We start from the raw sequence: 114,879 nt of genomic DNA on the forward strand, positions 1-114,879 counted from the left end.
CCCAATTCACCTTTGGGGACATGAAAGGTGGAAACAAAACAAGAGCAGCTCTGAGGGCACACCTTCAGAGCTTCACACCTTCATCTCCCCCTTTTCTCAGTCTTTTATTTTTTTTCTCCATTCATCTGCCTTTCCTTGTTCCTTGCTCCGCCGTGATCCAGCAGCCAGTGCGGAGAACTGAGGCTGCTGACACAGATGCCCTTATCTCCGAGGGCATGGCTGGTTTTTGGGATTCAGAGGCAGCTTTAGGACAGAGTTCTGACTGATCTCCTCAGATAAGGTGTGTCACAGCAGGAGTTGCAGGGCAGAAGGTCCGACACCACAGCTCCAATGGCTGCTGCCTGGTTTATATTTAACTCCCTCCCAGGAGCGGTTGAGGGGATGTTCCAGCCCTGCCAAAGGGGGTTTCTTCTGGACAAAAAGCAGCTCTGTCTGCCAGGCTGCTCCTCTCTCAGCTGCGTGGGCACTGCAGCCTGCCCAGCAGTTCCCTGCCTCATGTCCCTCCCCACTGGGGAAGGGGAAATGTGGAAAAAAGGGGGCTGACATGAGCTGCACATTGTAAACCAGGGCAGGTGTCCTGCAGTAAATCGAGTGCCAGACAGGGATAAGCACAAAAGAGTGAGATGGATAGATAGGAATGAGGGATCAATAAACCCAGCCTAAAGATAGCAAGAGAGATGCACTGAGGGCTGTTGACAGAGAAATTGATGTTGCAGCCAGAAAGATCCTCAAATAAGAGAAACGTCAAATGGGAGACATGAAGCTTAGAGAAGGGTCATTTTAAGTGCACTTCACTGCCGGGCCAGGATTAGCCCACACAATAAGTTTTAATGCTTCTTTTTTCCTCTCCTTGTTTTAAACCCCCTGAGTAGTGGGATGGGAGCAGCTCCACTCCTGCCATGGTGGAGTCAGCTCATGGCATGTTTTGGAATAATCCTTTCTCAGGCACCAGTGTGGCCAGGGAAAGGCTGCTTGGAGCACTCTCATGGAGCCAGGCTGCAAAACTGCTGCTCTTACAGTCCCTTGATCAAATCTATGTGCTCTGTATCCATATCGTGGATTTAAATCACCTTAGCTGTAATTGAGACCAGCTTTTCTATGGATCCTGCCACTGTAATCTATAAGGAGTGGCAGTTTTGGAAAAGGAAAAAGGTGTAGAACAAGCAGCATTGGGGTGCTGAGGTACAGGGTGTCCTGGAGGACCCAGCCTGACAGAGGGAAGTTAATGGGAGGGGATTTTGGTGGGATAAGGAGTAACAGCATCCAGGTGTTGATCCCTGGCAGCTTGACTTGTTGCACTAAGCCTGGATTTGGTTTGTTTTTCACCAATCTAATGACCAGGCAGCTTGTTACAGAGTCCCTGTGGTGTCCTGTAATCCCTGTCCTTATGGGATCCTGCTCCCCAGGTTCCCAGCACAGCTCTCTGCCCCAAAGCCTGCTGAGTTGGAGAAAGCCTCATACCCTGGAATTGCTTTACTTCTTAAGGGCTGGTCTGAGCAATGAGCAAAAGAGTTCAGCAGCTTCATAGCAGCTGTTGATTTCCTCTTGTTTTATTAATTAGGCAAGCTACTCCCCATCTCCCTCCTTCTTTGCAGGCATTTGATTAAAACCTGTGAAGCCACTGGAGGCAGAGAAGTCCACCCCTTCTCTTCATGGTCCCGGGAGGCCCAGGCAGAGTGGACATCCCCCTCTGGGGTCACTGTCCCTGGAGCCCTGCAGCCCAGCAGCCCAGCTGGCATCTCTGAAAAGCAAGGAAGACTTGGAGGGGTCCATCCTCCCCAAACCTGACCTGAAATCAGAGCGAGCCAGACATGAATGCAGAGCCTGAGGGGAGTGATTTACCCGAGGATGGCTCAGATACCACCTCCAGGAAGGTGTCTCTGCTCAGTGCTAAGAGCTGGGGATGGGAAGAGCTGCAAGGGGGGAATGAGCCTGTGCTCCCTGGGAGCTGCCTCCATCCCCAGCCACCCCCAGTTTATCACAGCACAGCCCTTCCCGAGGGAAGTGTCCATGCCCAGGGCACTTTGTTCAACAGCCTCGCAGTGATCAGCGTGCTGGAGCCATTTATCAGCCCCAATGCATATTTAATGCCCGAGTGGTGAGCAGGGCTGGAGTGGTGTTTGCTGACAGGCGAGCTGGGGAGCTCTGCCACAGCCCTTTACAGTCCTGCATTAATTATGACAGGATAAATAATTCACAGGGCTAATAACAAAGGCTTGTTTTTAATGGTTATGGAAATCCCAGCTTGCTCCTGGAAGCGGGGGTGAGAAAGCAATGTCTGGCTCTGCTGCTGAGCCAAGAGGACAGCAGAGCACAGGGCTGTGCTGAGGCTGCTGTGCTGGTGACACTTTGGGGGGATCTGTACCCCTTGCTGGTCCGTGCACAACCCAGGGATGTAAGGACTCTTCCCAGCACATGCCAGGGTGTGTGGAAAGCCTGGGGGGATGAGAGGATGAAGCATCAGCTTCTCCTGTGGGGCCAGGCACCTGTTTTCCTGCTGCTCACGCTGAGGAGCAGTTTGGCAGTCAGCTTCATCCCCGGTGCTCCCCGCACACCCTGCTCAGGCCCGGCACCGAACATCTCTTTGTCTCCTCCATAACCCTGCTCCTGCTTCTGATGCCATGATGACTTTTTGCCTTTTCTTTTACACCCCTTTTAAATACCTTTTTTATATTTTTTTGTATTCTTAGTGGTTTTTAGCCTATATTCTTAGACTTATTTTGTCAAGCTAGGAGACTAAACATCTCAGAAGCCCCAGACCCCAAGGTCCTCTCCAGAACCCATTCTGTAAACTGAGATAGAACCATCCAGGGGAAGGTCCCTCGGGGAGGGGAGCTCACTCGAGCCTCTCATTGGGGAATCTTTGATAGATCTGCTAATTAGTGAGACCTATAACATTAAACTCGATCTGTTGTGTGTGTGCATTGCAGGGTGCATTCCAGTGCATTCCACCTGGGCGTAGTGCACCTAAGGATCCTTAAAATAAATACCGAGGTAAAATCCCTTTTTCTCTTCTAACCGTGTTTGACTCTTGATTTTAAGACCAGGAAGAGGTATCACTTCCCCTCCCTTCTCCTGCTTGGTGCCAAAGCTTGTCTAATCCCACCTCTCCATTTCACCTTGCCAGGCAGGAAGGGTGAGGACCCTGAGCTCTGCAAGGCCATCGATCCTACAGGAATCCTCCTCTGGGGGAGGCAGCCCCCACTTGGCCCCTGCCTGGATCTCCTCTGCCTCCCCTTCAGGCCGTTCATTTCTGCCTTCCTTCTCCCCATAACTTGTTCTTTTACTTCCTCAGACATAAATAGGGATGTTTTCATGTGCCACTATTGTCCTTCAGCTTAAATAGCTTTTCTCCCGCCCTCCTCCCTGGTCTTTGGCCTCCAGGTGTATTTATAGAGAAAAAAAAATCACATCACTGCCAGTTTGCTTTATCAAGGCTGAGCAAGCTCTGTTCTTCTACAGCACTTTTAGACCATGTGTCCTCCATTCGCCAGCTCACTCAGGTGCCCTTCTCTGCTCCTTTTGGACCTTCTTGAATGTGCAGAGCCTTCTGATGAGTGACCCTGGGCAAGTAATTTCACTTTTCTTGCCTTGGCTTCTGTACCTATAGAGGGAAGACCGTGCCCCACCCTGTGGCATGGGGTGAGTTAGGTGCTAGAGGAGGTACAGGAGCTTTCTCCTTCCCAGCCCAGTTCCTTGATGTGGGCTCATTTCAGGACTCTGTGCATTTACATCTCAACAGAAACATGAACAGCAGAGGTATGGCACCATCAGTCCTGTCCCAGACCACTGCAGGCAGCTCAGAATAGCTGAGCAATCCAAGTGAGGCCATCCAGAGTAGGCTGGATGGTGATAACTCACCTACACATCCCCAAACAAATCCTGACTATCCTTTCAGGAGCCTAAAATCAGGGGAAAAAGTCATGACAAAAATGTTTCCCAGTGAAAACAACAGCAGCTGGGGACTTGTGTGATGCCACCATCTGTTGAGGCTGAAGGGGTTTCTTGAATGTCTAAGAAGACATTTAGACCCCACAGACATTTCTCTTTTCAGGTGTCCCGTCCCACTCAGAGTTTATCAAAGCTTTCCTGGACTCATTGACTTGGATAATTTTCTTCCTTGGCCCTTCCCCATGGATGAGCCCTTGCTGGGCAGTGGAAACAGCTGTTCCTGAGCCCAAGCTCCTGAGCCTGAGCCCTGCACGTTGTGCTCCTCATTCCCCTCCCAGTGGGCTCCAAGCTGTCCCGGGCTGGCTGTTGGGCTGTGCAGCTCCATCTGCTCCTGCTGCCTCCTGGCCCAGCTCCAAAGCCACCAACATGAGGTCACAAATGAGACACTGGGATGGGTCACAAACCTGCCCTGCAGGGAGCTCTGCTGGCACCTTCCCTCCAGCCTCATTCTTCCCATTCCAGGACTCACTTTTGGCTGCTTTTGGGTCCTCCCACTCCCCACATGTTCCTGCTTTGGTTGCCATCTCCCAGAGAGGGGAAACTACTGTAATCCCTTTGCCTTTCTCTTTCAAGAGAGGTACCACATTAGCCTGGGAGGACAAACACAGTGTGTTTTAGCCCTTTTTCTCCTGTGCTTATGCAGTTGATCATCCTTTCTTCCTGCTCCTGCCTTGCAGACCCATCGGCTGAGATGGCACGAGGAACAGAGTGCATCTAAAAATGGATAAATAAACACCCTCGGACTGTTCCCATCCAAGACAAGAGGCATTTCAGAGGAGTCCAGGACAGCCTCGAGCACTGACTCTGTTGACACAGGAGAATGCAGCCGATTTCACCGTAGAAAGAGGCTGTTTCGAGAGAGGAGTGCAGCACAGCTCAGAAGTGCTTATGTCTGAGGAGTTGATGTTTACACAGGGGAATAGCACGCTCACCTTGCTGTTAGAGCACAAAACAAATGTTTGCCCAGGTAAGTGCAGATCCCAAGCTCAGGTTTTGCACTGGGTGCGCAGCTGTGGAGCACACACACAGGGAGGCACTGTCTGAGCGTTGCAGGTTAATTGTCCTGCTCTGGATGTCTGAGAGCGAGCCAGCAGCTTGAGAGCTGCTCCCAGTCTCTCCCTGGGCACCTGCTGTGCCAACAGAGCAGGGTGAGGGACGGGGTCTGGGGGAGGCTGGACTTCAACTCATGTCTCAAGAATTAAAAGCCATAGAGTGTACATTGGTGAAAAACTGCTTTTAATTCTCTTCTTAGACAAATTCTCTTTCCCTCTCTTATTCTTGTTCCAAGAGGACTCAGTGAAGAAAAGGCCTGAAGGATTTCCTCTCCATTCCTGTTTAATCAAATGAACACATTTTCACACCACCAAATTCCCATCATATTTACCCAAGCCTTTGGAGAAAGTTTTGGGGCCATCACCTGGGCTTAATCACCGTGGTTCTGTGGGAACGTGGCAGCTCAGTCCTCTTTGTTTTCAGCACTGGTGAGACATGGCCACAGGTGCTCTGATGGTTAAAAAAGATACATCCCTGTCTTCCCTACCTGCTCACGCACCGTGGGAGGGAGGGAGGCAGGAAGGGAGGCAGGAAGGGAGGCAGGAAGGGAGGGAGGGAGGGAGGAAGGAAGGAAGGAAGGAATTCGGAAGGAAGGAATTCGGAAGGAATTCGGAAGGAAGGAAGGAATTCGGAAGGAAGGAAGGAAGGAAGGAAGGAAGGAAGGAAGGAAGGAAGGAAGGAAGGAAGGAAGGAAGGAGAAAAAAGAAAAAAAGAAAGAGAGGGAAGGGAAGGGAAGGGAAGGGCTCCACATAAAACCAGAGAGCAGCTCTGGTGCGTGGGAGCTTCTCCTGTGGTACTGGGGGGGAAAAAAGAGGAAGAGACTGGAATGGGGGGTGGCTCCTGGTGGGCTGGTGGATGTGTGGGGCAAGGACAGGACCCACAGCAGTGGGGATCTGTCCTGGGGAGATGCTCCACTACTGATGAAAGGGGTCGTGTTGGGAGTGCTGTGTACAGATTCCCAATTACAGCCACTGTTTGAATTTCAGAGCAAGCATCTCTAGAGATTAGGTATTAGCAACAGTTGTTTCCTGTGAGGGTGGGGAGGTCCTGGCACAGGGTGCCCAGAGAAGCTGTGGCTGCCCCTGGATCCCTGGAAGTGTCCAAGGCCAGGCTGGACATTGGGGCTTGGAGCACCCTGGGATAGTGGAAGGTGTCCCTGCCCATGGCAGGGGGTTGAAACTGGATGAGCCTTAGGTTATCCTCCAACCTGAACCATTCTATGACTCTGTGATTTTAGGCTGCTAACAGGACAGGAATCAGCTCTTTTCTGTCATGGGAGATAACAGGAACAAAAGGTACCAAGCAGCTCCATGAGAACTGGATTGTGTCACAGGGCAGCCTAGCATCTCCTTGGACCTAAATGTGGCAATCTCTGAGGTCTTTTGGGAAGCAGCACCTTCCAGGGACTGAAAGCCTGGCTCCACTCAGCCAGAAGCCTCTCTCCTTCGTGGCGATGCCTGGGAGGCATGTGGGCCCCCGGGTCAGTGTGTGGGCTTTTGTTGCAGCACACATTGGTAACTGTGGGGATCAGCCTCTTGCCAGACGGCTCTGAGGAGGGCTGCTGTTGTGGTTCCTGTGCTGGAGCCCGTGGGCTGGCGAGGAGGAGGCAAACCAAAATATTTATACCACAAAATGTGCACTTTTTTTTGAGCTGAAGCTTGGGCAGCATCCCAGCCCCTCCATATGGGCTTGTAGACGTTGCTTACCTGATTTCTTTCTCTCTTGGGGACAGATGATGAGGCTGCTTGGTTGCAGAGGGGGAGGCAGGCAGCTCCCGTGGCCTCCATCTGTGGGTACGGGGGCTGCAGTGGCTGTGACTGCTCTTCCCATGTCCCCTCGTGCCCCTGTGTCCCTGGCTGGAGCCTTCCTTGCCCGTGGAAGGTGCAGTGACCCATCTCCCCAGGCTTGTGGGGAGGCCCCTGGCTTCGCTCTGTTGCTGGCTGAGTTCATATTCCAAGTCCTTGCAGTGAAAGCTCAACCCACGGGGCACTTCTGCTGGTCTGTGAGCTGTGCAAGGACCTGAGGGCTGGTGTGGAGACCAGGGCACATGTGGAGAGCAGGCAGAGCAGTGTGTGTGTGCCCCCAGCCTGCGCTCTGAGCAGCGGGACCTGTGTGATGCAGACGCAGAGGAGCGGCTCTGAGCGTGGGTGGTGGCAGAGGTTTTGTCACCTGGTGCTGAGGAGGAAAGCACCTTCTCAGCACCTTCTCTCCAGCCCTGGGATGCTGCTGTGGGGCTGGGTCCTCTTCTCCGTGGCTGGGACAAGGGCACTGCAGCAGCTGGGCTGGAAACGCGGTGTCGTTAATCAAAGCTGCGGGACAATGGGTGTGTGGCTCTGCTGGCGTGGGCCACTGGGACCTGAGCCTTTCAGTGCACCCTGCACCTGGGCTGCAGCAGGCTGTCAGCATCCTGACCCTCCTTGGGCTTTGGGAGAGATGCTGGGCCTCTTTGCAGCGCCTCTGGTGTTATTTAACCTCCCTCCCTCCTCTCGGAGCCCTAGCCAGCCCTGGAAGCACAGGCAGTCCCCTTCCCACGGAGCAGCCGCCAGCGTGGGGGGCTCATGTTGTGATTATGCTGTGGAATGGTGGCATTAAATCTTCCATCCTGTCCACTGGACATGTCCCTCTCATCCTCTCTCTGACAAGATTTAGGATGGTCACGGATAACTGGCTCTCATTATGGCTGTGCTCATAAATCCTTCTGTTATCCCCTTCCGGGCGGGCTCCTGCCGTGCCCCACACAGTGGCCACTCTCCGGCTCCAGCACTGGGTGGTCTCGCCCTGCTCCCCTTGTCCCGTGGTCCCTGCACATCCCTGCTGCCCCCCACTTCCATGTGCCATCGATTCTTGTGCCCTCGGTATCTCGTCCCTCCTGGTTCTCCTGCAACAGGGTCAAACTCCCCGTGCTGGCTGGGCCATTCTCCCTCTTGCTGCTCATGCGGTTTTCCATTGCTCCCCCACCCTTCCCCCTGATGTCCAAAGCTGAGGAATTCCCTGGTCTCACAGCTCCCATCCTGCCAGGGCTGTTCAGCCAGGCAGGGCATGATTCAGCCCTTTGTCTCGCCTTGGGGTTTTAAATGACATCTGTTACTTACTTTTAATTCCCAGCTCACTTTTGACATGTTTTTGGCTCTGGCTGCCCAGCAGTATTGATGGGACTTTTTATGGAGTGAGTGTTCTTTCTGTCTTTAGTTCTCATGCAAGACACATTTCTGGGGTACAAGAAGTATGCAATTAAAGCAAACTGAGAAAGAGAGAGAAAGAGAGAAAGAGAAAGAGAGAAAGAGAAAGAAAGAGAGAAAGAGAAAGAGAAAGAGAGGAAAGAAAGAAGGAAGAAAGGAGGGAGGGATGAAAGGAAGGAAGGAAGGAAGGAAGGACGGACTCCACATAAAACCAGACCTCATGTCCTGCTCCTCTAATTTCCTGTGAGCAGAGATAGCAAATAGAAGTTCTTCAAGGCTTCTTATTTCATTTTTAAGGGCACTGCATTTTTCAGACCTCTGGCCCCAAATACAGGCTGATAAAGGTTTCTTTTGGGTATATAGAGAAGACCACAATGGTTTCATCATCCCTCGACAGCACGGTAACCCCACTCCTTTCTTTTCTCTAGGAAGGGGAGTAGTATGGATTAGTGATGGGAGTTTTACTGCCACAGGCAGTGTGCAAAGAATATTACAGATTTGTGTAGGGGAAGGCTGGTTTTGGTTTCTAGGCCTTGGGAACTGAAGGTAGCAGTAAAATCCCTGCAGCCCTTCCAAGAGCCTCCATGTGTTTCTCCATCCATGGACCTGCCAGATTTAAAAGAGGATGTGAAGGAGCCACTGAGGGGGTCGAATTGAAAGACATCACTGCAGAAAACACCAAAAATTACCCACAGCTTTATGAAAGCAGCCAGGGGTTGATTGGCACTGGCTGCTCCCTACAGACCACAGCGGGGCCCTGGAGCTGAGGTGAAACAGCCACAAATCAAAGAGAATGGTTTCAAAGGGAGACCAGTAGGGGAAATGCAGATTTCTGCAGCCAATACTTTGGGATACTGCCCTGGAAGCCAGACCAGCCCTGGCAGAAAGTGTGGATGCCCAAAATGCAACTTTTGGAGGAGCTCCTGAAGGCTCCCAAGCATCAGATTTGGTGTCTCCAGGTGAGGAAATCCCAGGAGCTGTTGTGGGACATCCCCCTTCCCTGGCCTCCATGGGAAGCACAGAGTCTCACCCACTGGGCTCACAGCCACTCCTGCCCAAATATTTGCATTAGGGGTATGGACACCAGCCAGCCAAATTCGGGTTGGCCTGAGCAGCTCTCTGTAGTGGCCAAACAGCCCCAGGAGATGGAGCTGGGCTCGCTCACCATCTGTTTGAGTTGGTGGCAGGGCTGTGACGCCAGTGCCAAAGGGAGCTGAGCGTTGTGCCTGCACTGGGGCACCAGGGCTGTGCCCCCCGGGCACTGGCAGCTGTGCCAGGCCAGCTGGGCAGCAGGGACACCCTGTGCCACCACCTGCAGCACAGGTAGAGAGGCAACAGCCCCCAGCAGTGCTGCTGTCCTGGCCATGGCCAGCTGGGCAGGGGGCTGGTGGGGATGCCAGGCTGAAACGGAGAGGAGTCCTGCGTTCCGTGGGTGCCAGTTTGGAAGGGAAGCACTGATCCCGGGCCAGTTTTCCAGTCCATTTGGTTTCTCTGTGGCTTGATGGGGACATTAAATGGCAGGTGTCATGTGCCAAGCTTGGGCATCTCATGCCTGTGTGGAGAGGCCAGTGATGAGCCGTGCTCAGGCTGGACACAGGGATAAAACCATTAGCAGACCTGGCCGTGGTTGTAGAGAAGAGTCTGCCTGCAGTGGCAAACAGGGCCAGTGTTCCCTGCAGGAGCTCGTGGTCCAGTCCTTCCCCAGCCCTGGGCTTGAGACAGAGGGTTTGATTTGTGCGCTGCAGCAGTCAGGGAATAAAATGCTGCTGCAGCCAGACCGTGCCTTGCTGAGATCCAGGTGGGCTGCACATCCCCAGGGTGATGGGGAGCACTCCAGGGACAGCAGAGCAAGGACTGCACGTCTCTGCTCTGCCCCAATCCAGCCCCAGGATCTCTCTGCTCCCAGCAATTGAACTTTAAACAAGGTATGTTTTTCCCCTACACTCGCCTGTTCATTGACTAGATTTCAAATAAGATCACCACAGGTCTTAAGCAGAGTTTCCTAAATTAATCTCCTGAACATAATCATTAGAGAAAGTCTTGTTTCTGCAAGGCTGTACCTTACACTCATTAGGAGGTGAGTGGCAGCAGCTGTCACTGAATAATCGTTCTCATTAACTCATCCTTGTACCTTTCCTTTGCCTGATGAAACCCTCTCTCCAAAACACAGCCTTGAGGGCTGCTCAAAAACAAAGCAGACAAACAGGGAGAGACAGAGCCAGGGAGGCTTGAAACTCATGCACCTCCTCCTCCCACAGAGACAATTCGGAGGGAGAACATGCCCCAGCTCCTGTTCCCTGCTGGGCCTGGGAGGAAGGACTGTGCCAGTTGCACAAGCTCCTGGGGCATGGCCAAAGTCACCGTATTTCCCATCCCTTCATCCTTCCCCCTGCTGCCAGTGACTCCAGCAGGGACCTCATTACCACTGCCCCTGCACTGGCCTCGCTTCCAGCCCCTGGTGAAAAACTGCCTGCATCACCTGGGGTTGCTTTGTTAAGAAAACTCTTGTAAATCTAATGTGAGCTTCATTTGCAGGATATGCTGGTTTGTAATAATTTTCTCAATCCCAGAACCCAAAGCCACTGGAAGGGCACTCTCAGACTCTGGTCCCTGCTGTGGGTCAGTAGGTCAGGGTTGTAGCCTTGTCTCTGATACTGGTTTCAGTGGCATGAATGATGTGGGATCCCAAGGCCCCTCCTGCAGACTGCAGAGACCATGCTTAGAGATGCCATCAAGTGAGCAACCATGAGAAAATACCTTTAAGTCAAGGGTTTCAGGCTCAGATCTCAAAGTTATTTCCTGAATCCAGGTTTTAGCATACTCAGTGTGGCACTGGGGTCTGTCAGGCATCTGGGACCTCTCCCTGCCACTGTGCCTTCACTCCAGAACAGCCCTTCTTTGCCTCCTGCCATCCCCAAACCCTGAGGTCCTCCAACTCCAGCATGCAAAGGAGGGAATTGCATGTGGTCTACTTCTATCTCTGCCTGCAAACAGAGAAATACTCAAAAAAGCAGATGCAGAGGGAGAGCAGGGCAGGAAGGAGGAGTCCTTCCCCCGAGGAAGGCACCAGGGCTCCAGGCAGGGCAGGGAAGGTGAGCCAGTGATGCAACGCTCAAGGATGAAGGAGATGTGGTCATAAGAGAGCGATGGAGAGAGCAAAGGGCCGTGGGTGCTGGAGGGAGCCCCGTGAGCTCTGCGGGGACAGCGCTGGGACAGAAATTGAGAGGTGACGGTGACCGTCCCCCTCTGCCAGTCCTCAGCTTTTTCAGAGAAGCAAGATCCCTGGGAGCCCATCATGAGATGAAGAGCTCTCTGCCTCCCCCTGCTCTTCCCACAGCATTTCTCCAGGACGCTGACCAGTTGTGACTTTTATGTGACCAATGGTGTGGTGCTGACAAGGAGCATACGGGCAGGGCCGGTGCGGTGGCAGGGGCTGTAGATTATCCCTAATTGCCTGCAGCAGACGAAGCTGACCTTCAGAGAACACAGCCATGAATCTTCACACAACGGAGGGAGTGCCATGTGGATTTACTGTCCGCTGGCTTTAAAGCTCCACCAGCCCCTCTGCTGCTCTTGCAAGAGAAGAAGAAGGGCCAGAAGGATCTGCTGTGCCAAGCCCTGATTTACAGGTGTCTCCCAGCCACAAGTCAGGAGCACACCTGAGCTCTCAGGCATGTTTTCTCTTGCAAGCTGTTCACATCTAGTGGACAAGAGGGAGAGCAGACAGGTGAACATGGGACAGCAGTGCTTTCTACAGCCTTCTCTGGAGAAGGTAAATCTCTGTTAGACCAGGAACGTCGTTAAAGAGCTCTAGAGGAACTTGGTTTTGGTTTTGGTTTTTTTTGTGGTGTTGGTGCCTTTCTAACTGAGCATGGGTGAAGGCAGAACAGCTTCCAAAAAGGCATGAGAAGCTGAACAAGGTCTGGGTTGTTAAGGGGAAAGTGCCCTACAAAGCTTGCAGTGCTCCATCACTGAGGCAGCAGGGACCAGCTGAGCTGGAAGCAAGTGCCACTTCTAGAGTGACCTGAAGGGTCCCAGATCTCTCACTGTCTTTGAAACAGGGTACTGTGCTCCTGCCAGGACAGAGGCACATAGCACAGTATTCATTTTCCCATTTGTTGTTTTTCTCTTTTTGCTGTTCTGTGAGTTCTTTTACTCAGAGTTGGAATTAAAATGCTGGAGACTGAGATTTCTTGTTCGGACTTGGTTGTTTACTATATCTTATCTATAGGGCAACTGCACGGGATGTGCCTCCAAAGTACAGGGTGGAAAAAATGGCTGTGAGTTCTAACTTTCAAGGCTTTTTAAAGCCTAAATTAACCAATTATGAAATACCAAGTAATATGTTTTTACTTACAATCCAATAACTATCTATTCACGACCTGCAGTGCGGGTTTTTTGACCCAATACCAGAACAGCCAGATTTGAGAAGAAGAAGGAGAAAAGATGAAGAACAAATCCACACCCCAAATCCCCATATTGTAACCTATTATTACCTATATCCCCTAAACCTAATTTTCTACATCTCTACATATTCCACCCTGTGATATAAGTTTTAATTGCACAGCAACAATCCTAGTGTTATCACACAATTTAGGAAGCTTTTCCCAGGGTTTTGGATCGAATACAGTGTACTCCTGAGGATCACTGCCTCTCAGCACTGACAGGTTCTCAGAACCCAGGGTTCCAACAGCACAGCATCCGCCTTTCCCTGACCTCACCCTTGATGTGGTGGCCAGAGCTGCCTGTCTCTGTGGCTCCAGGGCTCAAGCTGTGTGGAGAGGGATGAGAAATCCAATCTGTGTGGTTTCCACTTCTGCAGTGCCAGGAGTCACCAAGCACATGTTGCTGTTTGGGAGGATTCCTGTCAGATGCTTGGTCACTCTGAATCAGCAAGGCTGTGCTGATATGTACCCACTGCAGCCTGGCCCCTCCTGCAGGCTCTTGGTTGTGCTCAGAACCAGCTAAGAGCCAAGACACAAACAAAATAGAGAAGGAGGAACCAACCAAATGAAAAAGCTTTGCTGCCTGAGAGCAGCTCTGTGAAGATCAGCCAGTTTCTTTGTGGGCAAAGCCAGAAGCCCACAGGGTTTGTTTGACTGGCTCAGCATTTCCAGGGAACAGCCAAGGTGTTTGTGTCCCTTAGAACCTGGGAGAGCCATCTCACAGGGCTGCCAGGGCCAGGACAGCAGGTGACAAGAGGGGACAGTGTGTCGACAACGGACAAGCCAGTATCTTAGCTGCAGTTTGAGCATGACAGTCTCTCTAGGAGCCCTGTGTTCATGTGGCTTCCTCACTCCTGCGCTGCTGTGTCTCGATGTTCATCTCTCCCCTCTGCTCTTTGTTGGGGCAGGAACAGATCCCATGGAATAACAGAGAAGCTCTGGCCCCGCTGTGTTGGTGCACTGACAAAACACATCTCCTGAGGAGGGGAGGCAAAGTTTCCAGAGCACTGCTGGCTTTGCTCGTGGGCAGAGCAAGCTTCTGCCTGGCAGCTCCATTGTTTGCCAGCTGCAGAGGGTTGGGGAGGAAGAGGAGATGGAGAGTGACAGGTCGACCCTCTGGGTGGTATCTGCAGAAAGAAGCCAACTGCAGACAGGTGAGGAAACCGTGGGATGATCTGCAGTGCTGGAGGGTCTTCTTATGGCAGGAGGTCGCCTCCCCAGTCTCTCTCACTTTGGGCTGCCCCACAAGTTGCCTCAAGACACATGTGGGAATGTCAGGGGGTGATTTTAATGGCCACTGAAGCAGTGTTGCAGCTGATGTGCCCAGATGTGCCCTGTGGACTTGCCTGCTCACTCCCGCATTCCCAGGGCGCCCATTCCCACTGCAGCTCAGCGGGGCCCAAAGCCACCCCATTTTCCATGATCTTTGCTGCCACAGGCTCGCTGCTGGGCTGCCTTCCTGCCCTTCCTGAGCTGATCCTGCTCCCTGGCTCAGCATCATGGCCCTTCCCATCCTGAGCCAGGCTGGTGTAACTCAGCACAGGCAGGTCTGCAGGATCTGCAGGATCCAAGGGCTAAATCTTCCTTGGCTTTTGAAATCCTGCTCCGTGTCACCAGCCCCCTTTCCCACCCTCCCCGCTGTGTTGCGCAGTGAATTGTGCACAGAGGATGATCACAATCCCCTTTGTGAGGAGAGGGACTGTCACCTTCAAAGGCCTGTCCAAATCTTGGGTTCTTCTGTAAATTACTCCCCTTCCAGAAGTTTCAGCAGTGGCTGCTGCTTCTGTGGTTTTTTCCCAGGCTTTCAATGCATTTAGACAAAGTTTCTCTTATAAATAGGAGTTCAATTGGAGACTTCTGGGTTAAATCCTTCAAGTGGTTGTTACTTTACTTCTTCCACTTGGGATTTCTGGAAGAATGCAGTACGTAGCACACACTTAAATTACAAGGAAGTGCAAGAAACACTGCAATCTTTTCCACCTCTATTTCATTAACCTCTTTGCTCTCTGAAGGACTGGAAGCCCCATAGGAGAGCAGATTTTTCCAATACATGGTCCTGTTGTCATGCCTGTCAGGAAGTCCCACCAAAATTCAGAGGCTGACTGCTTTTACTTTTAATGGCCTAAATATTTATATATTTTTCAATTAATTAATATTGGCCTGGCTCCCTTTTCATTCATTTCTTCCACTTTCAATTGACCCTTGTTTCGTTTCCTCCTTGATCTTGCTAAGGAGCTCCCCAGTTGAAGACAGACAAGAAACTGCTGGAGAGGGTCGAAACTTGTACTTCAGGCTTTCCTGAGGAGTCTCCCTCCTGAGCAAGCACAGCAGAGGAAGGTTGGGAAGGAGGGTGCAGCACATCTAAGTGAGAGGTTTCTATTTTGGTGGGGATGGAAGTCCACTGAGGGTGATGGCTGATCGGGAGTTACTCTGCCTCTTCAATTATTTGTCATCCTTTCCAAAACACACATATAAAACACCAAACTCAGCAGCCTTGGCTGAAACAATTGGTCCTGGAAGCAGTTATTAATTCTGAGTCACCTGCAGCATGCCATGAGCCTCACGACTGCTTCCTTTATTGGAGGGGGATGAGACAGCCCCAGCCACAGCTGCTGTGCCCGGATGGATTTGGGAAGATCGGGCTTCACTGCAGAGTTAAAAGGGAAATATTGATAACCCAAACGACTCTGGGAGCAGCAAAATGGGTGCAGCAAAATGGGTGCAGCCACTCCCTCCTCATGCCATGGGGCTTCTCCAGGTTTGGCAAGGGATGCCCAGGCTTTGAGATCACTCTGGGCTGGGAAAGTGCAAAGTTTGGCTTCTCCTACCTCTGCCCGCCGCTCTGTTCCTCACGCATGTGGGATGCCTCTGCCGCTGCCTCTCCCAGGGGTTCACCCACGCACAGCTTGGCACGTACTCTCCGAGACAGAGGAAAGGATGGAGGAGCGGGGGGAGGTGAGAGGAGGGGAGGTTGAGAAGTTTTCCAGTTTGGAAGATTATGCTAAAGCTAAAAAATGGAAAGCTAAAATCCCCCACTGGGAAACCCCTTGGAGGATATCAGAAAACGAGGCTGAGTAGTTTCTTTGGATCCTGTGGAATTTAACACAGATTTGTCATCTAGCTGTCAAACCCACTAGAAATGTCTCATTCTCTATTAATAGTTTCATAGATTTTAGAGATTTTTCCAGCTCAAAAGACCATTCTGTTCATCTCTTCTTGCATAAAATTGGCTATTCCTGTATTAAGCCCGTCCGCCCTGGTCAAACATAAGCTTATCTTTCCAAAACATCTCCACTGAGGTTTAAACACTTCCAGGCACAGAGAATCCATCGTGTACCTGATGAATTCTTGCAGAGGCTAATTGCTCCCACAATTAACCATATCTTCCTGAACATATCCAGCCTCCCAGCCGCTGCCTTTGATCCTGCAGGGGTTCAGTTGGGTTAAAGAGCTCTTAATCATGAGGTTCTCCCTCTAGGGACTTGTTCACCTCAGCAGCTCTTAGTCTGTGGCCTGCTGGCCTGTGGGACTTTCCTCAGGGCTGCAGCAAGGAACCTGGGAGCAGCTGGCGTGTCAGGAGGCTTCAGTCGATTGTACACGGGTCACCACGAGAAAAATAGCAGGGGAAAGAGCCAGAACTGGGTCTTTGGAGGATTAGAAGTGGGCTGCAGTTGTTGCAGTGTCTGCACTCATGTGTGGCAAGGTGTGGGAGCACTGGGGAGCTGCTGGGAGAGGTGACGCAGAGCTGGAGTGCTCCTCCTTGCTGTTTTCCAGAGAGCAAGATGCAGGGAGTTGTGCCAGAGCTCATAATTAAGGGCCAATAAAGCCTTCCCTTCGCTGCCACAGCTTCTCCAGGGGGCTTGTTACAGCTGCATCCCAGGAAGCTGATTTAGAAGTGTTATTGAGACTGGGGCATTTTTATGAGGTGCTGCTTTCACACCCCACTGCTTGGGAAGCCCAAGCTGCCTTAATTAAAGACCTGGAGGGACACAGCTACAGCCACTGGGCTAACCAGCATCCATGACCCAGCTCCCACAGTGGGATGGATGCTGGGCTGGGAGCCCCTGTGAGCCCAGCTTTGCCCTGAGAGGCCCAAGGGCAGAGCTGGTGCCTGCAGAGGGGAAGAAGAACACATTTTTAGTGCAGAATTACTTTTCAGGCCTCATCTTCTCCAAGGCCCTGGAGCGTTGCGCTGCTTCTCCCTGGGGATAATCTGTCAGGAGACAAATCTCTCTCCTGCACTGGCCTGCGTTGCACAGCAATTGTCCTTGGAGAATAAGGTGTGGGTGGATGGCTCCAGTAAAAGTGAGACCCAACAGTAAATGAATTCAGCTATGGGCTGGAGTGGAGCTGCTCAGCCTTTTGGTTTGATGTACCAGCTGTATTGCCTCCTAATTAAAATATATTCCACTCTCGGCCATACCTCTATCTGTTCTGCCAGTGGAATGCTGAACTCACAGAAATCTGGGCATGGCCTGTAATTAATACATGATAACTAAACCTGTTAATTTAGTTAAATTTCTTGAGACAAGCAGCCCAGACAGACATGTCCAATGAACAGTTGATGACAGAAATATTTATTTTTTAAAAGGAGAAGCAAACCTAATTGGTCCTTTCTGATAGAGGACTTCACAAATTGCACAATTTCCAAATGCTCTTTAGCCATTAACCCTAATTAGCGGAGCTAGTTACACACAAATTTACATTTACAACTGGGAGAGTGGGAAATCTCGATATTTAAATAAATATATAGCCATGCCAATTTTACCAGCTCTTCTTGTCCCCACTGAAAGCTGTGTGATCTGAAAGGCAGAAAGTTCATGGGGCCTGGTGTATGGGACACGATGGTTTCTGACAGCGTCTTGGGGTGACTTCATGATGTGTATCCCATATCGCTGCCCTATGCCCAGAAATTGATTCTTGTGCCTTTCTATGCCTTTAAACTGAGCCTGAGAGGAGGAAGGAAAAACTGAGCAAAACTTTTTCAAAACAGTTTGCAGCTTGTTCAAGGTCACACAGAGATAGCGACTCTTTTTTCCAGCCAGCTTTCAGCCAGTTTTTCAGTTTCTTTTTCTCCGGAGAGAGACTGAGAGTTGAACTTTGCTTTTCCTTCCCTGGAATTTCAGATTTTTTCCCTTTTTCTGTGGATTGCTTCAATATCAGAGCACGTTGGGAGGACTTTCCACCAAGCACAGAGGGCCTGGCCCTGGGCCAAGCCCCAGCTCCAAGGAGACCAAAGGGAGAACTCGAACACTTTCCCAGGTTTTTTTCTTCGCAGCAAAAGATTTTATTATTTAGCATTATTTTCCTTTTCCCGTGTGTTTGTTAAATAAATAGTTCTTATCTCTTTCACTTTCCTTCGAGGAAAATTTATTTTTTCCTGAACCTAGTGGGGGAGGGGTGGTTGTGCCTTCTCTCAGAGGATATATCTCTAAATTTGACCAAACCGGAACAGACAGCCAAGCAGGTATGAACTGCAGAGCTTGGCTTCAGTAATGAAGCATCTTCTTTTAGTTTATTAAGAGTAGGTTCGAGGTGATGTGATTATGGTCTGGAAGTGCCTGCATCCAGGGGCAGCTTCGGAGAGGCTCTTTACTCTCTCAGACAAGAGCATCGTGAGGCTGAAGAGTTAGTCAGGAAAAAAGGTTAATGGTACAGCCTGCAGAGCGAGCTTAATTACCCAGAGGATCAGTTCCCCAAGGGTGCCGTGTGCTGCTTTCAGCCAGATTATTTTGGAGGAGTGACGCAGAACCAGGGTTGGGATCCTGCAGGGAGCCCCAGGAAGCAGCTCCCGGTGCTCGCCCCCAGTGAGCCATCGGGGCAGAGCAGTGTTTATCTGGGAGCTCATCTCCATTCCCAGGCTTCCAGGTGGCACTGGCACGCTGTATGTTTGCCCCAGGGTTCTGGACAAGGTCTTTATTTCCAGCTTACCGGGTGATGTGTGGTTCACAACTGTTCCCGGGAATTTATGATAGCCTGGGAAGAGCTGGTGAGTCAGGAGGCAGGCAGTCATTAATTCCCAGTAATGCCACAGACTGAGTTCATTACTGTTATCAGGAGATGAAATGATGTGAAAAGTAGATGTATTTATTTTTCTGAGGCTGATGCAGTTTGCTTTTGGAAGACACTGCGCTCTGGGGAAAAGCAGCGCCAGTGCATTGGCAAGAGAGGAGCCTGAATCCTCTTGCAGCAGTTTGTTCAACGCAGAAATGTTTGCTGTGTGTTTGAAACAAGAGGTTGTATCAAGGTCACTCCGCTGAGACTCAGCTTTGCAATCCCTGTGAAAGGAGAGCTCTTGCTCTCGCTGTCCTCTGAGATCTTTTTTTACTCCCCTGCTCATGGAAAGGGCAGGGCTCGCAAGCTCTGGCAGGAGGAATAAAAGGTTTTCAGAATGTGCACTCTTACAAAAGTGTCCTGCTATAAAGAACTGCTATAAAGAAGCTGAATCTGTTCCAGAAGGTATCTCTGTGTTTCTCATACGCTCCCTCCAGGTCCAGCCCTTGCCTCTGCTTTGTTGCCAGGAGGGGACTTTGTGGTTGCAGAGGTGATTCAGGTCTGCTCTTCCGGCACCAGACCCTCAGGGTGCCAAGAAGGAAATGGACAACTAATCCATTTGAAAATCTTTTAGCAGTTTACATTAACATTAATCTGGCAGTTGCCATGAAACCTTCAGGAGCTGTCCTCACTGAGAGCTTCCCTTCTCTTTTTTACCTCACCTGGAGGGTGCATGGACAGTGAGACCAGCGCTGTGTCCCACTGCCCCCAACCCAAGCAGGACTGGCAGCATTGTTTAAGTCCTCTGCTCCTTGTGCTGTCACACTGGGCTCAAGAAGTCAATCTTGGGTTGAATTTCATTCCATTCCAGCAACCTAATACAGGCAGAGTACGTCATGGTCACCCTACAGTTCCCAGTTAGTGCTCTGTTGATGCCACAAGCAGGGAAGCAGCCTGGGATGGACTGAGCCCGGGATAGCAGTGGTGTTGCTCTTATGGTGACAGGGGCCCTGGATTAATTCAAACACTGGCAGCACTGAAGGAGACACAAAAGCACCCATCCGTGCTGCAGGCTGAGCAAATAAAGAAACTGATTGCTGGAAAGTTTTATGAGGATAATAAACACATCATAATAAATGGCCATGAATATTTCATGGCGGGTATAGTGCTGATATGATGTGCCATAGAGGAGTGATGGGGTTTTTCAACATTTGGATGCAAATGGGAAACGTGTTCTATATTTTGCAGGTTTCTCCCCAGACACGCTGTGTTTTCTAAAAATCAGATTGACTGGGAGCGTTTGATATGAGAAACAACTTCAGGGCTCTGGTTAGAGTCAAAGAAAAGCACAGGCAGTATCAGAGGATTGTCGGTGCTAGAGATGAAAAAATCCCACGCAGATCCCCTAAACATCAGGGGGAGGTAGGTAGGAGTTACCAAAGGCAAATCACACTCTGTGCTATCCTTGGAGCTGGGAGCTGAGCTCCCCACCCAGGAAGAGCAGCCCCTCTGCTCTGGGGACAGTGCAGCCCCTGGGAGGGGAGATCAAAGTGAGGGCCAAGTCCTCCTTCCTCACTCGCTGCTTAGGGGCAAAGGTTTGAGCTTGCCTGGGGCAGAGAGAAAAAGGATCCCCTTTCGGGGGGGGGACCAGGGATTTTTGAGTTCCACCCAAACTTGCATATGAGGTTTTCTTTGATAGAAAAGGCATGGGAAGGCACCTGGACTGAGGCCTCCACCTGAACAGGTTTCTCTGAGGGACGCTCTGCCCAAGGGCACTGGGCAGGGCGCTCTGTGTCAGCCCCACGCTTTGTCCCACACAGAAGAAACTGGGTTCCTTGGGGTTTGTTTGCTGCTCTCTGCTGGCATATGCTCCTGCCTGAGCACGAGCACGGTCCAGGGCACAGCGCTGACACACAGCCCCTCGTTAGCCGAACATCTGTGTGCCATCACACACAGGAACACGCAGAGATGAGCGCAAGCAAGTGCTGGCAGCTGCCAAGGCCAGGTGCCAGTCTGTGCCCGGATAAGACAGCAGTGGGAGCACTGATAGCCCCCTGCTTTCTTCCTGCAGCTCCCTCAACCTTTCCTGGCCTGCTGCTCTTCACAAGCACCTTTCATACTTGTCCTGCCTCCTTCTCTTTTCATTAATTCTGTCAGGTCCCCAGACATCTATCAAAATGCAGCGTGCCTTGCATATTCACAAGTTGGGATGGTGCAGGGACGGTTTCTAACAAGCCACCTGCCTCCTGTCCTGTTTGGCACAGGTGGCAAAGGCAGGGTGTGAAAGGAGAAGTGGGACTAGAGGAAAGCAGCCTTTGCAGGTGCCTGGCTGGGCAGAGGAACAGGTATGGAGCTGGAGGAGACAGCCTGCAGGCTCGGGCTCTGATCCATCAGCCATGGGATAAACTTGGCTGTTTTCACCCATTGCTGCAGCTCTCTGCTTCTGTTTTCCCATTTCCAAGGCAGAGTGAGGAGCACACCCATCCTTCTGCGTGAAACATTGCTGAGGAGGACCGGCACCTCAAAACAGTAAGATCCAACAAATCACCAGCTACTGCCACTTCCAAAGCTGCTTTGTCAGCCAGCATGGGCTGGGAACCATCCCTCCTGCCTCCTGTGTCATCCTTCTGGGCACATCAGTACAGATATCCCACCAGGGACTATTTCTCCTGTCTGCTTCACAAGCTGCCAGTGAACCTGTAAGTGTTTCCTTTGGATTTCTCACTTAGTTCCTCCTCGTGGTGCCGCTGAGCTGGTGACACCAGTGACACTTACCCTGGTTCCTTGTTCACAGAATGGTTGCTCTATGTTTTTACCCTCTGTGCAGCATTGCTGGGCCCGGATGACCCAGGGCCTGGTTCCTTCCAGGATTTTCAAGGGCTTGTTCCGATTTCCTGACCCCTGAAAACAAGATCGCTCCCAACCACCCTGGTTAGGACCCAGCACCCACACATAGATGTGGAAGCTGCTCTGCAGAGCCCTGTTTTCACCCACACATCGATGAATAAACAGGCCACAGCCCCTCGATGTGTTTGGCCAGCTGGCATCGCAGTGGAGGTGGGCCCGTCAAATGGAAAGTGCCTTTTTGGAAAAGAAAAAAAAACAGGAAAAAAGGTGAAAAAAAATAGAAAAGAATACCCTTGTTTTAAAGTCTGCACCTGAGTGATGCTGTGAACTAATTTTTCCCCAAATGGGTGTTGTCAGTTGATGAAAACTCTTCCATAAAGATGTTAAGCTCACTTTCTGGATCAGAAGTGTTTCTTCTCGGAGAGTGCTGATGAGATTGTGCCTTGATCAGCCAAAGTGGGGCTGATTTGAATGTGCTTTACTACAAAGCAATCATTACATTTCTCCTTAGGATTCAAATGAACATTTCCTCCATATTTCAGCTGTGCTGAGCTGGCTTTGCAAGGACCCCTCCAGGCATTTGCTCAGGAACTGGTGAAATTACCCTGCCTAATGGCCTCCAGAAGTTGAGTTACCCAAGCGTAAATGGTGCCACGGAGATCCCAGGAGCTGTGGGAAGCAAGCGGCACATTGCCTTCTGTGCCAGTCTCAAGGTAGCAGCTGAAGCATAAACTGGGGATGGAAAAGGACTTAATATGCTCACACACTTCGTTGTTTTGTTTTGGGCTCTTTTTGCCCATTAATTTGGCGCTGCTTCTCCTGGGAAGTGCATGGATGGGAGAGGCAGCGTTCGCCCATTTGTTCCATCTGCTCTGCTGACACCTTGGGGCAGGAAGGCTGGGGCTGCCTTCAGCAAGTGCCATCCTGAGTGACCAGTGGCAGTGACCAGCAGTGTGTACAAGCAAGAGACCCTCCTGCCACCTCTTTGACTGCAGCACCCTGCAGCAGAAGAGCCTCAGGCTCCTTGCTTGCTGCAGACAGGAGCAGGAATCAGCACTGCAGTCAGGAAGGATGAATCCCACTGAACTGCTCTGTGAGGTGTTTCCTTCTTGGGAAAACTGGTGGGATTAAACCCACAGATATTGCCCATACAAATGCCTGTCAGCTGGACTGGCAGTGTCTGGCTGTGACTCTCCTCCAAGCAGGGGGAAGAGCTGCCTTTGGGTTGGGTGCGTGCTCAGCTTTCCTCTGTCAAGGTTGGGTTTAACTGCCATGAAGTGTAGTGATGATGTCAGTGGGCAACGTCAGTGCTCTTGTGGAGGAGGTGTGTATCAGTCTCACTGCTGAGAGCTTTTCTATTTGTCAGACTGTCAGTTACCTGAGTGGATCTGGCACGTGCTGTCGCACACGTGAAAGGGGAAGCGTGATGAAGAGTCATGAGAACAAGGTCTGGCTGATTGGGAGCTCCAGCACCAAACATCTGCATCTTGCTGCTGCATTGGTTTGCTCTGATCACCCTGAGTTATTGCAGACCTCTGAGATTCACCCTCTGTATGTTCACTGTGACCAGCTGTAAAAGCACACATTTTTGATGTGTTCTGTGTTAAGCACTAATGAATTCCCTCTCTTCTAAAAGCGTTTTAAGATAAAATAATTAACAGGCAGGGAAACCACCACCAGTGTGGAACCTTGTGGAGCTATTTCCACTTCTCCTGGACCCTTCCTCTCTCTCACCCCATTTCTCCCGCTTTCCTTGCAGTTTATGAGCTGGTAAATTACATTCAAGTCCATGATTTTCTCTGCACCTAAGAAGTGGTGTGATCCCGTGGAATAAATGTGTGTGATGAGAATGCCTTTAGCAAAGCACACCCTGTGTCCCCCCAGCCTTGGGATCACTCAGCTCATGGATTTATTATTTGTCCTGGTGAGCTGTCCTCAAAGCTGGGAACCTGGCTTCATGCATGTCCCTGAATTACTGCACCAAAGCTGTGGAAGGGCCTGAGTTTCAGCACTGACTGATATGAATAGGTCTGCCTGCAGCTAAAAATAGAAAGCACAGGGCAGCTTCCAGGCAGAGCTGTAGTAAATTCTAATAAGAGGTGGCTCGGCAGCAGTTCCTGTGGCAAAGCTTCCTCCTGGACACTGGGGAAGGCTGTGGCATGTGCTCTAGCCAGTATTAGCCAACAGAGTTTCCTTATGGGAACGAACTTGTGAGGTGCAAAGACCAATACTGAGTTTTAAAGTTTTCTTTTCCCTAGTGTGGGGGTGCCCAGCTCTGCAGGAATGACTCCTTGGCTCCGTGCCTCAGTTTCCCCTCTGCAGGGGGTTCTGGGTGCTGCAGGAGATGCATTTTAGCTGCACGGTTTTCTGGCGGCTGCGGCACCACGGCAGATGTGCAGCCCCCAGCCCTGTGAACCTGTTCTGCTCCACTGCCACCCCTTGTGCTCTTATTCCTCCTCCTCCACTGAAGTGTTGGCTCATTCCCCACTCCCAAGGCCGGCAGGGAGATACATTTTCTCAGCTCTGCTGCCCGGGTAGCAGAGCTCCCTGGGCTTGCTGGCAATCAAGTGTTTCCTTCCAAGCAGGACCGTGGCTTTCGGAACCGTGTACGTCTCCATCATCACAGGAAGTTATTTCTCTGTTCATTAGGGCTTATGTGCTGTGAAAATCTGCTCTCCCAGAGTCCTCGTGCCATCAGTCACGACAATGGCTCATCACAGCCGCGCCGTCTCAGTGAGTGGCTCATTGTCCCCCGTGCTGGAGCATATGGTCTCCTGCCTTGCTGCTGCCCCACACACGGGCTCCTGCATGAGGAGCAGCTGTGGAAAGGCTTTCGTGGAGCTCCCGAGGGGCAGCCAAGTGTAATATCCATACAGAAGAGCACGAGGCTCTGCGTGGCAGGAGGAGGCAGCAGGAGCGCAGGGCCGGCTCTCCGAAGCATCGCCCAGGAGCAGTGGTGCAGAAATGCCCCTAGGGTGGAGGGCAGCAGCAGGACAGCAGGACAGGGCTCGGGGAGGGCTCAGCTGTGTGTTTGTGCGAAATGGAAGTGCTGTGATCTTTTCATCCTGGGCAGAACTCTGCTCCTGTATCCACCTGAGTGACCCCGTGGTGCAGGACTTGGCTGCTCGGGAGCTGGAGGCACCTCTCAGGGTGGAAGATCTCTTAGGGCTGTTGCACTGACCATGGAGTGACCCACAGGGCTGGGACCTTCACCTGCAAAGGTGCTGAGCTGCTCCAGGGGGTGAGAAATCCACTCTGGAGAGGGAAAGCTTGGGATGGGTCTGTGCGGGGCTCTTTGGGATCCTGGATCATTCCCTCTGGAATAGCAGGAATGGAGCTTTGGGAGCAGGCACCCATCCCTGGAGAGCTGGGTCCCACAGAGGCTGGGCAGATCAAATTCTGGATTCCCAGAGCCATTCCTGATGCTGGGATGGAGAATGGGGCTGTGAGAAGCAGAAACATCCCCTCCCATCCCCACAGATCCCTCTGGATACAGGAACATCCCCTCCCATCCCTCTGGATCCCTCTGAAGCCCCCTGAGCAGCCCCATCCCCCTGGATAAAGCATTCCAGGGCAGCCTGGGGATGAGCCAGGCCGGGAGTTGCCCCATTCCTGCAGAATTCATGGAGAGGCCTGGAGCGGTTTTCCGTGTCCCATCATTCATTCATCATCCCTAAAAACACCCGGGGCAATGCCAGGACACCGGGATGGTGCAAGAGGGGGATGTGGGAGTGACATTATGGATGCTGCAGGGGACAGCAGGACCTGAGTCCAGAATTCCCACCAGGAATTCCCTGGTGTTCTACCCCTCTGCTCTCTACGCAAGTGAGCTCCTTATGGTGCCCTCATTAGCCAGGCGCAATTCCCCGGAGCGCATTCCCGGGAAATCGGGCACGTGCGGATCCCAAAGCTCCCGGGTGGGGTTGGCACATCCCCAGCTCTGAATGCACCAGCTGGATTTTGGGGAACTCCCGGGAAGATCAGGGGGGAAATGTCCGGGAGAGCCTCGCTGGCCAAAATCGGCTCCGGCTCAAGGAGTGGGACACGGGTGGCACTGATGCCACCGCAGCCGGGCAGGACATGGGACAAACGGGACAATTCCCGGCTGCAAGGGGAGGGAATCACCCCTTGGTGGGCCCAGCTAGATCCCGTTATCCCGAAGGGGATCCCCAGCTGGATCCCGTTATCCCGGCGGCGATCCCACAGCTGGATCCCGTTATCCCAGCTGAGATTCCCCGGGAACTCTCCCATAAAAGGCTCCCAAGCACCCCCCTTTTCCATGCGCTGCTTTTCCTGGGGCCAAGATGGGGTCAGGGAGCTGCTTTGGGGTCGCTCTGCTCTGCTGGATGCTGGCTGCAGCCGCATCCTCCGATCCCTGGGGTTTTCCCCCGAGGAATTCCGGGACGTGGCGGCTGCGGGGTGACTCCTCCCGGGGCCGTGTCCCCGCCGTGTCGCAGCCCTGGGCTCGGGTGGATCTGTCGCAGCTGCGGGCGCTGGCCCCGCGCCCCGCGGTGGCCGTGCGGTGCCAGGAGGGGCAGCTGGCGGTCACCGTGCGCAGGGACCTCTTCGGCACCGGGCGCCCGGTGCGGGCAGCGGAGCTGAGCCTGGGCACGGCCTCCTGCCCGCCTCTGTCCCCAAACTCCGCCCAGGCTTTTGTCACCTTCGTGGCCGCGCTGCACGAGTGTGGCAGCACCCTGCAGGTGAGGGGCGTCGGGGCCAGGGTTGGGTGGTGAAGGTGTCACCCCTAGAGGTGCCCTGGTGCTGGTGGGGTTGGGGTGAGGAGTGCCCGGAGCAGGGGTGGGTTTTGGGGTGTGGATACCGTGGATGAGGTGCGCACTCAGCAGTGGGATTTGGATGCAGGAATTTATGGGATAACGGGTCCTGGAGGCTCTGTGACCTCCTTCAAGCTGGTGCCTTGTTGTGGTGCCACCACAGGGCTCTGCGGTGTTCTATAGGATTGGGAGCATGGCCTCTGTGTCCCGGCACAGTCCCTGCTGGTGCCGAGTTCATTTTCCTGATTTTTTCCCCTCTCCCAAATCCTCCTTCCAGGTGACCCCAGACTCTCTGATCTACAGAACGACCCTTTTCTACAAACCCACCCCTTCCGGCAACCCCCTCATCGTGAGGGCCACCCCGGCTGAGGTCCTCATTGAGTGTCACTACCCCAGGTGAGCGGCAGGGGCTGTCCCCACTCTGCCACTGCCCTGAGGTGGCAGTGCCATCCCTGGCAATTCCCATTGCTTCCCTTTAGGAAGAGCAACGTGAGCAGCGGTGCCGTGCACCCCACGTGGGCCCCGTTCCGCTCCACGGTGGCAGCCCAGGAGCGACTCCGCTTCTCCCTGCGCCTCATGGACGGTGGGTGCAGCCCTAGTGGCCTTGTGCCCCCAGCTCCCGGCTCCTGGGGACATCCTGGGAGCTCCAACAGAGCCAAAATGCCCCCCCAAATCCACCCCATGGGTGTTGCCGCGCGTTTAAGAGGTCCCCAAAGTGACGCCATCCCCTGGGATCTGCATTCCAGATGACTGGAGTCGGGAGAGACTCTCCAACAGCTTCCAGCTTGGGGACAGCCTCCGCTTCCAGGCCGATGTCACCTCAGAGGGCCATGTGCCCCTGCGGCTCTTCGTGGATCAGTGCGTGGCCACCGTGAGCCCCGACAGGAGCTCGTCCCCCCGCTACGCCTTCATCGACCTGGGCGGGTAAGGCCGGGCTCTGGGGCTGTCTGGAGGATCCTGGATTCCTGGGAGAATCCTGAATGATTCCTGGTCTTTCTCCAGGTGCCTGGTGGACGGCAGGGCAGATGACACTGGCTCAGCCTTCGTGTCCCCTCGGCCCCGGCCAGAGTCGCTGCGGTTCTTAGTGGATGCCTTCAAATTTGCGGGAGACGCCGGGAATTTGGTGAGGTGTTGTTCCCACCCCTTGTCCTCCTCCTTTCCTTATTTCTCCATGGAAAAAAGCCTTAAAAATCTCCAAGATTAATGGATTTTCCTTGCCTTCCCCTGCCAGCTCTACATCAGCTGCCACCTGCGGGTGACCCCGGTGGCCCAGGCCCCAAATCCCTGGAACAAAGCCTGTTCCTTCAGCAAAGCCAGCGGCCTGTGAGTGTCCCTGGTGTGGGGAGGGGGTACCTGCCCGTGGCAGGGGGGGTCACAGGTGATTCTGTTCCAGGTGGGCACCTCTGGAGGGCACCGCGGCCATCTGCAGCTGCTGTGACACCGGCAGCTGTCCCTCTCCTGGAGGAGATTCCCGGGAATTCCGTGCTCCGGCTGCACGGATTGGCAGGCGTGTGAGGAGGGCTGATCCCAGCCAGCGAGGTGTGTCCCAAAGGTGTCCCCAGGGCCCCTCAGGCCACAGTTAAAGGACAATCCCGGCTCTTCTCCGGTGTCGTTAGGGATGGGACTTGAAAAGGAAAGAAGGGAATTTTGGAGGGATATTGGAAAAAAATTCCATGTGGGTGGGGAGGTCCTGGCACTGTTCTCCATCCCTGGAAGTGTCCCAGGCCAGGCTGGAGCCACCTGGGGTAGTGGGAGGTGTCCCTGCCCTGGTACTGGATGGCCTTTGTGGTCCCTTCCATCCCAAACCATTCCCCGATTCTATCCTGACTGTGTCTTTGCATTTAAAACCCTTGGACTCTTTCAGTGTCCATCTTCCTCTGATTCCCAAATTCCAGCCTGAGCAGGAATTCCCTCTCCTGGGAACTCATTCCCATCTTTTTTCAGGTGGGCCCTCAGGGCCGACTGAGGCTGATGTCTTCGTGGGACCCTTGCTCATCCTGGAGCCAGCTCAGGGATTAATGAGCCCCTCCGGAAGTCCGGGATCAGCTGGGAACACCCCCCAGGGTAGGAGTTGTTGTGGGGTCTTTGTGGGGTTGCATCTCCAGGCCTCACCCGGGGGCAGATCCCGCTGTGAATTCCCAGTGATTTCACAAAGGGACTTCCTGGAACCACCCCCCCGAGCTGCTCTGGGAGCTCCTTCCCAACGATTTCCAAGGGATTGGATGGAGGCTGGGAAGCCAAGTGCTGAGTGGGTTTTATCCCTTCCAGGTGCCTCTGGTGGAATTCCTGTGGTGATCCAGGGGCTCCTGCTGGCAGCGGCTGCTCTGCTGAGCCTGACTGCCCTGGGAATGCTCCTGGGAATGTGCTGGAAAAGGCTCTGCCCTCTGGGAATGTCCTCGTGATCCCAATCCCAATAAAGAGAAGCATTTGTCACTTCCTGGTGTCCTCTGTGGGGTGGAAGGGGACCCAGGTGGCTTGGGATGGGAATCCATCCTCCAGGAATGGATGGGATTGGGGATGTGGAGCTGCTGCCACATAGAAGAGATTCCCAAATCCCCTGGATTTGGGAGGTACAGGTGCATTTTTTCCAGAGGTTGTATCCATGGGAATGAATCCTAAACAAACAAGGTATGGCTCACATTTTAGGGAATTATTGGTGTTCTGAGTTCTAAATGATTTTCCTGATCTTGGAATTCCTGTTTTCCCATCCTTATTGGGTGGGATGCAGGAATTAGCCTCCACAATCCCTTGGAGGATGCAAGGACAACTGGGATTCTGGGATTTTGGTTGGTTTTAGGGCTGAGTTTGGCTCCTCTGCAGGGGAAACCCTGATGTTGGGGATGGGAAAGGGCCAGAGGTGCTTCTGCTTTGCAGGGGCTGGATGGGAATGAATTCCATTTTTTTTAATGGAGTGTGGGAGCTCTGAGATGAGCACAGCAGTTGGGAGGCTGTCTCTGCTGTATGCAGGTGGAAGGCAGGACTGGGATTTGCACACCTAAATCTGCTGATTAGAACTCCATAAACCAACTCTCAGCTCAGATCTACCTGAGTGATCTCTGGCTCTTCTCCCGTGACAAAACTGGCACAGTCAGTAGGGTGGCAGATTCAATTACTGGCTGTTTAGGGAGGCATGGAATTCGACCCTCTCCAAGACTTTTTGAGGCTTGAGTGTTGAAAAATTGGAGTAATTGGGGCAAAGATAGAGGAACAGTTAAACTGCATGAGAGGGAAACTGAAAAATGGTGAAGGGAATAATATGCAAGATGTTGTAAATGTGGTTGGAAGCAGCGTGCCATTGTAAGGAATACAAAGAAAAGGAAATGGGACTGTTACAAGATGAGTTTTAACAAAGAAAGCAGCAAGAAATGCTGTTACCTCTGTGAATAGAACAATTGCAGAAACAACTGGGCTGGGCAGAAGGAAAAAGAGTAGAGGACAAGCTAGAATTTATGATAAATTGGGTCCCCAATCCCACAGGCCCCATAAAGATCTATTAGTTAATTGCATCCCCAGAAGATTGGAATGGAGATATATAGAGGGACCCTGACTGGGAATTCAGGGATGAGAGTAATGAAGAGAGTGAATTAGGTGAATTGCAGTTTGAGGTGGCTCCTCTCATTAAAACTGAAGTGTCCCTTGGGCCCCAAGGGGATAACTAAAGAAATACCACCAGAGCCATTCTGTGGGACTCTCTTCAGCTGGATAATTTGCAAGAAAAATATGGCCAGAAGCCTGGCAAGAGTGGAACTGGGTATTTGTGGTGTCTCTTTAACTGGGGGAGATTGTATTAAACCCAAGGTGAAGCAGAGGGCTTTTGGGGGCCAGGGGTGTTTTCAACAGGACAGCCAGATTCTAACAATGAATCCCATTCTGTCCCACACTGAGCAGCTTACTGTGCAAGGGAATAGACCCTGGCAGATGAGGTAAACCCCTGCTATCCCTATATATTCATTAAACAACATTTTACTCTCTCTCTGCTCCTGTAGACCCCCAGGCCTTGAAGCTACTAATAGGGCAAACCCCTGGTCTTTTAAAAATCTATTCCCTTATGAAAAGAGATCAACCAAAGGGAACAGTGGAGGTAAACATCACATAGAAGGGGTAACCAGTTTGGAGTATCCCCACTGAGACTTGTCTTATTTCCCTTTCCAGGAACCACACTGGGTTATACCAAAGTACCAAAGCCCAGCAATGTGACCCAGATCTAGTTTATCCATCAACAAGCCTGAGGGATGGGGTGAAAACCCCCAGGCCTTTCATTTGTACAAATCAGGGTGGTAATGGTTGTAATCGTGTTTAAGCCTGAGTGCATTGCCATGACAATCACTAAAAAGCAAGCTGTAATTGTACAAATTTAGGAGTCCCGCCCATTAACGTGGATTTGGCAGAGGGAGCTGTAAGCAGAATATCTGAAAGACAAAACCCAAAAACTGAAGTGGAAATGTACTTGCTTAGTTTTCAGTGTGGTTCCTTTGAAAAGGGGTATAGATCTAAGCAGGCTGGTGGCTGTTCAAGGAGTGCTACATCAGAGGAATACATGAAAAGAGAAATATTATCAGACATTACGTATCTATTTATGTTGGAGATAAAATTGAATTGAAACTGGGATTGTTTATATCAGCACAGCAAAAATTACCTTACCCCCCACACTGTATCCTACTACCCCTTGGACCCTGTTGGAACCTTGATTGGAACACAGATTTCTGAAATTGAGCCTAATGGTATTAAAATGACAGGCCAGCAACAAGTGATACTTAATCCATTATGGAGCCTCAGGCAAGTGGAACTGTCACTGCAGGTTAATATCTCTGCACTTAAACCTTCCTGCTTATCGTTCCTAAATACATCTGTACAGGCTGCTCACAGAGCTGGGCAGGTGAGCCCTCACCTCTCCAAAATGAGCCAGGAGAGGTGTGACTGGCATCCCAGGGACAGGATTAGGAGCATTCAATAAACAGCACGGATGCTGATGTTTTGGAAAACGAATTAAGCTTGGCAACAAGTGATTTGTATGAGCAAGAACACCCTTTAAAATCTTTTGTTGACATTAGGGGCTAGTCAATGGCTCTTGGCTGGTATATTGTCTAAATGGCAAAGAATTAAGGAAAAAGGACACCCACCTAATTGTAGATGCACTTGGCATCACCCAGAATAATGTTTCCACAGCTCTCAGCCGTATCCAAGCTCAGTTGCAGGTGAAATCCACTACAGCAATAGCTATAAGGGAGGATGATGAGGGCACCTTACCCACGGAGATTCAAAAGGTAATTTGGGAAAAAAAATTCAATTAAAAAGTTTTCAAAAAACATTTATTTTAATTCAAAAAGTATTTCCAGTCTTGGTGGTATCTAGTAAACGTCACTTATGACCCCACCAGCAGTAGGGCCCCAGCTTTTGTCTTAACCATATGCAATGTTTAATGGTTGGACTCAATGATTTTAGAGGTGATTTCCAACGTAAATGATTCTATAAACCAAATCGTTGTGCTGGGATTGAATCAGCATGGAATTGTACTCTGTTAGAAGCTGGAGAATGGGCCTAGCAAAATGGGAACAAATGGCAAACTGCCACTGCTGCCACGTGGGTAGTGCAGAAATAACAAGGATTTATTTGTGAATGTAATACTGTTAAGACCCAAGACATTTGTCCTGACACTGAACAAAATGTTTGTAATTTTGAAATACATCCCAGGGAGACCTCTGACACTGTACTTGGATGTGTTGGAAATGGATGTGTTTGCAAGAGAGCCTTTTGTTATTCTTTATTTATAGAGGATACACACAATCCCTCAAATATCTGTATCTGTAATTTCATTAAAATCATGGGGTGCAACTTTAACTATGCAGTCACAACCCACCATGTCCCAGCCGGAGTGAAGAAAGCTGGAAAACATCACTGGTGAGAAAATCTGCTCAGGTGGTCACCAACAGTCACGGGAGCTATGAATTAGATGTTCCACCTAACTGTAGTCTTGTTAATCATTGTTTTGTGTTCATGGTTATACCTTTGTTTATATGTCAAGTTACATCTTATATCAAAGCTATGAGTGAATGTGTGGGTATTAAGGAATCAGCAAATCTGATATATTATCTTATTTACCAGCCTATTACCCACTCACTAAATTAACTTCCAGCTCAGATCTGCCTGAGTAATCCCTGACTCTTCTCCTGTGACATGGTGGGGGACATTCATTGAGTTGAAGGTACACTGTGGGATTTTAAGTCATCTTTTCTCCTGTTGTGCTCCAATTTTCCCCCCCTTGTTGAGAATCTCCGTCCTCTGTTGGTTCATCTCACTTTCCAGCTTGCCATGAGTGGGGTGGGGTGGATTTGTGCTCAGTGGCTTTTTCCCCAGCTGAGAGGGGACACTGAGGGGTTTCCAAAGCTAAACCAGTGTGGGAACTGGTATTACACTTGTTCTGCCTCGTGCCATCTAGGTCTGGAATGGGTGGAATAGGAGGAATGGGCTGTGGAATGGAGAGCCACTTGCAGATGTGCTGGAGGTAGAGATGCTGTGGTTGTTGTGGTTTGCAGCTGGGTTAGGACACGAGCTGACAGTGCAGAGCACAAAAAGGAGCCAAAACCCACCTGAGTGACCCAGACTGGAGGTGCTGCATCTTTAATGTGTCTATGTCCAAACTTCTAGGAACTCTTTACATAAGAACAAACCTGATCCCATTAAAATTAAAGGACTTTAAATCCCTCAATCCTTCTGCTGGCATTGCAGACTTCTGCCTGTGTTGTAATTTCAAAGAGCTGCCATTCTGGGGCTTAAAAGTGGCATCTAAGGGACAGTCACGAAGCATTTAGGGAGCAAACCGAGCTTTAAACAGCTGCAAAGATAGCCAAGGGCTGGGAGCTGAGTCCTGCTGCCTCTGTGTGTATATTAGCATTGGATTAGATAGTGGCCTGGCTTGTTTGCCTTGCTGATGATACCAGATGACTTCTTGGCCCGCTGCATCAGCTGGAGAAAAACAGCTGAACAAATGGAGATGCGCAGGTGATCTGCAGTTCAGTTGTTTTCTGTCTTGTGGGTTTTGGCTTTTATTTTTTTGTTGTGTTTTTCACTGCTGAGCTCTGAGGGGATTTGGATATTTGACTCTCCCCAGCCTGCTGGCCTTGGCAGGAAGGTTTTAACTTTTCAGCACTAAGGTAACTGTGAGAGTGTGAATGTTTCAGCCAGCTTGGACGAGGAGCTGATTTATTGCTCAATAGAGCCACTGAGGAGCTGGATGTGATTTATACTCAGGGCCAGTGCTGGCTTGCTGGGATGAATTCTGTTCAAGGCATCACCTGTGAGTGCAACCTTCCCTCCCCTTTGCTTCCACTGGGATCCCCACTGCTGCTCCCCCCATTTTCTTCTCCCTGCCCACACAGGATTAGGCAGCCCAGATATAATCTCTTCATCCCTACTGAACTGCTGAGAAATCCTGTGCCAGCTGTTTTTGAGAGGGAAAAAAAAAAAAAAAAAAAAAGCGGCTCTTTTCTAATTTACAAAACTTAGAGGGGGGGGAGGGAGGGAACGTGGGGTGTGGAGAAACCGGGGAGAGAATAATTGGGCAATTCCCGGCATCCTCGATGGCAGCTCTTAAGCAATTACGGGGACTCAGCAGCACCCTTATCACAGCACGTTCTGGGAGATTAACCGTCTGCTCAGCTGGCAATTAGAGCTGGGGAAATGGGAAGCTGCCACTTAGCTCTGACTTTGCAGCGGCTGTTCGCACTTCCCCGAGCCGGGCTCCAGGCGCTGGAGGGAGGGCTGTGAGTATCTGTGGGGAGGATTAAGGGTGAGCTGCCTTTCCCATGCTGGGAGACAGGCTTGTGGACAGGGTGGCTGGAAAGGAATAAAGGCTGGGCTCTGTTTTCTTTCGTAGTTCTTTTTTTCTGTCAATCTGGAAAGCATGAGCTGCTCACTGGTCCCTTGTTTCACCCTGTTCTAACTTGCCTTCCATCTTTCTTTGCGACTTTGGGCCACTTTGCTTGCTGATGCCATTTGTGAACGCACCAGTGTTTATGTGCCAGCTTCATTTGCACAGGGAAAACGCTGAGCTGAGAGAGAGATTTGTGTCTCTGCCCGGGCCATTGGACCTCCTGTGAGCTCCTGCTCAGGTCAGCAGGGTGCATTTTTTGGTGTTTTTGCTACTGAAGAGGTTAATGAACCTTCCTACGTCTTGTGCTGTGGTGCATCACAAGACCTGAATGACAAAAGATCCTTCAGCCTCAGTTGCTTTGGGGACTTCTGGTGCTTTGTGTGGACACACACTGGCCAACCGAGAGGGTGGCAAGCCCTCATCTCTGGCCTCCACAGAGCTCTGTGGGGTTTAGTACTGCACTAAGGCAGCACAGGGACGCTTGCCCAGCTCCTTTGGCGGGGTTCAGAGTCTCAGATAAAAGACAAGGTAAGGAAAGGACTGGAATATGGAGGCAAAGACAAGTCCCTGCTGGTCCCTTCAGCCCTGTTTGCATCCCCCAGGCAGGCAGAGCGTCGGCATGGCCCGGGTTGATGGTCTGTGCTGCGGGTTGAGCAGCCACCCCTGTCCTACCCAGCAGATCCCCTGCTCCTGGGGAAAGCCCCCTGCTTTTCCATGGTTTTAACCCTGCTGATGTGAAGGGCTGTGGCAGGTGTCCACTGTGGCTGTGCTGGCCACAGGAATGCTAGGCACCAAGGAGTCACAGAGGGAGTGGCTGCCACCAGGAGCCTCTCTCCTGCGGGCTCAGCAGGACCCTCACGCTTTGGAATTAGTTTCAGGATCCCCCCCCCCCCCCCCCCTTGCCGATTTATCTCTCGCGTTTTCTAGGCCAGCTGTCCTCCTTTATTATCCTCACGCTACCTATTTATCTTGTCTGGCCCCTCTCCTCCCCGCTTCCCTCCCCCTGGTTTGCCTGTCCGTGGCTGAGCTCCTGCCCGCCAGCAAAAACAAGGCATGGTGGCAGAGCGTGACAGATCCCGCTGGAGCCACATCATCCCGACAGCCGGGGCCGACTCAGCAGAGTCCCCACTCGCCGTCCCCTGCACCCAGCCCGGCTGTGGCAGGAAGGTGCCCGAGCACCTTGGACAGCGCTGCTCCTGCTCTGCCGGCTCCGAAAGGCGCGGGGAGGAGGGCGGTGCCATCCCCTTCACCCGTGTGGTGTGCTGTAGAAAGCAAACCAGTGGGAGATTCCAAGTCACAATTACAGTTTAATATGAAAATTAAGATAAAGGCAAAATTACAGAAACACTGGCTTAAACTGCCAGAGTCAGGATACAACGTGCCACCCTGCTGGGCAGGGTGGTGGTAGCAGTCCCATTAAATGGCGGCTGCAATCCCGTTGATGTGGTGATCCTGTGGAAGGGTCTGATGCTCCTCTGAAGGTCCAGCAGTGGTTATGCAGCTCTTGTCCTCTGGGAATCCAGTAGGCAAGGCTAGTGCTGTTCCAAACCTCGGATTATATCTAGCTAGGAATGCTTGGTTCCTCCCCCTGGGCGGAGCATCTCATAATGGGATGGTGTCATTTTATGAGTCATGCAATGAGGCCTTGATGGCCCATTAACAGAAGATATCTCCTGGAGGGAGGTATCAGATAAAGAACACTGCCCCACCTGTGTTTAACAGCTGGCTCATTAACAGAAGATATCTCTCCGGAGGGAGTTATCAGGGATGAGTCATGGAAGGGATAAAGAGCACTGCCTCACCTGGTTTTAACATCTTACGAAGATGGTGATAGAATACATACTTTTGGTTACATCTTACCTTGTAACCTATGACGTGCTCAGGACAGCTCCTGCCCAACCCCTTCCTGCCACCCTCGCTCCTCTGACACCCCCAGGGCAGTGCTGGCCTCAACAGACACCACAGGTCATCCTTCCTGAAAGTCCCTGGTTGTGGTCACTGGGCCTCTACACATGGCCTTGGTGGGGACAGAACAGCCTGTTTGCTCCAAACATTAATAATAATTAATAATAATAACAACAACAGTAATAGCATTCCTCAGTTTTGTCGTCTGTTTTGGGCATCAGGTGTTCAGAGGGACTGGCTCAAGGGGTAGCATGGAGGAGATGAAAGTCCTGGCCCAGCGTGGCTGTGGATACAAGGCAGAGCCCAGGGGCTGATATCTGGACAACCAACAGCAACAACAACAATCCCCCAAAACAAATAAACAAAAAAATCCCCCAAACCACCCCCACCACCAAAAAAACCCAAAAATCAAACAAAAACACCCCCCCAAACCGCCAAACCAAAAAACCACCCCAAAACAAAGCCAACCAAGCAAACCCCCCCAAAAAAGAATCAAACCAACCAATCAAACAAAAACCCCCAAAAAATCCTCCCAACACCCCAACAAAAAATCCCCAAACCCAACCAAAAAAAAAAATAATAAACCCCCCCCCCCAATCAGTCACTTGTAGCTGCAGGTATTATAAACAGAGCCTTTGCAGCACCCTGCTTTAACTTACCTCTTGCTCCGCCTTCTGCTGGCCTCCAGCCACTGTGCCCAGCCATGAATGTACCAGATGGAGCCTTCAGTCAGAGAAGGACAATAGAAGTAGGTGTAGGAAACCCTGCACCAAAATATCCTGTGCATAATTTTATTCCCTCTTATCCCACATGCCAGCTCTATCCCACAGCAGAGCTCTCATCTGAAATCAGACATGCTGAGCAGAAATAGCCTGATGCTTCAGAGATGTGCCTTCAGAGCCTGGAGAGAAACTAACCCTTCATTGCCCACAGCTGTAGGACACAGATGTGCCTCAGCGTGGCCTTTCCCAGATCCATGTTGTGCCTCTTTCAGAGCTTCTGGGAAGCTTCAGGCTTGCATGTGTGTTGTGTGCCAAGGCAACAGCACATGCAGGATCCCAGGGAAGGGCCAGAGGGCTGATGGAGGTGAGATGTTGTAGTAGAGCTGATTTACAAGCTCAGGCCTCTGGGGCAAGGCTGTGCAAAGCCACAGCTATGCCTCCAGATGTGCAGAACATCACCAGCCCCTCTGGCAAGGGGAACAGGAACGAAATTGAGACTGAGCTGTACTTTCCCAGTCACACTGACTCCTTCTCCATCATTCTGGCACTGTCAAACCTTATCACGATCCCCCTGACAAGCTTTTGGGGTAAAGCAAAGGCAAGGAAAAGCAAGTAGTGAAATTTCTTTTGACTTCTGGAAGCAACAGGAAGGTGGCAGAGCCTTTGATGCCTTGTTCAGCTTAGCAGGCAGAGATGTTCCAAATGGCTCTGACTCAGCTCAGCTGGAGTGCTTTATGAGCCACAGTGTGGAGTGCTCAGTGTGGCCCTCAATGGAGAGCACAAAGGGCTGTGTGCAGTGTCCCACCTGCCTGGAGGCTTGGAGAGGTACACGAGGCTTAATCAGCGAGAATCCCACTGGAAAAAACAAAAAATCAACAAAAGCTGTTTGGCAAAGGCCCTGCCTGGTGGATTGAAAATGTGGATGCCTGCTTTGGATGGGCAGGGAGGGCATGGGAACTCCTGGAGCATTTGGAGATATGAATTGCCCATCAGGAAAAGGACAGACCAAGCCCAAAAGATCTGGAGGGGAAGCCGACCTCGTTCTGCTGCACTTAAATCTGCAGGGCTGGTAGAAGTAGAGAGCAGGGTAACTATGGTCCTACCTCCCAAAATAGAAGTAAATCTGGGGTCTGGAGGGAGAGAGAAAGAGAGCTGGAGGGGGATTTTTGACAAGGAATAACATTAAACTGAAGGAGGGTAGATTTAGATCAGATATTGGGAAGAAATCCTTCCCTGTGACAGTGGGGAGGCCCTGGCACAGGTTGTCCAGAGAAACTGTGGCTTGCCCCTGGATCCCTGGAAGTGCCCAAGGCCAGGTTGAACAGGACTTGGAGAAACCTGGGGTAGTGGAAGGTGTCCCTGCCCATGGCAGGTGGGGTAGACCAGATGGTCTTTAAGGTTCCTTCCAAGCCAAACCAGTTTGTGATTCCATAAATCCTTAGGTTAAGCTGTGCAATTGCAGTGCACCATTCCACTGGGCAAATTATCCAGTGTTCTTGTGGGATCTGCTCTTATCTGGGATGTAACACAGGAAAGGCAAAAGCTCAGGAGAAAAAAGCCAATGGAAAGTGACTCCTGCAATGCAGAAAGCAGGACCTGCATCTTTTTGTTGATGGAGGAAGGTGCCTCCATCTCTGTCCTCAGGGCCTAATTTCCTCTCCAGAAAACAGGCTGAGTGCACCAATGAAGACATCATTTTTCAGGACCCTTGCACATGATGGGCTGGGAAAATTGTTATTTTTAAGACAGCCAAACTTTTGGAGAGAGAGAGATAGAAAATTTTATATTAGCGAGGGACTGCAGAAGCTGTGGGTGACTGCACTGTTTGATGTTATTGTGCTGGGCTCGGGCCTGAGAGGGGCTGGTAACCTCTAGAAGGATTAGAGAGAACATGGAAAGGAAAACCCTGAATTTGGATTAAAGATGTTTAAAAGTCTCTTGTATCAGCAAGCTTTTTTCTCCAGGAGAGATTAGGAGTGCAGCTCCTCTCGACAGCTCTGTTAATCTGGTCTCCATGGAAACAGGATGATGTTAGTGGTGACACACTCCCCTAAATGGCTTCTCAGCAGCCGTGTTAAGGGGGGCGACTGGCTTTGGTTTGTCACCCAAACCTGCTTAGTTTGTCCCCTGTCAGTCCCTGGCAGCTGCTGCTGGGGGATTTTTGTGCTGCTCATTTTGTGCCCCCATGCCGCAAAGATTTTGCTGGAGAATTCACAGGCTCAAGCCTCCACACCGAACTCAAACCAGCCCAGAAAAAGCCACAGACTTTCACACAACCATGTTTTTGCTGGTGCTGCTGAATGGGACAGGCTGTGGCTGTTTTGCAAAAGTCTCCCACCCTCCTACACTGCCCAGTGTGACCGAGTGACCTCCTTATTGTGAGGCCATATGCAGGAGGTCTCTGGGGTCTGCTGCAGTGACCACTCTTGCACTGAGACGTGGACAAAGCATCGAGCAAGAAGTTGGGAAATTCACCAAATTAAAGCAAACCCAGCCTTGCAATGCTCAGCCAGCAGTAAACAGTGAAGCAGAGCTGGTGCAGCTTTGCTCTGTGCCTGGCTGGGCAGGGGACAAAAAAAAAGCCTGTCCCAGGGATTCGCCTCAGAATGCAACCTGGACGTGCTAACGTGGCCATCCAGGCTGGGGGTGAAACGGTGGGTGGCTTGTAAACGTTCCCTGCATCTTTCTAAACCCCTTTTCATCCTGAGTCACACGCAGAAGAGCGTGGGTGAGTGTGAGTAGGCAGAGGGAGAGGGGTGGTAGGGCTGCATGAATTTGGATATGCACATCAGCTATCAAACACAGTGCAAAATTGCTGTGAAAGCAATGAAAAAAGATAAATTTCATGTCACAGTCTTCAGATGATGAGCTACTGCTGTTACTGCTTTCTGTGTTAGTGGAGTTAAAGTGGGACTTGCTTGTTGAGATTAGCAGGGAGTCTTCCGCACCTCTTCTCTCCTCTTCCTTACTCTTCCCTCTTTTTCTCCCCACGGCTCCACAGTTGCATTTCCCAGCGGATCTTGGCCAGGTGTGTGGGACTGCTGCTGCCTCCACTCCTTTCAGTTCAGTCATGGGTTTGGCTAAAGGAAGTTGAAACAAAGAAAACAAATCGTAGATGACCTTTATGTCTCCCTGACTCCAGCTCATGCTTCAATAACGTTTTATGCCATCAGCTAACTCCACCTAGACCTGGAACTGTGTACTTAAAAACATCGTGAAACTGAAGAGTTGAGGGAGAGGCTTTACCAGTGGTCATGAAACCGAAGAGTCGAGGGAGAGGCTTTATCAGTGGTCTTGTTGGCCTCACTGTGAGCTCAGCCCTAAATCAAACCTCAGAGATTTTCAGCCTAAAAACTCCACAGCAATCCCAGCTTCCCTAGCAGAGCAGCTCGCTGCCTTTCCTGGGGCCACCTGGAATTGCACCAGAACAAGTCCCTGGGTGTTCCCTGTAAATCCCATTGCTTTCTCAGCCCATGTGACAGTTTCCACAGAAAACAAGTCTAGTTCAAACAGCCACTTCAGATTTAATCTATGAATGATGGCTTGAATTAAAGACCAGCTACAGCAGCCCAGTGCCACTAACACCAGGAAGCCTATGGAAGCCCTGGTCTGGCTGTGAGTGACAGGGCTCTCTACACACCTGCCCAGGTGGCCCTTTCCCAGTTACAGAGCCCTGGGGAGGAGCCCTGCAGCCTCATGTATCATTTAAAGAGTCACTCTATTCCAGAAAGCAGGCAGCAGCTCCCATGTGGGCTATACCTCAGCAGTCGTAATTTGTCCCAGTTTATAAATGCTTTTCCTGGAGTGCCAGGTCCCAGTGACATGTACGAGGCAAGCTGTGATCTCTCTGGCCTGTGAATCATCTCTGATAATGGAGATCCTGCTGCCTGACTCCTACTTTTGTCAGGTGTACAGCACCAGAGTTTGTGGATGCACCCAGAGAGAGCTCCCTGGCACTATGGCAAGGGAGATGATGTCCTCCCTCTGGAGCACAGCTCCAGTGGACATCACCTGGGAGGGATGCTCCTCACGACAGAACAGGGTGGTACTCTTCACCTTTTCTTTCCCTGAGAGGTGTTCCTACCTCCCTGACCCAATCTGGGGAAGATTCAGCCTTTTCCTTCCTCTCCCTTCACATTCATGCCTTCTCCCAGCACCAAGGCCATATTAAGTCTGAATTTTCCCCTCTCTTGCCCTTGGAGCTGTTCAATGCCTGGCCCATGTGCAATAGCCTCCAGCAATAAGGGGAAAACTTTGGGTCTCAGCATCTACTTCTGCTTCTCCCTCTGGAGCATCAGCGTCTTGGCCTCCATCCCTGGAATTGGTTCAGAACCCTGCTCTGCACACCAGCGTCCTCTTCATTGTGGCCACAAGAGCGTTGCCCTTTGTCAAAGTGAAGATGGCATCAAAAACTGTGGGAATTAGTAATGGACATGAGCTCCATCTTGGAGGGCGAGAGCATCTGCTGGGAGCAGCACTCAGGTGATGCTGCTGGAGGCACTGGCTGGTGGGTGAGGTGTCTTGGGTGCTCTGCCTGCCTCCGCTTCACCCGTCTGGCACAGCTGACAGGGTGTTGTTTCCTCGCTCTGCATCTCCTTTGCAGCCAGGGTAACAACACCTTGTGGGGGTGAGGGTGGATGTTCATTGGCATTTGTCATCGACTCGCCTGCAAGCACCCTGGGGAGGCCTATAAATAAGTGAGGGGCTGTGATTCAGCAGCCACTGGAGGAGAGGCAGCTGCCACCGTGTCCATTTCATGATCACTTCAAAAGCCTCGAGCCTTTATTTGATCTGTGTTTTAGCATTAAATTTGCAAGAGTCCCCTCCACAAGTGGAGCAGGGGAAGGCGACCTGCTGTGCCTCTGGGAGGGTAGGAAGGACAGTGTGGAAGGAAGCACTGTGGTAACAATGCAGCCCCTGGGAGTGATTGCAGGCTCCACCGCAGCACCCTCCTTCCTTATTGATGTGCACCTGCTTTTATGTTTCTCTCCTCTTCTATTTGCTCTGGTGGGTTTTTCTGATGCCTGTTATTGCTGGGCAGAGAGAGGCAGTAAAAGAAATTGTTCAGGCCAGGCTTGTGGGGAAGCAAGCAGGTGTCTGGCTGTGTTATCAAGGTAGCAACGCTTCTGTGTCTCTGAGTCAGAGATGGGACTAGTATGAGACTGAGTGATCAGAGCAAAAAGCACAACTGTGTTCACCTCGAGGCTCTGAGCAGCAAAATTGCAGCTTGGATTTAGGTTTAGGTCACTGAGCTCAACTTTGCTCATTTAATTCGCCCGGTGCTTTGGGACTTTATTGGCAGTCATGGTTTTGTGGAGCTGTGTGGGGCTGCACCTGCTGGGACGTGCTGAGGTGAAGGTCCTTTCCTGTGTGTGTGTATGAATTTCGGGATGAAACTACAGAACTGGAGCAGCTCTATTTTCTGTAGGGTTTCTGTGGTCTGCCCTCTGCTAAAATAGCCTTAGTGAAGGCCTTGGCTTTGTGTCTGTTTGGGAGGGAGGGTGTTTGTCTGTCCCTCGTGTCAGGGGGGGTTAAAACGTGCTGAGCATGGTTGTCCATTTCCACACTGATGTTTTGTGGGAAGGGGAATCAGTTGGCCCACAGGGTGGTGAACAGCAACCACAGGAGCATGTCTGCCCTAGGAGATCCTACTGACTCCATGTGGACCCAGCAGCAGCAACACTGAGCTCCACTACTGGCTCAGAACCACCTGAACGTCAGTCCCGTGATGTCTCTGCAGCTTAGTGAGTGATAACTCCCTCTATGCCCTGCATGAGAATGTGGAAACAGCCACAGAGGCACCACAGGCTTCTTCTGAAGCACAGCCAGGGTGGAGGGAAGATCCCTCAGCCAGGTCACCCTGCAGCTCTCCCTGTTTCTAATGAAGCCTCGTTCCTGATGGCCACTCAGCCCCTTCTGCTTTCAAGTCAACAAATCACCAAAAAAAAAAAAAAAGGTAAAAAGCAGAGAGGAGGAAAAAAAGACAGAATGATATATTTTTGTTCACTCTCTCTCTCTCCTTCTTCATTCCTTTGAGCCATTTTTAACCCAGGCTAATTCAGCTGGAAATATTAATAACCCTATAAGGACGCCACCTCCTTGTAATGAAGTGTAAAGGTCACTTCTGCTCAAATCACACAACTCTTTCATTTTGTTCTCTGCAAGGAACAGCTCCTCTCTTTAATTATTCAGTTTGCTTTTATATTGCAGCCGCTGCTCTCCTGTCTCTAATCTCTGACACTTCCCCATTACGCAAGTCCCCAGGAGGCTGGGCGATGTCACCTGCTGGGTCACCACCAGGGCCTGGATGTTGAGAGCAGCAGCTGGGATCTGCCTGGTGGGGGGAAGGAGAGGCTGGATGTGGAGAAGAAGAGCTGACTCTTGGGTTCCAGTGTAATTTCTTTGATGCTGTGAGTCAGCTGGTGTTTCTTCAGGGTGTGGGCATTGCAAAATGTGTTAATTTTTGGTTGAGTTGAATCCTCATGGATGAGGTGGCAGTTGAGGAGATGGATAGGAGAGGGGCTGGAGGGGAGTTGGGGCTTTCCTGTCCTCCTGAGTCACCTGATGGGTGGATGGAGTTGGCAGGCTGTGGGATGGGAAGTGACCTCTCTATGGTCACTCCTCACTGAGGAAGGTAATTGTTTGCAAGGCCCTAAGATGAAGCAAAACCTCTCAGATCCATGCACTGTCTTCCACTCTCAGATGTCTCTTGGGCTGTGATATCCATGGACAGGGAGAACAGAGGCAGAAATCACAGCATCGTGCTGCAAATGTGAGCACTCCTGGGACAGGCCATGCGAGTCACCAGCACAGAAAGGGGCGATGGATTTGGGAAAAGCCGTTCTCTAGGGATGAATTTGGGGTCACATGGAAGTTCCTCCTGGACAGATGTTCAAGAGAGGGCTGGGGAATGGGGAAGTAGGACCACGCTGTTCAGCCTGGAGAAGGGAAGGCTCAAGGGAGACTAAAGGGTCTCCAAAAGAGCTGGAGAGGGACTTTGGACAAGGATATTTAGTGATGGGACAAGAGGTAATGGCTTTAAACTGACAGAGGGCAGGTTTAGATTAGATCTTAGGAAGAAATTCTCCCCTGTGAGGGTGGTGAGGCCCTGGCACAGGTTGTCCAGAGAAGCTGTGGCTGCCCCAGCCCTGGAGTGTCCAAGACCAGGTTGGATGGGGCTTGGAGCAACCTGGGGTAGTGGAAGGTGTCCCTGCCCACAGCAGGAGGGTTGGACTAGGTCATCTTAAGGGTCCCTCGCAACCCAAATAACTCTGTGATTCTGTGATTTCAGTGGCTGAGGTGATTATTGCACTAATTATTACTGTAGCATCCTAAATAATTAATAACCATAATTAATTGTATGGACCCAAGAGAGCAGAAACAACTTTTGTGGTGGCTGTAACCCCTCCATCCCTCGAGCACTGCTCACTCCAGAACCTCTCTTCAGTGTTTTATCTCCCTGAATGTTTAAATGACTTGAGCAATTTGGGGTTTCCTCTGTCTCTCCATGGGACTCCTCACTCTCTGCTCTAATTATAACACCACAGCAGCTGTTAATGCCCACAAACAAGCACAGGTCCTCGGTAGCTGCAATGAGTTAAGGTTTATATAATCGTGTGAAGATTTAAGAGCTGAAAAGCCTTTCTCTGTGCACTGCATTAATCATTTAGAACGAGCCTGACTGATGATTTTTGCATGTGTGTGTGGTTGTTTTCTTTTTCCCTGTCTCCCTGCGGAGTCCAGCTGTTGCTGCCCGTATGTGGTGTGCTCAGCACCAACCAAACCATTGCCAAAGCCACAGTGACTTCTGAAAACTCCTGTCCACATTAATCTGGTGATTCTTTCATGCAGGACCTGGGCTGTGCTGGTAGTGAAGAAACACACCAGGACCTCTGATGAGGATGTGGAGAAGTTTTGCTTGTTAATGGTAAGACGTGTTCCATGGCAGAAGAAGTCTCAGTCTGAAAGGACAGAACTGACACTGTCATTTCCAAATTACAGCTGCCAAATGAAGCACAGCTGATGCCTTAAGAGGCCTTCTAGACACAGAGACTGGACAGGAGTAAAAGAATGAAATAGGTATTTGTTTGAAAGGCCTTCAAAGGTACACCCTGGGAGCCACAGGCTATTGCCAAAAATGGACCCCAAGATGGACCACAGGTCACGAGTCCTTCACACCTCTGTAGGTTTGGTTCATTTGCGTATCAGGGTTAATTCTCCAATTAAAGCTTCAGTTCAATGATGTAATTTCCCCTCCGCTGGCCCCCCTTGGAAGCTCTTTGGATTATACTTTTGGGCCTAGGACAATCTGGGTGACCCTGGAGAGCAGGCCCAGAGAGGCTTTGTTATGTCTACCTAGCACGAGAGAGCAGAAATTAGCAAGCTACAAAAACCCTCAGAGTTACACTCTAGGCAGTACAGAATCAGGAAAACAGAAGAGTTAAAACCTAGGCATCACAGTGACATGGGAAGTCTAATCAAGAGCATAGCACTGATCTGCTCTTTGGCCAAGCATTCAGATATCCTTTTCCAAGCTGTGCTAGTGCCAGGGGTTTTCCCTCTCATTGCCCCTCTTGGAAATGCTTTGGGAGCAATGACATCATGGTTAAGTCAAGCTGCCAACTTTAAACTTTGAAGCTGTTTTCTCTGCTGTTGCCTGAACACTGGGCAGCCATCCCTCACACAACTGACAGCAGAAGGAAACTGCTGTCCCTAAGCTGTGTACCAGCATCATCCCTCACTCCCTTCCCTTCAATGACCACTCCAGTAGATCTTTAACAGCAGTGCAATATGCAGGAGCACAGACCAGACTGGGGCACGGTTTGCTCTGTGTGCAGCCACAATTGTAGCTTGATTCCAGCTGACAGGCCTATATGACCTCATATCTATAAAACCTGATCTTAAACATTCATTTGAAAACCTCACATGGATGTAAAACCCAGAGTTCAAAAGCTGCAACTTTTCAGACACAGGGGAGGGAAAAAAATAGCTGTGAGGTTTTAGGTTAAAATGCAGGAACATTGGACTGTGGTTTTGCAGATGTGATTTCTGTGCCGCCACCATCAGTGGTGGGTACAGTTCAGCACCTCTGCTGCCACCATCCTCCTTCCAAGCCCTTGAGCATGGCTCAAGGGAATGAGATTTAAGGATGTGAGAAAGTCCTGGAAGAGCTAAGGAAAGATAATCAGGGCTAGTGTGCTGAGAGTGGGGAAAGAGGCTGAAAATGACCGGACTGGGTGGCTGAAATTCCACTTCCCAGAGTCAACATTAAGGCAAATCAAGTCTTCTGTCTGAAGATGTGGCGGTTTTAATAACGCAGACATTTGAATTAGGAAGAGGAGCTAAGACAAGGGGACTTGCTGGGATCTACAGGCAGCAAAGCTGTGGGTGGTTCATGTCCCAGACCTGTTTATTTGAAAACTTCTCTGCAGATACCAGCAGGTATTCATCGGTAACCACACATGCTGGAGCCTTCTGGCCCCAGCCAAAGGTGCTGCAACTAAGGAAATAGTCAGCTTTTTCTCCTGGCCTTCCTTAATCCCCCAGATGCCTGGTGCAGTGCTGTCCTGCCCTGTGGTGGATGGTCTGTGCTGCACAGGGACAGCCCTCACCTGGGTACAAGCACTGAGCTCTGCCTCAGGTGCCTGTAACCCAGGGAACAGATGGCACCGCCTGACAAATGCACCTTTTCCTGCACTTCCCTGCTCCTTCCCACTGCAAATTGAGGCCTTAAAAAGGATTGATGGTGCTAACAACAACCTCATCCAGGAGGGCTTTTGGAGGGATTAATGACTAGTCGCTGGGGAAGGGTTTAATGGTCCAAAGAGATCAGCAGTCTCAAGCCAGTTTATTAATCAGCTGGGCCTAAGGCCGTTACCACTTAAAGGCTCATCTTGGGGGGGAAGAGGAGGCGAGGGGTGGCAGTGATCCATCTCTGCAGAGAAACAAGCCAGAGGAAAGCGAGGAGGAGATCCCTGGAATCCAGTACACAAACTCACTGATCTTCATTTGGCGTGGACTAGGGAGTTAGCAAGGAAATGCAAAGAGAAAAGGGAGTGACGGGCTCGTTTCATTTAGGTCTGATACACTGCAACCCATCTCATGCTCTCCTGGCTGTGGCAGCTCCTGAACAAGCCCACAGGTTTCCAGGCAGCTTTGTCTCTAGCAGTGGCTACTCGACATCTCTAGACCCTGTGCTGTGGCCTGGGCAGTTGAGGACTACTGTTGTGAGAGGAAATCTATTTCTAACACCTTGTTCAGAGATCAGTTTTCTGCCCTGGAGTGTGAAAACTGAGGTTCTTATTATTTTTATCACAGCAAGTCAAAGTGCAGAAGCTATTCTTACTCACATAAATGTCTAATCCTACTCTGATTCCTTCCGAGCTGTTGCATTTGCTTTGATTACTTTTTCGAGTTATAGCTAAAATAAAATTTGCCGTATAATAATCTGCCTGTGCAATGAGCACTCCCTGAGATGAGGAGATGAGGCAGGGAGCAGATCCTGCTAGGGACTCCCTCCCATTTCAGGATGCAGGAAAAGCTTGGCTGTGTCCTGGCTGCCCTGGATTGGATGGAGGAAAGGGGAGTGCTGTTCTAATGCAGGGTCTCAGTGCCTCAGTCTATTTATTCCCTCTTCACTTGAGACCCTTTAGGGTCATCTGTAGCAGGATATCTGAGTGAACAGAGGTACAATGTCATTTCCTGGGGCCCAGGGAGGGAGAACAGTAGGATTGCTGGGGAAGGAGACCTGCTCCCAGGTACTGGAGGTTTCTGGAGCAATTTGCAACTCTCTGCATGCAGTAGGGCCATGTAGGGCCAGGCCTGGGTCTGGGAAATGTTACAGCAAGCTGTTATGGGTGGCTTGGGGTCAGGAGGCTTTTTAATTGCTTGAAAGTGAGGTCCTTGTGCTTTATCCTCACAGAGGCTGTTTCAGGCCACCAACAAAGAATCTGCTCTTCTGAGGAGAGCTCTGGCTTTGCTCTAGAATCTGATCACAGTGAGAAGTTGTTTCTGTTCCGATACATTTTTAGGTGGCCAAAAATCTATATTATTTTTGGATTTTTTTTTTCATTTTTTTAAATTTTCCCTTCTGTGCTTGTTCCATCCAAAGTCCTGAACTCCACGTGAGGGCAGTTGACTTACCTGCATTCATCAGCTGCCTTTTGGAGTAAAACCTCTTCTAAAGTCACATCCTGCTTTTCTTCCTTCTTTCTGTAAGTGCAGGTATCAGCCAGATGAATTTCTGCTCCCTTGGGACCCTGCTCCTGGAGACCCTGGACCTCTGGCTGGCCCAAGATGGTAAAATCATTGGTAAAGGCAGCATGGTCCATACACTCCAGAGCTCCAGCACTCCAGGTATCGCCTCCTGACTTGGTATTTTCAAGAGACACTGAGACAAACTCTTCCCTGGAGAGGAGCTGGGACAATCAGCAGGTGGAAGCTGTCACTGCAAGAGGTACTTGGTGTCAAAAACTGTTTCTGTGTGTGAGGGAGCAAACAGGGTGAGCAACCTCCTGTGTCTTTGGATGGTTTTTGCACATCACTTAATATAGATTTTCCAGTTTGCAAGGGCAGTAGCCTCAGTGTAAGGAGTCACAGAGCAGAAAGGAGGTGGCAGACACCAGGGATGAGCTGAGTTCACAGCATTCCCTTTCTAGAGTGCCATGCCAAGACCTCCCTGCTTTTCATCCCTCCTTTCACAAGTGGGATGGTGGATGCAGACTCAGTTTTCTGCACTTTTGGATCCCAAGAGTTCCAAACTAGATATTTCTGTTGCTTTAGCTGATGAAAGATGGGGATGGTTTCAACCTGCCAAGTTTTTCCCTAATATATACATATATACTGGTTCTGGATTTGAATTCAGGTCCTAAACACTGTAGGAATGTTGGCTACCTATAGGTCCACATGGAATGGTGACCCTATAACCCCTAAACCCAGCAACATTTATTAATGGCTTATCTGAAGTCTCTGTAGCAAACATTTCAGTCCCTTCAGCCAGGGAGAAGTGGGTTACTTTGTGAATATCAATGCAGATCAAATAAAATGTATCTCAAGGACAAATGCATTTGTTCTGAAAATTTGGCCAAAGAAATCAGAAATGGTTCTTTAAAAATACAGCAGCCTAGAGCAAGTTTTTATCTTCCTTTTTGAGCAGCGAAAGTTGATGATCAAGCCATAATTTGAAATATGTGGTAGGATTCAGCAAAACCAGTGCCACTGAAATTGCCTTGCAGTTTGAACGCACGGATCTGAAGATTTGACAAAAACATTTTCTTTGTTCTACAGAGATGAGACCATTTCCCTTCCTCATATATGTAGCACCCCTGGATTGTTTTGCACTGATCACAACTGCTCTGGTGTTCTCTTTGATGAATCCACTTGTTTGGTATGTTTTGTTGGGCTTTTTTTTTTTTGTTTGTTTGTTTGGTGTTTCTTTTTTGGGGGTGGTGGGTGTGTTGGATTTTATTGGGCATGGTGGGAAAGGGATGGGTGATTTATGTCATGGATTTGGCATAACTGGGCCATCAATCTCAGCAGAGGTGCCTGAGATAGAGGTGCCTGAAGAGGTACAAGGTGCCTGAAGTAGAGAGACACAAAGATGTAATTGCTGATTTCTTCCTTTACTTATATGAAATGAAAGCAAAAAAAAAAAAAGGCAGGAATTGGTACCTTCTGGTTCCAGGCTTCATGGAACAATCCTGGGGCTATCAGCAATGCTGCAAAGGGACGAGGGAAGGAGGGAAGATGATGACTCACAAGAAGTTTCCCTGTCTGTTATGATTTTGCTTCGTTGCTTTGTGTCCTCTGGATGATTTAGGGAGAGACGCTTTTCCCTCATCTCTAATTTGCTGCCAGATGAATATGTTGAGTAGCAGGATATTGAGAAATCATGAGAAACTAATGAGAAATACCTGAATGAGCTCAGCATGTTCCTCCACTTGGCTCTTAGGCTTTAATATCCCAGTGGTGCTGAGCAGAGGGAGGGTACAGGGGCTCTGCAGTTCCTTTTGCTCTCTGGTTCAGTGCCAAAATGGGACAAGGGATAATGATTTTAAACTTAAAGATGGTAAATTCAGACAAGATAAAAGGACAATTTTATTTTATACTGAGAGTGGTGAAAACCTGGCACAGGTTGCTCAGGTAGAAGCCCCATTCCTGAAAACATCCAAGGTCAGGTTCTGAGGCTCTGAGCAACCTGATCTCATTGCAGGGGGGCTAGACTAGATGGAATTTAAAGATTCCTCCTAGCCCAAACTATTCTTCAATTCTATGATTCTGCCTGGTTGGCCAATGTGTGGTCTTACTCCGAAATTCAGTCGCCTGGAATTGTTATTGTACCTGTTATTTTGAGGTGTCACAGTCCCGGCTGACTAAACATCCTTACTACAGCTTTTCCTTCTCACACATTGTCTTGACTTCCTCCCCTGAGCTCCTGATCTCTGTTGGATGCTGAGGGGGCCTGGCTGTGACAGAAGGGTTGGTTGGTGAAGGATTTTCCTCATGGAATGCCCTCATGGCAAGGACCACAGCAGGTACTGGGCATTTTGAAGATGCTGACTATAAACATGTGGGCAGGGATTCTTGTTTTTTCTGGCCTGGTGAGTTTCTACTGCTATATATATTTTGTTTGAGTTTCTGTGGCTAAAATGGGAGGAGAGCATAGGGCCCTCTCTGCCTTAAAATGTATTTCAGAGCTGCCTGAACCTGGTCCAGCTGCCAATATGGCAAAGGCCTTTTTCCTTTGTGATGGGCACAGCTGAGAGCATGGCTGCCAGCAGCCCTGGACTGCATGATCTTGGAAAACAGACTGCAGTGTGAAGGACTGAATTGCTGCCACGGGTATTTTTTGACCAGACCTAATGTTATTTCTCCAGGAAGAGTGAAGTATACCGGGAAACTGGTACTCCAGTCCCAGATGGGAAGCTTTGCCTTCAGCTCATCTCTGATTCAGGTAGTGTTTTACCCTGAGGAGGCGAAAACACCCAGAGAAGCAGAATAATGTGAGGGAGACATCTGTGTTTCACCACACATTTGGCAAGGGGAGGTGTCAGCAAAGGTTCCTGAGGAGGTTTGTCAGGGTCAGCAACACTCGAGAGATGCAAATCAGCCCAATGGCAGCCTGGCAATGACTCAACCTTTCCCTGCAGCCTGGTTTTGCCCATGTGTGTGATAAAGCTGCTGCAAGGATGGGTTTCATTTTTACAGACTTATCACCTTCCTCGGGCCTTTCGTAGAGCAGGCTGGTGAAAGGCAGGAACCTTATGGCAGAGGAATAAAAGTCATATCCCAGCAGCTGAGAAAATGTCCCTGCCTCGTTTTTCCAGGGAGCCCATGTCTGGCCTTGAGAAAGCATGGTGACACCCATGGCTGCCACCTCCTGTTCACAGTGGCTGCTTTCTCTTGGGGTTTTTCAGACATTCATGGTGATGCCTTAGGATTTGAGCTTTTCTATTTTTCATATCCTGTAATTCTATAGCGTATAACTCTAAGCTCCATATAGCCTGTTAGCTGCTCTTCTCCCATTTCGGTCAGACAAAACAATTCCTCTCTAGGCCTGAAACTCAAGGATACCTTCCTGTCTCAGGCCCTGAGAAATGTAAGCACTAGTGAGTTCAGGGGGAGCAAATTTGGGGTAATGACTTCACTACCTGCAGCTGTAAATTGGAAAATTAACCCCGATATGCAAATGGACCAAATTTATAAAAGTATGAAAACCCCTGACCTGGGTGTCCATTTTGGGTGTAGCCCCTGGGGTTTTGGCTATCCAAAGAGTACTTGAAGGCCCTTCAATAAACATACTTTTATTCTCCTCATTTTATCTAGCCTCTGTTTTTAGGCAGCCCCATCAAGGCATCAATGGCTTGGGCATCATCCCAAAACCTCACCTAGGGGCACCCAGCACATGCCCTGTGGGTCTCACACCACGCAGCTTGTGTTGCTAAGATGGGTCTGTGCCTCCTGAGCCCAGCAAAGGGTGGTGTGAGCACAGGAGAGGGGCTGCAGTGCCACTGAGCAGCCAGGGTAGGACCCTTCCCTCATGGATGGCTCTGCCATCTGATTTCAGATTTGTCTGTGCCTCTTCAGGAGGTGGTCAAGAGCCCTGAGTTCTCTCAGGTAAATGGCTCAGCTCAGAGCACTGTGGCTTGATGTTCCTGAAGCTGCTATGCTAATCCTAATTAACAGGCTTTCTGAGTCCCTTTTATACCACTCCAGCAGCCCAAGTGGGCTTTAAAGTGAATGGAAATTACCCCATGGAGCGCTCTCCCTGGAGATGTTGCTATGCCGACCTGCTCAGAGCAACCACTGAGGCTTCCCAGCTCTCCTCCATCCTGCATTGTTCTTTCTGTCGCAGAGGCTCAGACGGTGCCAGAAGGGTGGCTGGGACAGATAGGGCCCAGACTCTATTATTTACTTTATTTGCAAGGTGTGAGGAGAAGGGGAGAAAACAAGTAGAGAGGGTTAAAATCATGTAAAGCATCGACAGCAACAAAAAAACAACCTGAAAGACCTGAGAGTCCTTCCAACAGAAAATTGAGTCAATTTTCTCATGCGCAATTCTTTAAAAAAAATAAATAAATTTTTTCCCCTGGTTTTTTTTTTTTTAATTGAAGGTCTGCAGGCAATAGGGCATTTCCTCTGGGTTCCTGGGTTTCCTCACCCAGTCTGAACACTGGGAGCCAAGCCCTTTTCTACCCCAGCCCTTCACAGCAGGTGCCTCCTGCCCCTTATAAGCTGCCAGAGGTTGTGTGGAGCTGTTGGGTGATGGAGCCATTTCCCCACGAGAGGAAGCAGCTCCCATCCCATGCAGGCAGGAGTGTTTGGGTCTCCCCCCTTGCCCTGGGGCACACAGCTCGAAGCATTTTTGGCCTCTCTCGTTCTCCTTCAATTCAATCTTCCCAGAGCCTGCAAATCTGAGGCATTAAGAGGAAGACAAATTGTAATGAATGTATATTTGGAATATAAAAAGTAACGACTTAATATAACTTTCTCTTCTCTCCCCTCCCTTCCTCTTCATGACCTCATATTTTTAACATTTTGGGAAGTGCTAAATCCTGGAGGGATACACAGTGTGCCAGGGAGAGGTGGAGGTGTCTTCTCCCGAGCTGGGCTTGTCCTTTGGGTTATGATCACTCCAAAAGTCAGCAGCATGAGTAGGGGTACAGAAAGGGAACAGAAAGGCTGAAATAAAGTCCACCAAATATTACTGCCAAACCCCCTCCACCCCAAAACACTGGGGGAAACATCAGTTATTTTATTTACAATGGCAACGGGCTGAGGGGAACAAGAAAGGGCTTCTCTTGCATTACAAATAATGACTTTAAATGGCTGAGACTGCTTCTGAGCAGTGCTGATTTGGAGCCTTTCTTAAGGAAAACAACTTCTGCCTTTCTTAAAGGAAAACAACAAACGGAAAAATACCCACCACCCATCAAAAATATCAGAGTGACATTTCCCCCTACTTTCCAACAAGATAGTTTTTCCCTGGGGAAATAAATAAATTTACCAGCTCCAGTAACCCCCATCAGGAGGGGGACAGGGGGCAATTTTTACCCTTCTTACAAGGTGTAGACAGACAGTGGCGAGGATGGGCAGTGAATAATGTTGTTTATTATGTATAATAAGTAGCATCCAGAAATCTCAGTTAAGGACCAAGCGCCAGAGTGCCAGTCCCTGTACAAACACACAGTAACAGAGTCCCTGCCCTGAAGAGCACACAGGCTAAAAATGGTTCCTTATGTGGCATAATTTGGAGGGGAAGAATAGGAATTGGAGGCAGAGAAATGAAAAATCAACCTTTTCCCTGATTTCCTTTTATATTCCAAACAAAGGCCATAAGACATAAATGCTGAGATCATAATTTCCAGTCCCCATCATTAGGTACTAGGATAGTAGAGTGATAGAATCATGGAATCATTTAGGCTGGAAAAGACCTTTTCTGATCATTGAGTCCAAATGTAAATCCAACACTGCCAAGCACTCCACTAAACCACATCCCCAAGTGCCACATCTCCACGTCTTTTAAACACCTCCAGGGATGGTGACTCCACCATTCCCTGGGCAGCCTGTTCCACAGCCTGACCACCCTTCCAGCAAGGAAATTTCCCCCAATATCCAACCTAAACCTGCCCTGGCACATCTTGAACGTGTTTTCTCTGTTCCTTGTTATCTGGGAGAAGAGACCAACCCACCCCTCACCACACCCTCCTGTCAGGGAGTTGTAGAGAGTGATAAAATCTCCCCTGAGCCTCCTTTTCTCCAGGCTGAGTCCCCCCAGCTCCCTCAGCTTCCCCTCATCAGGCTTGTGCTCAGACCCTTCCCCAGCTCTGTTCCAAAACTGACCCCAGGAGTTGCGGTGTGGCCTCACCAGCGCCCAGCACAGATGGACAGGTCACTGCCCTGGTCCTGCTGGCCTTGGCTGCATTCATCTTCACCATGGCAGGGGGATGTGCAGGGGTGGGAATGTGACTTGCTGGTCCCTGGGAAGGGGAGGCAGGAGGTGAGGGAAGCCCAGTGCCCACCTGGCTGCTGAGGCTGGCAGGTTGAAGCTCCTCCACCAAATTCCTGGGAGAACGTTGAAACCTCCATGAGAGGAGGAGGCAGCACAGGTGTTTGAAGCAACCCAAGTGCCTTGCAGCAGCCCTGGTGCCTCTGTCCTCCCTGCCCAGAGCAGCACAGCTCAGCCCCATGGTTTTGGGCTGTGTCTAATGCCAGCCTAGGAGGGCACGGAGGGGCTTGACTCCCAGGGCCATGCTGAGCAGGGCAACTCACAGCTGCTGGATGGCTCTGAGCCCTGAGTTCCCTCCTGATAGCTGGAAAACCTTTTTATAAGGAAACTGGAGCCTTGCAAAGTAATTCCAAAAGAATGGCAGATTTTTCTTTTTGGCTTTTCTTAGCTTTCTGGTTTTTTGTTGTTTTTTTTTTTTTTTTTTTTTTGAGGTACTACAGGAACTTAAAAGCATGATTGAATTTGTGCATGCCTTTATTTATTGTGCTATGGATGATGGGCACAGATTTCCCTAAGCCAAAAAGCCCCCTCCCTCCTCCTTCCCCAGCCTTAGTAATCAGCTTCTTTGGGCTCCAGCCCACGCTAGACTATTTTCCTCTGTCAAATCCTCCATCATTGGTTAAATTACCTGGGTGTGTGTTGGCTTTATCTTTTTTTGGTGAAACCTTATAATCTTTCGAGTCTAATTTGTCCGAGTCCCTGTTGTCCTCTTAGGTTTTTGTGCACCCTCTTTCTCTCCTGGCTGATTTTGTAAAAAGTCCAATTTCAACAAGTTGCTGCTTTCAGGGCTGAAGTCTGTTCTCCAGTGCCCATGATAATCATATGTGTTCACCAAGAGCTTCGAAGCTCCAGCAAATTGCAGCTGTTTGGGCTCCTTTGCACAGGGCTGTTCAATTTTCCCTTTCACCCTCCCTTTCTCAGCTGCTCCCCTTCCACATTTTGCTCCCTGTGTTCAGTGCAGCCTCCACTGCCTGCACACCTTTCAAGCCACCATCCTGTTGAGGAGATGTTTGGCACAGACCCTGTTTTGCCACCGGGGCGTCCCCTCCCACACATCCCCCCGACAGCTGCCTTCCCAAATGTGAGGACGTGCTTCACTCAGAGTCTGTCGTGTGAGCCAGATTTAATCTAGGATGCTCTTTCCTTTTGGCTCCCCACAGAGATCACAGGACCCTGTTTAATCCAGCTCCCTGTCGGTGTAGGGCTGAGTCATAGGAGGTTTTTCTGTTGCTACATCTAATAACGCTTTGCTACTGGGAGCAGAACATCAACCAGCTTGGCTGGGAGTCAGCACTGTCACCCAGCAGCTTCCCTTGTCTGCAAGTTGTTTTGATTCTTTTCTTAGACTTCTCCCTCTCTGTGTCTTTCTCTCTAAAACATTAATTTCCTCTAATTAGAGCCTCCTTAACAATTCTTCCCCCCCCCCCCCCCAGTTAATTTCCTCTAATTAGAACCTCCTTAATAATTCTTTTGCTAAATCAATTTCCTCAGTTAGAACCGCCCGCCACAATTTCTTTCCACCCTTTCAAAAGCTGTCGGAGTAGCTAAGAAAATTATGCTTCTGAGTAACCTTTATCTTTTACTTGGTATTTTAAAAGAACTGTAACAGGTTAGACAGGCGCAATTTCCCCTTTCAGAGCTCTGCTGGTCTGACCCCATTAGGTTATACTTAGTTGAGTGTTGTACTATTGTATACTTAATAAGATGCTCTAGCTGTTCATCTGGAACCCAGGTAAGGCTGTATTTGTGAATGAATTAAACATGACACTTCATTATTCAGATCAGATTTAACAGTGTCAAAATCCGTCTTTAAACCAGATCAAATTGCTCTCCAAGAATATGTAAAACCTCCTGCCCCCGTTAGCTGTCCTGTGAGCCAACCTTTCCTAACTTTCCCTCTGCAGCCATGCCAGCTTTCTTCTCCTGACAAGCCTTTTAAGTTCTAATTTTTTTCTAAAACATGCTGTTTTTAAAAAAAGATCTTTTTTGTTTCTAATTTACACAGTGAGTAACTATCAACAGCCCACTGCTTTTCAGAACCATGCTGTGGGCCACATCAGCGGTTGGTGTAGATGGGGAGGCAGCCAGTTGACACATTATGGACCTCGGGCCTGAGTTTCCTCCTCTATCTTATGCAGTTTCTCCCCAGCTGAAGCTGTGTTTTGCATTTCTCCATACCTTTAAGACGGAACCATCTCACTACGTTTGTCCTCCTTGAAACCCATCAAGGACAACTCACTCCATTTCCCAATTTTGTGAGGAAACAGGCCAAGTACTGATGGCAATGGGGAGGGGTCATCCAGTTAGAGGGAAAACTCTTGTTTTATGCAATTATGAAAGAAATAAAGAAGGGGAACACATCTGAGCTGTGGGAGTGCACTGGTAGCTGTTTTCCCTTTCCTGTGCCCCTTCCTCGGGTTGGCACCTACCACCCAGCACAGATCTGATGGCATCAAGGAGTGTCACTGTGTGGGACAGCACTGCCCCACGTGAGACAGGCCAAGGAAAACTACCTCACAACAGGCTCAGGAGGCTCCTTCTGGCCTTTCTCACAAGGACTTCCTCCCTTTTTTGGCTATGCCCAACTGCAGAGCCTGCTCCGAGTCCTGGTCACACAGCAGAAATGTCACCGTGGGCCCTGAAGAGTCTGCTTCAGTAAGGCAGGTGGGCCCTTCCAACTTGTGAAGTGCTTTTCACCACTGTCTGATGGGAATCAGCAGCGCCTCAGTGGGTGGGTGTCCTGGAGTGATCCGTGAGGAATGCTTCACAGAGACTCTGCGGGGAGCTGGGGGAGGCTTGCAGCAACTCCATCCTCATCAGTGCCGCCATCAGATGTCTGGGCAGGCCCAAAACATTTTAGCCAAGCCCAGCTACTGTGGGAAAGCTGCACTGCTGTCCTTTTCCACGCTATTTTCTTCTGACCTTTCTGAGCTTCTAGCACCCCACAAAGTCTGTTCTGGTGGAAGTGGTGCAGAAGTCATAAGATGAATTTTATTTCCTTTGCAGTCTTAATAACTGTGCAGAAAACTCCACTTGCCATCACTTCCTTGAAATTTTGGAGTAGGATTAGATGGAAAAATGAAATGCATTAAGGTTTTTGTTTTTGACAAAATCCCTAATGCTTGAGATGGCAATAGGATGTTTTTGGGTAATCTTACAAGGAGTACAATGCTGGTGGTGTTGGAGAGAGGGTTGTCTGGGGAAGGGTAGATTCTCTAAAAAGATATGTTAGAAGGCTAAAAAAAAGCTGTTTGGTTCTTCTCAGAAGAGATGAGAGAGCAGGAAGAGGGAATCACCAGGTTGGGTTGTTCAGACTGACAGCTGACTACAACAGAAGAGACGCTGTTCTCTATGCTCCTTGAGAAGCCCCTCTGGCTGGTGTCCAGTCCGTTCCAGCTGAGGACAAAGAAGGGCTAGAGATAGAGATAGGCAATCCAGTAGACGATGTTGAAGAGCAAGAAGGCGGTGGGGAAGAAGACGCGGGAGTAGGAGTCCAGGCGGGATATGTGGATGCGGACCCTCCCCTCCCGCCACATTCCCGTCTGACAGTCCTCGATGCAGCAAAAGAACCTCTCGCATTCCTTTCCCTCCAGGCACGGGGAGCCGGGGTCGTCATCCTCATCCTCCTCGATCTCTGGGGGCCAGTGCATGATGTGGTTGATGTTGATGGTGGTGAAGGTTGGCATCACCTGTGCACCGGCAGGTGGCTGGAAGGGGGAGAGGTGGGCAGGTTAAAGGGGAGGAAAAAGCAACCAAACCTGTTGTAGACACCAACCCCCACCCAGCTGGCAACAGATCAGATCATCATGGGTGCACTTTGATGGAGAGGGGTGACTGATCATCCCCAGTCTCTCTGCACCTGGTTGTGAATCACCACGTTTGCATACTGGGGAACTGGCAGCTCCTGCATGGCTGTGAGCGTCCTTCCTGGCACCCCAGGGCACAGCCCTACTCAGCAAAGGTCTGATTGCTCTGGTTCCCCATCTGTGCCAGTAATAGTGCAGAAACACGACCTGTTCGAGCTGTTCTAGCCTCTTCTCTCATTCCCCTGAGCTCAGCTGTCTCTGAAGATGCAGCACACAGCCCAGATGTGTCTGCTGGTTGCTGCAGGTTACTGGAGAGAAGCTGGGGAAAGGCTGCGTGTGGCTCCTCTTGGCCCATCGCGAGCCTCATGGAAGAGCTCTGTCCACCCTGGGATAGGAGGGCAGGGGGATATGAGGGATATGGGGGATGTGCTGGGAAATGAGCCTGGCGCAGACGAGATTCGTCTTTTTCTGTTTCAGTTCTGTCCCAGTTCAGAGGCCTCTTTCAGCTCATGTGACAGAAGTACCTGCCATGAGCTTGGGCAGATCTCATGATAGAGGATGAGGATGAAGACAATGACAATCACCCTGGGTTCACTATCCTCACACTCAGGAGGTCTTCTGATGGAAGACCACAAAAGAAAGCAGGTTTCTGCATCTCTGTGAACCAAGATATCTCTGTAATCCAGAGATCAAACCGATACAGGTGTCTTAAAGTGGCATTCACGTTCAGTCATGTGAGTCATTCTAAACTGTTCTGATGAGCTCTCCAGGGGTTCTGAGGAGAGCACAGGGTGCCTGGCTCTGACAGGGGCTTCCTTGTTTTAAGGCAGCCCCAGCTGCTTTTTCTGGTTGTGTCTCACCTCTCAGACCCAGCACACAGAGTGGTCTGAGGACTGGATGAACGCAGTACGGGTCAGGCACTAAACCACACCAGCAGTTTCCAGTGCAGCTCAGGAAGGATATTTTTAAATAACTTGGGGTTGTAACAGCATCCACTCTGCTGGCCCCTCTGACCTACCAGCCTCGCTTTCCTGTGGCTGTGCTCCAGTGGTTTCTTGTTTCCCACCAGGTAGTTGAGCGTGGCGTACTCCATGAGAGCGGCAAAGACGAAGATGAAGCACACAGAGACAAAGAGGTCCATGGCTGTGATGTAGGAAACACGGGGGAGGTGCTTGCGGGAGATGGTGCTCAGGGTGGTCATGGTGAGCACAGTCGTGATACCTAAGAGAGAAAAGAGCTGGCTTAAGTACTGACAGGGAGCATTTCTGTCTTCTACACACATCCAGCCCTCAAAACACCCATTTTCCTTCTACTCTGGTTGTCTGGTTCCATTTTTGCTCTGCTCAGCCAGACTCTGGTCTTGAGGAACCCTCTAACAATTCTCTATGAGAAAGAGAGGTGTTCAAAACTCGGGTATTGCACAATGTGGACCGGTAAAGGAGCAGGAAGCTCAGACTCTGCGTGAGGCTGAGTTGGTCGGGCAGGGCTTGCCCTTGGTGCAGACGTGCTGGCTGTATTGGTACCTCCTGTCCTCCATGTGCCTCAGCACAGCTTCTAGAAGGATCTGTTCCATGATCCTCCCAGGCAGAGAGGGGAAGCTGACAGGTCTCTAGTCCCTGGGGTCCTCCTTTCTACCCTTTGAAAAAATGGGTGCAATATTTCCATGAGACTTTTCAAGTATCGTGGAGAGTGGCTTGGAAACCACATCAGCCATGCTCTGGGGTGCATCTTGTCAGCTCCCACAGACTTATGGATGTTCAGGTTCTTCAGGTGGTCTCAAACCTGATCTTCTCTTGCAGTGAGAGGGACTTCACTGCCCCAGTCTGTCTTGCAGTCCATCCACTGTGGAATGTGGAGAGAGAGGCTGCCAGTGAAGACTGAGACAAAAAATTACCTCAGCCTCCTTCTCATCCATTTTTCCCCATTTGCCAGTTGTATTCAACTTCCTTTGACCTTCTCTTTCTGTCTGACAAACCTGGGGAAGCCCCTGTTGGTATCCCATGCATCCCTAACCCCCTCCCTACATAACGGGGCAGTGTCCCTATGCTCCTCCCAGGATACCTGTCCCTGCTTCCACTGCCTGTGCATTTCCTTCTTTCCCTTTAGTCTGACCAGGAGCTCTTGACTCATCCACGCTGGTCTCTTGCCTTGCTTTCCTGATTTCTTACACCTGGGCGTTGAGAGCCCTTGTGCTCTTTGCAAAATGTCCTGAAAGATCTCCCAGTGCTCTTTTGCTCCCTGGTCAAGGGGTTTCTCTGTTGTAGACACCAATCTCAAGGTTCCCTTTATTTCCTTGGTCCGGTTCCTACCCATAAATTTTCAGTCTGCTCGTGGCTGTTCTTTGGAGACAGCTCTTCACAATGTATCCATTCCTTGATGCAGAGGGCAAGCGCGTGGGAGGTGATAAGGAATTTCTTTTGACTTGAGTGGGGCTTGGAGTTGTTTTTGCAGGAGCAGCAATGCCCACGTTTCTGCTTCCAGAGATGAAGTGTCAGGAGTCAACAAAGGATCAGCTGCAGGAGCTGGTATTGTGATCTCATCCACTGGTTTTGAGGATGTGGGGAAGAAGCAGCAAGTCCACTTGTTTCTCCTTCTCTAGAATGCATCTAAATCCACCTGCCACCCTCTCCTGGGGTCACCCCAGCAGCTCTGGGGGTGAGCATGGCGAAGATTTTCATGTTTTGCTGCTGTACTTGCATTAGCAGATGTGATGTGACTTCCCATATTTCTGAAGTGCTGGTGGAACTGGTCCAGTTTAAATGCCCCTAACGTAGGTTGGCAGGCTCAAAATGTGCTGGGGATCATTTGTATTAAGTACAACAGGGGCTGTGCAGAGAATACATTATTCTTCACGTGCTGAGGTCCCTTCCCATAGAGAGGGGCCCCTTTCCTGGGGGAACTTGCCTTTGTTTTTTGAGACAGTCACTAGAGCTGTGCATATTTTCCTCTTGCTGTTCATTCCCTTACCAGCCACAGACTACGGCACACCCTCACCTTCATTGCAAATGACACCCTCCTCCTCCTCCTCTCTCCACAGGCACCAGACAAATTAATTTTGATAGGGAGGTGGGGAGACATGGCCATCATGGATGGGCTCTGAATAGCTGATGGGCCCTCCTCTCCTCCCCATCCCCACAGAGACCTGCAGGCAGGGCTGAGAATGCTACCTCCAATTAAAGGCAAAGTCGGCAGGGCTGATAGGAAGGACAGAGCTGGGAATCACAGCTTGCTGCAAAATGTAGATACAGCCAAAGCGTATTAAAGACTCACAAAGATCTCCCCAGCACCTATCAGAGCAGCATTCAATCAACAGAAGCTTTTCTCCTGCCTCAAAGAGCCACTGCAGTTTGCTGAGAAAATCTAAACAATAGGCAGAGCTCTTGTCACTCTCTGGATCCTATGGGGTGACCAACAGAAAAAGGTTGTACCCACAGGGCTTCCAGCTCCTGCCAGAGCCTGGGGCTCTGTGGATGCAGCCAAGCAACTCTGCCCATTAACCCTACAACCTTCCTGTCACCAGCCCTACACAGAGGCCTTGAAAAGTCGTGAGGAAACGTAGAAAACATGGATGTGACAGGAGGCCTTTGGGCAGCACTGCAATGCCACAGCTCAGCCCCTCCCTCTCCCTTTTGGTGCATGAGAATACCCCACTCAGCTTGGAAAAGGCTGTGCTTGGGTTTCAGATCAAGACAGGAGAGTGAGATATTCTCCTGAGATAATCCAGCAGCCCAAGCCAGCGCAGCTGGAGATTTGGTTGAGCTGTGGAGTGTTACACACAGGAAGCTGAAGGAGGAGAATATTCTCTGGTAAGCTCAAAAATGCCAGAAAATGGCAAAGTGCTTCAGGAGATTTTGTACTCCAACACTGCCAGTCTGCTTACCTGGCAGAGTTTGACAAGCATCAGACATGCATCATCCTGTCTCTTACCCAGAGATGTCCTGGCTGGCGTAGAGTCTCTCTTGATCCAGAAGGAAACCCAGGAAAGAACAACAGTCAGGATGCAGGGAATGTAGGTCTGAATGGCAAAATAACCCATACGTCTACTTAGGTCAAAAGAAACTGTCATCACCATGTACTCCCCTAGGAAAGAGCAACAGAGACATTGGAATCATAACATGGGGCTTCTTAAAGCAGAAAAATCAGCAAAGGTTCAGAATTCAGAGTTTCTGATGAGATTCTCTTGTTGTTTTAAGTGCCTGTCCATCTGCTGTTGTCGCTGCCCAGATTGTTAACTTCACGTGGCTGGCTGAGTAGGTTTGGAGACTCGCTGGGTTTGTGGCTAATGGACTCTGTGCCTACCTGGCTGGCTCTGCCGCTGTCCTGCTGGATGTCTTTGTGACTAATTGAAGAGCTGACTTTGTGGTTGCCCAACTGGCTGCTTGCCTGGCTGTCCATACGGCCACCAGGCTGTGTTTGTACTGGCCTGGCTAAGGACACTGAAAAGCACACGGTTTGGAAAAGTTTCAGGGAAGAAACTGCAGAGAGCATTTATCTTCAGCTGATTGCTGCAGGGGTTTCTTTTCTATAGAAGCTCTTTGGCTGTAACAGGCTGCATGGCCTGGCTTGCTAACGAGCCACCTGAGCTGGGACAAGGGAGGTGTCCTTCAATCGCTTCCGCTGAGAGTCGGTTTTGCCTCTGGAAAAGGCGTGTGGTGCTGCACATCCTAATTGCTCATTTGGCAACTTACGGTGGAGGTTCTTTCTTTCTTTTCACAGGCTCACAGTGAGTATTGGAAGAACCTGACAGCTCTGGGGTTAAGACGGAGCTTGCAAGCAATTACCAAAAAAAGAGAATTACAAACATCAGAGGGGCACTGGTGCATTCAAGACACTTTCACTTCTTGTCCCAGTTTGTGCTGCCTTTCTACCCTGGCTGCCACTGTTGAGAGCAGCAGCTTCCTGCAGAGTGCGAGAAGCACTGCTCCTTGCTGTTTCAGGGGGCTTAGAAGTATGAGCTCACCCCACCTTCAGGAATCCAGAGGCTTTCCTCAGTTGTCTGCGGGAAGGAAAGGGGATGTGAGCTATTATGAGGAGGAGGAGGAGCTGAGGAGCTTCCATTACTTAGCTTCTTCACACAGGCAGCCTTGTCCCTGTCTCTTACAGCACAGTTCAGGGGTTCATCAGCCTGACATGAGTTTACAGAAGGACAGATCAAGACATGCAAGTTCTGATTTCTCCACCCTTGTCCCAGTCATAAGCATCACCCAGAGATCACACAGAGTGCACACAAGAGGGGATTTAAGCTCCCTCTCCTCTCCCTCCTGACCCTCCAATTAGGGATAGCTTCATTCACATCAGCATTGTCACCCCACAGTTCACAGATGTCAGTGGTTCTGGCCTCTCCCTGCTTTGTCTTCTCCTCACCACTCATCTCCATCACTTCTGCTCCCTCTAGCCAAGGTCCATCCTTTCATTTTTAGCTTCTTTCTCTGACTGTGCTGTTGTGACCTTCCTTCCCCACCCCTGTGGAGCAGTCTGATGACTCCTTTGTCTCCCCCCAGGCCTCCAGCACAGTGCTGCTCCTGTGGGCTGCCTTCCTTTGCCTCACCTGCCCCAGTCCTGAGCACTTCCGAGGTGTTCCTCAGCCCCGTGAAGTCGAACTGGTAGAGCCTCCAGGTGCGCTGGTCAGAGACCTCGATGGAGTAGCGTCTCCAGCGATAGACGATCTCCTCCCGAGGGTATCCATCTGGGAAAGGGGCACGGACATCAGTGGAAGAGTGTGCCAGGTACCCCCTTCTTGGCAACCAGCCTGACTGCAAAAGCACTGTCGTCTCACCAGAGCTGTTCTGCAAACAGGAGCCCTTCAGGCAGGTGCCTTTTGTTTAGATTCCCTGAGGCATTCCCACATGGAATGGGAGTAGGGACTGCATCCCCCTTCGTGGGCTGTTTCAGATTCTGGGGATGGGGAAAGCACTGCCAGAAACAAAGCACTGCCAGAAACAGAGCCTTTCTAAGGACTGCACTGCTGCCAACAAGACGTGGCTTGGTCCTAGAGGACTCTGCTGGTTTGAGGAAGAACTTCTTTGAGGGTGGCAGAGCAACGGAACAGTCTGCCCAGGGAGGTTGTGGAGTCTCCCTTCCACAATGCTGGATTCAAAACTGTGGATTCCAAACCCCACCTGGCTGCATTCCTGTGTAACCTGCTGTAGGTGATCCTGCTTTGTCAGTGGGCCTGTCCAAAGGCCCCTTCCAACCCAGACTGTTGTCATTGTGAGTCCACCAGCCTGAAATCTTTAAGGGTTTTATCTCCCTGGGGCAGCTGGCACCCCATGAGTGCCATGCCAGGCATGAGTACACCGGGAATACAAAGCTGCCAGCGTGGTTCTGGCTGCTCTGTGTGTTCCCTGTACCTCTTATCCTGGCAGCTGATCTATGGAAAAGAAGGGGTGCACTCTCCATGGAGAAGAAAATCTGGCCCTGCAGGCTGCAGCACGGCTTCTCCTGCCTCTGGCTTTCTTGACAAAGAAACAAGCCCACTGTGAAGCAGGGACCTAGGAGAAAGTCTCTCAGAGGAGGATGGAGTAAGAGCTTGGCAGCAAACTAACAGTGTGTTTCTAATTATCAAGCATGTATGGCATGCACCGTTAATTAGCAAAAAGTGAGGGGTGGTGGGAGATGAAGGGATGAGATCTCCTCAGCATGCTGCCTCCCTCTGAAGCACCTCAGAGCTCTGAGCTACAGCTCTTCAGTGGCAGGAGGAGCAGGAGAACCCGAGCTCAGATGATTAAATCAGATTTCCCACCCACGCACAAGGACAGGGATCTCTTGGTGCAGAAAGGCTCCCTGCAAAATTACCAGAGGACATGTGATAACATCAGCAGCCCTCTCTACTGAAGAGTCTGAGAGGGGAGGTCTGAGTAACCCTTCTTTGGAGCAGAAAGTTTCTAGACCTCACTCAGAGAGTGGGAGAAGGGGGAAGATTCAAGGCAGGACGGGTGCTATTTGTCCACCAGAATATATCCATGTTCTGTCTGGAGTGACCGGAAGGTCGGTGAAGCAATCTCCTCCAACCATCCATCCAAATTAAGGGGAAACTCAGAGATGCTGTGAATCTGTCCCTGATGACCTCTGCTAGCCCAGGAGTGGGAGAATGCTTCAGGCCATGAAGGGTAATGGCTCAGGAAGGGTGCCATAGAAATCAGGTGAAAAAATGTACCTAAAAGGGAGCATGGTTTCCCCAGAAAAGTATTGCTCCACTGAGGTTTCTCTGCTTGCCTTCTAAAGCTATCATAAAAACATGTATACTCACAACTGGAAAAAACCAAAGGGCAGGAGTGAGTGTCCATTGGGAAATTCTGCAGCTGGAGCAGACATTCAGCCTCGATTGTCAGCCTGAGACAGGAAGAGAGAGAAAGAGATTTTGAGCTGGTGAAGATGGTTTGATTCCAACACCTAAATGTGACAGAGGCATTCTCACTTCCTTGAGAACTAATTTGCTGAAGATCAGTCTGTTTGCTGGAACATTCCAAACCAAAAATATATGTTTGGATATTTTTCAAGGTGAGGAAAAAACATCTAAGTTTCACCTTCAAAAAGCCCTTCTGTTTAGTCAAATTTTCGGATTCGTTTATGGAAGTGACAAGTTATGGGAACAAAAAGCTAAATGTTTATTGACAGAATAAAAAAGCTGGGCTGAGCAAGAGAACATTCTAAAGGATTTTAGTTTAGGAAACCACTTGTCCGTCTCCTTGTTCCCTCCCCTCAGCAGAGCTAAAAGCCTGCTGGATGTACCTGAGAGTGTAGAGCACCTTTCCGTCATTCCAGATGCGGAGCAGCTGATTGGGAGTGGTTATCCAGTGGGAGTCAGCCCGTTTGGAGTTCCTAAAGAAGGTGTCAGGGATCCAGATGCGGCTCACCATGTTGGTGTTCAGCGTGAGCGCCTTCAAGGTGCTGTTGAACCGCAGGCGCCGGTCGTACCACGTCTGAGCAAAGAAGATGTCAATGGTGTATTCCTGGGAAAGACAAGGAAGAATGGGATGTTCTGAGAAGGATTCAGGCCAAGCAGAGCCTGCTCCTCTGGTCTGCAGGCAGTCACAGCCAGAATGTTTATTTTCTCAGCCTGGGAGCAGGTGTTGGTGGCCAGTGATGCCTTTCCAGGCTCACTTTTAGCTCGTGGCCAGGACATCCATGGCACACTCAGAAGGAGCCAAAGACTCTGTGTTCACTGGTGGGCTGAGCCTGGAAAACCAGGACCATACAAACAAGACCTTGGGCTTCCTCTTGGCAGACAACTCAATACTCTTTTAAGCACAGGCATGAAGGGGCAGGGTGGATGTTGGCTGAATCCAGCCCTAAGTTCAGCTGTACCTTTCAGTCATAGGCAGGGAAAGCTGCTCACCAGCTTAGCAGAGAAGGCAGGCAGACAGCTCTTTCTGGTTTTTATTTGGATACAGCCCAGCCCTGTTCCACACACCTAATTTGTACATAGAGCAATAATAGTGCTGTGCATAAATCTAGTGAGAATCCACCCCCTGCTACAGCACTTACACTGCAAATGGTTCATATGAAAACCAAGAGCACTCTGGGTCCTTGGGCAGATATCTCTTGCTGGAGATTAGAAAAGAAAGCTGGGGCTGCATGGTCCCAGCTCTGGGTGCAACCAGTTAAAAATCCTGAGTCTTTTGCCAGCAGAAAAGAGATTTTTCCACCATAATAAGGACCTTCAGTTTTGGTGAGAGAGTGTGTCCTAGCTCACAGATAACTGGCAGTTCTGGGAGGCAGCTCCTGCCTGGATTGGACTGGCAGTAGCCCACGCCATTAGCCCACCACTCTGCTGCTCGCTGCTGCAAGTCAATTTGCTCCTTAAACTCTTTTTCAGCCTCCCTGAGAAGATGCTAATTAATGCCATGCAGGAACAAGTCTGGCACTCAGCAGCTGTCTGAACCAGACCCCAAATCCAGTTCCACCAGTCCATACTACACTCAGTCCCCTGCTCCCAATAGCTCCTGACGTGACCTTTGGTCCCTTTCAGTCCTGTTGAACCAGCACGACCCCCATTGTCTCCCTCTCTTTTGTGTGCAGAGATGAAGAAAGTCTGACTTTGCCATCCCTCCCTCCCATTCTCCTCCTCCCTCTATCGATTTATCTCGGTGGAATTTTTATGACTGCAGCACATCCTCCCCACGCTGCCCTCGCTGCTGGTTCAGAGCCGGCTCCTCCAGCCGTGCTGCTAAAATAGCTGCAGCTCCCGGTGCCCTCCCTCGGACAGCGTGTCCTGCTGGGGGTGGGCAGAGCAGGGCAGAGCACAGGGCCCACTCCATCTTCCTCGCCCTTGCTCCCCTGGCAGCCCACGGTGAGGAGTGATGGGTCCCCAGCACGCCCCTTGCATAGGAATGAGATCATGAGGGAAGAGCTTTTGGCATCAGGCGGCCGAGTCACTCTCCGGGCTGATGCTTCACCCTGGTCAGACACGGGGATGAGCAAAGGTGACAGGGACAGGGTCCTAATGGAGCTGGGACAGCAGCAGCCCTCACAGCCAAGTGCACAGGCGTGGCCACTGCCCAAACCCAGGGGGTTGGGAGGGCCCATCCCAGCACCCGAATGTTCTGGATCTCACTGGGTACTGCTTGGATATAGAGTATGTGGTGATGGAGACATGGATCAGGCTGTGAAACTGTGAAATAAAAGCAGCATTGGCACAGTGTTGGGGCCAAAATAGCACAATATTTGACATATTCTCCCCCATCACTGCACACCCCGTTTGAGTTCATGTGAGTTTACATAGCTCCTCCTAAGCAATATCTCTGCTGTAGGAGAAAGCAACCAAAACCGCAGTGATAAATTCACATTAGATGCCAATATGAGTGTTTAACTCCCAACTGGAGTCACTGGTGACATCTCACTTCTGGGCTGGCTGCTCAGTTATGTCCTGCTGTAAAGTTCAACACTCAAGTCTGGGATAATCAATGCTAATGCTTTGGAAGAGTGGAGGGTCAGCTGTCCCACAGGCTTAGCACTTGTTGTCAAGCCCAGATTTTCAGGAGGGATCAGCTTTAAAGAGCTCCTCTTGTGCCATTCATAGCCAGCCTGTGCAAAAGGTGTGGTGCACGAGTCATTCAGCTCTTCAGAAAAAATCCGAGCTGTTATTGTCACTGTCCCGTGGTTTGATCTAATTTCGGTGGCTATTATTAGCACAACTATTCACGAGGCAGACCTTAGTAGCTGAGCTGGCTCCCTTGCCTCTCTGTAGGGAGCCCGTTGGGAAATTTTGGCATTTACAAATGTATTTTCTTTCAGAATTACCTGAGGCAAGATTTATACAAAAGTGCTCTGGCCTTTGGGAGGACTTTTACCCTTCCAATTTCCTCCCCCACCCTGCTGAGTGAGTGAGCAGCTGTGCCTGGCTGAGCTGCTGAGTGGGGCTAAACCACAACAGCTCCTGAAGATTTCAGCTCCTACTCCCATCAAGAATCCCCACTCTGATGCTGAGGAACCTTGTATGGCTGGGGTTCTGCACTGGGACAGAGCTCAGACCCTTCCCTGGGCATTATTCAAATCCCACTTAGCTGGGGGCATGTGCCAAGGTGATTAAACCAGGAGGTGATTGACCATGGGTTTCCTTAGAAAGGGTAGGGACTTCTGGAGGGAGATCTCAATATGAAGCAGTCCAGGTTGTCTTCTGGAAATACCTCTTGCTCTTCCTGACCTTGGAAGAGTCCCCTGATCAAAACTGAGTAGCTGAAGTTTGGCAGGATGAGCTCAGCCCCTAAAACTCAGGGCACTGTTTCTTGATCTCCTGCACCCCTGTAGTTTTTCTCTGTCCCTGACTCGTTCTCAGCCGTCAGAAAGAGACTTCTCAGTGCCTCGATTTCCCCATTTGGAAAAGGGTTATTGTAAAATACGCCTCCACCATTACTGTACCATCTGCTGTGCAGCACATGGAGGTTGTTAACTTCTCTGTGAAAGCACAGGCATTTTTAGTGTTTTTAACAGAAGGAGCTAACGCAGTAAGGAGGAATTGCTTTAACAGTTTGGCCACACCATTTGGATCACACGTGGGGTAGCACACACATGTTGGCATGCATGCAATATGACATCGAATTTCAGTCACAAAATGATAAATCAAACTCCCCATGAGGCAAACCCTGAGGGCTGCCTACCCGAAACACTGTCACGTGAGTTTATCCCATGCTGAGGGATGCCCTGCAGCGTTGCCTCTGCTGGCTGAGCGTGCTCATGTCCAACCCAGCCTTTCAGCCTGTCCCTCCTGGCCCTGGGTCACTGTCATCACCAGGCACTGCAGCACATCCCTGATCAGCCCTGGTTTTCCTCATGTGGGCAGCACAGATGCTGGTGGAAACACAGAACGGCGTAACCTGAAAGCATTTAGTGGAAAGAGTGGTGCTCAGTAAAAGAGCATTTGTGAGAAATAAAAGGATGGGGGGCTGGCAGGGGTATTTCACATAGGAAGAAAAAAATAACAACAAGATTTTACTGCACTCTCAAATTCTTTCATTTTTCAAAAGCTACGAGTTTGCTGCGTGAAAAGTAATTTCTGAGAAAAACCCAAACGTTTTCAATCCAAAAGAAAAGAGACTTGTTCAGAAATCAGCCTGTCCCCAGCACAGGAGAGCTGGGAGCTGACCTTGTGTGCTACCCTGAGGCCTGCTCCTTGGGTTATCTCTGCTGCTCTGCCCTCACAGATGGGCAATCAGTCCATATTTCCAGTCAGATCTGGCTCTAGGAACTCTGCTCTGGACCAAGTTCCACCCTGGCTTCCCAGCAGATACGAGTTAGGGCTACTGGCTTTCAGACTAAACTCACAGGGTTTTCATGACATGACTTGAAATGAACAGTGCGTGTTTTCAGGTTACCTTAGACACCAAATAAACACAGCTGGGCCTTGCCAAAACAGCCTTTTCAAGTGGTTATAAATGGTGTGTTCAGTCCAGCTGACCCCTCTCAAGGATGCAATTAGTGGGATCCAGAGGGGCTGGGTCCCCATGGTTCCTCTGTTCCATCTACAAGCTTCTTTCTCTGAGTTAAGAGCTCAGCTTTCTGCCAAATGCCAAAGAGAGGAGCAGAGCCATGAGAGGAACATGTCTTAGATGGCCTCCTAAATTAGGATGAAATGAAAGATTTAAATGTGGGTTTTGCAACCACTTGTATTCAACAGCTACAAGAAAACCTCTGAACAGAGGGCTCAGAGACCTGAAAACACGTTCCTCAATTTTCCTCTGCTGGAGAGATAGTTTAGTCTCTTCCAGCTCAGAATATGCTGTGAAAAATCCTAAATAACAGTGTGGCTGAGAGATTAATATCCTAGACAGTCACTTTCTAGCTTTTATTGTTCTGATATTTGTTTTTACTCATAGAGCTCCCTTCCCTCTTCACCTCCGAGCAAATCCCTCACTGCAGTCCAATAAAGCAGGCTGCTTTCCTGGCAAGCAGGGACAGCATTTCAGGTGGTCTGACGTGAATATGATGTGTCCATGCTGTCAATCCCGCAGCCAAGCAAAGCAAACATCACAGGCAAACTCTTAGGGATGCTGCAATTCAGGAAATTCTCAGAAGTTCTTTCTTGAAAGAGACCGAGGAATGAGGTGTTTTTCTTTCAAGGGCTGGTGGGACACTCTGTGCAGGTCAAGGCAAGGCAGGAAGCCTCTCCTTCAGTCTCCCTCCTTGGCAAAACAGGGTCCTCCCTTCAGACACAGCTGTGCTCAGCATGTCCACACTCTCACAGCCCTGCCCAGGTGAGCATTTTCCTCTCCATGACACCCCACTCACCCTCCCAGCCTGCAAACCTCTCAGACAGATCCTGCGTTGCACCCCGCATCTGTCCCCACGTCCCAAGGAACACACTCGGCAATAGTGAAAAGCCTGGAGATACCTTCAAGACTGAATAAACCTCAATAAAATAACTGTGTTTTAGACTAATCTTGACATCTGAATGCACAGCTCCTTGTCCCCACAGCTGGTGCGCAGGAATGTGCTTCTAAGCATGACATGTGCCAGCTCTCTCCGAAGGCAGCCAGCAGAGGGGACAGGTACCAACAACACACACGGGCTGTGTCTGGCACTGACCACTTCGGGGGCTGCCTGGGCAGTGTCAGGCTTCTCCCAGCTCTCCCATTAGTGGTGTGGGACACCTCATTTGTGGCCACCTCCATGTCCCTGCTCTGGGTGAGTTCTGTCTCTCCAACACAAAGACCAAAAGAACGCGAATATAAGTTTAATTCCGTTTCCAAGGTCCTCCTCCCTCCAAATCAGACCCTAGAGAGATTTCTGGACATGATGCTGGAGTGACTAGGGGAGCTCTCAAGGGCAGCAGGGGCAGAGCTGTGATTATCTGTGTTTTCAAGGTGACACACTGAACTTCCCATCTGTTTCACTTCTGCAGCAGCACCGGCAGCGCTGTCCTTGTCTGAATGCCTTTCGCCTCTGTCCAGGGAATCTCAGCTGAAACTGTTCTTTTTATAATACAAACATGCTATTAAAAACCATCTCCATGTCCTGTGCTCGTGCCAGGAGCTGTCAAACAAGTCATGCTATAAATGCTGCTCTATTGATTGCAAACTCCCCCAGCCACGGCTTGCTCACCCCTGGAGCCGGCAGATAGGAGCTGGACAGGACTTTCAAAACGCTGCTGGCTTCTGAGATCCCTACCTGCCTGTTCCTCCACACCTCTGCTCGTTCCTGCTGCCGTGGATGTGCAAGTGGGGACACCTAAAAGGCAGCTTTTACACTCCTGACAGCCAACCACCCCAGACTGTTTCTTTCTCCCCAAACCCTTTCTTCCAAGATGTTCCCTTGTACCATCACTTCCTGCCCTGCAGTGATGTTATCTCCTCCCATGCAGCCCCAGGGTGCCCATTCCTCTTTCTATAGCAACACGGTCTGGCACAGGGAGCCTCTCCCTGCGAGCCCGAGGGGCACAAGACCTACACGTGTGTATTTTAGCAGCTGTTAACAACCATTACCCAGAGGACCAGCAAAAGTCCTTGAGGCGAGACATGACATCAGCCAGACTCTGCTTTGCCGGAGCACAAGTCTGTCTGCGCTGTCCCTGACGAGGCTGTTACTGAAAGGGAGAGCTGTGGACACAGGATGCTCTATGCAGGTGGGGCAGAACTGATTAAAGAGAAAGGTACTGAACACTTCACTGAAGCATTATGCAAAGTACCTCAGGGAAGGAGCCGCATCCTTTTAGCTTGATTTTTTTTCCTCCACTCTCAGGGCAGGACATGCTCTGGATGTAAAGTCATGGAAGCACCTTCTGATGCAAAGGTGCAGCCCAGTTACCACAATCTCTGGAAAATACCTGGGCAGAGCAAAGCCACGTTTGTCCAAAGCCTTGGTTTCATGTCACACCTCGCTGCTAAATGCTTAACTGCTCCCTACAATGTTTGGGATTGAAGGAACTTTGTGCAGGAAGAAGAAAGGTGGGGAAAGAGAAGAGGTGAGGACAGAAGCATACAGGATAACTGGAGGAGAAGATTTAACACTTCAGGCAGGTGCTCTTGTTCGTTTGTCCTTCTGGCTCATGGGGTATTTGAGGAGACAAAAGGAAATTTCCTTTGGAAGGGCTGGAAGACAGACCTTCTCACTGCGTATGATTAACTCCCTGGGATCGCTCCTCCAGAATGGCTGGACAAGATTCAGATGAGAAGCTGAAATCTCTTTAATTGCATTTCCCATTCCCGTGCCACCCAGTGTGACTAAAATGAAACCCTGGGATGGGCAGTCCAGTACTGCCCAGGCCTGGGGAAGCAGCTGCTGCAGCCCTGCTCCATGAGAACCACTCACTACCAACAAGCACTGAGCTCTGTCAAACCACCTTTGTTGGCAGCACGTTGAGAGGGTGGAGGAGCCAGCAGAGCCCAGAAGTGGGTCTGAGGAAGCACTGAAGTCCCTGGGATGCCACCCATTGTATGGAAATGCCTGCACTGGCCAGGAGAAAAACCATCTGTATAAAAATCCCTTTCTAATTATCATAAAAAGGACATTCAAATCATCTGAGAAACTTCTGGTTTCACAAAAGGGGAGCAGTTTGTGCCCTCTGCAGAGATCCTCACTCCTGACCCTGTTCTCTCCTGGCCCCGGGTGAAGAAGGAGATGGGAACAGTCTGCTTCACCAACTCTTTCAAGGAAATCTGTTTCATGCTGTCTCTCATGCCCCCTTGCTGTGCTTACCACCTCTCTCTTCCTGCCCTGCCAGTTCCTTGATATTCCTTCTCCCTGCCTCATTTTGTTTTTCCTTTCACGGTTCCTCTTTTCAAGCCACCCCACAATCACAGCCCAGCCCTAATGAGATTTCAAGGGAGCACCAGGCTGTGGAAAGCAGCTGGGAGAAGCTAATCAGGTTACAGAAAAAGAACAATTGCTCTCTACCTCCCCTGTTGGGTACTGGGAGGGCAAAGCAGCGGGAGTGCAGCTGCAGAAGGGTTACCAGGCCGGGTGATTCTCCTCTCCAGGCAGACATCCACACTTCAGGCCAAGTGTGGAGGTCATTTGGCAGGCAGGTCACCAGCCCCAGGGCAAGCAGGACCTGCTGAGCTCTGCTCCTGTGGGCTGCTCACTTCCCATGGCACCTGGTGGGTGCAAAGGACTCTCCTCAAAGCAAGGGATCGATATTCCCAGTCTTTTTTTTCCAGCTCCCGACTGTTTTGTACAGTCTCTGCCTACTGAAGATGCTGCCTCAACCTTCCCCAGCTCCCCTCGATGACTTTAGAACATCTTTGGGAAGTGGTGAAGAAGATATAGGCTCTGTTTTCTACACAGTGGGGTAAGAAATACACTAGCAGAGCTTGTAGATCCCAGAATCATACACTGAAAGAAACCAAACAATTTTGGCTCTTCAGCTTAGTCCAAAGTTCCCGGGAGCTGGACAGCACATCTTTAACTGCTCCTTACCAAATTCCAGCACTTGGACTTGGCTTTGGGTTTTTGAGAGAGCAACAATGCCGAGGTATTTTCATCCCTCCTGTTGCTGATCCAGAGAGAGGAACCAGGGTCCATTGTGCCTTCTCACAAGGTGCAGTTTCATATGACAAACTAAGGCTGCAAGCCCTGGACACGCCAGATCATGGAAGGAAATGGTTTGTCTTGAATGTTACAGGTGTCTCTGCCTTCAGCTTTTCTTTTCAAGAGCTAAATGAAGAGAAGATCAGCCAGTTATCACCTTAACTTCACCCCTGTGGCCAGAGGAACAACTAACCTAACCCCCTCAAGTTTTTCCCACTCCTCTACCCTGCTGCTCTGCTTCCTCTCCTTGTCTTCATTACACTACTAAGGTGGCTTTGGGTGTCTGTGGAGGAGAATGACAGACTAAGGGCCACAGTCTGGTGTGGGAGGCATCACAGGTGGCAGAGCTGGAGGGAGAGAGAAGCTGATTGAGGGGAACTGTCAGAAACAAAGCTCCCAACATTTGGAGGATCCCTGCTCTGACCTCCCCTGTTCCCCAGCCACATGGAGACAAGGTGTTCTCCCGCCCACGCTCCCGAGTGTTTTGGTTCACACCTCCCACGTGCATCTGCCTGGGGGGAGCCACTGCCACCACCTGCAATTCCCCTGTTGAGAAAGGCTGATCAGATGGTTGGAGCCATTCCTGGCCAGCTGCAGGGCAGGGAACAAGCACACAAATCCTCACCTCCAAGTGCTCCGGACACAGAGATGGACACACAAAGCTTATGCCAGGGTGCCCAGCTATCATGCCCCCTTCTTCCCCCACCCACAGTGCCCCAAGCAGCCAGCATGATGCCTCTGGGGCTTTGAAAAGCTGGGAACTGGGAACTGGGAGTTGGTGGTGTGGTCAGCAGCGCTGGTGTGAAATGGCTGCAGTGTCCGCCTGCCCACTCACTGACCATAAGACCGTATCTCCTACAAAGGACACCAAGCTGGAGCCACAGAGGCACCAAGGCAGTGCATGGAGGCTTGGAGGAGATGTGAGGAGAAGCAAAAGCCACAGGAGGGTTCCTGCTGGCTGCTCTCATCCAATTTGTACCATGGGCAATTAAATCCTTCCTGTGCACGGAGATGGGATGCAGTAATCTGAATATTCTGCCTTTAGCACCGAGGCATGAAGAGGCCCTTGAAGCATATCGATTGTGGTCACCCACAACCACTGAATTCTGAGAAATGGTCTCCATTTTGTAGCACATTTATAGCAGGCAGATTTCACAACAGCCTTTTAAGGGAAATGGTAGGATGGCTTCATCTGGGAATGCAGGAAATAAATAGAACTGATTTCTACCGGGGAAAAAAAGTGAAGTTTTGCTCAAAATAAATTAAAATTGTCAAACCCTAAAATGAATTACTTCAACCTTATAATTTCATTCAAAAACTTCTTTTTCTTCAGTAAGCTAACAAAATATTTCGTTTTACCCTTATCTTGTTGATGCACTTCATTTTGACGTTTATTTTCAAATACTCATTTTCTTGCTTTACTTACACAGGACAGAATTTATCACCATATGAAGAGCAAATCAAAACAATCTGATGAAACTAAATGTAAATGTTTTGATTGTCCCTGAACCCATTTCTCCTCGGAAATGCTGAAGAATTCTGGCTATTTGTCCCAAGTGGGAGGGGAGAATGAGCCTACCTCCCCTGTGATGCTGCTGTTTGCCCTACACCAGAAACCTTGGCCTCAAACCCTGGCCTCTGACCAGCTCTTTGACTTGGTTGTCAGAAACCTGAAATTTCCCATCCTCTCCTGCAGTGACATCTAAAGCCTTCAGTCCAGATAAATCAACTCTGCCTTAAAAATAATTCAGCCCACCGAGTGACAACTATTGGAACAGCTCAGAGTCTCTATATCTTTCAAATCTGACACAGCAGTGCTCTCCCTTTGACTTGGAGGAATCGATTTAATGAGGGTCAGAGCACAGAGCAGTACCTGGATCACACACAGGCCTCCTGGCCTGTCCATGAGCACACGCTGGGGCTCTTCAGGGCAGCTCCTTTAGGTGATTGTGGTGGAACCAGCCGTGCTTTGCATCTCCACCACCCAGCAATGCAGCCTCTGGATCACAGCAAAGCTTCTTTTAATGCCCTGCCAAACTGAGAGCCAGCAGCCAGGGTGGCCAGGGCAGAGACATCCCTCCAGCCTGGGCCAGACCCCAGTAAGGAGGCTCCCCTGGTCACTGGAAAAGTGTCACTGTGGCCCTTCAACAAGCAGGAAGCCCTGTTGCTGGCTCTGGAAAGGGGGACCAGGTGCAGCTGCTGTGACCCCAGACTGTAGGAAAGGTTTTCTGTGGGTAAGGGTGAGGAATTAATGCTCTCGGGTCAGGTACAGCAAGCACAGCAGCTCCTAGGGAAGCACCTACTGGAAGCATCCATCCCAGGCTGCCTGCAAAGGTTCAGGGCGAACAAATCCCGTCTGCATTCAGCCCAGCTGAAGAAATGCGAGTTTTCTCCAAAGGCTGGCACAAAATGAATGAGAGATTGAGTCATTCCTGCCAGCAGAAGGGCGGAAATGGGATCCGTGAAAGAATTTACAAGAGCCGCTGACTTCATTATGGATGTTGATTTATCCCGTGTTGCCCGAGGGCCAGAGGCTGCCCGAGCTGTGGGCTGCGGGAGGCACCTGTGTGCCAGGACTGATGCTGCAGTTTAGGAAATCTTTAAGTACAGCCACATTCCCCATTTAGCACCAGGCTGCGAGCGCAGATGTTAATTAACTTTAGGGCTTTGCTCTCCAGAAATGTCTCTGAGGAAAAGCACTTTCCCTGCCCCCAGGAGGCCACTGTCCAAATTTTCATATTTTATTTAGCTCCAAATTTCAGATGCAAACCTGCAGCTTTTCACTCGTCTTCCCTGATAACAGACTCCTTGAGTTTTCTGCACAGCCTGTAAATAAAATACCAACATGGATATCACACAGAAAATATCTGGAGGGGATTAGTGTATGTTCTGGATAATAAAAGGAGCTGGCTGAATTATTCATAGTGAATATATCAGCTCTTTTCCGTTTTGGAAGCAAACTTTGACACTTCTGGAAGCTCTTGGGATATGTTTAGGATGGGAGCAAATTATTTATTTCATTAGACCTTTTGCTGCAGCCCATGGTTTGTCCCACAAGTCCCACGTGATTGGTGTCATTCCTCAGTGGCCTCGAGGGGGTGGTTTTCATAAGGAAGGACAAACTTTCTGTAAGGAGAGCTGCTGCCCTTCCTGTACCTGACCTCACTGCTGTGTGAACACCAGCGTGAGGGACAGTGACCGCTCCTGAACATCACGGAATCAGGAGATGTGAGCACTCTCCAAGCACATGAGTATTTGTGAAGATGTGATGAATGCGGCACCCGCTCCGGCAGCACCGAGCCATCACTCAGGCACGGAAAATAACAGCCAGAAAAAGCACTGGGGCCGTTAGTGAGCAATACCCATTTCCCAACACTCTAAATTTCTGTGATATACATCGTTCTCGGGGACCAAAACCCAACCTAGCCCATTACAGGAGGGTGTCCTGCAGAACCTCGCTGAGTTTATGCTGATGACCAACTCTCGCTGCACACCAGGCAGGCCAAGGAGAGTGTCGAATCCTTGGCAGAGCACTGCAGTGTGCTTTAGGCATTGCAATCCACCCTAAAGTGGGTGCATCTGGGCTATTGCCTCCCAGACAGATGATTTGTGAAGGATTTTTAAGTTCTTTCAGTTGAGAAGTGCTGTGCAACCGCTGGAGTCTATTATTATCAGGAAAGGAAGGGGGAGGTAGCAAATTTCCTTTACCTATAGGCTTATCTTGTGCTCCAGAGGAACATAGTCAAGCATTTTAAACAGCGTGCCATTTTCAATTCATTTCCTTCCTACTTATTCCAAAGCAGCCAAAGCTAAGTATAATCAAGACTTAAGTGTTCCTCAGAGCCAGACAATTATTCCCGGTCTTGGTTTCCCCGTCTATCAGGAGGGAACGAAGGAATTAACCCAAGCCTTGCAGCGGGACAGCGGGGCTGTAACCCAGGGCTGCCGCACGAGCTGCTCCCAGCGCAGCGCAGCCGCCACCGCCCGGGATGCGGCTCCGCTTCCCCAGCCTCAGCCGCCTCGGGGCTCTCCGCAAGGGTGGCTGAGCAGAGCCACCCTTGGATGGCTCCCGCAGAGCCCTGCTCCCCTCTCGGGGGTCTCTGCCCCTGCTGCTGGGGTGGCTCAGCCGCTCGCAAGCAGCTGCTGCCTCGCTGCGCTCTCTGATGAGGCGGCACCGGCGGGGGTTTCACTCCCAAGTGCCACCATCCTGCAGCTCAGCCACCCGCAGCTCCGAGCGATCCTTGGCAGAGGGCTCTGCAAGACACCCACTGCCTCCCTGCCCCGCTCTGCCATCTCCCCACGAGCACAGATGAAGTGCTCGAGGTCCCCAAGCTCTCTGTGGCACATCAGCCCCGTTCCTAACCATCACCCCTTGTCGGCTTTAACTTTGAAAGCCAAGCCTCCCTGCTTGCCTCCTCGGGATTAACATGAAAGAAGTCAGTGGGGAGTTCTCTTCATTCATGCTGGGCTTATACTTCTAAATTATAAAGTGTGTCAAATGAGGATTTAATTTATATTTAACAAGACAATGTTTGTAAATTAATTATTCATCAGCTGATAACGAATAAACATTTCCCTCTTCCCTCCCTCCCCGTTTTTTTTTTTCCCGGTGTTTTCACAAATGCACCATACATGCAAATCTATTAAGTGTTTTCTGCAGTACTCCAGATGTGGGAAAATACGTTCTTCACCCTCAATTTCGCGAGTGTGTTGCATGGTAACTAATGTAGCCAAGCAGAGCATTATGAATTTAATAGTGTGCAACATCTCCTTCCTAGAGAGGGAAGGGGGGGATGAGTAGTCAACACTTGTATTTGGACATATCACCCTCTTCAGGTTCCAGCCCCCCCACTCACACGCAGAGATAAGAAAACAATTTGCTGTAACAACTGATATAGGAGCTTAGAAATCCTGCTGGAAATCACAGGCAGTTCCGAGACAGCAGAATCTGGCCCCTGGTGAATGATGGAGGCCAATTTTGCTCTTTCCATCTTTATTATCATTAAGTAATGAGATTGAGGTGGTGTACAGCTCCAGCAGAAGAGCTGTCATCCTGTTTTGCTACAAAATTTGGCACACAAGGGCATCTCCTCACACACAGCAAATGCAGGAGTCTTCAGCATCTAAACCAGCCCTTACTGCAGTGCCTCTGATCCCAGACACCTGAAGCAGGTAACCAAGGCAGGTCCCTGGATGACTGAAACATCTCCATTCACCTTTGCCAGGAGGCTACCGCAGTGTCTGGACCATGCTCTCAGGCTTTGGCTCCTCGAGCTTCACACTTGGTTTTGTGTAAGAAAGGAAGAAAAGGACATTCAGCTCTGTCCTCTGGGAGGAATCTGAGAAGCTCTGGGCAAGACTTGCTCCATCCCCAAGCTCAGAATAGAAGCACTTTTCCCCCTCTCAGCCATGCTGTCCCTCATGGACACTTCAGGGACATCCTCAGGACTGAAAGACACTCAGCCCCAATAGCTGGCACCTGCTTTACTTCTACAGCATCATTTCCTGAGAGTTAAGCATGCCTAAAGGAAGGTGATCCAGAGCTCTAGGTGCCCTTGACACCAGTTAAAGCTGTAATCTATAGCAATAAAGCCATTACAAAACAAAACCAGGAGCAAATCCCTCCAGCAAACAACCAGTCAGTGACAAATTTGAACCCAAAGCCTCCCCCTTGCTCCACGCTGCTGCAGCCCTCCCTGGCACCTCTTCCCACAAACATGCCTGGAGAACCAAGGTGGGTCTTTGCACCAGGCTGAGCTTCTGATAAGCCAAGGACACCTCAACACTGTGTTAGTGGGAATCTGACTGGGCATCCAGCTCCACGAGACAGCTTGGAAAGCTGCAGCACTATGGGTGGTAACTCATTTGGCTCCAGGGGCTGCTGGCCGGCACTCAGCGGCAGCCAGAGCTCTGGAGGGGCTCATGGCCCAGTGCATCCTTCCCCTGATGGTGTAAACACAGCTTCCCACCGCCCTGAGGAGCGCCAAGTGCCCCAATCCCACCCAAAGATTCATGGGGTTGGGGAGGAAATCCCAGTCCATGCAGTGACTGGAGTAAACGACTGTGGGACCTGATGGTCCCACTTTTCCCTCTCAGCCAAGCCCTGTCCCACTTCTCATCACTGAACCATCTTCTAGCTCTGTTTCTGGTCACTGCCAGAACTTTGGCTTGGAGAGCACAGAGGGTCCTTTCCCCAGGGAGGAGAGGATGAAAAACCTGCTCAGCCACCTAAACGGGAAACAAGACTGCCATTCTGGTGTACAAAAGATATCAGGAAATCACTTTACATTTCTTCCCGCTCCAAACCTGCCCACCTTCTGCTGACTGCTGAATGTTAATGTTACTTATGACAAGTGATTGATGAGGGAGACGCAGAATTCACACCCAGCACAGGGCATTTTTGAATCACCTATTCATTTTTAAGGACCGGAATCGGTTTTGTATGCTGACATGATTTATCATTTGGAGGCTGAGCGGTGGCTACGCAGGGCCAGCTTCCAATCCCTGACAGAGCAATAGCAGGATGAAGACAGCAGTGAGTCATTAACCCTTTGAGGGTGAGCAGAAGATCACAGGAGACCAGCACTTAAGCCAGATTGCTGAAGTTGGAGACTTCTACTCCAGCAGCATGTCAGTGTTCAGCTGCAGATTTATGGGCCACAGTGGTCCAAGCTAACAGCCACAGTAATGCTGCTGTATCTCCTAAAAGAAGAACTTGGTTTTTTGTCTTCTGCACAGCCTATGTGAGAGAAATATTTGCGTAAGACGCTGTCATGGCAATGCACCTAAAAGAGATCAATGGGACATTTCCCCTCCAGTGGACCTTCCAGCCTATACAAGCTTCTCTGTCTGTGGCAGAGCGAAATGTCACCATGGGCTCAAGAGAGATCTGGCTCTGAGACAAATTTGAGTTCCCCTCCTTCAGAAATGTGCATTTCCTCAGGTTGTGTGTGGGGAAAAAAGGCAAGATGTGGCCTCAGGGATGGGCCTGGCAGGTGGGAGAGGGCAGAGGTTCTCAGGCTGGGAGAAGCTGTATTGACAGGGACAGAGTGGGAATAACATGCCCCCAGCAAAGACCATCTATCACAGGTTTGATGCCAGCCTGCCAGGGGCTGGCACGACCCACAGAATAACTTAATTCACTGCATCAGCATGGAAAAGCAAACGAACACGAAACAACTGGGGGAAGCAGCCAAGTCTAGAGGTGACACTGTGGCAGCTTTGTCACTGCCCTTTCCTCTTGCTTCAGGAGACAACATAGCAGGATGCAGCCTCTCCCATGAGCAGGGGGAAGTATTCAGGATACAGATAGCAGAAATCTGAGGCTTTGAGACCTGGGTCTAGCTGCCCTCAGTACCTTTAATATCACCTCAGAATCTCATGGGAAAAGGTTTTAAAGTTCAAGGGCATCACAGATTCAAGCTTAAGAAGTTACCTAAGGGGAAAAAGGAAGGAGAGATATCCCTAGAGAGTCTACTTGGGGTGTCATATGGAGGTGTCTCCAGATCACAGGTGACTGTTGGGACCCTGCAGGGACCCCTGGACTGGCAGCACCAAGGCACTTCAGAGGGACAGCCAGTTGTGACTGATGCAACAAAACCCCACAAAATTGTCCACACTGAGCAGTTTCCTCCCTGCCTGAGCAGCTCCTGGCCGTGCCATTCCCACAAACAACAATCCCTTCCTCATGTGGGAAGGCTGCAGATGGGTGGATCAGCCCCATGGCAGCAGCTTCCCCAGCACAGCCCTGCAGGTGTTGGCAATTCCAAGTGCCAGCTGCCTTCACACCCCTGTGTGCTGGGACCCCTGGGGGTCCTGTGCACTGGTGGAGCCCCATTTCATGAGGAGAAAAAGCTTCTGCTGACTCTTAGAAAGAGCTGAACACATGGGTTGAGCTCTCCCACGTGATTCCCTGGTCTCTAGTAAGGGCTGAGTTCACACAACAGCTTTTCCCCTCGGTGGGGGTGGCTGTTGTCACTGCCTGGCATCTTTTTACCAAAAATACTGAAGATGCTGAACATGCCCGAAGCTCCTGTACCTGCAGCCATTTATGGCCAGTGTCAGCCCAGTAGATCCGAAATCCTGAAAGACTGGGATGGACGTTCTCACATCCCCATCACCATGGCATAAGCTGTGTTTCTTAGGAAACCAGCCTAGCAGCAGCATCCCTGCTTAGGAGGAAAGATGAACTCTGGATGCAGACTGGATTTTAGAAACCACTCTCTGCTGCTACCACCTGCACGGTTCTGCAGTGCTCCCACGACAGCGAGGGGAGCAGAGCTTCCAGCAGGGCTGGAAAGGCGTGAAGGAAACGGATGAGAGGGAAAGAGAAGGAGCGAGGATGTGCTCTGGGTTTTGTGTGGGTTTCTTGGCACGTCCTTGGGCAGTGCAAAGCGGGTAGAACAACCAGCTATAACATGACCTTTGTGCTCTACCTGCAGGCACAGCACACCCAGCCCCTGCACTGCTGCTCCTGTGTCACTTTGGCTTCACGGCCGCACACCCCCATGGGCTGGAGGGGCTTGTGGCACGTGCTGGCAGCCAGGGGTGCCATACACATGGCTCGGGCTGGGGTTCTTCTCCTCGAGACCGGGCACGCTGGAACAATGCAAGGAAATTTTGAGCCTCGAGGCCATCCCTGCTGGGCCTCCTGATGGTGCCCTCATCGTGCGAGCGAGTGCCCGGTCTGGTGCCCATCTGGTGGCTCGTGAGCAGGAGCTGCTTGGGGGCACATCCTCGGTGGTGGCCGGCCAGAAGGGCTGCTTCAAAATGCTCCTTGGAGTGGAACTGGTACTACAGCTACTGTACCATCCCTCCATCCCCAGAGGGGTTTGTCCCTTGGAAATTTTGTACTTTGGAAACTAAAAATAATGTGCCCATCCTGGGAACTTGTTTTTTTTTCAGTTTAAGGTGGCTGGTGTTGTTCCTGCTCTGTTTCGCATTGACAGAAACAAGAAAAGCCAAATAATCCTGGCTGTACCTCGCCTTTGTCCTCTCCACCCCACTGCCCAGTGGACTGGAGAAGTCTTTCAAAACCTGACAGCAGTCAGGTTTGTTCCTTGCTAGAAAAGAGAAAAAAGATGACCTTTCAGGGAAAAAAAAAAATAATACTAATGGAAGTTTTCTGTGAAAAATAAGTAGTCAACAGTTGCTCTCCAGATCAAAGAGTGTCTCTGTTAAGTGTTTTCACAGCTCGTAGTACATCTGGGTACTGCTCGGTGCTGAGGAGAAATTGTCAAGTGCTGGTGGCATCTCTCTAAGGTGCTACATTATGAAGAAGAAACATTGGACCTGAGGCCCCCCTGCTTTCCCCTTGCTCAGCACCACCACAGGCCAGGCCTGGGCGCCCAAGTTGCACACTGCCATGGAAACCATCTCCAGGTACCTCTCTCAGTCCTCCTGGGACATGTTGCCCTGGTTCAACCCTGCCCCAAGTATCCTGGTGCCCACAGACTTCCCAGGGAGGAGAGGGCAAAGCCGCCAGGCAGAAGTGTCTGCCCACCCACTGTCAGTAGAGACCAAAGAGCACCATCACCCCACTCCTGAGCCCTCAAGCATGGAAGGGTTGCTGAGCTCACCGAGGGCACTTGAACACCTTGCTCCTAACCAGGGATGGTGGTCAAGCCTTTCCAGCTCCCAGCAGGTCAGAGCACCTCTTGTCAAGGGAAAGGAGACCTCCTGTCATGCCAACACCACCTTCACACCACATCTAGCCAGCATGACAACCTGCCACCAGCGCTGGGCCAGCCCCTGCCATGGGGAGGGGACGCCCTGCAGCCACGCGAGCACTCACCATCTGGATGACAGACACCGGCCCGATGCTGTTCACGTAGATATCCACATCAATGAACGTGGGCTTGACTGCAAAGACAAGGAAACAGGGACCAATAAGCTGGGGCCAGGAGCATTTGTGGAGGGATGAAGACAAGGGGAACATCTGGGATGAGCACGGCTCTATTGCAACAAAACTCCCAACTACAGCAGCCACCAAAGCACGGAAAACACAAACACAGCCAGGCCAGGTCCCCACCCGTGGCCGCAGGGAGCTTCAGGGGACACTTACTGCCAATGTCAGGCCTCAGCTTGTTGTCATAGTTCTTGAGCAGCGAGTTGAGGATCTGCGTGGCATCAGTCTCCTGTGCCTTGGGGGTGAGGACCCAGGTTTTGTTGATGCTGAGGTAATCGTAATCGTATTCCTCTGTGCTCTCACACCTGGAGAGGAGAGACAAAGGGCAGAGACATGGCTGTGGCAGCTCTCTGGCACTGCCTGGGAGCAGGGGCACAGCTGTGTTTCAGAGATACCAAAGGAGGAGGATGCAGCTCGGATAAAAGGCAGAGCATAAGGAGCTCGGGGATCTCCTTGCAGCCACACTGCTAAGAAGCCACAACTCACCTGGCACCTTTGCTCACTTCAGGGTCACCAGGCATGCAGGGGCTTTGCCACCAGTGGGAAAGACCAGCAGCCATGGGATGTTCCACCTCCTCCTTAGCTTCCTTTGGCGACACACTGCTCATCCCCGAGGTGTGGGAGCCAGTCCCTGCTTTCCCTGCCTTCCTGCTCATCCCACTCCCTCTGCCAGCAGCTCCTGCCCCCAGAGCTAATTAACCCCAAATTAAAAAGTTAACCCCAAATACTTCCACTACTCTGCCTGCTGCTGACACCTGAAGCAGGCTTCCTCTGAGGAAGGAGACAGTGACGAAACAGTGTTTTTGGGGAGCAAGGCATTTGCAGTAAATGCATTTCAGAGAAAAGAGGTCCTAACACAACCTTACAGGCATCCTGCACATCTGGTGTGCCAGGAGCCCAGCCATCTGCCCTGCACAGATCCTTGGAAATAAAAGCCTTATGCAAACTCCTCTGTCTCCAGGCCAAGACCTGCCACAACCCATTCCCTGCACTCACCAACCCTTCCTCCCCAGCCTGTGGCGTGAGCTCCCATTTAAAGATGTCCCATCTTCCCAATCTCCCAGTTCCAAGGCAGGCAAGGAAAGCTCCTATCCGTCCTCCTTTGGACATGATCCACTTAGCAACAGCTTCTCTCACTGCCTTTCATATCTGCCCTCTCTAAACCTTTGGTACTCCTCCCTTTTCCTAAAGGAGTTTTCCTAAGCCGTCTAATTAGATTAGGTCCACGCGGCCACCCGGGAAATTCTAACCACCTGCCGCTGCTCTGGGCAGCTCATTCACACGGCTGTCCCCGGAATGACACAGCCGTATGTGGGAGAGGATGCCGAGCGCTCCCACCGCCGGCACACCCCCCTCGACGTCTGCCGTGGCAGCGTGTCACCTGCTCCAGCGACAGCAAGGGTCTCGCAGCGGGAGCTGCCACCGTGCTGACACTTCCCAGCTGGAGCCTCGCAGCTCCGAGGTGCAGTCAGGCACCACGGATGCGCATCTCCCTCCAGCGCCCGGCGAGGCACAGCCTGGCCGAGCCGCTTGGAGAGGGCGAAAAAGCATTAAATCGACACGTTGCGGCCGATTTATCAGACGCTCCTCTTTCAAAACCCCAGACAAAACTCGCTTTCACAATCGCTTTAAAACTCTTTGCATCTTCTCGGCTCTCAGGCGCCGGGACGTGTCCCCCGCCAAGGGCTGGGCTGCGCGCAGCTGGCTGCCTGCCGCCGCACATTAGGTGTTGGTACATCAGCTCATTGTTTCCTGTCTGATTGCGCTGCACTTTCTAACCATGCTTAAGGAGTGTTAAGCAACGCTGTCAGGATGCGCTTCCCCATCCGAGCAGCGCCAGCCAGCGCTCCCGCCGGGCTCTCGCTGTGGCGTTGCCTCCCAAGCGCAGCCGAGCAGGGAGCTCTGCATCACCCAGCAGCTGCGGGAGGCACAGGGGACCACCGAGAGCCCACCCCAGAGCTGCACGGGGCTGAAATCGGGGGCTGGCCCCGCTCCTGCGAGAAGCAAGGAGGGACGTGTGCCGGCAGCGCAGCTCAGGGCAAGGGAAAGCAATCCTAACTAACTGCTGTCCCTCGCTGCCGGTGCTTTGGGGGACGGAGGCTGCCTCTGGAAAGTGGGAACAGCAACACCGAAACCTTTTCTCCGTGTTCCCCTGACCTTACTTGAAGTCACCTGCCCTGCTGGCACTGAACTCTGCACACCCCCCTGCCCTGCCAAAAATCCCGTTCCTCCAGGATGTAAGGCTGCACTAGAGTCTGAAACATCCCTTTGGGGGCTGAACAAACCCTGGCTGCTTCCTCTGCTCTCAGTCTTCTGGTTTCCCCCCATTTAGTGTCACTGGTTAACATCCCAAGGCTTGGGGTAGCATTTCCAGAGAGTCACATCCCTATTACAGATGCAAGGACACTACCAAAAATATGCTTTTTGCTAATGCAGCTAATCCCAGCCGACTAAACCATACTAAGCCATCTTAGCATAAGCAAGCCAGCTTTTGCTGGAGAAAATGTGCTTTTTCCGAGTGTATATACACACACCAGCCTTTGCTCGTGAAGAATGTGACTCTCATGCCGCCCTATGCAAGCTCCTGCCTCCTCCCCAGTCTCTCTTCTCGGTGGCCCCACTTTAAAATTGAGAAGGGAAGAGCCCAAGATCTATTGCAGAAGAGAGGTATTAAGGTGACATGTGCATCCCCCCTCCAGCTGCTAATGGAAATGTCACACTGCAGACCTGCAGAGATCCCCAACGCGCTGTGAACACTCGCTGGCCTGGCGGCTCCATCTCCAGGCACACAGCGAGTGGCTTGGTGACAGGGGACAGCCAGTTCTCATACGCCTCTGTGCAGCCAGGGGGAAAGGCAGAGCCATGTTTCCTCACCTCTGCTTGTTGAGACGTCAGAACACCCTCCTCGGGGCAGGGCTGTGGGGCCGGGACACAGCCACAGCGTGGGCAGGAGGTGGGCAGGGGGGTGTCAGCAGGGCAGAACTGGGGGCGTTGCAAGGAAATCCCTGGTCTTGACAGATGAGTTGGGGGCATGGCAGCTCCTGCTGGTGCCTAGAGCAGGAGGCTGGCACGGCAGGGAGGTGTCCTTTCGGATGTGCTCACAAATATGGATGAGGTTGGACAATCCTCCCTGGGCAACCCGTGGCATTACAGCAGGACGGTGCCGTGCCTCGGCTCCCTAATTCCCTTTCACTCAAGCAGACACCTGTTTGGCTGAGGCTTCCAAACACACCCTGTGGTTGGGGAAAGTTACCTGAAGAGCTGCTGGCTGGCTCCCTCCCCCAGTGCCCAAGCTGTCTGACAAGGTTTTCCCTTGGCAGGAGGAGGGGAAGAGCAACATGTGCCACGAGCTGTTGAAGACACTCCTGCTCCTTGCCTGGTGGGGCAGCTGGTGGTGCCTGACTGGGATGCACACCCACTATTATTCACAAGCTGGTGGTGGCCCTGAGGCAGGAACCTCCCAGCGCAGATGCAGATCCCGGGGCTGTATCCAGCCCTGCTGCAAACACAGCTGAAAGCCTTCCCTGCTCCCAAGGAAAAGAGAGCAGCAAAATGCAAGAACAACATTTCCCCTGGTTAAAAAGTGCTGTGGTCAATTCCAATTTCCACATGCTAATGTGTCCTTCTAGTCATCCATCCCGATGCCTCTTAGGGTTGTAGGCACAGGGATGTTCAGGCAGATGACTCTAAATTAGAAGCAGACAGAGGATTGAAGGACAGGGAGCTATAACTGCCCCCTACCACCCGTTTCACACATGTTCCTACCTCTGACAACACACTCCACGGAGCCCCGGTGGTCAAGTCTGCACAGTTTCCAGCACCTGCCAAGCCCAGCATCTGGTGTGATGCTGTGCAGCGATCCTGCCTTCAGGGCTCAAAGTTGGGTGCCTTGGTTCCAGGCGAGGCAGTGCCCTGGGAAATACTGGTGAATGAGGCTCTGTGCTGGGGGGACTGTCTGGGGAGTGCTGAATCACCTGGCACAAAGCACCAGGGGAAGGGTCTTGCTGCTTGTACCGGGAGAAGAGCTCGCACACACAGCACCTGAACAGAGCTCCTCACCCCAGCACCTACCACGAGGAGCAGGGAACAGGAGATTCACCCTCCACAGCTGCATCCAGGAGAAATGCAGTGGATGCAGAGCAAGACCCTGCTATAACTTGCTCTTTTTCTCCTCTCACAGGATTCCTCTCCCACTCCATCATGCCCACCCTGCAATGTCCACAGCCACCACTCCTGGCAAAGCAGGGCTCAGGGTAGAGGCAGACTTGAGGGACTGGGCAGAAGAGAGGCCGAACCAGCTATGGGGTGAACATTCCTGCTCAAGGGTATGTGAATACATGATTTAATTGCTTCTCTGTGTCATCTTGCAGCTTACAACTCACCCTCTCAAAATGCAGGGCTTGTGGCAATGTGCCGCAGGGACAGCTGGGCACAGGAACCAGGACTACCAGGGATCCATCCCCCTCTCAGCCCTCCAATGCCCCCTGGCCCCTGCATGGGTCTCCTGCCGGGAGGTTTTGTGTCAGGGCGCAGAAGAGGCTGGGTGTCAGGGCACGAGTCGTGGGGCAGCTCTTGCTCCTCGACCCTGGGAAGGCCAAGGCACGGAGGACCATGGCAGGGATGGACTCTGTGCCCACCCCCGGGGTCGGGAAGCACTGGCAGGGCAGACCATTAGTAGCAGGATTCATGCTCCCTGTCCCTAACTGCATCTGTAATGGGATTTGATGGGCTTTAAGGCGGCTTATTCTGCCAATTAGCTTCAGCCAGTAAAATCCCTGTTCCCCCAAGCCCTGGGGGTAACAATCTGCTGACAACATGTTCTTTCCCCATCTAGCCATTAAACTCATCAGCAGGGCTAGGAATTGTAGAAAAAAAATTAAAAAAAAAAAAGAAACTTGAAACCCCCTTGTGCGTGGGCCCTTTCATCGCTGTTTACAGAGAAGCGCTACGAGCGGCTGGCCCTGGGAAAGAGCTGTCACCTGCCGCCCCTGCCTCCGCTCGCCTCCTCGCCCAGCGCGCTGGGGGCACCGGTCTGGCACCGGGCTCCCCGCCGGCACCCAGAGCCGCGACCTGGGGCCAACCTGTAGAGCAGGGCAGGAGCCCCCGTTGCCCTCCCCCCTGCCCGGCTGCACGCCCTGCGGGGGCTTCGGGGGGCCAGGGGATGGAGTGCGGGGAAAGGGACGCAAGCTCCTTCCCACCCAGCCCGCCTCCACGTGGAAATGCCCCGGTGATGGTTGGAGCTGCCCGGAGGTGCCGAGCTCCCTCTGGTCCTGCTCCGGGCACCCCCGGAAGGGGCTCGGCCCCCGGCAGGATTAGCCCACGAGGTGATGGCAGGGTGGAAAACGGGATGTCCTTTCGATTCCGGCATGCGAAGGGGGAGCTCGGGGTGCAGAGGACATGCAGGCACTCGGTGCTGCCGCGACGGGACCCGCTGGAAGGAACAGCTGGGGGCACGGAGCTGCCAAAACCCCGCTGGAGCCGGGGCGGCGAGCGTGGGGAGAGGCGCTGCGACTCCAACCCCCTCCCCTCCTATTGCCCCGGCGGGTAAACTGAGGCGGGGAGGGTCGTCCCGGTGGTCGGGGGGAGGGGTGGGGGGGTGGGGAGGGGGCTCTCACCTGGCGCGCAGGACCGGCCCGAGGGCCAGGCAGAGCAGCAGCACCGTCCCGGGCATCTCTGCGAGGCGAGCGGCGGCCCCGGGGGGCGGCGGCGGCCGTGCTCCCTCCCGGCGGGGCTCAGCGCGGGGCCGGGCCGGGGGCGGCGACGGGGCCCCCCCGCTGCCCGCTGCGCCGCGCTCCGGCCCCGCCGCCGCCCGCGCGGCCCCGCGCTCCGCGCCGCCGGCCACGGACCGCAAAGTTGGGCATCTCTTCTCCGGTCCGCGGCGGGGAGGGGCTCGCAGCGGCTCCTACCTCCCCGCGCAGGGGCCGGCCTCCCCCGCACCCCCGGGGCTGAGCGCCGGCGGGGGGGCGCGCCGAGAGGCACCCGCGCATCTGCCGGAGCCGCGCTGCCGGGGAGCGAGCATCGTCAGCTGGTGCGAGCAGCTCTCGCTCCCCCTCTGCGTAATAAGGCGTTTGATTTCTCTTAATACTCGCCTTTTTTTTTTTTTTTCTTTCCCTCATACCATGCACGACAGTTGGGGTGTTTGTCTAAAAAAAGAAAGAGTGGGTAATTATTGCTAAATTACGCAAGGCGTCAGGCCTCTCTGGGCTGAGCTGCCAGCGAGATGCAGCCGGGAGAGGGTCCTTTCCCACCTGTTGGGGCTGCTGTCTCACAAAAAGAGCCAGGAGGGTGCTTTGGGAGGAGCTGTGGGACAGCTGGGGGTCGCGGGTGGGCTGTGGGCTCCCAGCCTGTCGCTCTCTGCCTTCACCGTTTGCCAAGCTGCACTCGGGCATTTCTTTACTCTGCTGCCATCCGACTGGCAAACAGGAGTAACAGATTCCTTCTTGGTGAGCTTTGGGTGAGAGCTGCTCAGAACAAACTTTGTCAGACCTACACGAGGTGCCGATGTAGTTACAGGCTGAGGTGTGGGAGCTGGTCCCCAGAGAGGCCTGGTCCTGCATCTCCTGGAGGTCTGGTAATACTGATGGCAAATCCAGCTCCTCTGGACCAGAGTGGGACCATCCCTGGTGCTGAGAGTTGACTCTCTCACTCCTGGGCCTGTCACAGCTCTGCTCTCCATCTGCAGGGTGCTGGTGCTGCTGCCTCATCTGTTCAGGGCAGGGAGATTCCCATTCCCCAGGCACACCCCCACAGCCAGGAGCAGTCTCGGTGGTGGTGGGGATGCCACAGGAGCACAAGCAGGCGGTAACAGCAGCACACCTGGGTGGTTTGTCAAGGCTCTCTCCCTTGCTGATTGCTGCAATGATCACCTCAAGCCCTTGAGCGTGAGATCTGAGGCAGCCTCAAAGCCATAAGAGACAGGCATCAGGGCTCCGAGATGGCATTTCCCTGGAATGAAGCAGCTGCAGATTATGTTGCCTTTACTTCATGCAAAGAAGCCAGCTCTGGATGGCAGAGTTTACAGGAAGCACATGTCAAGAGAGTAAATAATGAATATCAAAGCAGCAGTGAAGGTGGAAAGAGCTCTTTAAGCTTCAAAGCAAGCCACTGGATTGTTCCAGAAGTTCTTCAGGGATCCAGATGAAGCTGAAGTTGGGAAAGGTGCAAGAATAGCTGCAGGGAAGATGCAGCTGTCAAGGATTCTGGTCATGAGCAGACCACAGAAAATCCAGGGGTTCATGCACGTGCTCTCAGCTCCCCCTCAAGACGCAGGATGTGAAGTGGTATGTGGGGAAATTCACAGGACTCATTTATTTTGACCACCCCGTTCTGCTGCCTGAGAACTGAGAGAACTGGCGAGGGCTGTGCGTGGAGCGGTGGAGGTGGACTGGGAAATGTTAGGGAATCACAGCATCCCCTCATGATGCTGTTCTGGGGACACCCTGCAGGCAGTTTCATGCACCAGGAGCTTCCAAGCAGCTCTCCTCTCTGGTCTTCTTCATTTGCAGGGGTTTCATTTTGTGGCTGGTGCTGAGTCTTTCCCTTCAGCCAAGGATAAGAATGAAGCCTGTTGATGGAGTTGGAGAGCCAGGGCACTGCTTTTCAAGCAAACACCTTATTTACCAGCAGCACAGGCTTAGCTGGGGAGAAACTCATTTCAAATTCACAGTGAATGGTTCTGACCAGGAAAACCACCCTCAGTCCCAATGCTAAGATGGACAAAATGTCCTGCACTTGTGTTTTGGCAGGAAGCAGGCCCTATTTTCCACTTTGAAGAGACATTTGTTTTGAGGTCTACTGTCATGGGATTCAAAACTTAAACAGGAGAGGCAATGTTTTATTCAAGATGTTTTTTATCCCTTCTGGTATTTCAGTTTAACCAGCAAACTAATAAAACCTATTATTTACAGAGTCCTCATGAGCCCAGAGCCTGGGGGGCCAAGCTGCCACAGCAAATGAGGGTTTGGTTGTGCAGTCCTCACTGCAGGATTTAGGTCTGGGAGAAAAGGAGACAATTCCAGCCCTGGACCAAGGATCCCAAGCCTTGCAAGGATGGCAGTGCTCTCGGAGGGATGAGCCTGGGCACATCTGCAGCTCTTTCCAAACCCCTCTGTGCTCTCTCAGAGCCCCTTCTCGGGTTGTGTGCTGCCTGCTCCTGCACTGCGAGTGTGTTTGTGGCTCGGGCTGGAGCAGGGGGGAAGGCAGGAGGCAAAGCTCTTCTGCCTCTTACCCGTGCAAAGGGCTGGGCACTCCTTGCCTCAGGCAATGCCAGATTCAAGGGGTGTCTCTCTCCAAGGAGACTGCTCTTCTTCCAGGCTGCATCAGAGGGAAAACTGATACAAGTGGAGAAAATTATTATCCTAAGGTGTTCAGGAGCTCATTCCTGAGAAAGCTCAGGCTCTTGGCATTTGCACCATCTCCCTCAGACAGATATGTCTCTCTCAAGGGTGGAGGAGCTCCTGCAGCAGGACCGGAGGAGCCCAGGCAGAGGCAGATCCCACTGGGACTCTGCAGGAGCAGGTCAGGTTTGAGAGCACTGCTGGCAGAGCTGGGCACTCCAGGACAAGGAGCTGCCAGGGCATTTGCAGGCAGCAGTGCCAGGGCCATGCAGCAGACTGCTCTGAAGGGCTGCATGGAGGTGAACCTGTCTTCCCCTCCTCCCTCACTCTCCACGTCATAAGGCTGAGGACAGAGCACAGTTAGAGCCGCTGTCCTTGATGCTCTCTGTCCTCCTGGTAATGAGCTGGTCCTCGAGCAGTCACCGAGCCAGAGCATCCCCTGGGAGCAGCGCAGGGTCAGGCCAAGCCCTCTCCCCATGGCCAGGGCCGTGTGTCCAGGCAGAAGGCAGGGGCTGGTCACTCTCCTGCAGCAGCATCCATGAGGATGAGCACTGACACACCTGGATGAGAGTGGGGAAGGACAGCCGAGGAGAAGCTGCCTACAGGGTCCCTTTGCAAAACTTGGGGGATGAAAAACCCTCTGTAAGGCTTGACCCTTTTCTCTAACTTGGGGCATGTCCTGCACGGTAGAAACATTTGTTTACTCTACCAGGGCATTTGTTCAACATAACCCAGGTTTTGTCTCTTTCAGGCTCACCAGGCACAGCAGCAGATGCTGTATCTGGGCTCACATGACATCAATAACAGCTTCAGCTGGGCTCTGCCTTCCCACCTTTACGGACAGCAATGATAGATGAAGCAGACAGGGCACAGTTTGGTTTTTAGGTGCTGGAGTGAACTTGCAGTGCTGACAGATTAAAAAAATGTGTTTGGAGCCTGAACAAATGTGACGTGAATATTTTCCAAGGAGAGTGAAGGGTGTGGGAGGACAGCCCAGGCCGTAGCAGGAGCTGGTGCAAGCTGTCCCGGGGGTGACGAGAGCGTTGACGGGAGCGAGAACTTTACCTTCATCCTCTGCTGCTGCGTCAGGCCTGAAGGAGTCTCTACTTTCCTTCCATCGCAGGCAGCCCCTCTTCAGAATTAGTTTCTTAGTGGAAAGAGATCACCAAATGCTAGGTGATCTGATCCCGTGTGTCAGAAGAGTTCTTGCTGTCACCCTGGGGATGGGAAAGGTGCCATTTCCTGTGCTTTTATGGCTCTGTTTTTCTGAAACCTTCCCCAGCCCAGGGCTGAACATGTTACATTTCTCCTAGGGACTGACATGTAAAAAGGGAAAATATACATGGGAAAGGTTGGGAAGGGGAAGAGAATAGGCAGCATTTGACAAAAAAGGGGAAAAATCTCAGCAAATTGAGCAGGTGTTTCAGTACTTTTTTCAAGTGGAATTTGCAGCTATGCCATCTGTACATCCGATGTCCTGCATCCAGCACAGGACCATGAGCTGGTAGTTCAGACCCCAGAATAACTCCCATCCTTATTTTAAATACTGTGCCACTGCTGACACAAACTTTGGAGACGTGCAGCTGCAGGAGCAGGAACAGCTGCTTCTCTTCACTGTAGAAATCTGGCTGCTTCTGCATGGAGGTACACAACTCCTTGTCACCTCATGCCACAATGGGTCAGGGAAGGGGAAAAGGAGCCAGGAAGGTCATGGATCCAATGAGAACTGTCGTTGGGATGCAAACTGTGTTTGGTACAGGGTTGCTCAACAGCTGGGAGTAACTTGGGGCTCTCCAGAGGACAGGCTGGGATTCAGAGCAGAGCCAACACGTGGAAGGTGGTGCTGACCATCCAAACCCCGTGGCCAGCAGTGACTCTGCCTGGCCCTTCCCCTGCTGCAGCCCCGAGGGCCCAGCTGAGGCCACATCAGCACCTGCTGACCCCGCGGGATTTAAGAAAAGGAGAGAGGGAGGCGCACTTGCCTTTTATTGTTGATACCCGTAGGCATTTCTGCCCAGGGGCGCGGGGATTTCAACGCCTCCTCTCTACCCTGCCTCGGGAATGTTTATACACCAGTAAATAATGGGAACCGCTCATCTGTGTCCGAGTGTGGATGTTCAATTACAGCCCTCTCCCGCCACTGATCCGAGCCCTGCACTCCGCCCTCCCCTGCCCCGGCTCTGCGGTCTGCCTGGCAGTTTGACATTTCGTCAGCCCGAGGATAATGCAGGACTGTTGACAAGCGGAGAAAACAGGGAAAGGAGCTTTTCTCGGCGAGCTGAGGCAGAGCACAGTCCCTCCTGTTGCAGGTGCTGCCTGATCTGGGGTCCCAGGAGCTGTTTTGTGCTGTCTGTGATGGGACTGACTCTGAAGCTCTGTGACAGATGCCTGCAGCAAGACCAGTTTTTCACGCCTCTTTCATTCCTGGGAGCTGTTAGACATTTTCAAGGCCTCTTTAATTTCCTCCTCATGAAGCTCCTGTGCCGAAGAGGGAGATGCCCTTCTCCTTCAAGTGCCTGAACTCCGGGGACACATTGTGGAGGGGCTGATTTTTTTAGGGAGGCAGTGCTTGGGACTGTGTCACTGTGGACCTGGGTGCCACAAGAGCTCAGCAGGGAGGCGGCCAGCTGAGAACAGGCTTGGCAGACCCCGAGAGGCACTTTGGCCATCCCAAATTGTGTGGGCCCCCCAGCACACCCAGCTCAGGGCAGGGGCAGCGCCTGCTCCTTCCCTGGAGCAGCTTGGCAGATCCTCTTGCTCCCCTGCCCCAAAGCATCGTTCATGCAGGGAGAAGGGAGCACGTGCTGTGCCGCTGTTATCCACTCCCAGATGGGGGAATCAATGGCACTGCCTTACCTTCCACGCCCTCTTGGCCCAGGTGGGACACAGCAGCACAGCTGAACCCCACAGCAGCCCTGAGAGCCCCCCATGCTCCTGCCATCAGGGTGTTGTCCCACTCCCACCCTGAGTCCGTGGCAGAGCAGAGCTGCTCCTCAGCCCAGACCCCATCCAGCTGCTCTCCACTGCTGGCACTGCCGCTTGCACCCTTTCCCCCCACAGCACGTCCGTGGTGTTCCTCAGCCCATGCTCACAGGAGTTCATGGAGAAATGCCAGCACTGCTCTGTTCCTCAGCTCTAGGATCCCCCGTGAAACACTGACCTAGATCAACCCTCTGCTGCACAGGGCTCTGCTGCCGTGGCTGCTGGGCACAGTGAGCCTCACCCAGGTACCCCTGCTCCGGGATTTTGCTTTCACACCTCCTCGTGTGGAAATCCAGACCCCATCCGCCAGCAGTCAGTGCTGCTGGGTCCAGCACCCACCTTCCCTGTCCCCTCTGGTTTTCCCTGCTCCATCCCAGCCCCTCTGCCGAAAGCAATCAGTGGCAGCTGAAGTGCAGAGGAGCAGACACTGCGAGCTGCCCTGCAGCTCCTGCACTCCCAGAGCCATCGGAGCAGAAACGCCTGCACACGGAGCGCCTCTCCAAGAGAGGGATGCTGCCACTAGGATCTGGCAATTGCCAGCACGTCAGGGAAGGAGAGATCGTCTCCTAATACTCTCTAAGCTCCAATCTTAATCTTGTTCATTGCTGTTAAGTCTCAGAGAAATCGGGCCGATGCGTTGAAAGGAGGCAAAATAAAGAGATTCAAGAGGAGGCTGAAGTCTCTTCAGAAAACTGAAGAGAAATAATCTTCAAAGGTTCCCACGAGCCTGTGCTCCCCAGCCTGGAAAAGCAGAACAGATAAACACTGAGCCTTGCTGGAGTTGTTTTTCAGTCTGGTATTTTCTAGGAGGAGACAGAAGCGTTAAGGCTGGAGTATCAGAGAGCAGTTTTAGGATCTCAGCACACAGGGCCTGACCACCTTCCCTTGGGCCCCACCCCTGAGGTCTCTGCTGCTTGGCAGGCTCAGGTCCCCCAGGCAGAGCCTGGTTCCCATTTCCCCATGGGGGTGAGGGCCAGAGAGAGCAGCAGCACAGGAGGGGCTGGGTGCTTTTTCCTGGGTGACACCCTCCAGGTGCATCTGCAGACCCTTCCCACTGCCCCACCCACGAGGGAGATCCAGCCAGGTGGGAACACCTGCAAAGAAATAACCTGTACTAGGGAGATGGAAGGAGTTTCCTTGGGCTGATGGCCTCTACCTAGGTCCCATCATCAGGGCAAGGAGCCAGGGCAGAACAGCACCTTGCTCCTGCCACCCTGCCTGGGGCTGCCTCACCCCTCTGCATCCCCTCGCCTCGCAGCATCCCTGAAGTCCCGTGCCAGCACCCTCCCATCCCCAAACAAGGGACATCCATGGTGGGGTCTCCCCTCTCCTCATGTCCTCCCCTAAGGCCTGGGAGGTTCCTACAGTGGAAGCTGCTTTCAGGCTCTGCACTTGTCACTGCTGGCCGAGCTGCTGCTGCTGAATCCCTTCCTCCAAACTCACTTTTAGCCTCCCTGACTGCCCAGGCAACACGTGCTGCCATTTAGAAAGGCCCTGCTGTGAAAGGTGCTGCCTTTTCACCTTGCAAAAAATGCTGGGGTTTGGAGGAGACCAAGGATCACCCATGGCATGCTCCAAATGCACCCCAGTGCAGAAAACGGGGCACACACCTCTCTGTCCCACACACTGCAGAGGGACGTGCCCAGCCCTGGGGGTTTGCAGGAGGGGTTTGCACTGCAGAGATGGAGGTGAACTGAGCCAGATCCTGTCTGTGCAAGCAGGGTGGGGTGTAGAGAAGGTCCTGCAGGCTGGGGGACAGTCTGTCTGCAGGCTCTTGGCCAGAGCCTGTGTCAGGGAGGCAGAGCGCTGACTCCCCAGGCAGCTCTGCCAGCTCCAGCCTTTGCAGCAAATTTTGCCTTTGTCATTGCCCATGTGCTTGGTGGACAGGGGACTCCTGTCTTCTAGGAGGCTGTTAGAAAATGCCTTTCAACTGCAGTAAAATTCACCCTCCTCTCCCCCCCCCCACCAAAAATAAAAAAAAATAAAGGGTAAACCTTAATTACACCCATGCAGCTTTTCACACTGCTTCACCCTCCTCTCAGAAAGGCACCCATATCTACAGAGTGGATAGGTTGATTAAAAGTCCCCCAAAATGAATAGATCAAGAGAAATCTTCCATACCCCTGCAGCAAGGGTGAAGTGCTTTTTAATTAAGGACAAAGACATGCAAATGTCCTGAATCATCACAAGCAAATAGCAAAATAGCACCTGTCAGAATATTAAAAAACAAGCACTCAGCATTCCCTTGTGATCAGCTTGAAGGAGGCCTTGAGTTAAAAAAAAAAAAATTTCCACTGAGACTCGAAAAACGTAATAGACTGGGAATGAGCAAAGGATATGGCTCCAAAAACCCCAAGTGGGGATGACTTGATGGTGATTTTGGCTGGTGAATATGTTAGGATGACCAACAGGAGGGTCTGGACCATCTCTAGCCCCAGTACAGCCTGTACTGGACCCACTGGGAGGCTGGGCTGGGTGACCCGGGGGGCACTGCTGACCTGCCCATCATCAGCCAAGCCTTTCTTCTCCCAGGTGCCAGGTCCCTGCCACCACCCTGCAAAATCTGTAATTATGAGCACTCAAATGACCCCATTCAGCTGGGAAAACACAACTTAATGCGTTGTGAAGTGTTTGCTGGAGGAGCAGCCGCAGGGGCTGCTCCAGCGCGATCCCCTCGCCCCTGTCGGACCTGCCCGGGCTGAAGGAGGGGGATTTCAGCCTTGGTGGGTAATGAAGGTGACAGGCTGCTGCATACCAGAGCCCTGTGACAGCACCCCATGAGCCATTCTCCTCATGTGCATTTGTTTGTGTGGCAGCCCAGGAACGTGCGGGAAGAGCCCTGGATGTGCCCAGAACCTTTATTATTAGGATTGATTACAGGCAAAACTGGCTGGAACGGGTGCCTGAGTGCCAGGGCTGCTGGGGAGAGCAGGCAGGTGCTCTCAGGCTGATCAGGGCAGGAAATTATTTTCCTAGAATAGGGTTAAACAGGGAGGTTTGAGGAATTCTTTTGCACTTTGGGTGTTTTTATCGCTATCATTGCTGGCTTTTCCCTAACCCTATGTGTGTTCAGGTTAAAAACCCAGCTGTGGAAGGACATGGTGCTGTGAGAAGCACCCCACACCAGCAGCCTCCCCTCTGGCCTCCAGCTGCTTGGCTGCACCCCAAAGCAGTGGCCTTGAGCACCCCTTGGCTTGGTGACACAGCTGAGGCCACCACTGTCCCCAGGGCTGTACCCGAGCCAGGAGGGAGGAGGAGTGGGAAAGGCAATGAAAGGAGCAAGTGTTGGGAAGGACAGCGAGAGCCAGCACAGCCCAGCAGCAGCGACAAAGGGGCTGTGAAGGGAAGGCAGAGTGAAAGGGAAATGCCTGGAATAATAAGTGACGGACGGATGCCTTTGAAGGGGACTCGGATATCTCGGGTCTCCCGCCTGACCTACTTAAAACTGGCGTAATCTGATGAAGGAGCAACCTCCAGCTCTAAATATAAACTTGGCTCCTCTCGATTTGAATTCCTTCCCTCTGCCACCCAGGGGTGGGGCTGTGGTTGGCAGCTGGAGGCACGGCCTGAGTTCCACAGGGCCTGCAGAAGGGTCTGGGCACCTATCCTGGTGAGAAGGGGCCGCGAGGCACCAGCACAGAGCCCAGAGGGATGGCGTTGCATTGGCACTGGCATCGCGTGTTTTTCCAGCAGTCTGGTTATGAACAGCAGCAGAACTGCCCGTGGGGAATGGCAGGAGGCACAAGCAAAAAAAAAAAAAACCCTGCACATCAGGACCCAGAAGTCAGGGGACCTTCATTAGCTCCTTGGACACACGTGATTTGCGAGCAAAGATTTTTCGTTTCAAACGAACCGCAATTCTGGTGCACAACAGAGTCCTGAGGCAGGAAATTAACTGGCAAATATAGGCAGAATTTGGCAATTAGTTTAAATGAGAAGAAAAACAAACAAAACCACAGTCCAAGAAGAAACAGCTGCAATCAAAGCACTTTATTTCAACCTGCTTTGAAATAAAATGTTTTGCTTAAGAATGCCAAAATGTTTCATCGATCTGTGTTCTAAATTAAATATTTCAAGCTCTTCCACTTCAGCACACCATTGTTCATTTAAAACCTGCCTTTCTTTAAATAAAAGAGGAGAAAAAGAACCACTGTTTTGGTTTGAACAACATACTGAATTGACAAGATGAATTTTTTTCATTTTTCCACTGGAAAACCATATTAAAAAAAAAAAATTATTCAATATGAACCAAATTTAATCCATTCCTCACTTTGCTCCAAAGCAATTTTCCTAGCTGCAGTGTGTATTGCAGGATATACCTGGGTCTTCCAGGTCTTCCCATTGCCATGTGGGGAGCAAGGTGGGTTTGGTGGGAATTCCCAGCAGATCAGAGCAAGATTCAATCTTGTTTTATCAAGGGTTTCCTTCAAGCCCTTACAGCCCCCTAAGGACAGAAAATTTCCAGCTCATAGACTCTGGGACTGAATTAGCTGTTTAGGAACCTTCATATGGTTTATTCAGCTTCCTTGCTAAATGGTAAAAATGTATATGGGATTAGGAAAGAAAAACAATTAAATGAAAACCAAAGTCATTACAGAACGCCAGCGAGTCTCTCAGGATCCTCATCAGAAGGAGATGAGTTTTCTCCCGTTGTGGAGATAGGCCCCGTTAATTTTCTTGGCAGGATCTCCCATTTTAAAGCAACAAGGCAAATGTTTACTTTGACTTCTCAACAGTGTTTGTGGACCCCGGGCGGGCTAAAAATTAAAGAGAGAAAGAAATTCTCTTAATCTGAAATGCTCTACACATTAATTTTTGCAAAGCTCAGATTTAGGGTCAAATTCAAACTGACAGAGCCTCCTTGAAGTAGGAGGAGAGGCAGGAGATAATATTGGGTGAAGAGAAGAGAAAGATGAGACAGGCAAAGTGGATTTTTTTTTTTAAGCTTGCAGGGAGATACTAAGCCCAATAATCAGACAAGAAAGGCAACGAGCAGCTATCAAAGCAGCAGCCGTTTTAAGAGCTGTGCTCATCTGAAAGCGACTCTTAGTTCTTGTGAAAACTGCCGCCTTAACAGCTGTCCCAATTAGAGCCAGCCGGAAATTTCCCAATAAACCCACGGTTTTGTCAGAAAATAATTCGCTGAGTCTGAAATGCTCCGAGTTGGCTGAACTTTTGTTGAATGGGAAAAGCAGGGCTCCAACTGGGTCCGGTGCTCAGCTGCCAGGTTTGTGCTCCGAGCGGCAGCGCTGACGGAAAAGTCAATTTTGCTGAGCAGCTGCAGGCACCAGGAAGCGCCTGGTTGCCATAATTTATGTTTGGGATTTGGTTGGAGTTGGGAGAGAGGGGGGGTAAAAAAAACCAACAACAACAAAAAAAAGATGAAAAGGCAACTGAGTTCCTTATAAATTTGAGCTCGAGCCAGCCGAATTTGCTCATGCCACGATCCCATATGCCTGACCCGTTTTAGGATCTTGGTGGCTGGATCTGTGAGGGAGAAAATAAACCAACCCCAGAGCGCTGTGGAGAGGACAATGCTGGAAGCGGCAGCACTCCTGGCATCCCTCTGCCAGGGGAGACAGCTCGTGGCTGTGCCCATGGCTGCGTGACAATGAGGGCACTGGGTCTCCTGGGGTCCCTCCTTCCCTCACAGAAACATCCTGATGCCACCTTCCTTCTCTTGGCTTTATCTTGGGTTTATTTTTCGATTCTGGCAAAAGCAGTAGCTACAGTTACTTGGGTTTTTTTTCAGCTACGTCTTTGAAAACTGATGTGTTGCCACTGGATGCATCATCAGGTTTTTTTTTTTTTTTTTTTTCAGCTGTTTCACTGCATCAGAAACTTATTAAAAAAGGAAGAAAGTCAACGAGACTTAGTTTAGGAGAGTCTGTGCAACACTTCTCATGGAGAGATTTTAGCTACCCATATTTAAATGACATTAAAAAAGAAAAAGTTACCAGGCAGGACAGCAGCCTAGGCTCCCCACAACCACCTTCCAAGGGACTGTGAAGCTCCAAGGCAGCTGCCAAGGCCAGAAAAGTCCCTGAATCAAACTGGAGCTGTGTTTGCAGGAGGGGGAAAAAAAGCTGTTAATGCTCTGTGTGACTCCTGACCAGCAGGGAAAAGCCTTTCTGTGAGTGGTGATGATTAATTACTAATGATAATTAACCTACAACAACAGTGGCACTCAGAAACTAGAGCAAAGGCACACATCCCATCGTGTGCAGCTCTGAATGAAAACAGAGCCTCTGCCCCAGAGGGATTTCTTTTTAAAAATGCCTAGAAATGATGAGTGACATAACTGGAGCTTTTCCTCATCGGAGCGCTCCCCAGGGCAGGCGCAGAGCCCTGTGCAGGTACCACTCTCCCTTCCCATGCTGCTGCCTGTGGCTCGTGGAGGGGCTCTGCTGCTCCACCAGACACCTCTGAGGGCATTCTTGGGGTTTCCTGTGCTCCAAGCCTACCCAAAACCAGCTGCTCCGTGCCCAGTCCCATCTGGAGTCCATCCCTCCCTGGCCCCATCGCCCTGCAGAAGCAACACCAACGCTGCCCGGAGTGCTGCCACTTAACTCCACAGAGAAGCAAGTGCATGAAGCTGGAGCTTGAAATCAGCCCCCTTTAGGTCTCTAAAGTGATGCTAAGGGCCCTCTGAAGCTAGGGGAGGGGAAAAAAAAAAAAAAGCATCTGCCACATTCTTCATTTCATCTCGAAAGCTGTGAGATCCCACCCCTCTCACTGCCTATCCCTGCTGACAGCCGTGCTTCCTACAGAGCAAATGGGCTTGAAACTCTGTGATCAAAGTCATTTGCATTGACTTCCATGGCCTGGTTTCCCTGCCTGGATTCCTGTCCCTGTAGCTGCTCTGCCCCTCTGAAGCAGGAGCGCCGGTTTCTCTCCTCTTTGGGGTTTTGCTGTGCCCCAGTTTCCCGGCCAGAAGAAGGAAACCAGAGGGTGGTGCAGGTTGAGCAGCACCTGCACTGAGGGCTGTGGTTTTGATGCCATGATGATTTTTTGCCTTTTCTTTTATACCCCTTTTAAATACCTTTTTATAGCTTTTTGTATTCTTAGTGGATTTTAGCCTACATTCTTGGATTTGTTTATCAAGCTAGGAGATTCAACATCTTAGAAACCGCAGACCCCAAGGTCCTCTCCAGAACCCATTTTGTAAACTGAGATAGAACCATCCAGGGGAAGGTTCCTTGGGGAGGGGGGGGCTCACTCGATCTTTCTTAATTAGCAGATCAATCTTTGATAGATCCGCTAATTAGTGAGACCTATAATGTTAAACTCAATCTATTGTGTGTGTGCATTGCGGGGTGCATTGAGGTGCACTCCACCTGGAAGTGGTGCACCTAAAGATCTCTAAAATAAATACAGAGGTAAAATCCCTTTTTCCCTTCTAACCGTGTTTGATTCTTGATTTGAAGACCAGGAAAAGGCATCAGTTTGTCCCAGTCTCCTGGCAGAGGTGGATGTCTCCCCGCACAGTTTTCCAGCCAGTTTTGCCCTCTCTGGTCCCTCTCAGGTGACATTGGCAGCTCAGCCATTCCTGGGCTGCTTCCCACCAGACAGGACTCACTCAGCAGCCCCTGCTCGTGCCCCCTTGGAACAACCCAGGCCAAGAGCTCAGCCCGCAGTGGGCTGTGCCACGGGGCCAGTTGCCCCAGTGGCTGGCAGCTGGTGTCCCCAGCCCAGTTGGTCCCCACAGGAGAGTCCTCTGTCCTGCTCACAAAAGGCCTGGAGCAGCATCTTGCACTCTGGGGGAAAAGGAGGTCTCCATGGCAGCTAGGAACAGCGCTAGCACGACAGGAAGACTGTGCAAGAAACTTGATTTTTTTTTTTCCCCTTTACAGAAAATGCTTCTATTTTTGACAAAAGGCCTTTTTGAGGTATGAAACCTCTTATGAAACTTCTCCCACATCAGTGCTTTACATAAACTATTTTGCTGTAGTTGTGTTATTCATTGCACGCATTTTACACCAGCATGAACCAGTTTTTCTCCAGAGAGCGGAAAGGAGAGCCTGGCTGTGGGGCAGGGCACCCTGGAAGCCAAATCCTCTGCAGGTCACCTCATCCAAGCCATGCCCATCACAGAGAGCATTTCAAACAACATTCCAAACAAGTCAGACAAAGGAAAAAAAGGGTCTTACAGCATGAACAACTTTAGCCACACAGGAGCAGAGTTCTAATGGGCCAGGAACATCCCCCAGGTGCACCCCAAGCCACAGCCTCTGCCAAGGTGAATGGCACTGACATGGTCCCAAAGAGCCCGTGGCCTCACAAGGATTTACAGGGGGAAGAGTCCATTCACTGCACTGGTCTCACAGATGGTTATTTTTTTTTCCCTCTGAGCCTGAGATGTCAGGGCTGATAGCAGATAGTTTGTCTCACAGCGAATGTACAGTGATAGGTCAGGGGAACAAGTGAAAATGCCACCTTTGAGGGGAATTAGATCATTAAAATGTCACAGCAGTATCTTGGGAAGCCAACTGGAGATTCCAGCCACAGTTTCTTGTTCCCTCTGCTAGGAAAAAATAAATAACACCTGCCAAGCGAGAGCAGGCCTTGGTTTTGTAGAGATTACTATTTTTTGTGTCACCATTGTTTCGCACCGCTCTGCCAGCAAGAAAGTAATGATCTCATTTTACATTGACACCAAGGCTGATTTTGGGGAAGTAAAAGCTTTTCTCCAAACCTGGCCTAAAGAATAAACAGAGTGCTCTGGGAACAGTAGCACAGAAGGGAAACCTAGCACAGCCTCCCAGCACACCTAATAAACATTAAATTAATGACAGTGACTTGACTCTGTGAGTTTTTCTGCTGCCCCCCTCCACGCTGCTATTTCTTGGCATCCAGGTGCCCTAGAGATTTTCAGCCTCTCATCCCATCATGAGAAACAGCATTTTCCATCGGGAAATATCGTGGTCTGGGGCTGTTTGCAGCTCTGAACTGTCTTGATTGGAGCCTGCGGGGGATTTCGCAGCGCTCAGCTCCCCAGCCGTGTAATGGAAGGAATAATCCTTATCTCCAGCGTGTGCCCTAAGCACCAAGGAACTCTGCACTGCTCTCATCAGCCATTGTCCTCCTCAGGAATTTCCTTCCCGAGTACCTAAGGCAGGAGATCTGCACAGTAACAGCACATTTTAGGAGAGGCCACAGTAGGGAGAGCCAGGTTCTTGCTGTGCCTCTTTTCCCCCCTTCCCAGAGGAGATGCTGAGGAAAGGGGCAGGTCCACGGACAGCTCCCTCCGTTCCAGAACCCTCCAGGTTTCAGCCAGCCATCTCTCATGAGTTACCCTTGTCCTCTTGCCTCTTCGCTTCCCAGGCTCTCACTCCCCCCTCTCCCTTGGCAGGGCTGGGATTTGCTTCCCACGGCAGCTCAGGATGGAGAAGTGGAGCCAAAAAAGCCTTTGCTGTCAGGTTCCCTTATCGGGGCAGCCAGTCACAGGACAGCTGATGGCAGCAGCCACCACCACTCCTGGCTTTGTGCATTTCTCTCCTTCCCCTCCTGAGGACCTGCTGCATTGCCAGCCAAAGCTCCCCAAAACCCCGAGCCCTCCAGCCCTCGAAGGAGTGACCCCCTCAGCTCTCCCCCTGCACTCAGTGCCTAATTGTCCTAAGAGTTTTCCAAACACTTAATTTACCTCCTGCCACCACTCAGGCCTTTGTTCCACGGGAATAAAGCAGAGCAAGGACAGTGAGAGAAGCAGGCACCGAGGAGCAGGTGACAGCTCCCCTTTGCCCGTGCACACACGGAAAAGCACAGCTACGTGGCTTTTTGTTTGCCAACACCAACCTGCTCCAGGCGAGATAATCACCACAAATGCCCAGGGCTGGGGTGCCCAGGGTGAGCAGGGAGCAGCTATTGTGGCTGCCTGAATGGTTTGGCTGCTGGCAGAGCAAAGCCTTTTGTCCACTGATTTTTTTCTTCCTTGCACATTTGCTTTGCTGGTTACCTTTTGTGTTTTCCCCTCTCTCTCCCCAACATCAAATTACTGTGTTTGGAGGAGATTTCCAGAACTTCAGGCGAGGCCAGGAAAGTGCGATTGGAAGCAAGAGCTTTGCTGATCTGATTCCCCACTTCTAAAGGGGACATGAACCCTGCTCTGGGGTCTGACTGTGTTTGTTGAATTCTCCCTGTTGAATTTTTAGCTCTTTGCTTGACACTTTTGATGAGCCATTTTCAGCCTGTCGGGCACAAATTAACCATGGGGTTCGTCTGCCTCCAAAGTGATTTCTGTGCCACAGAGTGAGCCAGTCAAGCCCCAGCCAGACCTTTGCTGTCTTGGATCAGATGATGGGATGATTTTTTAATCAGAAGAATCGCAGATGGCAAATAAATGAAAAGCTTCCAAAAAAACCACCCCAAATTAATATTTATTTATGCTAAAATCCACTGTCCCTTTTGTTTACAACATATTCATGCATCAGGAGGGTTGTGATTGTTTTGATTTTCCCTGGCCAGCTCTAGCCTTGAGCACAGGAAATAAGCTGGGAAGATTTGGAGTCGTGCCACACAAGCAGGTTCGAGGCAGGGAGACACCTGAGAACCAGAATATGTTCACAACTGGGGCTTTGAGTCTCTAATCCTCCCAGTGCTCACTTGCAGGGGAGAGAGAGATTGTTTAACTTTGAAACTCCAAACTGGCCTTGGTGCCCACAAAGGTTTTAGACAGAGCTTGCAGCACAGCAGGAACCAGGGATTAAGCTCTAAATCCGTGTTTTGTCCCTGAAAAGCTGTGCTGATCACTAATAAAGTGACCTCTGCTCTCAAGAAATATTTATCTACATCTTTAGACCCCCCTACATGGGAGCCGGGCATGACTGGCAGGCAGCAGTCAGGAGCAGGACAATGGAAGTCCTTCAGCCTGAGCTTGGAGCGCCCTGGCTGAGCAGAGCAAGGGCAAAGAGAGGGGGGAAGAGTGTCATCAGAACCATACCAGCATCAGCAGCAGCCCCAGCAGAGCAGGGGAGCTGGGTCAGGGCAGAGGGACAGCACCTCCAGGCACTGCCACCACCCCCACAGAGCTCTCATGTGTCCCCCAGTTACAAAACCCTCATTCTATCGTGCGCCGGTTCCCTTTCAGCAGGCTCCTACAGAACACAGAGCTTCCCAAACCCGCCTCTAACCTCCTGTAGCTCTTTCCACGAGGCCAGCAAGCCCTCGGGTGTGACAGGTTGTGGCTCTGCAGCCTGTCAGACCCAGGGGAGAGGTGAGCTCTCCCCAGAGCTGGGGCTACACTCAGCTCCTGCTATGGGAATTTTGGCTGGGACACCACTGTGCGGAGCCCTTGGCTCCCCCAGCTCCCATGACTGAGATATTTATGTTGGGATACCACCTGGTCTAGTGGAAGGTGTCCCTGCCCACAGGGGTTGAAATTAGATGATCTTTCAGGTCCCTTCCAACCCAAACCATGCTGTGATTCTATAAAATAGTGCATAAAATTCAAGTGTGTAATTGTGTGAGGCAGGCACGGGATGGACAGACAGCAAGGGTTTAACTTCTCTTCTAATGTAAACATGCAAGGAGACATCAAAAGGAAGGGAAAACCAGAGCCCCCAAACCTAAATAAAGTAGGGGTTTTATATCACAATTAAAACAAGACACTCCTTTCTGTGATCACAGATACGGGCTCAAGGAGCAGCGGAGCCAAATCATAGAACAACCCATCAAGAGTTATTATAATCAGATTTTTTCAGTTCAAAGGGACCAACAACGATCACTTAGTCCAACTCTGTGACCACTTCAAGGCTGACCAAAAGTGAAAAAAAGTTATCAAGGCTGTTGTCCAAACGCCTCTCAAACACTGGCAGGCTTGGGGCATCCACCAGCTCTCTAGGAAGGCTGTTCCAGTGTTTGACCACTCTCTCTATAAAAAAAAAACATCCTAATGCCCACTCTAAACCTCCCCTAGGGGAGTTTTGAACCACATCCGATCACTGGATACCAGGGAGAGGAGCTCAACTCCTCCCTCCCTGCTTCCCCTCCTCGGGAAGTTGCAGAGAGCAGTGAGGGGCCCCCTCAGCCTCCCTCACAGAAGGAGAACATCATTAAACGCAAGGCTGTGGCTTCTGCAGGCAAATCCCTGCACCACAGATCACTGGGGGCTGGGAAAGGACTCTGGTGAGGATCTGGGAGATGCATGACAGAGAGCCCAAGATCACAGGAAGCATCTGCTGTTCGAGTGCTATCAGAAATCAGACACTCTTCAGATAAGGCTTTGGGCTCTCCCAGTTTAGCAGCTCTGCTTTGCCTGCAGACTGGGAGCCCAGCAAACGCTTGCACTGACTTTGGGTTAATTTTAGGAATACCTGCCTGTTCTCCTTTGCATAGCAGGACAATATGTTTTCAGCAAATGACTTATTTCCTTTAAACAAATGCAATTTCTAGGCACCGAAAGTGGTGCAAAAATTCAGTTCAAATTCCCTGAATAGCTTCTGCCACCAAAAGAAGCAACAACTGCTCTGAAGGTTTGAGCAAATCACATGGAGAAGGGTTGGAGTCATTCAAAAAACCCTCTTTTCTCGCTATTTCCAAAATGTTTCTATTTCAGACACTTCCTCTGTACACCAGGGACAGGCTCCTTGTGAGCCCAAGAAGCACAGACCCAGTTTGCTGCTCTCCCCTGGGGTTGCAGCCCCCCCGAGCTCCCTCCTCGCCACCACGCTCCATCCTGCTGGGGGAATCTCTCTCACCCTGCCAGGCCTGGTGCAATTCCCAGGAAGGGCTTTGAACATCCACGGGGCTGGAGCAGGATCCCAAACCAGCCCAGAACAATTCCAGCTCTGCCCATCCCTGCACCAGCAGCAATCCTCTTCAGGCCCTAGAAATCTCCCTGCTTGAGTCATGTCCTAAAGATTCTCCACCTAAAGATGCTCCCTGCAGCAGCTGTGGGGCTCAATGAGCTGCACCTGGGCTGGGGATTTCTGCAGCCCCACCTGGGTTTCAAAAAGCCACAGAGGCACAGAATGGTTTGGGTTGGAAGGGGCCTTAGAGACCATCTGGTTCCATCAGGACCCCCTTCCACCACACCAGGTTGCTCCAAGCCCTGTCCAAACTGGCCTTGAACACTTAATTTTTTCTCATAATCCCCTTCCTTCTCTCCAACCACCAGTTGCAGCTGAGCTTAAACAGTTTCTTTTACCAGCTGCCTTGAAGGAAATGGCATTTTCTATGCAAGGGTTTAGGTGCCAGGGGATTGTTTTAGCTCTGGAGGGAAGTTCCCCCAAGTGGCCACCCTGTTCCAAGCAAAGGAAGAGACACAGCACTTCAGGGGAATGTTTAAGTTATGCTGAGGAGAGTTTGGATAAAGGCTGCAACCCAGCTCCTGGTAACAGCAATGCACCAGGATCTCCTTTCACACCGTGATTGGGCAAACAACCACACTCACAGACCTTGGATGTCCCCTTGGAAAACATTTTGGGGGGCTACAGAATCACAGGCTCCAACGCCAGAGTGCTGGCTGGATCCAGATGCCAAATTCTGAGCGCTGCCTTTTGTGGGATGCCTTTGGGTCCAGGCTGACTTTCACTTGGAAAGGAAATCAGCTCTGTACAGCTTTTGCTGATTTTACACAGCCTCTCCAAACTGGGATTCTTTCTTCAGAAGCCCAGGGCTTCCTAGCTGGAAATATCCCTCCACAGGCCCAGTTCAGCCTAACTTGTATCCAGAGGGGATCATCATCCCTGTTTGATTTCCAGAGAAGCCACAAGCACTCATAATCACAGCTCCAAACAAGCATGTTGATATCCAGCTCTGAATGAATATCTCGGCTTCCAGAGTATTTTGACTAATATAGTACGCATTGACCCAAATTTTGGGAACAGAGAGGCTCATTGATTCAGACTAGGTAGAACACAGCACACTTGTGGGGGATGCATTTGAAACTAATTAGAAATTGCTCCCATCAGAGCTGCTTTTGTCCCTCTTCATTACCCACTCCAGCACAGAAGTTGCCTTACTGGACCAGTCCTGAGAACCTCTGGACTTTGTCTCTTCACAGGGAAAGGATCACTTCTCTCCAGGGCTGGGTTTTGGGGAACAAAGCAGCATTAGCACATTCTGGTGGTGTTTAACTCCCATTATTTTGTAGAGTGCTTCATGAAACCTTAATTTTTTCTAAAAGCATTTTTCTGCAGCTAAATTCCCCTCCATTTTCTTCAGGCAATAAATGAATTTTGTTTACAAAGTACTTCAACAAGGCTTGAAATTTCATTTATGGAAAGTGGGCCTCAGACGTCCAAGGCATTTGAAACCATGCTGAAATATGGCAATTTCAAGCACTTACCTGTCTCTTTCCTGCAAGCCTCCAAATCAAAAGTTACCATGACAACGAAGCCCACTCTCAGTCCAGCAGAATGAATTGGTTTTACACGACGTCATTATTAGCCAGGACCCGAAAAAATTACGCAAATGAGGTCCCCGGACAGCAGGACTGCAAAAAGCCCAAACAAGCAGCATAACAATTACTCTCTAAACTTAGCAGGGGAAGGGAAATGTCACCCAACTCCCAGCAATAATTCTGTTAAAACCACCAAACACATTGACCTCCTCTCCATATCCCTTGAAGGAGACCTGTCCTGTGACAACTGGGCTTGATTTCCACCCTGAATTTTCCACCCAGCTGCCTGCTCATCCCAGCAGATATTCCCAGTGGGATGCTGACCCCCAGCACGCTCCCAGGAAGCTGGTTTGCATCACACTGCCTGCATGGCAACCCAAAAGGGAGAGGAGTGGCTGCTGTGGGTGAAAGGCAAGTTCTGGCCACCCTGAGGTCCCCATGGCCAGTGCATGATGTGCCCTGGAGCATCCTTACCCTGAGTAGGGAACTCTGCACATCTCTGCTCTTTACCTGGACATCTGTGATGACAGACCCCCACCTCAGGGCTTTTTCACCTATAAATCAACCTCTACATCTCTGGGACAGGGAAAGTTGTTTAGAGATGCTTCCCTTTGTATCACTGCCATCCCTGGAAGTGTTCAAGGTCAGGTTGGATGGAGCTCTGAGCAACCTGCTCCAGTGGAAGGTGTCCCTGCCCATGGTGGGGGGGTTGGAACAAGATGATCCTTAAGGCCCCTTCCAACCCAGAGCATTCTGTGATTCTGTGATAACCACGGTCAGGTGAACCCAACTCTCTCCCCACAACGAGGATGTGAGTGAGGTTCCCCAGTCCCAGCTGATTGAGTGTTCACACTTGACAGCGACGGTATTCTGGCAGCAGCTGTTCTCCAGAGGAGGGAGAGGGATTCACTCAGCAATGAGTGGCTATAGATGGTTATTCAAGCATAGTAAATCCTCCTCATCAATCCTGTCTCACCACCCCTCCTGATTTATGCTGGGTGTAATAAGGCAGTAAGAAGGCAAAGGCTACTTTTACAGGCAAACTGGGGATTGCAGTCTGCCATAGATATTGAAAAATTCACTTTAGCAAAGAGAAATCATAAGAGGAGCCTAAGCAGCTTCCTTTGGGCGCTGGGAGATGTGCTGGTGAGTTATGGTCATTTCCAGCACGGGTCTGGGCTGATGTATGGCTGAGCTGGGGTCACACCACAGGCTTACTGCTCCCAGGCTTCTTGGGCAAGAGTAAAGCCTTCATATGCTGAGAAAGCTGTGTGTTGCCTTTAGAGGAGTTTTCTATGTTATAGTGATTCCTATACTGATTTTTATACTGATTTTTCTATATTATACTGATTTCTGTATCTTTTTTTTTAAAAAATCCAGATCACTGCCTGTTTGTTTTTTTGTTGGGGTTTTTTTTCTGAATAAGCTCAGCAGTACTATTCTGTCTCCTATCCTTCACAGAAGCCCAAGATACACCTTTCCCCTTCCAAGCAAGTTGCCACTTTGCTGAGAGCCAGGAGCCTTTGCCTTCTGGTTGCCCCATGAACAGAATTACCCCAGACCAGCTCTCCTCAGCTCTAAGCCTGGAGTTTACAGCACCACATCCCAAGGAGAGTTTATAGACCGGAAAGCTCAGCTTCTTTTCCCCAGCTGTGCTGTCGGTGTAATAAACAAGATACTGCTTTTTCCTCCCAGCCTGTCCTCCCTCACGTCCTTGAACCATCCCTGCCGCAGTCCTGCCTCTCTGAAACCGCTGCTGCTGCTGCCTCCACTGCTATTTGTGGGGCATCCCAAAGTGCTTTTATAAAGTACCCAATGCTCAGCCAGCTCCTGCACCTCTTCCCTTTGGCAGAAAGTCCCCCGGAGCTGTTTTTCTGCCTGCCAAATGTGGTGGTGATGGGGGTGGCACAGCCCTGTTGGCTCAGGGTCACTGCTGTTCCCAGGCTGGCTGAGTCCACTGTCCCCCCTGAGTGCCCTGTGGCTGTGGCAGCCAAATCCCCACTGCAGGACACCCTCCGTAGCCCTGGGGTGAGGCCTGAATCCCACCTGGACCCTTCCCCTGGAGCAGGGACCACAGCAGCACATGGGATAGACAAAAGCTTTGCTGGTGACACTGCAGGGTTGTCCAAGGAGGAGACCTAAGGAGCTTCCCACTCATTTTCCCTGGGGTCAGAGCAGGGCCAGAGCAGCTCCTGCTTCCCCTGAAGCCCTGCCCATGGGGGCATTCCCTGTGGCTGTGGGGTGAAGGGGTTTTGCTGTGGTTGACACCACTCCAGGCACATCACCCGGTCCCCTGCACAGCCCAGCAGCTGCTGTGGCTTAGGGGTGGAGGAGGAGGGGACATCTTCATCCCCGTGAAGGACACGGAGGATCCGTGGAGGGAGCTGAGCACATCTGTGCTGGGAGCAGCCCCGCTTGCTGTTCACACCACACCCATCCCGCAAGTGCGAAGAGGGGAGGTGGTGGGGGCAGGAGGAAAGTCACAGCCGCTGTTCCCACCTCCCGTGGCAGTGATGTGCTTGTGAGGGCGAGCCTGGGATCCTGGGAATACACAGTCCTGCCAGGCCAGGGGGTTCTCTGTGCAGCAGGGCCACCATGAAGTCCCCAGCCGTGTTTTCCTGCTGACAAGCTGCTGATGGATGCGTTCAGTCAGGGGGAATTGCGGAATAAAGAAGTGTTGGCTTGCAGGGCAGCCAGCACAGCGATGCCTCAAAGAACCTAGGAATAAAACAGCACGCTTTCGAGATAATACTGGTATAGGAGGTGCTAGAAATGCTGGTGTTTATTGGAGGCCTCCAGGGGCAGATATGGAAAATGTCCACAAAATGCCCACTCCCCCATGGGGTGAATACAGTTTTGTAAGTTTAGCAAATTCGCACATTGGGCAAAAATCACTGGTTAGAGACGTAAGAGGTGAGGTGATTTTCCCCTCTCTAAATCCTCCCCCGTCAGATGGAAACTAAACTTTGTTTATAGAAGTATGTCTCAAAGAGCTGTTTTTTGGCCTTGGAATGTGTTTTGCCTTTCTGCCTATCAGGGTAGCGAAAAGGCAGGGAAAACTAGCTACAGATAACAGGCTGCAGAGCTACAAATATATGTGTGAAGAACACAGAGAATATGCAAAAGAAAAAAAGGCAAAAACCATTCGGCATCAATAGTTCTGGGAAGAGCCCTGCAGATGGGAGTCGTGCAGTGTTGGACCCACCTGTCCTAGAGGGGGAAGGAAGCAGAGGAGGGAGCTCCTTCTGCAGGAGGAACCCTGCCTTGGCGCTGGGGTTTTGGATCATGCCACCCCAAATGTGTGAGGGCTGGCTTTGGGGAACTCGCCCCACCTCACGAGGAGCTGGTTTGCAGAAGAAGTTTCTGAAACAGCGACCCTTTGAAGGCAGAAGAAAACCACTGTGCCTCAGGGGGGATCCTTTCCTTCCCGGGGCTGTGGGGCTGAGCCATCCCCACTGGCCGCATTAGAGCCTGGAACGGGGGAGGAATTATCGGCTCCTGGTGCCTCAGGAGCCACACGTCAGCAGTCCTGCCCTCCCCTCACCCCAAGCACTTCTGTGTTATGAGCACCTAATAATAAACCCCAGCTATTGCATTCCTGAGATACCCATCAGCCTGAGCACTATTGTGCTGGGGTAATAAATACTTGTTCAGCTCTGCCTCTTCTCTGCCAATTCTCCCGGCTCTGTCTGTTTTCATTACTATTTCTTTTCTGTGGACACTGCAATTACACTCTGTTCCTCTTCAGGGTCCTTGTTTTAGGTTCAAATAGAGAAGTGATAATGCAAGGAAGCATTTCACATCGCTGTTTATTTTTGTCTTCTGAGTCAGGAAGATCTTTTCACGCTGGGACCAACCCTGTGCAGTCTTGATTAGGGAAGGACTCAGGCAGGGGGTGTGGCAGGGTGGTGGGGAAAGGGGTGAAAATTTCAGGTTCGAGTTTTTATGGCTCCAAACAGTGGTGGGCTGCTCTTGCTGAGGCCACAAGCTCTGCTCCTTCCTCAGGAAGACATAAGTATGCAGCCTGTACTGCTCAGACCCATGATAACTCCATCTGCCACAGCAGCTGCGAGCCCCAGCTCCCCCAAGCCTCCTCTGTCATCCGAATCTCAGAGGAAGAAGGAGGATTCAGCTGAATGCAGCAAATTCAAATGAGTAACTTTTTATTTTCTTTTTTTTCTTTTTTCCAAGGTTGCAATACGTTTGGAGATGTCCCGCCAGCAAGTCCCTGGTGCAGCATCCAGATGGTGCTCAGGGAATCCGGGGAAGGCAGAGGGCGTTTCGTTCCTTCTTTCAGGCATGGAAAACAACTGATGCTGGCACTGGAGTTATTTTCTTCTCCTCCTATTTCCCAGTGGTAGCTGGGGGGAAGGGGGAAGTCCTCATCGAATATGTTTGGTTTGGGTAAGTCATCAATATTTTTGACTAAAAAGTAGCCAAAAATGCAGAAAAGGGTCCAAAGAAACATTGAAAGTTTCAAGCTTAATGCAGTAGGGTGAGCTTCAGCATTTCTTGCAGGTGATTTGTCCTCTGCTTTTGCATTTGAAGAGATTTACTTAATTTCAGATCTTTCTACACTGTGAGAAAAATCTTTCTTTCCATTAGTTGCTAAATATAACATCTCATGGCTCCAAGGAGATGCAGTGGAGTGCCCAAATGAAGCCCCTACACCTTGAACTTCCCTTTCAGCAGACCACACTCTGAGCACGTCACACGGTCAGGGGGACATGGCGTGGCCAGCCATGGGCTGCTAAATACAGCATGTGTAAATCTAACACCCCTAGGGCAGCCACAATCAAAACTCCCTGCAGGAAAGGTGTCTGGACCATGGTCAGTTTGGGTTGGAAAGGACCTTAAAGCTCATCCCCTTCCATCCCTCCTGCCATGGGCAGGGACACCTTCCACTGTCCCAGGGTGCCCCAAGCCCCAATGTCCAGCCTGGCCTTGGACACTTCCAGGGATCCAGGGGCAGCCACAGCTGCTCTGGGCACCCTGTGCCAGGGCCTCCCCACCCTCACAGGGAAAAATTCCTTCCCAATATCCCATCTAACCCTGCCCTCTGTCAGTTTAGGTCTTGGCCAAGTCTCTGCTTGCTGTCCTTAGAGAAGCAGAAAATTGGACTCATGTTGTACACAGAGAAATGCCCAAAAGCTCCCTGGAGCAGCAGTGTCTGACTGGGGTTACCCACTGCGAGGGCAAAGCACGCTTCAGACTCTTCTCCCACTGCTCACACCACCACCACGCTGCCTTCCAGTTGGTGCCAAACTCCCCAGCCAATCTGACTTAACAAACCTTGTGCC

At 51.0% G+C, this 114,879-nt stretch overlaps 2 protein-coding genes and 1 long non-coding RNA gene across 5 annotated transcripts; 2 read left to right on the forward strand and 1 right to left on the reverse strand.

Annotated features, from left to right (window-relative positions):
* The first annotated feature begins 25,591 nt into the window (after positions 1-25,591).
* LOC116451025 (zona pellucida sperm-binding protein 3-like) lies at positions 25,592-28,674 on the forward strand. Its single transcript, XM_032124125.1, has 9 exons — positions 25,592-26,169; positions 26,519-26,637; positions 26,721-26,824; positions 26,988-27,165; positions 27,244-27,364; positions 27,473-27,564; positions 27,635-27,780; positions 28,186-28,305; positions 28,510-28,674. Exons 1-9 carry the CDS (start codon positions 25,774-25,776, stop codon positions 28,641-28,643), a joined length of 1,410 nt encoding a protein of 469 aa, XP_031980016.1. The 5' UTR covers positions 25,592-25,773; the 3' UTR covers positions 28,644-28,674.
* A 15,389-nt stretch (positions 28,675-44,063) lies between these two features.
* On the forward strand, positions 44,064-63,740 carry LOC116451039. Of its 2 annotated transcripts, none has more exons than XR_004243067.1 (4): positions 44,064-44,665; positions 47,962-48,193; positions 49,024-49,123; positions 63,552-63,740. It is a non-coding gene; the product is annotated as an uncharacterized LOC116451039 (long non-coding RNA). The 2 variants fall into 2 exon arrangements; XR_004243069.1 differs by lacking the exon at positions 63,552-63,740 and adding an exon at positions 50,613-51,438.
* Positions 53,327-89,636, reverse strand: LOC116451026 (gamma-aminobutyric acid receptor subunit gamma-4). Of its 2 annotated transcripts, XM_032124126.1 has the most exons (9): positions 89,536-89,636; positions 84,077-84,225; positions 83,807-83,874; positions 65,782-66,002; positions 65,300-65,382; positions 63,599-63,736; positions 61,978-62,130; positions 59,069-59,271; positions 53,327-57,951 (listed from the first exon to the last, which is right to left on the reverse strand). In XM_032124126.1, exons 1-9 carry the CDS (start codon positions 89,589-89,591, stop codon positions 57,658-57,660), a joined length of 1,365 nt encoding a protein of 454 aa, XP_031980017.1. In that variant the 5' UTR covers positions 89,592-89,636; the 3' UTR covers positions 53,327-57,657. The 2 variants fall into 2 exon arrangements, with proteins under 2 accessions (XP_031980017.1, XP_031980018.1); XM_032124127.1 differs by lacking the exon at positions 61,978-62,130.
* Positions 89,637-114,879: the final 25,243 nt, after the last annotated feature.

This window comes from Corvus moneduloides, chromosome 14 (assembly GCF_009650955.1).
Source record: "Corvus moneduloides isolate bCorMon1 chromosome 14, bCorMon1.pri, whole genome shotgun sequence".
NCBI lineage: Eukaryota > Metazoa > Chordata > Aves > Passeriformes > Corvidae > Corvus > Corvus moneduloides.

What these genes read in the sequence shown, in the direction of transcription:
- LOC116451025 (XM_032124125.1), top strand. Translation starts at nt 25,774, where the DNA reads ATGGGGTCAGGGAGCTGCTTTGGGGTCGCTCTGCTCTGCTGGATGCTG. An exon ending in AGTGTGGCAGCACCCTGCAG is followed by an intron (nt 26,170 to 26,518) that starts GTGAGGGGCGTC and finishes TCCTCCTTCCAG; the next exon opens with GTGACCCCAGACTCTCTGAT. An exon ending in CTCCCTGCGCCTCATGGACG is followed by an intron (nt 26,825 to 26,987) that starts GTGGGTGCAGCC and finishes TCTGCATTCCAG; the next exon opens with ATGACTGGAGTCGGGAGAGA.
- LOC116451026 (XM_032124126.1), bottom strand. Translation starts at nt 89,591, where the DNA reads ATGCCCGGGACGGTGCTGCTGCTCTGCCTGGCCCTCGGGCCGGTCCTG. An exon ending in CGGTGTCTGTCATCCAGATG is followed by an intron (nt 66,003 to 83,806) that starts GTGAGTGCTCGC and finishes TGTCTTTCCCAG; the next exon opens with GAATACACCATTGACATCTT. An exon ending in AGTGCTCAGGACTGGGGCAG is followed by an intron (nt 62,131 to 63,598) that starts GTGAGGCAAAGG and finishes GCTCTTTCCTAG; the next exon opens with GGGAGTACATGGTGATGACA.